This window comes from Rhinatrema bivittatum, chromosome 7 (genome assembly GCF_901001135.1).
Source record: "Rhinatrema bivittatum chromosome 7, aRhiBiv1.1, whole genome shotgun sequence".
Lineage (NCBI taxonomy): Eukaryota > Metazoa > Chordata > Amphibia > Gymnophiona > Rhinatrematidae > Rhinatrema > Rhinatrema bivittatum.
Window position 1 is genome coordinate 19,824,329 of NC_042621.1, and position 125,245 is coordinate 19,949,573.

A 125,245-nucleotide genomic window follows, 5' to 3' on the forward strand; every position below is an offset into this window, starting at 1 on the left:
CACATAGGCAGAGATGGAATACAGAAAGAAAAGTGTGTCTTACTTATGAGCCAACCGTCACCATACAGGCCAGTCTCAAAATTTTCAAAGAGGCCCAATTACCTAAGTATAAAGGAATCATGTGTGACTTCCAGGAACCTGGCCACAACGTTGAATGTTGCAGACCACTTGCACATTGATGGAGTGGAAGAGCTTTCTGTTGCGATACATCTCCTCCCTCTGATAGGATGGAATGATGACCATGTGAATGCAATCAATTGCTCCAACATAAAAGCCTCTCTTCAAGTCCATCAAGTTCTGCCTGTCGCAAGGAAATGTTATGTAATGAGGAATGCAGTCAGTGACTGCTTCGATGATGATCTAGTTGAGTGGTTTGGGACATTCACCCCACCACCCTACTGTAGTTTGAAATGAGCTTCTTTCTGTGAAATGCAGGTGGGCCAACAGTTTTGTGAGACCACGCACAGCATAGAACCTTTTGGTTACCGCATCTAGATCCCTTCAGATTTATTCATATAATTCCAGGATTGCCCAAGAGCCAAGCCGATACCTGCTAAGCACAAAGACCTCTAGCATGCCCAGCAAGGATGTTCGTGGAGGAAAGATACTTTCCCTTGTTCTCCAGTGCCTTGGCCACCTGCATGCCAGACGGTGGCCCGGACGCTGAGCCGCATGACCCGTGGCTCTGCCTGCACTGCTGGTACTTCCCTAGGAGGCCTTGGAACAGGCCTTGGCTTTTCTTGAGGTTGTTCTTGATCCACGTGTTGTCTGTGATGAGTCTGCCAAGGCATCCAGTATGGCGAGACAATTATGTTTGCAAAAAACAATATGGCTTTAGGAAGATACAGCAGGTAAAAACTGGTGTTTATCTTGAGCCAGGAAGGCCTGGTAGGTGTGTCTGTTATCAATGCTGTTTTTATCACATGCGATATTTGCCATAATAATAGCACAATCCGTGATATCGATAATTACTTTTTTTACCCTACCGCAAAAAAAAGTTGTAGTTATTTCCAGCGATAGATCCCGCAATAATGTATGATACTCTATTGCATGCAGCACTAGCAGACCCTAATTTCCATTAACCCTGCCCAAACTCCTCCCACTTGTCTACTAATTCCAAATTTGCATATGCATTTTACGATGCGCTATTTATCGCATGCGTTACGGGGTTATTGCACGAGTTTACGTCATAATGAGCGTCATAATGCCCTAATGCGATTTGATGAATGACCCTCTAAGTCTGGTCAGGCCAAAGACATGTCCTTAAGTTAGCCTGCTATAACTAGCTGGCTAACTTTAAGATAGCCACTGCCAGCTAAATTCAATAGTGGATGAACTATTGAATATATCTCCAAAGTTAGCCTTTTTAAGTTTATCCAGCTATTTTTGCTATCCGGTCAGTGACTGAATATGGATTGCTCATTGTCTAAAGTAATCTGTAGGGAGAGTCCTACAATGCCTACAAGTTTCATAAAAATTGGATGGAAAACAATGTTATAGGCAAAACAGCATGCTCATTTATTTTAATGTAAACAACACTGATAATAACAAAATTATACAATGGCATAAACACAGTAATATAATGACATAACAATAGGAAAAAAAATGTTTTTTTCATGCGTACCCCTACCAAACCTTTGATTAAGAAGTGATTTAGGAGGCCTGAGTCAGAAACAGTTCATAGTTTATTCATAAAAGATGGAAATACCACTCACTAAATTGGGCCTTGCATGGCAGAGGATGTTTTGGTTGTGACCTACAATTTGTTTATTCATGTTCACCTCCAGGTCCTGTACGGCTAGCTGAAAGAAGGGTATGCCTAGTGAAGCAGGTCTGAAGATCAGCTGGGCCCAGAATGGCAATTCAAGAAAAGGACAGTGAATGACAACTCCTTCACCTTGAAATACTTTTACCCATCTATTGTGGTCATCATAATATGAAAAGACAATTAGTTTTTTCAAATGATTTAATTGTTTTCCCTGAAGTTGTATCAGTCCACTGAATGCCTGTTATAGCTTGTTTACAAAATTACAATTACCACACTATTGATGTCCCATGATAAGTATTACTTGTGGTAGAATGTTAAATACTGTGTGCGATGTCAAAATTCGCCAGTGCTTATAGATAATAGACGCAATGGTTTTCGCCATGTAAGAATATTGCAACATGCATACTACAAATGTACTAGTTGGTTCTTCTTTGTCTATCAGCAGCCATGTCCTTTCCTTTGAGCACTCAGATCGAGTGCATGTGTTATGAAATCTTCTTTCTTGGAACATATACATTGTAATCGCAGGAATTGTCCAACTGGAAGGTTACTCCTTAAGGAAACAGGATGGAAACTAGAATAATATAAAATATTGTTTCTCTCGGTTTAATTTTTACAATGCCCATGTGAAAAAAATTAACATTGATGCACAAAATGCAGCATTAAAGTCTGCCCTACTGACCATAAGAGTTGCATCAACACTGGCAAAATTCAAGCCCTCACAGTATCTCACTGTTTGGAGATCAATAACCAATTTAAAAGATTCAGGTGGGGTATTTTAGAACAAAGTGATGAGATTCTAAGAAGAGGCAGCCGCTATACATGTCTAAATTTGAGGGAACAGTTTTGGATCTATCATTTGGACATAGTGACCCCCTCAAGGATTAAATCTTGAAATAGAATGGTAACACTGTAATTTGAGCAAGTATCACTCAGACACCCTCAATATAAATGTGATTACCGAATACCTTTGTTGCAGCTTCCGGTTTTCACTTTGGTGCCAAAAAATATTATGGTGAAAGAAGGCAACGCTGGAGAACTCTGGAGTCTCGCATTTGCTAGTAGCTATTGATAGTTGTAGAAATGGACATTGCCTGTGTTTCTGGTTTGAAGAAATAATAAGTACTTCTATGTGCTTTGAAAAATATTAATTGACTGCAATGCCTTTACATTTAAAATAATTTACAAGAAGAAGATGTGGCTATAGCAGAGTGTGATCCCCTTGGTGCAGACACTCGAAACATGCACCCATGTCAGGAAATACTACTTCATACATACTAGGGATGTGAATCATTTTAGGACGATTAAAATTATCGTCCGATAATTTTAATATCGTCTTAAACCGTTATGGAACACAATACAATAGAGATTCTAATGATTTATCGTTATAAATCGTTAGAATCGTGAGCCGGCACACTAAAACCCGCTAAAACCCATCCCCGACCCTTTAAATTAAATCCCCCACCCTCCCGAACCCCCCCCCCCCCAAATAACTTAAACATTTCCTTGCCAAATCCTACCTCCTTCAATCCCCCCCCCCCCCAAATGACTTAAATTACCTGGGGGTCCGGAACAGCAGCGGTCCGGAACGGGCTCCTGCTACTGAATCTTGTTGTCTTCGGCCGGCGCCATTTTCCAAAATGGCGCCGAAAAATGGCGGCGGCCATAGACCAACAGGATTCGACGGCAGGAGGTCCTTCCGGACCCCCGCTGGACTTTTGGCAAGTCTTGTGGGGGTCAGTAGGCCCCCCCCAAGCTGGCCAAAGTTCCTGGAGGTCCAGCGGGGGTCAGGGAGCGATTTCCCGCCGTGAATCGTTTTCCGTACGGAAAATGGCGCCGGCAGGAGATCGACTGCAGGAGGTCGTTCAGCGAGGGTTCCGGCGCCTCGCTGAACGACCTCCTGCAGTCGATCTCCTGCCGGCGCCATTTTCCGTACGGAAAACGATTCGCGGCGGGAAATCGCTCCCTGACCCCCGCTGGACCTCCAGGAACTTTTGGCCAGCTTGAGGGGGGCCTCCTGACCCCCACAAGACTTGCCAAAAGTCCAGCAGGGGTCCGGAAGGACCTCCTGCCGTCGAATCCTGTTGGTCTATGGCCGCCGCCACTTTTCGGCGCCATTTTGGAAAATGGCGCCGGCCGAAGACAACAAGATTCAGTAGCAGGAGCCCGTTCCGGACCGCTGCCGTTCCGGACCGCCGCTGGACCACCAGGTAATTTAAGTCATTTGGGGGGGGGGGTTCGGGAGGGTGGGGGATTTAATTTAAAGGGTCGGGGGTGGGTTTTAGCGGGTTTTAACGATTTTAACGATATATCACGATATTTTACCCCTCCAAACGGCAACAATACGATTCCCTCCCCCTCCCAGCCGAAATCGATCGTTAAGACGATCGAGGACACGATTCACATCTCTAATACATACAAATACAATGTTAAGTGTATTTTAAAGTGCATAAAGAAAAAAGAAAAAAAGATTTGACACTGGCTGATGATTAAATATAAGGAAAAGAAAGTAGTTTGTGTACCTGGAGTACCTATTATGATGGCCGCAATAGATGGGTAAAATTATTTCAAAGTGTTTTATTCAAGTGTCCTTCTGATCATGCATTACTGTGCTGTCAACTCAAGAAAGGGGCTACAACCAATGTGCCAGATCTGTGGCATTACTGTGGCTTTGCTTTTGTTAAACCCCATATAGACAACAAAGTAACCTGGAAGTAAACAAATACTCTAGCACATTATGGTAGAGCCTATATATGAATAGTTGAAACTGGGTTTAGTTTCAATTTTAACTGGACATCAATTTTCATGAAGGTCAAAAGAAAAATATCGGGGGCAATATGAAATATAAAAACATAAAAAGGTGACAGCAGAAAAGGCTTTTCAAGTCTGGCCTTCCATGCCAACTGTTCAGCTTAATTCCTTACAGTCCCTTGGTGATCCCTTGTGCTTGTCCCATGCATTCTTGAATTCAAATATGGTCCTTGTCTGTACCCCTCAATTGGAAGGCTCTTCTATTCATCTACTAGTAATAAATAAATGGGTGGCTTTCTATGATAATTTTGTAATATGTTTTAGTTTAATTATATATTGGCTATGTAAGAAACATCAGGGTATGTTATATGTTTGTGTATTTACTTGAGCTTTGCTACTGCAACTCAACTTTATTGTAAACCGCCTTGAAATGAACTTGAAAGTCGGTATATAAGGATATATAAATAAATAAATAAATGCTTTCTGTAAAGAAATCTACCCTCTTTCACCTTCATCATATGAATCCTTGTTTCAGAACTTCATTTCCATTGAAAGAGGCTTGCTGGAGGTAATTGAATGTCTTTATCATAGATACCCTATCCTGCCATTTCTTTAGGTTATCCACATTTATATATTATGTTTGTCACCATATGCTTTATAACTAAGACCATTGTCCATTTTGGAAGCCACCCTCTCACAGACTCCATCCAGTTTTTATATTTATGGTGGTACGGTCTCTAGAATTGTATACTGCATTCCAGATAATGTCTCTCTATGGACTTATATAGGGGCAATATCACCTCCTTATTCCTGCTGACCATTCCTCTCCCTATGCACCCAAGCATCACCTTACCCACTGGTAGCCATTGGATGCGAGGTCCATAGCTGCAAAGTTGGTGGACTTTGTACCTAGGTGATCTGTTTGAAAGTTACCCTCTGTACTTTTTGTTTTGTTTTGTTATTTCTGTGCAATGTGTATTTTAAGAGTCGAATGTTATATTATGACAATGTAATCTTTCAAATATTTTAATGCAGTAGTTGTGTGAGGCATAAAGGGGCAGTTATTGCTAGAATAAATGATGCCTGGGATTTTCGTAAAGTAAACTTCTAAGTAAGTTTATTCAAAATTCACCTCTTATTACCAGCAAAGTAAATGGATCTCACAGCGTTGTGCTGATCAAAATCAATTCCAAATGTAATCCATCAACTCAAATCTATTCTTCTTTGAAGGAACAATATACAAAAATTAGAAATGGAATCTATCTTCATTGGAAATTCACAGATTATCTCTATGTTCATCTGAGTTTCAACACTCTTGTCTGATATGTGAAAAACATCTAAATAATATATCTAAGCACCAGTCAGTGTGCCTTTCGTTACTGATACCAGCTGCTTAAGCCATTTAAAAACACATGCTCCATAGCTATCAAAGACTTAATAGTTAATTGCTTAAGTTTGCAAGCATGTTTTTATGCTGTTAGTAGGTATAATCACATTGGAGATGGAATTAAAAGGTCTTAGAGAAGAGGAGTGACAGTTTAAATGTGAAGTCATGGAGATGATAAGAGGGTGACGTGACTAGCAGTGTGAAAATATTGCACTTAGGACTTGATTTACTAATGCTTTTCTCGTTCTGTGTATATAGGAGAAAAAATAGCTTAGTGAATGAGGCCCTAAAATCTTTTGGGTAAAATATAGATTCTTCCATATTTGTAAGAAAGTTTCAGCTTGGTCCTTGTAGTCCCTGATGGTTTCACATTTGATTTATTTACCTCTGTCTGGAAATGCGTAGGAAGGTCATGCATGGTTACCTAGTAGAAATCAGTAAATGGCAGCTCACTGACTTGACTTCACTTGACTTGGGGATGAAGACTGAATTTAACTTTCCTTTGTTGAAGGTTTTTTAATCTCCAAAACAATTAATTGTAGTAACAATAAAAAAAAACTTGGGGAGGAAGTTGGACCAGGCCCCAGCTGCTGAAGGTAACAATGATTTCAAGGCCAGCCCTGGCCTCACAAGCCTCCAAATATGTTGAGAGAAAGAGTAGGAGGGAGTTTGCATCTTGCTTGGGAGTTTCAATGCCTTGTTTGGGCACAAACAGAAACCATGATTGTGTGCTGCTAGGTGCGTAAGATATGCGCGTACCCCCCGAAAACCTACCCCAAACCCCCACTGCGCGCGCCAAGCCTATTTTGCATAGGCTCGGCGGCGTGCGCAAGCCCCGGGACGCGCGTAAGTCCCGGGGCTTTGCAAAGGGGGCGTGTCGGGGGCGTGTCGGGTTGGAGGCGCAAATTTCGGGGCGTGATGCCGGCCCGGGGGCGTGGTCGAGGCCTCCAGACCAGGCCCCGGGTTGGGTGATGGCACGCCTCCGGCAGGCGTAAATCTGCCAACAAAGGTAGGGGGGGTTTAGATAGGGCCGGGGGGGGGGTGGGTTAGGTAGGGGAAGGAAGGAGTAGGTGAGGAGAGGCGGAAGGAAAGTTCCCTCCAAGGCCGCTCCGATTTCGGAGCGGCCTTGGAGGGAACAGGCAGCGCACGCCGGGCTCGGCGCGCGCAGCTTGCACAAATGTGCAAAAATCCAGCGTACTTTTGTTCGCGCCTGGTGCGCGAACAAAAGTACGCGTGCGCGTAAATTTATAAAATCTACCCCTCAACTTTTTCTGGGCCAGTCTTCTTTGAGTACGCTGCTGGGTTGCACGGTAATTCCACTTGACTCCTGTCACTCTGCACTTACTACCTGACTTTACAAAAATCAATAAGAAAAACTGACTCCCTGGCCCTGACAGTTCTTCCGGAAACTATTTGTGTTCCCTAAAATGTTACATCCATGGTGGCTTCTTTCTCTCTGTTTCTCTGAGGAAATATTTTCCACTTTTCTCTTTTGTTTGAGTGCAGAGAGTGCTTTGGTTTTACTCTACTCCCTTTTTAGAAGCTCACTGGTTAGTACTCACTGCTCCACTCAGTCTTTGCAGGTAGGAAGTTTAAACTCTTTCCTCTGTTCACTTTCTCTCCAAAGCCCTTTTGCTAGTGAAGTTCCTTTTTCGGGTTTTCTTCAAAACCAGTTAAAAGTTTTCCAGTTTAGGATTCACTGGAGAACTCAGAGTGAATGTTTCCACTTAAAGCTTTCTATTGGATGAGGATTTTTTCCCTGGAATGTTCACTCTCTCTCATAAGCAATCCATAAATATTTACCCTTTTTAGTCATCAAACATAGAAACATAGAAACATAGAAATGACGGCAGAAGAAGACCAAACGGCCCATCCAGTCTGCCCAGCAAGCTTCACATTTTTTTCTCATACTTATCTGTTTCTCTTAGCTCTTGGTTCCATTTCCCTTCCACCCCCACCATTAATGTAGAGAGCGGTGATGGAGCTGCATCCAAGTGAAATGTCTAGCTTGATTAGTTAGGGGTAGTAACCTATCAATGCTGACACTGATTCACCAAGGGTCAGCTAGCTTTGCAATTACATGTACCTATACTAAACCCTACCTTTGCTGCTTCTTAAATCATTAGGCAGTATTCAAATACACCCCCATTTATTCTATTATATATTCTATTGTTCCTGCCAGTATTTGAGCACATCGTTTTGTCTTTGGCAGAGATGCATTTGCACAGTGCTCTTCTCTGAGTCACTGGAGCTCAGCTCTATCAAAATTCTAAATTGTCTCTCTGTAGAAAAAACATTTTTTTCAATGTAACCTAGAGCCTTTCTTTTGTTACCAGTATGTCCGGGGAAATACTAAGTAGAAAGGGCTACTGAATTGGGGTGGGGGGATGTTCAAATTCAGTTCCTCCCTTTGAGGGGCCGGGGAATGGCTGTCCCCCTAGGAGGCTTTATAACAGCTATCTCCTGAGAGACTGGAGGCAGTCATGTATAATTTTTAGAGAGTTAGAGGGTGGTAGGCAGTGACCTTTTGTTGAATTTTCAGGCCCAGTTAGGGAACAGGCTAACCTAGCCTGGGATTACTGATCACGGTTGGTAGGGTGTTCCTAGCTGGTTTGGATACCCTGCCATGTTGTTTTTGGGATTTTGACCTTTTTGTAGTAGAAGCTTCACTGGACACCTGAGCCTTTCAGGGTATAGGGATCTCTGTGTTTGGGACGCCCAGGGATAGGGAGAACCTGCCCTCAGAGGTGGTGACCCATTGTGGGGTGTAATATTTGGTTAAGGAAAAAGGACATTAAGTTGAGACATCCAGGAGGAAAATTTTGGCTTCCCCTTCCTACCTGTAGTGGAGCAGGGTAAGAGAACCTGTTTCCAGGAAATCCTTCCATAAGGATTCTGGAGGAGTCTGTATAATTCTGAGGAAGTGGAAGAACTGCCAACTATGAGTACAAGAAGTGTAAAGATCCTGGAGGACACCTATTTGGAGTCTTCAGCCCTTGGGGAGAGAGAAGGTTTAGTCTCTGTGCAAGGACAGTATTTTTGGCCATCGTAAAGGGGTTTTCCTAACCAACTAAAGGTTATCCTGCCCACTGGGACTTCCTCCTCACCTAATTTAAGAGGGTGGATGGATCCCTTGCCATTGAAAGATTCCTACACAGATAGAGCTGAATATTTTAACCAAGGAGAGAAAAGACTGAGGTGCTGCAACTATTTTAAAGGTAAAGAATTTAATTTCAGACACTAACCAGGGGTGGATTGACCCATCGGGGGATCTGGCTTCACCCGGTGGGCTGGTCACTTCTGTCACGTGATTTTTTTTTTTTAAATTATAAAGTTTCCAGCCAAAGTATTAGGGGGTGCCGCGAGCAGTGGTATCCCGAGGGGAGCCAATGCCCCCGGGCGCAGGGAGGCTCATGTGGCCGCCAGTGACATGCATGTAGCAGGCAGATCGGCAGGGCTGTGGTGGAGCTCACGTCACCACGGCCCAAAGAAAAAGATCGCGTTTAAACGCGCTGATGCTCCTCCTCCTTCCTGCCCACGCGGTCCCGGAAGTAAACGTTGCCAGAGCCGCGTGGGCAGGAAGGAGGAGAAGCATCAGCGCGTGTAGAAGAGGAGCAGCACTTGTGTTTATGGGCCGCCGCGAATCATCTCAGTGGCCGGAGAAGAGGACGAGGCCCGGTAGCAGGGCCACTGCGGCCCAAGAAGAGGAAGAGGCCCAGTAGCAGGGCCACTGCAGCCAGAGAAGAAGAAGAGGCCCAGTAGCAGGGCCACTGCAGAGCCCATCCTGCGGCGACCCTCGAAGAGGAGGCCCATCAGTGAGAGAGAGGCTGAGGGTCTGTAGAGTGTGTATGTGTGCGTGCATGAGATGAGTTGAGAGACTGTGTGTGGGAGTGAGGACCTGAATGTTTGCGGAGGCACCATGTAAGAGCCTCTATGTATGTGAGAGAGACAGCATGTGTCAGGGAGAGCCTGTGCTTGAGCAAGACAGCATGTAGGAGTGAGAGAGAGCCTGTGTGTGTGTGTGTGTGTGAGAGAGAGAGACAGCATGTGAGAGCCTCTGTGTGTGTGAGAGAGACAGCATGTGAAAGTGAGAGCCTGTGTGTATGAATGATTGTATGAGAGAGAGCATGTGACAGTGAGAGCTTGTGCTTGAGCAAGACAGCATGTAGGAGTGAGAGAGAGCCTGTGTGTGAGTCAGATAGACAGCATGTGCCAGTGAGAGCTGTGTGTATGAATGATTGTAAGAGAGAGAGCATGTGACAGTGAGAGCCTGTGTGTGTGTGAGAGAGAGAAATGCATGTGAGAATGAGAACCTGACTGTGTGTTTGAGGGAAGAAGATGGAGAGAAAAAAAGATAATATAAAAGGAATTGGGAAAAAAAATAAGAAAGGGAAGGTGGAAAAAAAAAGCCTGTGACCAACCGATTAGAAAACCAAGATCAGCCAGCAAAGGTAAAATAAAAAAATTAATTACTTTTTAGTGATTGGCACATGTAATCTTTGGAAATGTGCAAGAATAGCACTTTCTCTATGCGGATCTCACAATGTACGAGACCAGCATGGAGGAAGTGGAAGCCCATGGGGCCTGCACAGAGGAGGCAGCAGGATGGGCTTCATGCTCTTATATCCACCATAACCTCTCGTTCTCACTGACAGGCTCTAAGACAGCAATCGGTGCCTCCCCAATAGCCATGTGGCAGCCTTGACAGTGGCAGAAGAGGAATGAGAGAGGTTCTGAGGTTGCTGGCAAAAGAAAGAGAGGGGGATCTGCCTTTAGTGTGTGCATGTATATGAATGGGACTCTGCCTGGGAGTGTATGTGTGTGAATGCATGGGTGCCTGCCTGGGGGGTCTGTGTGTGTGAGAATGAATGTGTGCATGCCTGGGAGATGGGGAGGGAGTGTGAGAAAATGAATGGGAGCCTGCCTGTGTGTGTGTGTGTGTGTGTGTGAGAGCCAGTGAGTGTGAGAGCATGAGTGTGCATGAGAAAATCCAAGGGAGTAAGAGTTTGTGTGTGTGTGTGGGGGGAGGTGTGTGTGGAGGGGGAGAGAGTGTCTTAGAGCCTGTCAGTGAGAGCAAGAGGTTATGGTGGATATAAGAGCATGAATGTGTATGTATGTGACAGTGTATGTGTGAGAGAGAATGTACATGTGAGTATGTGTGAGAGAGAGAGGATAACCTCCTAATCCTCGACAATATCAGGGTGACTGGAAATCAAGAGCTCCCACAGAAGGGGACAGCAGGGGCTTTTTAAAATCCTTATTAGTTTTAATTATTGAATGTTATTTGATTTATGTGCTGTTTTGAAATATTTTATTAGTGTTTGGGATATTGTAAAAATGTATATGATTTTAATTAATAGAAATTCTATTTATCAGTAATTTTAAAATATTCTTTTATTATGGTTTTACTATTATAACTGATGCTTTATGTTTCTTGATTTTATTTGTTTTATGAGGAATGGTGGTTCTATTTTTCTATTGTTAATACATGGAGTCTGGTTTCTTGGAGTTTCCATTTCAGTTTTTGTCATTTGTGCTCCTTCATTTTGTATTCTGTATTTGGTGAGAGTTTGTGTTCTGCATGCAAAGACTGAGATGAAGCATTCTTTTAGCATGTGGTTTCTCTGTAGGGATCTGTAGTAGCTTGGCCTGTTCTGTTTTCCTGATAGGAAGTGTATTGATATTTTAGATTCTGGTGTAATATTTGTGGTATTCTTTTTCATAGGTGGGGTTGTTATTCTTTGAGTGTTGGCAAATAGTACTGTGTTGATATGGGAGGAACATGCCGAAATATAGGGGGGGTGTACATATATATGTAAATTATATATGTAAATTATACTGTATATGTAATTGGATACCCATGGTTCTATTTTTCTATTGGGTTCTATTTTTCTATTGGGCCAGTATGGAGAAAAATCCCCCGGGCCACTATTTTCCCTCAATCCGCCCCTGACACTAACCCAGTGTGTCCAGCATCTTTATTTGGGCACACAGCACTCACAGAGAAGAGAGATTACCACTCTGTCAGGATACCCAGAAGAATGTCAGCCACCCCTGCCTATATTTTGCTTTTCTTTTACTTATCCAGCTATCTTACACAGCCAGATAAATCTTAAACTGCTCTACTTAGCCGGATATTTGTTGCCACTTAGCCAGATAAGTCAAAACTGATGTGAGTATATTTAAAATGAATGCCACATATTTATTTCATATACAAATATTACCCAACATTTGCATTGGTGCACATGATATAAAATACATGTGCATGGGTGCATGCGTCCATATAGCTGCACTCAGTCATTCCTTATTTTGGTTGGATTTGATGTGGAACTCCATGTTGGTTAATAATTTTAGGGCAGTGTTGAAGGAAAAAGTGAAAGCCAAAATCAGACCAAAATGGATTGCAGGCCCATTTTCAGAGGTATCATTTATGGCATGGAGGATGTCTTCATTGGCAGTGATGCCATGAAAAGAATTTGGCAAATACAGATTGATTTTGAAATTGTTCTTTCTGGAAAGTACATCCATAATGATCACATCCTAGTGGATCAATGTTCGGTGTGGTGTGCATCTTTTGATGTGGTGGTAAAATTGGTAAGGCAAACTGGTCGAGGAGCTCTGCTAGTGAAATACATTACTTACTAAATCTTTTCTCCCATTCTGTATTTATGGGAAAAATGCTTAGTAAATGAGGCCCAAAGTTAGATACTGAGTCAGGGTTTTATTTACCTCCAGTACACCCAGTAAGTTTCTGGTTTGGGGATTTTCATTTCAGGGTCAGTTTTATTTTGCTTCGTACTTGCCAATGGGGGGTTCCATCTCATGCATACATTTCAAATTGATCAGCACCTTTCAGGAGAATTTTCAAAGGAGTTACTAGCATAAACATAACATATAATCATAGCAATTTGCAAAAGCCATTTACCTGCACAAAGTGTACTTATATGGGTAAATCCTATTGACCATTCAAAGGCATATCTTGTAGCAATTTTCAAAATGCCAGTTATACAGGTAAAGGCCATTTACATATGTAAAACCCATTTTTAAGTGTGTAAACATCTTAGAAAATAAGGTCCTTTATGCATTGATTGATGCTGGATGGGTCAGACAGAACTAATATATATTATTTGGATAGCTTTCTCTTTTTGGGGCTGGGAATTCCGTGTTGAGGGAATTCTTTGATATAGCAGAGGATTTCAGAATTCCAGTGGCATACAGAATACTGAAGAATTGACTAGATAGCTGCTTTTTGTTGTGTTCCGCGACCGTGGCAGGCCATGACCGCGGCCCCCTACCTTGCCCACGGCGCTTCCCTGCCACGGGAGCCCCGAGGGAGGGCACTGCCTCAGGCCGTCACTCCAGCGCGGCCCTCGGTGCTGCTCGCTGCAGGGGGAGCTGTTCCTGCTCCCCCCTCGCGGCGTCCAGCAGCGTCTCTCCTCCGTGGGGAAATCAAAGATGGCTGCCGCCATCCTTAGGCGCGAGGCTGTGCCTCCTTCACAGATTTAAAGGGACCTGATCCCTTTAACCAGCTTCACCTGTTCCTGATCAGCCTGAGCAGGGGAAGTATAAAGGGAGGCTTCCTCTGCTCATTCACCAACTTGGCAACGTCCTCCAGCGCTGTCTAGTCTGCTTACTTCGGTGAGTTCCTTGAGCTTTGGATCCTTGTTCCTGTTACGTCTTGATGTCCCTGGTTCCTGACTTCAGATTGGCTTACGGTGATTCTCTGGTGTGTGACTTCGGATTGGCAAGCGGTGATTCTCTGTTGTGTGACTTTGGACTGGCAAGTGGTCATCCCTCGGTGTGTGACCTCGGACTGGTAAGCGACGACCCTCTGGCACTTGACCTTGGACTTCTTCTGGACTACCATCACCAAGGGCCCGCCTAAGTCTCAGCAGTCTGGGTCCCTAAGGGCTCCTCTCGGGGGAACCACGGACTTCCAGGGTGAAGCTCCAGTCAGCCCTTGCACCAATACCTTGGCCTCTCTATGGTCCACCTTAGTCCCAGCGGTCTGGGTCCCTACGGGCTCCTCCTGGGGGGACCGCAGACTTCCAGTGGTGAAGACACAGCTCCTCTTCTCGTCTCTTCATCTGCCTCCACAGTCGCCTCCGTCTCCAGTGCCGAGGGTCAGCTGGTCTCCTCTTCTGCTCTGCCTCGCCACCCAACAAGAGAACCTACGGATCTTCCGCAAGGTATACCATCCTCCCGTCGGCCCAAGGGTTCACAAGCCTGAGCATAACACTTTTTTTTAAACATTGAATTAGACAATGAAGAATGCAACAGGAGTGGACCACAAGGTTCATCTGCATACATCTCCTAGAGGACTTCAGATGACACTGTGAGTGAGTCAGGCTTCAGCTCCCACAGCCCCAGCTTCCTCATGTATCACACTCTTCTAGCAGGAGTCAACTGGAAGACTCATCTGCATACTTCTCCCAGCAGCCCCAGCAAATTCTCCCAGCAGCCCCAGCAAATTACTCAGAAGGGCTGTGAGAGCTTCAGCTCTCACAGCCCTGCTTCCAAAGGCCCCACACTCTTCCAGTAGGAGAGGACCAAAAAAGGTGCATGCATTATCACACCTTACTATAAATTTACAATACAAGTTTGATACACTAGTAGAGAATTATTTCAAAACAACAGTCAATAAGGTGTATAACCAGGTATTTGTAAGCAAATCAAATGTAGTGTTTTGAGGGTCACTTAAAAGACAAATATAAAATAGACCAGTAGGTACTTTAGAGTAGTTTTTAACATCCCTACTCCCTTTGAAATTTTAAATTGCTAACAACTCAACAAAATTAAGATGAAGACAATAGTCAACCAGTGGTCTTTTGCACTGAATCCCACATGTATGATTATGTACCAGCGGTAAGAGGGTGCATGTGTGCACTCGGTACATAGGGCCTTATCCCTTAGTGTTGCATCGGAGGTGGACCCTTGGGCTGAGGTGGGGTTGATGCAACCCGTGGGCGAGGACCACCATCAGCAGGTGGAGTGGGCTGAAGCTAGAGGCCACTAGAGCTTCACCTATACCAGCCCTCGTTCCCCTCGGGTTGAGCCTTTGGGTGCCGGGGCCGGCAGGACTTAGGTGGGCCTCGAGGTTAGCTAGAGTTGAGTAGCTGTTCAGCCCAGAGATAGCAGTCAGTAGATGGCATAGTTCTATCCTGGACTGGATTCGGTACGAGGGCTCAGGTGTCAAAGGAACAATAGAGAACTGGAGACAGCCGAGCAAAGGAAAGCCTAAGCCTTGAAAGTCCACATCCAGAAGATAGGCGAGGAGAGGCATCACTGACAGGCTAGATTCTGAGCCAGCAGTGAATGGAAGTTGTGGCAAGCAACGAAAAACTCTGGATGAAGGAGAGTCTGTAGCATGGTCGTGCAAAGCAAGGGTCAGGGCACGGAGAATGCAGGGATAGTCAATCCAGGCAATAGTCACGGTATGCAGACTTGGTCACGCAAGGCTGTGGTCAGGGCATGGAGAAAGCAGGCGTGGTCAGGCAAGGCAGTAGTCAGGGCACGGAGAAGGCAGATGTGGTCAGGTAAGGTAGTGGTCAGGTCCATAAGTTCTATGTTAGATATCTCACGCATGATTGTGTCCTGACTTTTACAGAAAGATACTTCCCTAGTCCCTGAGCTGTCTGGACTTCCTTTGTTGGACATTACAATATCTTTCTAAATGTCTCTTCTTAATGTCACTGCAGTATCTGCTTAATGGCTCTTCTAAATGTAAGGGAAATATTCCAGTATCTTCTTATTTGTTCTTATTGTAAGGGGAAATATATTGCAATGATAGGGAGGATCAACTTGGTGGGGGTATGGCACTTAATGTCCGGGAGGGTATAGAGTCCAACAAGATAAAGATCATACAAGAGACTAAATGCTCAGTAGAATCTATATGGGTAGAAATCCCATGTGTGTTGGGTAAGAGTATAGTGATAGGAGTATACTACCGTCCACCTGGACAAACTGGTCAGACAGATGATGAAATGCTAAGAGAAATCAGGGAAGCAAACCAATTTGGCAGTGCAATAATAATGGGAGATTTCAATTACCCCAATATTGTCTGGGTAAATGTAACATCAGGACTTGCTAGAGATATACTGGATGTAATAAATGATTGCTTCATGGAGCAATTGGTTCAGGAACCAAGAAGAGAGGGAGCTATTTTAGATTTAATTCTTAGTGGAATGCAGGATTTGGTGAGAGAGGTAATTGTGGTGGGGCCACTTGGCAACAGTGATCATAACATGATCAAATTTAAACTAATAACTTGAAAGGGGGACAATAAGTAAATCTGCAGCTCTAATACTAAACTTTCAAAAGAAAAATGTTGATAAAATGAGGAAAATAGTTAGAAAAAAACTGAAAGGTGCAGCTGTAAAGGTTAAAAGTGTTCAACAGGCTTGGACATTGTTTGAAAATACAATCCTAGAGGCCCAGTCCATATGTATTCCACACATTAAGAAAGGTGAAAGGAAATCAAAACAATTACCATCATGGTTAAAAGGTGAGGAGAAAGAGGCTATTTTAGTCAAAAAAATCCTTCAAAAATTGGAAGAAGGATCCATCTGAAGAAAATAGGATAAAACATAAGCATTGTCAAGTTAAGTGTAAAACATTGATAAGACAGGCGAAGAGAGAATTTGAAATGAAGTTGGCCATAGAAACAAAAACTCATAATAAAAACTTTTTAAAATATATCCAAAGCAAGAAACCTGTGAGGGAGTCGGTTGGACCATTAAATGACAGAGGGGTTAAAGGGGCTCTTAGTGAAGATAAGGCCATTGCAGAAATACTAAATACATTCTTTGCTTCCATGTTTACTAATAAGGATGTTGGGGAGATACCAGTTCCAGAGATGGTTTTCAGCGGTGATGAGTCAGATGAACTGAATGAAATCACTGTGAACCTGGAAGATGTAGTAGGCCAGCTTGACAAACTAAAGAGTAGCAAATCACCTGGACCGGATGGTATGCATCCTAGTGTACTGAAAGAACTAAAAAATGAAATTTCTGATCTATTAGTTAAAATTTGTAACCTATAATTGAAATCATCCATTGTACCTGAAGACTGGAGGGTGGCCAATGTAACCCCAATATTTAAAAAAGGTTCCAGGGGCAATCCGGGTAACTATAGACCAGTGAGCCTGACTTCAGTGCCGGGAAAAATAGTGGAAACTATTCTCAAGATCAAAATTGTAGAGCATATAGAAAGACATGATTTAATGAATCCCAGTCAACATGGATTTACCCAAGGGAAGTCTTGCCTAACAAATCTGCTTCATTTTTTGAAGGGATTAATAAACATGTGGATAAAGGTGAACCGGTAGATGTAGTGCATTTGGATTTTCAGAAGGCCTCATGAGAGGCTTCTACGAAAACTAAAAAGTCATGGGATAGGAGGCGATGTCCTTTCATGGATTACAAACTGGTTAAAAGACAGGAAACTGAGAGTAGGATTAAATGGTCAATTTTCTTAGTGGAAAAGGGTAAACAGTGGAGTGCCTCAGGGATCTGTACTTGGACCGGTGCTTTTTAATATATATCTAAATGATCTGGAAAGGAATACGATGAGTGAGGTTATCAAATTTGCGGATGATACAAAATTATTCAGAGTAGTTAAATCACAAGGAGACTGTGATACATTACAGGAGGACCTTGCAAGACTGGAAGATTGGGCATCCAAATGGCAGATGAAATTTAATGTGGACAAATGCAAGGTGTTGCATATAGGGAAAAATAACCCTTGCTGTAGTTACACTATGTTAGGTTCCATATTAGGAGCTACCACCCAGGAAAAAGATCTAGGCATCATAGTAGACTGGATAATACTTTAAAATCGTCAGCTCAGTGTGCTGCAGCAATCAAAAAAGCAAACAGAATGTTAGGAATTATTAGGAAGGGAATGGTTAATAAAACAGAAAATGTCATAATGCCTCTATATCGCTCCACGGTGAGACCGCACCTTGAATACTGTGTACAATTCTGGTCGCCACATCTCAAAAAAGATATAGTTGCGATGGAGAAGGTACAGAGAAGGGCAACCAAAATGATAAAGGGGATGGAACAGCTCCCCTATGAGGAAAGGCTGAAGAGGTTAGGGTTGTTCAGCTTGGAGAAGAGACGGCTGAGGGGGGATATGATAGAGATCTTTAAGATCATGAGAAGTCTTGAACGAATAGATGTGAATCGGTTATTTACACTTTTGAATAATAGAAGGACTAGAGGGCATTCCATGACGTTAGCAAATAGCACATTTAAGACTAATTGGAGAAAATTATTTCTCACTCAACATACAATAAAGCTTTGGAATTTGTTGCCAGAGGATGTGGTTAGTGCAGGTAGTGTAGCTGGGTTCGAAAAAGGTTTGGAGAAGTTCTTGGAGGAGAAGTCCATTAACGGCTATTAATCAAGTTTACTTAGGGAATAGCAACTGCTATTAATTGCATCAGTAGCATGGGATCTTCTTAGTGTTTGGGTAATTGCCAGGTTCTTGTGGCCTGCTTTGGCCTCTGTTGGAAACAGGATGCTGGGCTTGATGGACCCTTGGTCTGACCCAGCATGGCAATTTCTTATGTTCTTATGTTCTTAATTAGGTGTATAAAAGAAAGAGGTTCGGCATTCTTTCTTTGTACTGAGCAGCTGACTGAGCCAAGACTTTCCATGATGAGTAAAGTACCCAGTACACTGTCCCTCCCTCAGTGAGACACTTCTTTGTAGACATTACTGAGAATGAAATGAGGGCATCATCACTCAGGAATATGCCTACTGTAAATATTCTTTAGACCATTTTCTTATATGGTCTTGAATATTTGCTCTTTCATATGTTATTGCTTTTATATAGTTCTTTATTTGTTAGGATGGGATATTGCTGCTACATTGCTGTTTTCATTGCCTATAACTTTTGGGAAAGTGTTTATTGTGAGTTATATTACTGCTGGTTCTTGTGCAGGAATAAAAGCTCACATATATTCTTTGCCAATTTTTCTCAGTCTTTTTTTCTTATTTCCGCTGGGTAAAGCAGGGCAAACATCCCACCCCATGGCCACATTACAAAAACCAACATGGATTTAGCAAAGGGAAATCTTGTCTCACCAAACAACTACATTTTTTGAAGGTGTAAAGAAACATGTGGATAAAGGTAAGCCAGTTGATATAGTGTGCCTGGATTTTCAGAAAGTATTTTACAAAATTCCTCATTAGAGACTTCTGAGGAAATTAAAATGTCATGGGATAGGAGGCAATATCGTATTATAAATTGGAATCTGATTAAAAGATAGTTGGACTAAATGGTCAATTTTCTCAATGGAAAAAGGCGAATAGTAGAGTACCCTCAGGGATCTCTTCTGGGACCACTGCTTTATAAATGACCTGGAAAAGGGAACAAGTGAGGTGATCAAATTTGTAGATGACACAAAAATATTCAAAGTTGATAAATCAGAAGAGGATTATGCAAGAGGATCTTGCAAGTCTGGGAGACTGGGCATGCAAATTTAATGTGAGAAGAGCAAGCTAAATTACAGCTACACAATACAAGGTTCCCATTAGGAGTCACTACACAGGAAAAGTATCTAGGCATCATGGATACTATGTTGAAATCCTCTGCTCAGTATGCAGCAGTAGCCAAGAAAGCAACTAGAATGTTAAGGAATTATTAAGAAAAAAATATGGAATAAAACAAAGATGATCATAATGCTTCTGTATTACTCCATGGTATGACCTCATCTGAAGTATTGTGTGCAATTCTGGTTATAGTATTTCAAAAAAGTTGTAGCAGAATTAGAAACAGTACAGAGAAGCCAACTAAAATAAACGGGATGGAACATTTCCCCTATGAGGAAAGGTTTTTTAGCTAGGGGACACACAATGAATCTAGGTAATACATTTAAGATACATAGGAATATTTTTTTATCAAGGCATAATTAAACTCTGGAATTTGTTGCCAGAAGATGAGGTAAAAGCTGTTAATATAGCTAGGTTTATAAAAGATTTGGACAAGTTCTTGGAAAAAAAGTCCTATACACCATTATTAAGTTGGACTTGGAGATAAGCATTATGGAATATAACAACCTTTGGTGATCCCTGACAAATATTTGTGACCTGGAGTGGCCACTATTGGAAATAGGATACTGGGCTTGATGGACCGTTGGTCTGACTCAGTAAGGCAAATCTTATGTTCTTATGTTTTTTGCTGAAGGACAAACTGTGGTGATTGTGGGGGAAGGGTACAAAGAAGGTGACCTTGCAGCACCTTCAGTCATTGATGGGCAGTCTAAAATTCACTTGCAGAATGATCCATAAGGAAGGGCATTTTTCAGATGGTTGTTCACAGTGACTGCAGGAGTTGATAGAAGGATAAGGGAGGATTTAGAGATATGAGTGGAGTTTCTAATTCTATTGTTGCAGACTTGCCACATTTCCAGTTGAGATTTGAAATTATACTCTGTTGCTATGGGCAGTGTGAGTTTTGAAATTATTTTGCAAGGTGCCTGGTGTACATCTAAATGGCCTGAGTCTTGGAAAGAGTCAGAAATAGTGAGGAATATCACATTTTTTGAATTGTTACCTTTAATTGTTGCCTTGGTGATTTGAGGGGGTCAGGCTACATTACAAGAAAGCCATAATCTGATGTGACAATCAGGGGGTTGTGGAACTGTGTGCTAGATGTCATTGGTTGGCTGAGTTATTGTATGAATTTGAGATGCATTGTTTGCAACTTAATATTATACAATAATATAGTAATGACGGCAGAAAAGGACAAGAAGTTCCATCTAGTCTTCTGCTCTGTGCAGGATACCCCCAAACTTTATGATATGGGTAGTAATATTTACAATCAAAACCAAGCATCTGTCAAACCCATAACAAAATTACTTCTTGTAACATTTTTACTGGGTGAGGAGCTTTTGATATGGTCCTGCATAGGAGGTTTGTGGATAAAATGAGAATTTTGGGAGTGGGTGCCAAGGTCATGGTGTAGATTACAAATTGGTTGAGTGATAGGACTGTAATGATAAAGGTAGCATGTGCCGGGGTAGAGATGACATGTAATGGCATAGGTGCGGCATGTGTCAGGGTGGACAATACTATTGCTACATTTGTTTCTCATTCAAATTGGTGCATGTTCAGATAGTTGTCACCTGGAATGTATCTGATCAGTGAGGCTGTTCCCTCTTACCTTTAACAGTTCAGCATCCATAAGCATGGGAGTTGTTATGTGCCTCAAAAGCATCATCAACTTGGTCTGCTTACATGCAGGGCTAGGAAAAGTTGGCTTTCTTTTTATATGGACAGGGCTGGATAGGGTAGTTCATGTGCAAGGTCTTGTTGGTACAGTACATTGTTTATTGCAAATAATGGAGGGGAAGTGTTCAGGAGTGAAGAGGTTTTTCTTTTTTATTAAAGCACAAGACTGAAGTAACCTGGCACGTAGATTTTTGGTAAGGCAGATGTTAACAGGCTGGTTTCAGCAGGCAGGTGTGACCCCCTGATTAGCAAAAGCCTGTCACATACAGTATCAGTTGTTGGAAATTTTAAAGGTCTTATTCTTGGCTTGCATGAGTGAATATGAGGTTTCCTGGATTTTTGTTGCAGATTTTTTGTGTTATCAGAGCTCTTATTGTTGGGTAGATGGGGGCATTGTTTGCCATGGGTCATCAGAGCTGCTTTATCATAGTGTTGTATTGGTTTGTGACGTGGTTTGATCGTGATTGCTGATTCATCAATCCAAAGCAGATGAAAAAGAACCAGGTAGATGGTAACTTTGAGAACAGCAGGAGCAGGGGATTCATGTCCAGTGCAGAATGCCTAGGCATTGGACGATACTGCCAAAGGTTGGGGCACAGTTTTTGGTCCAGATGTGCAGAGCATTGCTTCCAAGATAGCAGTTTGCTTCTATTGCTAGATGGCATTATTGAGATTGGGGTAGCACCAGGGAGAATTCAGTACTCATTTATTTTGCATCAGAGCAGGAATGAGTGTGGCAGTTGAAAGGTTTTTCGATGCAGTGATTCAGAGGATTGGTGAGAGGATAGTCTGAGGCTTACGCAAATTATATTCAGTCAGATAGTTTGGGGTTATTATATGTACTGGTTACTTTGATTTTTTTCTACAGATAGTATATTCATAGTCCAACAAAAGAGGTGTGGCTGAGTTGTGGTTCATTCATTTATACAATGAGATTGTGAGGGTATGCCTTCACAGGTATACAGAGCCTATCTGTGGTTGGTATCCATGAGGATCTAGATTCATTAGTTAAGGCTGCATATAATGAAATGCGGTAAACTTCTATCACTCCATCTCTGGAAGTTGTCTAAATTTCAATGTCCAGATATATCGATTATTAATGAATGGGGGGAATGATCTGGGCATGTCATCAGCTTATTTCAGTTGTGCACAAGGACTTGCCCACAAAATCTTGGATGATTTTGCTATGGATAGGTGCACTGGATTGTATTAGATAATTTCACCTGTCCCAGGTGGGCCTAGATTTATTTAAAAATGATTTTCAAGACGCCTTGTAGTACATATGTTTCCCTTAGTGCCAGGGTCTGACTTTATTCTGAGGGACACTGTTGAACTATGCTAGTGTCTATGGTGGGTGACCCAAACCACGTTACATGGTTTTGCCTTGTTACATGACATTCTATAGAGGATTGATCTCCCATGCAATGGGGGCTGATGTACTGGGAAGTAGGAATGCCAGGAGCTGCTCACTAGGGATGTGAATCGTTTTTTGACGATTTAAAATATCGTCCGATATATTTTAAATCGTCAAAAATCGTTAGAGCCGCGATACAATAACAATTCCCCCGATTTATCGTCAAAAAATCGTAAATCGGGGGAAGGGGGAGGGGAATGGGGAGGGCGGGAAAACCGGCACACTAAAACAACCCTAAAACCCACCCCGACCCTTTAAAAAAAAATCCCCCACCCTCCCGAACCCCCCCAAAATGCCTTAAATTACCTGGGGTCCAGAGGAAGGGTCCCGGTGTGATCTTTTACTCTCGGACCTCCGGTGCTTGTAGAAATGGCGCCGGCGCTACCTTTGGTTTTCCCTACGGAAAAACGATTCGCATGCAGGAAGTCATTCCCGGACACCCGCTGGACTTTTGGCAAGTCTTGTGGGGGTCAGGAGAACCCCCCCAAGCTGGCCAAAAGTTCCTGGGGGTCCAGCGGGGGTCCGGGAGCGATCTCCTACGCTCCTGACCTCAGGGGACAAAAAACAAAATGGCACCGGCGCTACCTTTGACCTGTCATATGACAAGGCAAAGGTAGCGCCGGCGCCATTTCTACAAGCACCGGAGGTCCGAGAGTAAAAGATCACACCGGAACCCTTCCTCTGGACCCCAGGTAATTTAAGGCATTTTGGGGGGGTTCGGGAGGGTGGGGATTTATTTTAAAGGGTCGGGGTGGGTTTTAGGGTTGTTTTAGTGTGCCAGTTTTCCTGTCCTCCCCCCCACTGGACCCCAGGTAATTTAAGGCATTTGGGGGAGGGGTTCGGGAGGGTGGGGGATTTATTTTAAAGGGTCGGGGTGGGTTTTAGGGATGTTTTAGTGTGCCGGTTTTCGATTTACACGATTTTCACGATATTTAAAAAACCCAAACGGCGACGATCCGATTCCCTCCCCCTCCCAGCCGAAATCGATCGTTAAGACGATCGATCACACGATTCACATCTCTACTGCTCACCTGTAGTTGCCTGCTGAGATGTGGCAGAGAAAGACTGTATTTCATGGTGATGGTCTGCTGGAAAGTGTCTAAAGCCTGTGGTGGCTGAAGGTGTCCCACCACTGGGACATGATAGTAGGAATGCCCTGCCTGGGTACTCCAGGGAGGGGGAGAGAGGGGTTGAGTGCAAAAAGGGATGAGGTTAATTCTGTATTGTAAGTTTCATGTTGCTTCGGCCGGCCGAGGAACTCGCGACCGGCTTTCCTCACCTGCTGTGCCGCCGCGGTGGGGGTGGGCCCCAGCTCTCCAGTGGAGGGAAGGGGGTGTCTCCGGTGCGGCTCACCTCTTCATGGTCTGGTCTGCCTTGGGGCAAGACAGAGACGCTGCCGCTGTCTATTTCCCTCCTGCAGTACCCTAGACACGCGTGCCTTCCTTGTTTTTAAAGGGCCCACGGCAGACAAAGACTGCCAGCCCTTCCATTGTCATCAGTGGCCTGGGATTGGCAACAGGTCTCCATGCTTCCATTCATGTGCTTAGTTGCTGCTCGTTCCTGTTCCTGTTTCTGACCTAGTTCCAGTCTTGAGTTCCTATTCCAGTCCTTGCACTTCAGTTCCAGCTTTCTGTTTCCTGGTTACCCTTTGGACAGGTTCCTTGGCTTGACCTTTGCTTGTTCCTGACCACGCTTTGGACTGATTATCTGGCTTTGACCCTCGCTTGTTCTTGACCATGCTTTGGACGGATTCCCTGGTTCTGACCCTTGCTTGTACCTGTCCTTGTCTCCATCCGCCTGCCCTGACTTCAGTGTGAACTTGATCTTGAGTCCAGCCGCCTGCCCTAACTTCAGCATGAACTTGATCTCCGCTGCTTATTGGCACCTTGCCATAGATTCTCTCTCTCCGGGAACAACCACGCGGAGGCCCACCTAAGACCAGCCGGCCCTGGTACCCAAGGGCTCAACCTGTGGGGAGTGAGGGCTGGTATTGGCGAAGCTCCAGTCAGCCTCTGCTTCCCATTTGGCCTCACCTCCCAAAGGTGGGGACCCGTGGGGGCCTCCCCCATGGGTAGCTCCAACTCTACCTCAGGCTAAGGGTCCATCTCCACAACAGATTGCCAAGGCATGGACTCGGTGGAGCCATCTGCCCTCCAGGCCATTCCGAGCCTGGCCCTGAAGATCCAGGAACAGCAGCAGTTCCTTGAGGCATTGGCCGCGTCCATTGAGCGCCTAAACACCCGATTGGATTCACACTCAGCAGACTTAGCTAAGCTGAAGGCCATCCCTGGGCTTGTTCTGAAGCTTCAAAAACTCCAGTCGGCCTTAGAGGTGGTTCTGGCTGATGTGAATAGTCTCGCTGCTCACCAACCCAACGCCACACCACCACCCCCCAGTGGCTTCCACGCCGGCCTCTGATTCCAGTTGGGCAGTCATTTTGTTGCTGGCACCGCCCCGTTACGCGGGAGACCCCAAGCGGTGTCAGGGATTCTTAACTCAATTGCACATGCATTTTATTCTGCAATCAGTGCTTTTCCCTAATGATCTAGTCAAGATGACCTTTTTTCTATCCCTTCTGCTTGGCAAGGCCTTGGCTTGGGTGTTCCCCCTGTGGGAGCGCTCCGACCCCTTGCTTTTTGAATCTCCCACAGTTCGTTTCAGCTTTTAAGTTGGTGTTTGAGGAACCAGGAAGGCTTCCCGCTATGGACTCTGATCTCTTACATTTATGCCAAGGGACTCGCTCCTTAACCGACTATGTGATTGAATTCTGTACCCTGGCCTTGGAATTAAATAGGCAGGGGGACAGCTTACACACCATTTTCCTGGAGGGATTGGTCCCCAGGATCAAGGATGAACTTGCGGCATGAGAGGAAGATTGACACATGACTCCATGAGTGGACCCGGGAAAACCATTCTACTCAGAAGGGTCACCCTAGGGAACCACTCCTCTCCGACTATGACTGCCCCTTCCCTCGGGGAATTCCTCAGAGGAACCCATGCAACTAGGTCATGTTCTTCTCACAGATACTGAGAGGTCTTGTTGCCGCCAATTAGGCCTTTGCCTCTATTGTGAGAATTCAGGTTACCTCTACCTCAGTGTTCAGAAAGGAAAGAGATAACCTCATGCCAGGAGACATCATAATCAGTAACCCTTGGTCTCGCCACGGCATCACCCTTATTTCTATTGCCAGCCTCCTTGGAACAACCCCCCACCTGCTTTACCACCCAGGTCCTAGTGGACTTCGGCGCCGGGGGAAACTTCATTCAACAGGATCTCGTGGGCCAGTACTAAATCTCCACATGTCCCTTGACACCACCGTTGGCTTTTTCTTCAGTTCATGGAGATTTCCTCCCCGGTTTGCTGACTCGGATTACACGGCCCCTTACACTGAAATTGGGCCTGATCACTCAGAACTCATCTCTTTCTATGTCCTTCCTATGGCCATGAGCCCAGTTATGCTGGGCCTGCCATGGTTGTGGAAGCATCAGCTACAATTTGACTGGGCCACAGCCAATCTGATCCAGTGGGGCCGCACTGCTCGGAATCTTGTCTAGAACCGGTAGAGTCTTCCCGGTCATTGATCGCGGCTACCGACCTCCCTAACCTTTTCCTCCCAAGTAAAAGGTCTCAGGAGACCCAGACTAACCCTTGTTCCCTCCGGAAGAACATCCTGACGGCTGTCTCTACCCAGATGAAGGAACAACTAATGCAGAGAACAATTGAACACAAAGAACACAACCGAGCCATGAAAGAATTTGTATCCCTTTTGTCCTACAAGGAAGAGGAGATCCAGAGTCTACATGCCCTTATGCAACAAGAAAAAGAGAGAAAGCCTCCCTCTTCAGCTATCTCTGCCCGTCAGGCCCACGGGAGCACCAGAATTGGCCACGCCCCATCTGGGGACCCAGTTGTGGCTCAAAGCAACTTTGAAACACTTAGCACCCCCCAATCCCCGGTTTCAGCGGGACCTCAGTCTATGGATCTTGCTGTTTCTTACCTGGAGGATCATCGAAGAACTGGACAGTCGGTACCCTGGCCACTCAGACTCTCAGAAGGGAGGCTTTGAGGAGGGGGTGCCGTTGTATCGGCCGGCCATGGAACTCTCGACTGGCCTTCCTTACCTGCCTCGTCGCCGTAGCAGGGGCGGGCCTCAGCTCTCTGGTGGAGGGGAGGAGGTATCTCCGGTGCTGCTCAACTCTTCATGGTCTGGTGTGCCTCGGGGTGTGGCAGAGATGCCGCCGCTGTCTGTTTCCCCTCCTGCAGTTTCCTAAGCACATGCACATCTTCCTTGTTAATTTAAAGGGCCCATGGCAGGCAAAGGCTGCCAGGCCTTCCATTATAGTCAGCGGCCTGGATTATTTAAGGCAAGCTCTTACCTTGGCACAGGTGTCCACGCTTCCAGTCATGTGCTTAGTTTCTGCTCGTTCGTTTTCTTGTTCCTGTTCCTGACCTAGTTCCAGTCCTGTGTTCCTGTTCCAGTCCTTGTGCTTCAGTTACTGCTTCCTGTTTCCTGGTTACCCTTTGGACGGATTCCTTGGCTTGACCTTCACTTGTTCCTGACCACACTTTGGATGGATTCCCTGGTTCTAACCCTTGCTTATACCTGTCCTTGTCTCCAGCCACCTGCCCTAACTTCAGCCTGAACTTGATCTTGTCTCCAGCTACCTGCCCTGACTTCAGCCTGAACTTGATCTTGTCTTCAACCTCACTCCATTGGATCCTGTGTCTCCGCTGCTTCCTGGCACCTTGCCTTGGATACTCTCTCTCCGGGATCAACCACGCGGATGCCCGCCTAAGACCAGCCACCCCGGCACCCAAGGGCTCAACCTGCAGGGAACAAGGGCTGGTACTGGCGAAGCTCCAGTCGGCCTCCACTTCCCCTATGGGTCCCCACCATCGCCTCCTGATGGTGGGGACCCATAGGGGCCTCCCCCATGGGTAGCGCCAACTCCACCTCAAGCTTAGGGTACACCTCCGCAGCATTTTAGGCTTGAGTCATAAGATTTATTAGTCAATAAAGCTGTGGCCCTTGTACTCCAATTTCCTGTGTTTTCAGTTTTATATAATTTGTGAAGAGTGGATGCAGATGAGAAGAGCCCGGAGAACCCTGACTACCTATGTTAACAAGAAAAACTATGCATGTTTCACAGGAACTTCCTCAGGATTGTTATACATATGTACCTATTAACAAAAAATGTAGATGCTAGCTGCAAACATTTCTGCATGAATCCAGTAATATTTTCAAGGGAAAGTTTTATCTATGCACAAATTAAATGAATCGTATCTGAGCCCTCAAATTAACTCCCCATGGTGTCTCAAATCAATTTTGCCATGAAAGGAATTTCTCAAGCCCCTTCTGTTCCAAACCTGTTATCGGAGCTATAACAATTGCTTCTAAACAGCTCTTCTACACAGCAAATATTAGGAGCTAAATTATGAAATGCTGGTGTTGCTGGGTCCCATCTGTTGCTGGATAAATGGTGCAGAAGTGCATATTGCCAGCTCCAATATTACAGCTGCTAAATATACAAGTTTTTATTTTGTTGGTTTTGATTAAACAAAAGTTGTGCTTTTTTATAGGTTGGGGAAGGGTGGTTTCCAATTTTTAGCTGTGAACTAAGGCTACAGTTTTGTAAATCAGCAGCTTTGAGCTGGTAGTTAGCTTATATAGAGCAAAATGTAAAACATTGTGTTCAATGCAAAATTGACTACAAAAAAATGGTGGCTGTTGTGAGGATAAATGAAGGAATTTGCCTGCATTTGGCAAAGCTGGGTCAATTCACTTCAGAACAGATTTTTGCAATACAACAAATTATAAAACCAGTAGTAATATACTAATTGGGGCCACCTTGATTATCCCAGCAATAAATTTAGTTTATTGCCTGTTGATTTTAACTCAAAGCCTCTTATTTGTCTTGCTTGTGTTTTGACTAGATTGCAAGCTCAGCCAAGCAGGGACTGTATCTTATGTGCATTTGTGCAGTGCTTTGTACTTGTGCTAGTGCTATATACATAATAAGCAGGAGTAGTGGTAGTCGTAGAACATCAATCTCTCTGTGCTGTGCACTAAAACAGCTATGGTTAGAGAGTATAGGCTTGTAGGTCATGAAAACTGTGGTTTGGTTTCGATCTTTGCCTCTCATGATATGACTTTGAATAAATCAAGGAAAGGGTACCATCATGCTAGGGTGAGAGAACATAGTACAAAATTTCATCTTTGTTAGACTTTCCTCACTTCAAATGACGTAAAATCTTAACTAAGGTGTCCTGTGTTGTTCGTACATCTCACTCTTCATGCAAAACTGGCCTCTAAACCCCAAACTACCACTAACACCTCACCTCGACCCATTAGGTGGCCCTCTTATAGAGATTAAAATATGTGCACACAGTGAGGGCCTTCCCAAAGGTTCTCTCTCTCTCTCTCACACACTCTCTCTCTCTCTCAGAAATGGCCAACATGCAATTCCAAAAATTTATTGCAAATTGCATTATGGTAACGCCAGGAAAAAAGGTATAGTTATTTCTGGCATTAAGTCCATGCATTATGCTATCACACGGTACAATATGTCCCCTAACTTAACTAATTCCCACCCAAAACTCCTCCCCAATCCCACCATGTCAAAATGCATTTTGAAGAATGATGCGGTTAGGAAGGTGTCAAAACAATGAGGAGGGATCTAACAATGTTTAAGGAATGGTCTGGAGCCAGACAGCTAAGATTTTAATGTTAAACAATATAGATTCACACATTTCAGCTGCAAAAAACTGAAAGGACCAGTACATTGCAGAAAGTGAAATTCTTTTATGCACGAAACAAGAGCATCTAAAAAAAGATATAATTGCGATGGAGAAGGTACAGAGAAGGGCTACCAAAATGATAAGGGGAATGGAACAGCTCCCCTATGAGGAAAGACTAAAGAGGTTAGGACTTTTCAGCTTGGAGAAGAGACGACTGAGGAGGGATATGATAGAGGTGTTTAAAATCATGAGAGGTCTAGAACGGGTAGATGTGAATCGGTTATTTACTCTTTCAGATAATAGAAAGACTAGGGGGCACTCCATGAAGTTCGCATGTGGCACATTTAAAACTAATCGGAGAAAGTTCTTTTTTACTCAACGCACAATTAGACTCTGGGATTTGTTACCAGAGGATGTGGTTAGTGCAGTTAGTATAGCTGTGTTTAAAAAAGGATTGGATAAGTTCTTGGAGAAGTCCATTACCTGCTATTATTCTATTTATTTATTTAAGGATTTTTTTATATACCGGGGCACGTTAAAAACATCACCCCGGTTCACAATGTAACGTAACATAGCAACAAGCTTTACAATAATTTAAAGAAAGGCAAACAGTAAGAAAACTAATTCAACTTGAGACAGGTGGTTACATAATTAACTCTTAAGGAGAGTAGAGGAAAGAGGTTTTTTAACTATTAACAAGGTGACAGGATATAAGCGGTGAGTGAAAGGTAGATTAAGTTGACTTAGAAAATAACCACTGCTATTACTAGCAAAGGTAACATGGAATAGACTTAGTTTTTGGGTACTTGCCAGGTTCTTATGGCCTGGATTGGTCACTGTTGGAAACAGGATGCTGGGCTTGATGGACCCTTGGTCTGACCCAGTATGGCATGTTCTTATGTTCTTATGATCTGAAGGTGATAGCATCTCATGTTCTCATAATGGCCAAACATGTGGATAAGTTGACAGCAAAGGCCAGAAAGATGCTTGTGTGATAGAGAGAGGAATACTCAGAAGAGAAAAAAGAGGTTCTATTACTCCTATTAAAGTCCCTGGTGAGACCTAATTTGGAATATTGTCCACAATTCTGTAGACCACACCTTGAAAAGAATACAAACAGGATAGAGTAAGTTCAAAGGGAAGCTACAAAAATGGTAAGGGGGTCTTTGTTGTAAAGCATATGGGAACAGACTTAAAGATCTAAACATATGTATACCCTAGAGGAAAGACAGGATAGGAGAGTTATGATAGAGACATTTAAATATTCATTTATTATGTATTTGATTTTAAAAGATTTGTAGTCTATACTCTACAATAATGCAGAGGTATCAGGATTTGAGGTTTTTTTTCAATGGAAAGAAGAATCTGGAATGAGGGGTCATGTGATAGGGGGAGAAAATCAGTAGACTGAGTAATCCAAAATGTATTTATTGAAAAGGTGGAGGATGCATGGAAGAGCCCTCCAGTGTATGTGTTGTAGATAAGGTCAGTATCCGGAGGAAGTGGTGAAGACCAGAACTGTGAAGGACTTCAAAGGGGCGTGGGATAAACACTGTGGATCCATAAAGTCAAGAGGACGTCAATAAAGAGTGGGTGGCTCGCCAGAATGACGGCTACTGCCTGGAGATAATACCCTTATTCAATAAACATACACACGGTTACTATGACTCCAACATCGCTCTAAGCTTCAACGGCAAGAGGAAATGTGGAAAAAAGGATTTGCACTCACAAAGCGGGGAGTAGCTGGCTTGTTACGGCGGTTACTATCCCAAACCAAATAAGCCTGATACTTCACTTTCAATGCATATCCAGCATAGTTCTCTGCTTCAACGGCAGGGGAGAAGAAAAACTGATACTTCACGCATATCCAGCATAGCTCTCTGCTTCAACGGCAGGGGAGAAGAAAAACTGATACTTCACGCATATCCAGCATAGCTCCCTGCTTCAACGGCAGGGGAGAAGAAAAACTGATACTTCACACATATCCAGCATAGCTCTCTGCTTCAATGGCAGGGGAGAAGATAAACTGATACTTCACGCATATCCAGCATAGCTCTCTGCTTCAACGGCAGGAGAGAAGAAAAACAACCAATAAGGGCTGAATAACATAGTCTGGGTAAAACAAATAAGCATGGGTGTAGCTTGCTTATTGCGGCGGTTACTACCCCTAACTAATCAAGCTTGATATTTCACTTGGATGAGTCTCCATCACTGCTCTCTACATTAATGGTGGGGGTGGAAGGGAAATAGAACCAAAGGTTACTAAGAGCCAAGAGAAACAGATAAGTATGAGGAAAAAAGTGTGAAGCTTGCTGGGCAGACTGGATGGGCCGTTTGGTCTTCTTCTGCCGTCATTTCTATGTTTCTATGTTTCTAAAGTCAAGAAAACATGGCATAAGTACAGGGGATATCTGAGGGAGTGGTGGGAATTGTAGAGCTGAGCAAGTATATGGATGGGCAGATAAGATGAGTCATAAGGTCTTTATCTGCCATTATGTTTGTATGTAAATTACAAAGTTCTCTCTAGGGCATTTATTAGGCACATGATACCTACCTTGTACATTCAGTGTCATGTCTGAATACAGGCATAACTGGCCAAGGTGGAAGGAAGTAGCAGCATAAATTTTACCAGTGACATCTAGACCAATTAGAACATGATATATGCTTACCTCTTCCTGTCAGCACACTGATAGCAGCTCTAGCAGGGACACATCAGAAGGGTACACATGGGCTGTGCTGCATGACCAGGTGATAGACCAGAGACATATCAACTTATATCCTAATGACAATAAGGGGATGATGGAGGACTGGCAACTAAGAAGAAAATACTAGGGATGTGAATCGTTTTTTGACGATTTAAAATATCGTCCGATATATTTTAAATCGTCAAAAATCGTTAGAGGCGATATATAATAGGAATTCCCCCGATTTAACACACCCGACCCTTTAAAATAAATCCCCCACCCTCCCGAACCCCCCAAAAATGTCTTAAATTACCTGGGGTCCAGTGGGGGGGTTCCGGTGTGATCTTCCACTCTCGGGCCATGGGTGCATTAATAGAAATGGCGCCGGCGCTATTTTGGTTCCTGTCCCCCGATGTCACGAGCGTAGGAGATCGCTCCCGGACCCCTGCTGGACCCCCAGGGACTTTTGGCCAGCTTGTGGGGGCCTCCTGACCCCCACAAGACTTGCCAAAAGTCCAGCGGGGGTCCGGGAATGACCTCCTGCACTCGAATCGTGTTGCCGTATTGCAAAATGGCGCAGGCCATATGGCCGTATGGGGGTGTTAATGCCACTGCTTTTGTTGACCTGTGCTCCTTGTATGGTGCCTTGGCATGTTCTAACCACTGTTTATGATGTTTTGAACCTGCCCTATTTATTTATTTATTTATTTGTTTGTTTATTTAGGCTTTTTTTTTTTTATACACCGAACATATCGTATACACTTCACGTCGGTTTACATAAAAGTTGGACAAGCCATTAATACTTTGTCCCAAAAACTTATAATAAAATAAAATTAAAATAAAATAAAAAATGGAACTGGGCTGTTCATGCCACTGTTGTCACTTCTCCCCACTCTTGGTATTTGGAAATTATGTTCCCTTTGCTGCTGATGCTTACCTGCAAGTTCCGTTAGTCTTGAATAGAAAACCTCGGTGTCAGAGTCCAAAATAGGCTGCAGTACTTCCACCATTGATTTTAATGGAAAGGAATGGGACAACAAAACAAATTAACTTGGAAATCAAAACAATTAAAAAATGTCAACCAAATCAAAATAACTAACTGAGCCAAAATCATTTTCTGTTTACACCTCTGAAATGGTAATTCTGCATAAATAATGTGCCATTGTTGCATTATTGTCTTCCCTGTCTGTTAATATTCCTAAAGCATTACCTCCAAATTTTTCTCTTTGAAGCTTCCCCTTGAATTCAGTGCAAACTCCCTCAATAATTTGTCTGCTTAGATTTGTTATGAGTGGAACATGAACAGCCGGAAAGAGCTGGATAGCTTAGTAAGCATGTTCTTTAAATGGACCTCTGTGAGTGAAATGTGATTGCTTGCCTAATGGTATATTGTGCATATTATACAATATAATGTGTCCAAGCATGCTATCGATTTGGTGTTTTTACAAGTCTGATTCATGTGCAGCGTAGCCAGGGATTTGGTTACTATCTCAAATGTTAATGTCAGACCCTTTCTAAAATTCTAATGAAAAATACATGTGCATATATTAGACATGTTGTAATAGACACAAGAATTCCTTTTTCTGTCTAAAATTATTACTCTCCACATCTTTACCCCTTCTTTTTGTGCCTGCAATGTATTAAGAGGGTCATTTTGATAGGTGCTTCCATGGTTAAGACAATGCTTTACCCAAGGAAATGAGCTGTTATAAAAGTACTTGCCTGAATTGCAGGCAATTTTATGCACATGTTTTCCAGCAGTGAACGGAGGTGTTTCCAGGAGTGGAGTCGGGGAGGGAGTTTGAATTTCTGCATATATTTTTGCATTTTTTGAAAGTCTGAACAAAGAAGAGGATAACTAAAAACTGCTTGCATGTGCCCATTTGTGCATGTATATGGGTATGTGCAAATTTGCTAGGGTATTTTATAAGCTGCGTTAAAAGGATATGCACAGGTTGTAAAATATGAGATTATATGTATGCACAAATGCTTGTGTATGTAAAGCCATGAGCTGCACAAGTATGGACTTGTTCGGGTAAATGCCAATTTATCCAGCTAATTAGCAGCATATAGCTGGATAAATCCGAAAAGCACTGCTTAGATGGATGGGTAGCACTTTTCAGACTTATCCGGCTGTGTAGATCTGCTGCCACTTAGCCAGATAAATCAGAATTTAGCTAGGTATAAGTTTAAATTTGTACATCTAAGTAGAGGGGAAGATGGTATTTGGCTGAATAAGCTGGAAATTAGCTGGATAAGTGTGCACAAATCACATATCCGTATATTTGTTCTTCCGATTTTAAAAGAATACGTATTTACACGATTTCAATTGTGTTACTATGACATGCTTCTCCCCCCCGTAAATTGGCTTTTACTTGCATAAGTCAGGGGATTTTCTAATATGCGCACGGCAACCAGTTTTACCAATTAGTCTACCAGCTTGCCCAGTCCATCTGCAGCTCGTGAAGACCCTCCTGGCTCTGAAGTCCTGCCATTGGACCCAGGCCCCATACCCAGTCATTTCTTCACTTTAACGAAGTTTATGATAACTTACACCAGATATTGAGCAGAAATAATATGCACAACCAAAAGACTTGTGCATGTCACTTTGGCAGGTTTTAAAATAGTAACTTATTTGCTTAAAGTACTCTGGAACACCACTGGCAAGACCCCTTTTTTACATGCACAGAGTTCATCATGCAGCCCAATTTACGCACATGGGGGCAGATTTTAAACATTGCGCATGTGCGTCCACGTGCCTGCGCTACCCGGCGCACACACATGAAAACACAATTTTATAACATGCACGCGCTTATGTTACGAAATGCCGGGTCGGCGCACGCAAGGCGGGGAAGAGTTTTGCATGTATGCGTGGCGACTGGGAGAGAACTTCCCAGCCTGACCTCCCTTCCCCTTCCCCTTTCCTGCCTTCCCTCTATCCCTATCCTAACCCCCCCCAAAAAAAAAATCATTAACTCACCTTTTGTGCCTGCTTCTGAGCAGGAGCAAGTTGCACGTGCTGGCACCCTGCCGGCACGTGACCCCCAGCACAGTGGCAAATGGCCACTGTGCCGGGTGCCTCTAGCCCCACCGCACCCCACTCCCCAGACCACCCCTTTCACTAACCCCTGGACTTACAGGTGACCCCAGGGGTTTACGCGCATGACCAGGCCTTTGAAAATTGGTCCAGCATGTGTAAGGTCCACCTACACGCGTAAAACCCCGGGTTTTACGCGTGTAGGTGATTTAAAATCTGGCCCATAAGTTGCAGTTTTTAAAATAGCATGCATTCGCATATCTGCTATTTTATGTGTGCAACTGCTAATTTTTACTTGCGCTCTATTTGAAAATAAACTTGAAATCTTTTAGGGAAAAAAAAAACCCTGCACACAAATTAGCAGGTGTAAATGTGTGTGTGTGGATACTTTGGGTGGGATAATTTTCAAAGTGAACATATGTGGATACATTCACATTGAAAGTTGGTGTAACCGATTGTTTTTGCAAACGTTCATATGCAGGCTGCTGCAAAATTCCTCTCCCAAACATTAATGGGGTCAGATTTCTGATCTTCACCTGAAGGCGAAACAAGTTAGGTGAATAATAAAATGTGGAAAGGAGCTAGGTGCTGTTTGTGGCATAAATACCAAGCAGAGGTGCCAAAATCTGCCAGTAGACACATTCCAAATTCCATATGGGTTACTACAGATCAAAAGATTTCATTGGTTCTGCTCAGGGCACTTCTGCAGATGTTGCTAAACTCAGACCAGACTAAAATCTGCCTGGTTCCAGTTTGACTCAAATGAGGTTGCACATTCCAAGTTATTTGAGCCACATCCTCATGTAATGCAATGTAGCTATTCATTCTGGGACAAAGTACCATTAAGTTGGGGGGTAAATTTTAAGTAAATATAGGCAAACGATTTAAGCAGGAAAGTATGAAATCCATTATTGGTATTCCAAAAATTTAAAAATTAATCACTGATGGCTAAAGTAACTTTTTATTTAAAGACTCATCAGATAGAGAGATATACATTTCATTGCATTTGCAAATAAAGGGGGTCATTTTTCAAAATGCAGTAAGGTGTTTTTGCATGCAATCTGATGCTCATCATTGGGCTAGCCTGCCTGCAAAGAGCTACTGCACAGCCATAATGCAGATTTTAACTACACCTCTTTCAAATGTGTTAGGCTGTGTGATAGTGGCTGTGACCATGCGATGTGTCCCATAAGGCTTATTTCAGATGATTTGAAGGAAGGAGGGAGGGAGAGCCTGGCCATAATATCATGTCCCATAAGCAGGTATTTGTATCCCTAGGGTAGGCCCACCTAGTAACTCGAGGTGGGGATTAGGTAAGTGTGTAGGGGGTTAGGGGCCACCTTGACATGCTACGTGACACCTACGAACAGAACAGTGGTCTCTTGTGAAGATTTGCTGGCCTTCGGAGTGAGGAAACTCACTCCAAGATGAGATTTGGGTAGTCTGAAATGGTATCCCAATTTGCACTAACTTAGCTCTTCACACAGGTAATTAGCACAAATTGCAATAAATCCTATATTAGCATAAAACACACCCCCTTTGCTATCACATGCAGTAAGTACCACATTTTGATAAATCCAGGCCAAAGTTTCCCATTTTTGAGACTAAATATAAGTAGAACTTCTAATTTTAAGTGTTTACAAACTGTACATAGAAACATAAAAATGACAGCAGAAGAAGACCAAACGATCCATCCAGTGAAAGCCCAGAAAGCTTTCACTTTTTTTTTCAACCCCCCCCCCCCCATATTTATCTATTACTTTTGTCCCTTGTAAGCGACTTTTTTTGTTCTACTTCCCTTCCACCCCCACCATTTAGGGGTTTATTTCCCAGCTAATTGGGGGTGTCTTTAGGGTACAAAAATATCGATGCTTCTCTGTGTTTTTGTGGCTCAGATACTACTGTTGGTATCTTTTCTGGTTGAATGAGACACATACTGCACATTTCCATAACACAAACGTACTTCCACAAGAAAACACAACTGGAATTCCCATAATCACCAGCACAAACACTTCCATTTCCCCATTCATCAGGGCATATTGCCCCCAACCCATCAAGCAGCACTCTCTACCCCACAGCCCCCCTCACCACCACCACCACCCTCCCCATCCTTCTCCCCCTCCCTACCATTTTCCAGCTCCCCATCTTTGCTCATATTGTGCTCTGACCCCCAGCTCTGATGCTCAGCATTGGGAACAGCTGTAGAGCAGAATCAGTAAGAAGAAGGGGAGAGCAATGGAGCTCAGTCAGCTGCTAAAATCTTGTGTGGAAATTCATCCAAGGCAGGGAAGGGCTCAGATGAGAGAGTATTAGACAGTACTATTTTTCTGGTGTTTATCTAAAAAACATCCATTATATATATATATATATTTTGCATGGGAGTGCTTTATTGAGGTTTATCATTTAAAAGCTAAATATGGAAGTGCTAAATTCAAAATGAAAAAATGGATTCTTCCATTTCATCATCCTTAAAAAAAAGTAGTGTGGTTACCATGTTATAAAATGTCATCTGATGAAGGGACAGAAAGTTATTCAAGAGAATTATTAGGTTAGTCGAGTCCAATGAAAAGTGTGTCACCTTAAGTTTGTGGTTTATTTTATTGAACCATAATTTCTGCACATTTATTTTATTGAAACCTTTTTAACCCTTCCAGTTTTCATTCTGATATATGTTTAGAACCTATGCAAATGAGCTCATGATACCCCACAATCTGGTAATGGTTATCATCTCTTTCTTGACTGGCAATTATAAGATTTCAGTCCTGCTTTATATCACCTACCGAGCCAGTGATTTTTTTTTTATTATTCTTATTACCAATAGCACTATTGAAGTATCAGAATTTACAATCAAAAAGGCAATCAGAAGTTTATGCTTCTTTGAGCATCCCTATAAAGGAACCCTGCCTGGCTGGAATGAGAATAGTGTAAGTCATGATGACAACCTACTTGCCTTAAGACTGTTCATAATTGTAACCAATAGCTAATGCTGATCTTCTTCACTATGACTGTGAAATAAAATCTAATCCAACTATGAGGTAAAACTAGTATGCATCATTTAGGCTATTGCAAAAGGTACATTTTAAAAGATGGGGGTGCATCAAAATCTGGAGATGAACACACCTGTAGCGCATGCACGTGTCCACCTGATTTTATAAGCCACCCACATGCTTGCACGTCACAATGCAGCATGAATATCTTGCATCAGTTGAAAAGGAGCACAATGTGAGCACGGGGCAGGGCATGGGTGTTCGAGGCAGGGACAAGAAATATGTGTATTAGGAACGACACACCTGGGCATGGGCCCAGGAATAGTTGAGTGCAAATTTACTTCTGCTATGGAGGAGGTGTAAGTCTTTATAAAACTATTTCCAGGCATCTCTGAGAGGTCTGGGTTAACTGGGGGGGGGGGGGTACAAACTAAAGAACCAGAACTAGCTCTAGAATGGGCAAACTGGTGGATAAACTGTTGAAAATGATCATGGGCTGGATATGCATCCATTATAAAATCCCATCACTTCTGCATCTCAAAGCCGACTTAAGCTGCTGTGCCAAAGATATTTTATAACACGTGCACGTAAATGTGCACAGGATATAAAATTACCACGTGCCTTGCCATACACTCATGTATATGTGTGTGTCCACGTGCCTGTTTGAAAGTTGCCATCCCTCATTTCAGCTCAGAATGCAACGCATTCTTACAGATTAGACAGTTAACTAAATGGAGTTTTCACACTACATACTTGCATTTAAAGATTTTAAAAGACTGTCATTAAATATGGTGATTTCCCTTTTATGACAAGGTAAATATGATTTTTTCTTTAACTTATTATATGGTCTTTTGTTATACAGTAGAATTATACAAATGGTTAGCTCTATGTCATTGTAACATACTGTGTGGTTTAAAGCAATTGTATGCTTCACTAGTTTCCATTACACTGTTACAATAATATGTTGTTAATATCATAGTGGGATCTGATCTGTATGCCATCATCAATCGATTGAACTTCATCAAAACCTAATAAAAGGCAATATGAATTATTCCATTATGTACTGCTTACATGTTGCAAATCAAGCAGAATGTGGGGCAAAGTACAATTACAGTTTTCAATATTATTTTCTTTGGCTGTCCTAAAAAAGTTTTTATTTCAAAGTTTTATCGGATTTCTTTAATAGTTCAAGCATTAGCTATAACTAATATTATTTCTAATGTACCTGTTATTGTATTCTAATTTAATCATAATCTGCCTAGAGGCCATTCTTGGAAAAAAGTGTAATACCAAATATTTGTAAAATAAATAAATAAATATAATGTACCCACTTTTGGTTGCCTGCTTCCCAGTCTCTGATTAACATACAGACAGAAAATAATATATTATGACTGCCATTTGGTTGCAGGGCTTAATAAAATAATATCTCTTCTAATACCATTAAAAATGTAGAAACAAACAGAACAGAAGCTACACTGAACAAAAACGACTGATTTATTGGACTACCTGTAGTACAGAAGATGTTCCCCTGACATGTAAGAATTATATTCTCTTCTTCTGATCAATAATGTCAAGGTATGCAGTGACGAGAACTTGAGAATGCAAGTCAAAAATGCTTTAATCCTTATCCTGCAAAAAGCATTACATAATTATTTATTGATCTTTCTTTCTACAGTTTTTAGGTTAGTCAAGTACATGATTATGTTCTTTTAAGTCCTACTCTTAATTTGGATGAAGTTTTGTGGTTGCTCTGTTAGACTATTTCAAGGCACAGAAATCAAGATTTACAAATAGAAACATACATATTAATACATAAATATGATTGTCACCTTTTTCTGGACTGACTTTTGGGAGCTAATACTTCCTTTCTGATTGATTCCTCAAACAAAAAGGCTGCAACCCCAAAATCATCTCCAGAAAGACTGCTTATTCACATAAAGAGGAATTTTAAAATAGATGTGCACGCCAAAATTGGTAGATGGGCGCACATTTAGAACAGGCACGTGTGCACCCGATTTTATAAAGTGGTGGGAAGCATGCAAGTGCAGATGCTTGCACATCTCACATCAGAGAAAAAAGGGGCATGGTGTGGGTAGGGCATGGACATTTCAGGGCATGGCCAAGAGATATACGTGCAAGTATCTAGTCACCTGGTCCAGTACCTCGTAAGTTTACTTCTGCTATGGAGGAGATGTATGTTAAAAAAAAAATACAGACATTCCTGAGGGGTTTAAGGGGTCCAGGGTAACTGAGGGGAGTGCAGACTAAAGAACCGGGTAGGGGGCGAGTGATATCATCATCGAGCTCTGAACAACATTCAGCAACATCCTCGATCACTAGCAGCAGATGCCCTGTATTGAGCCATAGAGAGTGTGTTAACTTCTTCTTGATACCCAAAATGTCTGTAAGAAAGAAATCAGTGGACTTAAAAAAACAATTTTTATATATGAATAGCTTCATTCTGCTGCTGGATGCCTACAGAGATGGTGGTTAATCGGATGAGAATGGAATGAAGCAGGCCATGGGGAAAGTAATAACGCAGTTAGCATTTTAGGCACGGAGAACGTAGAGCATGCTGACTTTCAGAAATGGTTCCGAGAATTAAGGCAAGATATATCAGGCATGTTGTGAATGACATGCATGCAAGCTCCTCTTGCCATGGCACAATTGGCGCACCTCAAGGGCTGAATCCTAAGGTTTACACCAATGACGGGTGAGCGAGTCTTTTCCAGGCTATGACAGTCCCAGGAACTAAAGCAGGAACAGGATGGAAGCTAAAGACTTGACAGAGACAAGGCTACTGAAAACTTGGCTGAAGCAGAGCAAGGCTTGAAGACTGGAGCAGGGCAAGGCATGAAGACTGAAGCAGAGCAAGGCTTGATGGAGCTAAGTAAGGCTTAAAGACTGAAGCAAGGCAAAGCTTGAAGACTGGAGTAGAGTAAGGCTTGGAGAGGAGCAAGGCTTGAAGACTGGAGCAGGGAATGGAGACAGGACTGAAGATTTGAAGTAGGACCAAAGCAGAATCAAAGCAGGACTGAAACAGAACCAGCAAGAGACGTTTGCTGAGACAAAACTGTGATGCATGGCCGGAGTTTAAATTCCCAGCCATGTTTCATCATCAGGGAGTGCCAAGACTCAGTAATTCCACTGTGGGGTCTTCATAAGTTGGTGGGCCCTGTACACATGTGCCTAGAGGCAGAAGAGGAGTGGCGGCATTCCCCTGCCATGAGGAGCAACAGAGTCTGGCCGGCATCAGGGTGAGTGAAGCTGCTTGTGGGACCATCCTGTGAGCAGTGAGCATAACAGTATTTAGTTATTTATTTATTTAGGCATTTAGGTATTTTTATATACCGAACATATTGTATACACTTCATGTCGGTTTACAATAAAACAATGGACAGTCTTTAACGATATGGCCTAAAATCAAATAAAATATCATAAAATAAAATAAAATAAAATAACCCTATGAATAATATAACATAAAATTATACTATAATCAGTTAAAATAATAAAATACATACAATTCTTTCAACATCAAACTAGCAAATTAGGGTTAATAAAAATAAATATCTTCTTAATATATTCTAATTTTACAGGGGAGTTGTTCAAAATCATACTGTAGTGTTAAAAGCCTGTGTACACAACCATGTTTTTACTTGTTTCTTAAAAGATTGGATATTCTCCTCTAAATATAACTCAAGTGGAAGAGAATTCCACAATTTTGGGCCAGATATAGAAAGGGCCCTCTAACTGCATTAAGATGTGCTGATTTAATAGAAGGGACTGAGAGAAGTGCCTTGCCTAAAGACCATAAATTGTGTGTGGGTATGTGAATATGAAGAGATGCGTTCAACCATTCATTGTTATTGCCATAGATAGCTTTATGGATAAGCATAAGACATTTATATTTAATTCGATAGTTAATAGGAAGCCAGTGAAAGTTCATCAAAACTGGAATAATATGGTCAAATTTTTTGGAGTTAGTTAAAAGACGCGCGGCCACATTTTGCAAGAGTTGTAATGGACGAATAGTTGCCAATGGAAGGCCCAAGAAGAGGGCATTACAATAATCCAGTTTTGTTAGTAGTAATGCTTGAAGCACAATTCGAAAATCATTGTAATGCAACAAAGGCTTTAATTTCCTTAAAATCCCTCCTCTAGGCCCCCTTTTCAAGTCTCTTCTCCTCAGCTTCTTAGGAGATGAAGGTAATACTTTACCAACTGGTGCTCGGGGGTCCAAGACATAGGATTCAGAGATTCCTTGGTTTTGATACTGAACTGAAGAACCATTCGAGGCTGAAGGCTTGGATGAAGACAAAATTGACAACTAGGCTGAAGACTGAGGCTGGTCCTGATTGACAGAAAAAAATGATTTGGCTGGAGAACAGCATGGTTCAGAATTCACACAGGAATAGTATGTACATTGGAGCGGCAAGGCTGGCACCTCAGGCAAGGCAGTTCAGAGTGAAATACTGGGGGACAAGGATGCAACAATACAATGTTCCTGACAGGATAGACTCCATTGGTTAATCTGTAAAGTGCTCCAGTGAATGGACAGTTGATGGAGTCTAAGCCAGGGTAGCCCAAGTACAAGAGGGCTGCATGCTTTAGACAGCAAATTGCACTGAAGGTTCTTTTGGTAAGATCCAGTCTGCATCATAATAGGCAAAGAAACTGTGGTCACATGACCAGGTAGAGGTTCTCCATAGACTGACAAAATGACACAGGGGGTGATTAAACTGGTAGTAGGGCATCCACATTGGCATAACAGCGACTCTTGGTTAAAGCTGCCCCAGGTTCTGGAGTCTGTATGTATGTTGTAAATCGCCTAGATTTTTTTTGTGTTAGGTGTTTAATACATTGTAATAAATGAAAATTAAATGGAGTCTACTAAGGCTTCAGACTGAACTGTGTTTTTTCTGTAGATGAGACACACTGGTATCATTAGTTGTGGAGAGGAAGTAAGATGGTGAAATGCTAACCTCCCTAAGAGGCTATTTTTTTACTGAATTTTCTGGTCTCATAGGATACCAACTGATGAAGTGGGTTTGTGTAGCACAGTACAGACAGAGGTTGTGTGATCTTCACCTTTGTTTCTCATTGAGTGAGAGTCAGGTATTAGCCAATTGCATGGGTTTTTCCAAGGCAGCCACCCCTGGCAGTTCTGGCAAAGACTACAAAATATTTGGAGCTCTGGGAGCCACACAAGAGGTTCACTGGGAGGTCTTTTTTTCATGAGCTTGTTCCTGGAATCTCAGGTCTATACGAATAGGCAGGACAATAAGTGCTTCGAGGGATGGAGGATGGTCCCAAACTGCTCGTTCATCTTTTATTCTCCCGGATAATCCTTGCCAGAAAAAGGTGGTTTGGCTATCTTTTCCCCAACCAAGCTCAGAGACTAGACTACAAAATTTGACTGCATACTTGCCAACTGAGTGGGTGCCTCAGTGGATATGAAGGAGTTCCATGGTGGTGGATGAAACAATGAATAGCATTTCTGCTGGCCAATGATCCTGGGAGGATTTTAACTGTAGTGTTTCCCTCTCTGAGAGTTCCCAGATTAGTGCCTCTGATGACAGAGTCACCCAGCATAATGAGCTTTTTCTTTTGGTTATTGATTGTATTATGGAGTTTCTGTATGCATTGGGTTTCTTCTTTCTTTTCAGATAACACTTCAATCTCTTTCTCAAGAACTTCTTCAGTATTTAATACAGAGAAGGCATTTTGTAGGGATGTGAATCGTTTTTTGACAATTTAAAATATCGTCAGATATATTTTAAATCGTCAAAAATCGTTAGGGCCGCGATACAATAACAATTCCCCCGATTTATCGTCAAAAAATTGTAAATCAGGGGAAGGGGGAGGGGAAGGGGGAGGGCGGGAAAACCGGCACACTAAAACAACCCTAAAACCCACCCCGACCCTTTAAAATAAATCCCCCACCCTCCCGAACCCCCCAAAAATGCCTTAAATTACCTGGGGTCTAGAGGAAAGGTCCCGGTGTGATCTTTTACTCTCGGACCTCCGTGCGTTGTAGAAATGGTGCCGGCGCTACCTTTGCCCTGTCATATGACAGGGCAAAGGTAGCGCAGGTGCCATTTTGTTTTTTTGTCCCCCGACAGCAGGAGCATAGGAGATCGATCCTGGACCCCCGCTGGACTCCCAGGGACTTTTGGCCAGCTTGGGGGGGCCTCCTGACCCCCACAAGACTTGCCAAAAGTCCAGCGGGGGTCCGGAACAATCTCCTACCGCAAATCATTTTTCCGTACGGAAAACGATTTTATCCATTATTCAGAGTGGCTTCTGTTTTTCTTGAGAGTACTTTAATTCAGTGAATGATGTATTAACTGTATAGATTATATAAAAAATGCTCATTTTAATTTGACTAACAACATGATAGCTCCCTACTTTTATTTTAATTTGATTGACATCACAACAGTCCTTTACTTATCAACATCATTTACGCAATTTTAACAGTGATATATATTTTACTAGTTTAATTTAATTTGTTTTTCTAGTGTGTTGATTTTATTTTATTTTACTATTTTTAAATTTGTTCTTAAGTTTATAAGATGCTATTAGGTTTCTTTTTTATGAATTTAAATTATAATTTTTATTGTAACTTAAACTTGTAAACCATTGGGATGGCTCGTCTGAACGACGGTATATAAAAATGTATTAAATAAATAGTCAAATTTGCAGTTGATACAAAATTATTCAGAGTAATTAAATCATAAGCAGATTGTGATAAATTGCAGAAGGACCTTGTGAGACTGGAAAATTGGGCATCAAAAGGTCAGATAAAATGTAATGTGGATAAGTACAAGGTGATGCATATAGGGAAAAATAACCCATACTATAGTTACACAATGTTAGGTTCCATATTAGGAGCTACCACCCAGGATAGAGATCTAGACATCATAGTGGATATAACACTGAAATCATCAGCTCAGTGTGCTGCAGCAGTCAAAAGAGCAAACAGAATGTTAGGAATTACTAGGAAGGGAATGGTGAATAAAATGGAAAATGCCATAATGCCTCTGTATCGATCCATGGTGAGACTGCACCTTGTATTACTGTGTACAATTCTGATCACCACATCTCAAAAAATATATAATTGTGATTGAGAAGGTACAGAGAAGGGCTACCAAAATGATAAGGGGATGGAACAGCTCCCCTATGAGGAAAGACTAAAGAGTTTAGGACTGTTCAGCTTGGAGAAGAGATGGCTGAGGGGGGATATGATGAGGTGTTTAAAATCATAAGAGGTCTAGAACGGGTAAATGTGAATTGGTTATTTACTCTTTCGGATAATAGAAGGACTAGGGGGTACTCTATGAAGTAAGCATGTAGCACATTTAAAACTAATCGTAGAAAGTTCTTTTTCACTCAGCGCATAATTAAACTCTGGAATTTGTTGCTAGGGGATGTACTTAGTGCAGTTAGTGTACCTAGGTTTAAAAAAGGTTGACTTAGGAAATAGCCACTGCTATTACTAGCATCAGTAGCATGGAATAGACTTAGTTTTTGGGTACTTGCCAGATACTAATAGGCTGGATTGGCCACTGTTGGAAACATGATGCTGGGCTTGATGGACTTTTGGTTTGACCCATGTTCTTAAGTTCTTATGTTCTTAGAGAAAACTAATGTTTAGAGAAGTGCTTATCTAATGGCTGATATTGTACTTTGCCAAGAAACTCAACTACATAATGGAAATGAGACATTGTTAATTTCTAAGTCCTATCTGCAACAATTAGAATATAAGAACACAAGCCGTTAAGCCCGTCACAACGGGCTACATTACATTTTTGTTTTCGGTCCATTTTCGAAAACAGCACCCTCCTACACTTTTTCTCCCTCATTCCCCCTTCCCCTCAGTCACTCACCCCCTTCCCACCCCTCAGTCTTACTCACTTTCTGTCTCCCACTGCCTCCTTCCCCTCACTCTCACCTCCCTCCCCTTCCCTCAGTCACTCCCACCTCTCTCCCCTTCCCTCAGTCACTCCCCACCCTGTCTCAATCCCATCCCCTCTCCCTCAGCCCTCCTCCACTCCTTTTCTCTGCTCCACAACTTCTTACCCTTCCACTTACTCACATCCCTGTCTCTCACCTCTCCCTCATTCTCCCTCTCCCCTCACTCACTCACTCCCTCCCTCCCTCAGTCCCTCCCCCTCCCTCCCTCCCACTCAGTCCCTCCCCCCCACTCAGTCCCTCCCCCTCCCTCCCTCTCACTCAATCCCTCCCTCCCTCTCACTCAGTCCCTCCCTCCCACTCAGTCCCTCCCCCTCACTCAATCCCTCCCTCCCCCTCACTCAGTCCCTCCCTCCCTCAGTCCCTCCCCCTCCCTCCCTCCCACTCAGTCCCTCCCCCCACTCAGTCCCTCCCCCTCCCTCCCCCACTCAATCCCTCCCTCCCTCTCACTCAGTCCCTCCCTCCCTCTCCCTCAGTCCCTCCCTCCCACTCAGTCCCTCCCCCTCACTCAGTCCCTCCCTCCCTCTCTCTCTCTCTCTCTCTCTCCTCCCTCCCTCTCTCTCTTCCCTCTCTCGCTACTGGCTGCCGCTGCCACCCGACGCCGCCGCCGCCGCTGCCTCCCGATGCCGCCACCGCTGCCACCCGACGCCGCCGCTGCCACCCGACGCCGCCACCGTCGCCGCTGCCACCCGCCGCTGCCACCCGACGCCGCCATCGCCGCTGCCGCTGCCACCCGACGCCACCATGTTGGTTTTTTTTTTACGCTGGTTAAGACCGACGTCCTTGCCCACACATGTGCAGTAGAGCTGTGCTTTACTGCGCATTTGCGGGCCGTCGGTCATGGCCCATTTATAAGGTAGATAGGAATATAAGACATGCCATACTGGGTCAGATGAAGAGTCTATCAAGCCCAATATCCTGTTTCCAACAGTGGCCAATCCAAGTCACAAGTACCTGGCAAGTACCCAGACATTAAATAGATCCCATGCTACTAATGCTGGCAACAAGCATGGCTATTCCCTATTGATAAATAGTAGTTTATGGACTTCTCTTCCAGGAACTTATCCAAACCTTTTTTAAACCCAGCTGCACTAGCTGCCTTAACCCACATCCTCTGGCAATGAATTTCAGTGATTGTGCATTGAGTGAAAAAGCATTTTTTCTGATTTGTTTTTAAATGTGCTATTTTCTAACTTCGTGGTGTGCCCCCTAGTCATTGAATTATCCAAAAGAGTAAAAACGATTTCACATTTAGCATTCAAGTCTTTTCACGCACTGTTCCGGTGAAGCACGTGCCGACAGCCAGCTGGCTCGTTACTGATGCTCCAGAGAGCAGGTAAGTATGGGAAAAAAAATACTTAGAGGGGTTTAGGGATTGTGGGGAAATGGGGGGCAATTGGGGAGGTTAGGGGAAAAGGCAGGCAAGAGCGGACTGGGAGCAAACTTCTTTAAGCCCCTTCCTACTCTGCCTTCCTTTTCCCCTTTATTGGAGAGGACTGGAGGGAACTGGGGAAAGACCCTATCTCATTGCTGGGCACGTTACAAAATTGCCCCCCTTGTGCGTGAGTTGGCACTTGCGCGCATATGCACGTTGATATACAATTGGGCACACATGTGCGTACGGGTAGTGGATTTTATAACATGCACGCTTCAACGTGCATATGTTGTAAAATCGGCATGCATACAGACGTGGGTATTAAAATTCCCCTTTGTGCCTCTAACCGAAACTCTGAAAGAAGAAAATGTCACATATACCTGAAACACAACAAGCTGCAAGCTATCCCAGCACTTATCATAGTAATCGACAGTCACTCACAAGGGAAAAACATGCAAAATATAGGGATCCTACTCATGCTCCTCCTCTAATGTAGAATAGATTATTTAATGCAGAAAAAGTGAAGACACAAGCTACATTAGTGAGATAGGCCTGATGTTGAAAGCAAGAGTTAATTCACAATTAACAAGTTCAAACACCACAGACAAGGCCAAGTTGGCACTTCTATGGAGATGCACTTTTCAAACCATACCAGTGCATTAATGACATTATGATTAGGATAATTAAAGGAAATGTAAAACTTTTTGAAGATAAATAGGGAAATTTTATAACTGCATAGGTTAGCGGAAAGTCTGGACATTGAAAAGTTCAGTGTAAGTGGGATGGTGTGCATACAGACTCACCTGCACAAAGTTGCCCTTGCTGTATCAAGGGGACAACTTGTGCAGATGAACTTAAGTGCATATTTTTTAAAATACAAAAGTATTTGCTTTAGTCCAAACTCTGCCGCAATTCTGTCCCCAGAACACCTATCCCTAGTACATGTAAAAGTGCATGTGAAATAGGGTTACACCTGACCTTTTGTATGTACTGAACCCAAGACAATAATATTTATGCACATAAAACCATGGTTATGCACATAAAGCCATGGTTTAATCGCTTAAAAATCAGCCCAACATGATCAGATAGACAAAAAAAAGGACCCAACAATGATGATGTAAGCTCCTTAACAAATTATGAGGTGAATTTTAAAAGCTGGACATCTGCCAAAACCGGGACATGTGTGCACATGTAGGACATGCATGTCTGCTCCCAATTTTATAAAGCAGGAGCATGCACGTGCATGTGAAAGTGCATGCACATCTCACGTCAGAGGAAGAAGGGGCATGGTGCGGATGAGGCACGGCCATTCTGTGGCCGGCCAAGAAAAGTGCGGGCAAGTACTTATGCTCCTGAGTGCACACCCAGGTCCAGTGCCATGGAACTTACCTTTTGCCATGGAGGAGGTGTAAGTTAAAAAAAACCAAAACAAAACAGGCATCCCTGAGTAGTCTGCAGTCTAAAGAACCAGGGGGCCTCCAGCACGTGCCCTTTGCCACCAGCAATCCCAACTTATTTGATTTCCATTGCACCACTGGAGCTCATATCTGCTCGTACCCAATTTTACGCGGCTGTGCATGCCCACTTGCAAACCTGGGTGCACATATATGCGCTCATAGGGGTAGATTTTAAGATACGTGCGTGCGTCCGTGTGTGCGCGCTACCCGGCGCGCGCACATGCACACGCAATTTTATAACATGCACAGGCAGGTGCGCGCATGTTATAAAATCAGGGATCAGTGTGCGCCAAGCCGCACTGCCTTCCCCCATTCCCTACCCCCCACCCCACCTTCCCTTCCCTTCCACTACCTTCCCCTCCCTTTCCCCCCCTCCCTTTTTTCTTGTGTTTTACTCGTTTAAAACTTACTTCAGCCCTGGGGCTACAGTAAGTTGCACGCGCCGGCCGATTGCCAGTGCGCGATCCCAAGCACAGTGGCCATTCCCCACACCCCGCCCCCAGGCTGCCCTGCCCCCTCCCCTTCCCGGACCACCCCTTTTCGCAAGCCCCGGGAATTACATGTGTCCCGGGGATTTACGCGTGTCACCAGGCCTTTTGAAAATACGCCCGGCGTGCGCATGACCAGTTACGCGCGTAAATCCTCCAGATTTACGCGTGTAATCCCTTTGAAAATCCGGCCCGTAGGCTATTTTTTAACATACGTGTGTATGTTATTAAATTGACAGGTCCCTGGATGCGTGCCAATGCACACACTTATTGAAGTGTGTGCATTTTTTAAACCCAGCTGCACTAGCTGCCTTAACCCACATCCTCTGGCAATGAATTTCAGTGATTGTGCATTGAGTGAAAAAGCATTTTTTCTGATTTGTTTTTAAATGTGCTATTTTCTAACTTCGTGGTGTGCCCCCTAGTCATTGAATGTGCTTCAGTGTACCCCTTTGAAAGTTACCGTCTGCGAGTTATAAAATTATACTGATTGCCACATTCTAGGCATGTGTGAATTAGTTTGAAACAAAATTGAAAAACAAAACAAATAGGGACTAATTAGTTTCTTTTTGGGGCTCACGAAATGAATTAATAGAGTCCCCCAAATTAAACCAATCATCTTAATTTCATTCATTTGAGATAGAATAATTTCTATAAGTATTATAGTCAATGGACTCATAAAAATCACAGGAAAGCAACAGGCGCTCGTGTACAGAGAGAAATTGATACAGTGTAGAGCAGGCAGTCGGCAGAGAAGGGGAGGATGGTCACATTCTCAAGGAGATGAGAGGAATGACGTATCACAGTGAAGCAATTTGCCAGTCTAACATCGCTGCAGACCAGGTACAGTGATGTAGCTGTTTTTCTGTGTTCTTCGCACTGCAGTGTGGTACTGGCTCAGTCAGTGGGCACTGCAAAAACAATGCAAAATATTAAATCATTGTTGTAATCTTCACATCCCCAGTGACATAAAAACAATTATGTCAGTGATAGGGAAAGGCAGAGCAGATAAAATAATTGTAAATGTGTCCAAAATTGGTCAGATTGGCACTGGCAGTGCCAGCAAGAACCCAGAAAGTAGTGCCCGTAGAACAAACCATGAGGAGATCAAGTATGTGAGGAACATCCCAAGACTCAAAAGCAGGTTAACCACTTATCAGCAACAGTGCCAAGTAGCCCTGATGACATCTCAAGTGGCAAACTGGCACCAAAAGTGGCATTAGCGACTTAAGTCAACATGAAGGGGGAACATAAGAACATAAGAACATAAGAAAATGCCATACTGGGTCAGACCAAGGGTCCATCAAGCCCAGCATCCTGTTTCCAACAGTGGCCAATCCAGGCCACAAGAACCTGGCAAGTACCCGAAAACCAAGTCCATTCCATGTAACCATTGCTAATGGCAGTGGCTATTCTCTAAGTGAACCTAATAGCAGGTAATGGACTTCTCCTCCAAGAACTTATCCAATCCCTTTTTAAACACAGCTTCACTAACTGCACTAACCACATCCTCTGGCAACAAATTCCAGAGTTTAATTGTGCGTTGAGTAAAAAAGAACTTTCTCCGATTAGTTTTAAATGTGCCCCATGCTAACTTCATGGAGTGCCCCCTAGTCTTTCTACTATCCGAAAGAGTAAATAACCGATTCATATTTACCCGTTCTAGACCTCTCATGATTTTAAACACCTCTATCATATCCCCCCTCAGTCGTCTCTTCTCCAAGCTGAAAAGTCCTAACCTCTTTAGTCTTTCCTCATAGGGGAGTTGTTCCATTCCCCTTATCATTTTGGTAGCCCTTCTCTGTACAAATCAGAAAAGGTGGCAGTAAAACCAACAAGGCACTGATAAAGGGGCCAAGCAGCCAAAAGAGTAACTTGCAAGATGTAAGGTTTGGTTATTATCACACTTGGAACATCACAAAAGATGTTCAAGAGAAACCATTTTGATGTACACGTGATAAAACTTAGAATACTGCCAGAGATTTCATGCAAAACCAGAAAATCAGAAAAAGGAACAGGCTGAGTGGAGCTTGAAGATGTGGGAAATGGTCTCTAAAATAAAGCAGCCCTCGCTATTTCCTTGGAAAACTTCCCCACAATCATCTTAGAATCCTTTGTGATGTGCTAAGTGCGATAATAAACTTTTCATTTGTCAAACTCATACTACAAGAACATCTAAATTCCACCCTGCACCTTGGGTGCCTTTGTGCCACTCAGCCTTGCTTCCACGCCCAGACCTTACAGCTTGGAGTTCCCTTTGCCACTGAGCCTTGCTGTCGTACCCCAGAGCTAACACCTTGCTAGTTTGGGGGGCTGCTCTGCACCTCATGGTGCTTTGGAGCCTTCCAGCAACTCCTTGTGCTGCTTGGCCCCTTTATCAGTGCCTGCCTTGGAGGTTTTACTGCCTTTTCTGCTTTGTCCCCCTTCATGCTGCCTTAGGATGAGCTAATGTCACTTTCCTTGCCAGTTTGCCACGTGAGTTGCCATCAAGACTTTATGGCACTGTTGCTGGTGCCCTCTTTTGGAGTATTGGGATGTTCTTTCCACTTTTTCAGCTTCTTTGCTCCTCTTACAGTAACTTGGTGGCATCCTGCCCGTGCTGTACCCCTTTGCCCCTTTTATGGAGTTGTAGGCTATTCATGCCACTTTCCAGTCTCCTCGGTCTTTCTAGATAACTTGGAGTTCTTTCCCCTTCTGTTGATTTCTTCCCACAGGTTTTAAGACAATTGATTAGAAAACCCCTATTCTGAAGTCTAATATAGGCTGAAAATTACCTGTAATGTTTCATCCTTTGACTTTAATGGCATACAGAAACAAATGAAACCAATTTTTTTTTTTCATTTTGAAACTAAAGAAATGAATTAGGGTTCCCTTTGAAATGAATTTTAAAAAGAAACATTTTTTTTTCCTGCTGCACATGTGTACCACATACTAGGGATGTGAAGAGGGACGCCATACGTTGCATTCGGGATACGTATTCATCGGGTGTCAGATACGTTGTATACGTCCGTATGGCCTCCCGATACGGTTATATGTCTAATCCTATTTGTTACCCGGCTAAAATTAAATTTACTACAACCCCCCACCCTCCTGACCACCCCAAGACTTACCAAAACTCCCTGGTGGTCCAGCGGGGATCCGGGAGCACTCTCACACCCTCTGTACCAGTTCAAAATGGTGCCGATAGCCCTACCATGTCACAGGGGCTACCAGTGCCATTGGTCAGCCCCTGTCACATGGCCATCGGCACCATCTTGTGCTCCTGCCATGTGACAGGGGCTGACCAATGGCACCGGTAGCCCCTGTGACATAGCAGGTCAAAGGTTATCGGCGCCATTTTGAACTGGTACCGAGGGTGTGAGAGTGCAGGGGATAGTTCCCGGACCCCCCACTGGACCACCAGGGAGTTTTGGTAAGTCTTGGGGGGGGGGGGATCAGGAGGTTGGGAGGGGTTGTTTAAATTGGGGGCCGAATAATTCGGCGAAAATTCCTTGTATCCGTGGGGAATCATGATACATTTTGCTTCCCCACGAATACAACAGATATTGGCACATCCGTTGCGGATTGCCAATACGTAGGGACCGAATGCACACCCCTACCACATACTAATCACTCATCAGCCCCAACACCACCCTCATCGCCCTTTTCCCTTCACATACTCCTTGGAATGCTTTTTATGGTTTATTTATATTTTCTGGTAATGACATCTTTAAATCATTCTATATTGGCCCGAGGGAGGGAGTATATTAGCTCTAAAATGATAGTCAAGATAGTCTAATAAAAAGAAATCACCTTTGTTTTTCTTTGTGTTATTTGGATGAGCATCAGGAAAACTCTAGTTGACCAAATAAATTATTGAAGTTAGGCTTTCTGAAATGTAAACCAAACTACAGTTCTGTGTTCATGGTAAAATGCATCATTATACAGTGTGCTACATTAAAACACAATGAGCTCTGTTCTGTAAAACTTCAGAATTGTGTAAGTTCATGGCATATTTTTTCTCCAGCTGCCAAAAGGCCATTCAGGCCAAACTTCAGGATATTTGGCAATGTTCCTCAGAAGTGTACCTGTTCTGCACACCTCCAAACTTTGCACAATATTGACTGATAATGTTATTAGCAAACAAAGAACAAACAACAAAGGTATTTATAAAAATATATTTCACAAAGTAGGAAACGATACAGGAGTTTCTCTGAATACAATACATGGAGTAAATAAATGATAATAGAGCTTTAAAGCAAAGTAGAAAGTTAAAATGATCTGCATGTAATAGTTTTATTTTACAATCTCTACTTCTAAATGGCAAGTTTTCATTACAAATTGAATGACTGCAGCTTATATTGCTGTTGTTTCTGTGTGCAAGAGTTCCTGTGCATAACCATGAACATCGTAGAAAGGAAATGCTATTAACATAAGCATTAAAATTATGTACACACTGGATTCTGCTCTAATATGGAGAACTATAAGCATGTTTATTTTATTTTTATTATACTGTGTAATGTGTGGATTTCTAAAAGTCTAAAGTTTTAAATATTCACATGAACCTGTTTACTTCCAGTTGTTTGTGCTTTTAGTAAAAAAAAACAAACCAACACTATATATTGTACTACAGTTATGGATAAAATATAAAACTGTCAAAATTCTCCCTGGAAAAGGTTTCATTGCTGCCAGCCTCTGCTAAAAACTCAACTTTTGTAAATATGCAGGTTGCTCACTAAGAAATCACCTGCCACAATAATATTTTATAGCTCAGAAATGGTCTATGTATTTCATATTTATTTTATATTTAGAAAAAATAAATCTAGAGAGTTATTAGTGGATACAATTTAGTTTTTATATAATCTCTCAATTTATGATTATTAAATTTAATAAATAAAACATCAATAAAATATGTATCCTAAATATTGAGCAAATAAGTTAAATTTTAGCAATAAAATTGAATTTGTGTTGTTGCCCATTCCTTGCAGAAGGAGAAGTGAAGGGTATAAATAATATTTTCTGCTGAAAAATAGGTCGTGTTTTCTATTTGGATTCCCCCTCTCCCCCCCACTGTTAAACATTTTATACATTAGTAGAATCTGCAATTCCATTACTGGAATGGAGCTAGAACATGTGAATATTTTAAGGCTTGCTATAACATTTTTAAAAAATGATATTTTGTGGTAATGTGGCCACCAGTTATGTACAATTTTATGGTCACTGCACAGTTGAGGCCAGTTGGGAGTTACAACATCATTTACATCCATCATTGTAAAGAACAGATATTGCTTCAAAATCATGTGGTGTGATCTGTGTTGTCAATATGGAAACAAACCATACTGACCGGAAGTATTGTTCCAGAGCATATCTTTTCAGGTCTATTGTCTAGAGAACAATTTGTATCTTCTATTTTCTTCATTTATAGCAACCTTAGGTCTAACTTCTTATCTTTTTGGTGGTCATAGCGAATACTGAAGGTCCAAAGACTTCTAGATACTCCACAAAAGTTACTTCACATTCCACAAGACTCATAAACCTCCTAACACATACTTTTTTTGGTTCCACATTACAATGTAGTTGATTTTATAGATGACTGGCGCTAAACTTGCCTCTAAAACAAATGGCCACATCAGCCATATCTAACAATAGTGACCCTAAAATATATAATTGTCAAGTCAACAGTGTAAAAGTTTGTAATCCAATGTCAAGTTTCTTTGTCGCTTTCTCCAACTGAGTAAAGTTCTCCAAGTCTTTTGAAACGAGGACCCCATTCACTGAGGTAGTCAAAATTTTGATCTGAGTCTGATGTAGAAGACTCTAGGGAGCTAAGAGAACCAGCCATTGATCCTCTTCCTTCATAACCATAAATCTGAATAGAGTCATATGGAGGTGCAGTTGGGTCATTGTCAGCCTCATGAAGCCTTACATTAATAAATTCATCAACATCAACACCATTAGGAGCTGAAGCATGCCCTTGTCTGGGCATAAATTGAAGATCTGGTTTTATATCCTTTCGTGGCAAAAATCCATTAATTCCATCAGGGTTTTGTAATGTTGCAATATCAAAAGCTTCTGTGTCCTCTTCTCCACCTCCTTCATCATCATAACGAATTATATTTTCTCTCACGTCTTCATCATCTTTAATGATGAGAGGTTCATTTTTATGTCTTCGAAGGGTTACAAACAGCACTACAATAACTAAAAATAAACAACATTGATTTATTTTAAAAAAATATAGTGATGACTTTGACAAAGTAAACAAGTTCAAAAAAAGGTTTTTCATGAAATTACCAAATATATCAATACCTAAGGAGAGCTGCACGCTACATTAAAAGCTGCAGTACTAGCAAAAATAAATGTTATACAAATAAGTTGGAAATCAAAGCAAGCAAAATCATTTTGAATTGTATTTCATGAAATGACATTAGATTTAATTTGTGAGAAATATCTCCACTTAGTCACTCCCATTATTTTCAGTCTAAGGGGGTTCATTCACTAACTTGCATTAGGCCATTTACAGCACGAAAAATGCTGTTAAGACACCCACCAAAACTCCTGATGGCCCCGAGTAAACCCTGCCACAAAAGTAATGAAAAAGCCTGGGGGTCTTCATAGATCCTCCCCCCCCCCCCACACCCACACACACACACACTTCCACTGCCCTTAGAGGCTACCATTGCTACAAAATAAAAATAATTAAATTATCTGAGCAGCACAATTACTGCCCTCACCCCAACCCTTCCCCTTTATTATAAAAAGTAGGGTGATGGAGGCTGAGACCCCCAATCTCAACCTATCCTAAACTCTGGAGTCTTTCCTGTACACATAAAAGATCCCTGCTTGTCTAGTGGAACTCCCCAAGACTCCTCCATTCCCAAATTGATACTTGGTGTTCTAGTGGACCTCCACCTCTTGGAATCATCCCTTACCTACTAAGGTCACCCTAGTAGTACAGCGGGATCACAGAGTGCCCCCTAGGATCTATTTCTGGAAGCAGCCATTTTCCAAATGCCACCACCTGTCTTTGCCCCATCACATAATGGGGCAAAGGCTGGGAAGTTCCATTTTGAAAAAAATGGCTACCTCCAGGCTTAAAACCTAAGAGAGTACTCTAGGCTGCCACTGGACTATCAGGGTGACTTTTGTAGATAAGGAAGGTTCCAGTGTGGTCCAGGGTGGGGGTCCATTAGACAACCAGGGATCATTTTGTGTGTAAAGGGGGGAGATCTGGGAGAGTAAGCTAGAGTGGGGTTAGGGGATCCAGTCTCTAGGATCACAATTTTTGTGATATAGGGGAGGGGGTTGTGTGGTGAGGGGGTGGGGCTTATGCCAATTTATAAAAAGTACATTTTTTTAAATTTTGCAACATCAACTGACTTTAAGGGTGGCAGCAGTGGGTTGATTAGACAGGATGTTTATGCAGACCCCCAGGGTTTTTCACTACTTTCATGCAGCTTACTTAAGGCCATCATCCCATTTACGCAATGGTGGCCCCATAGTCCCAAAGCTACCGTCACTTGTTCATACCAGGCCCTTTACCACCATGGTATTTTTTCTTGTGGTACAATACAGCATGGAAAATATCGAGTCACTGTGGTATTTTTTCCCATGATATTTTACAGCGAGAAAAATTACTGCATGTTGTCACAAAGTGGCAGGGTCATTTACCACAACTTTGTGACTCCATACTGAAGCTTAGTGAATGAGGCCTGCAGTTAGAGGTAGGAAACTCAGAGTTCCACCAACAGATCTGCTTTTCAGGATATCTACTATGAATATACTTACCATAGAGGCAGTCCATGTAAATATATCTTATGCATATTCATTGTGAATATCATGAAAACCAGTGGCACTTGAGGACTGGAGTTACCTAACTCTGATTTAAGTAACTGGCTTACTTTATGCCAGGGTTCATAATTCTGGTCCTTGAGGTTTACAAATCGATTGGGTTTCCAGGATATCCCTATCAAATATGCATGAGAGATATTTGCATGTACACTGTCTGAGTTGTATGCAAATATATTTCATGTATATTCATTAGAGGCAACCTGAAAGCCTGACTGATTTGTAGTCCTCGAGGATCAGAATTGCTCACCCCTGTCTTATGTTAAATTTCATTAAAACCTTAAGTAAGCATGATTTTTACATGAGGATCTAATGAAAATACTCAGGAGAAGAGGGGAATTAGGGTTGAATGACCATAATGAAAGTTAAGACTTTTTATCACATTTGCGGCCAAATTTTAAAATGGCCATGCGTATAAAAAAACAGGGGTTATGCACGTGGCTGGGCCTTGTGCACCATGCGCATTTTCAAAGAGGCCCAGCCACACGTGTAACCTGCATTACGCGCAGAAGTGCTGAGCCCAGAGAAAGGGGCAGTCCAGGAGGCGGGGAGGGGCGGAGCTGGAGGCGGCTGATACAGCGGCCATTTGCCACTGTGCCAGGAAAGCGCATTCCAGCAGCCTGCCGGCATGCACAAGTTGATACTGCTCCTGAAGAGGAGCAAGAGGTAAAATAAAAAATTTGGGATTAGATAGGATAGGGATAGGGTGCGGGGAGGAGAGGAGAGGAGAAGAGGGGGGAAGGTCAGTTAAGTGGGTTGAAAAGTTCCCTCCCAGTCCACTCCATAGTTGGAGTAGACTGGGAAGGAACTAGGAGAGGCCTGATCTCATCGCCATGCGTACTTTTACAAAATTAGGTCTCCCTGCACACGCCACCAGCACATGCGCGCCTAGATTATAACATGTGAGCACCGGTGAGCTCATGTGCTCGCCGGCTCACACATATTATTAAATTGGCACGTGCATGTGTGTGCGCCGGGATGCGTGCATGCACCTTTTAAAATCTACCCCTTAATGTACAACATTTAAGGCATCAAACAAAGTGGGATAACTAAGGCAGAATAAAAGCACATGAACTCAAGATAATGACTAGCTGATGCTTTGCAGAATATATTACTTTGAAGTTGGAATATGAGTAACAATGTTGTATGATTGGATTCTATACCTTTTGTAGGCAACAAGCACAGGCCTGTTTTACAATACCAGCAGATTGAATATGTAAGACCAAGGGTTATATATAAGCTAAGCTTTTTTTCTTCCATAGTCACAGAATGTGAGAAGCCATTTAGAAAATATGGTACTATGGATCCCCCAAAAACGTTTTAGAGCCAGAGGGAAGTTTTCAGGAAGTTTTCAATTCTTTTTTCTGTTAAAGAGATCATAAAGTTGCTGTCATAGTATAAAGCAAAGCTTTTAAGTAGACTGTAATATTTTAAGATATTTTCAAGAAAGACTTGTTCAATGCTAGAATATTTCAGATCATTCACTGACACCAACTCACTTGGAGGATGATGTTCTAAATGGAGAAAAACTTCATAAAGTTCACTTTGCACAATAAAATGTGAAATAAATTATTTGTACACTGTTTCCTGTTCCACAGCATGAAGTAGACTGCAAGATTTAATCCTTCACAAAAAAATATTTTGTGAGTAGATTTACCATGCACAGTTTCAATTTTATAGTTAATGACCTGCTGTGGTATAAATTTTTCTAAAGCCGCTCATTAAATCTTAGCATAAATAATTATATGACAGTTTGCAATAACTACAACTCAATGAGGTGTAAGGAGTACTTTTACAAAATTTCCTGCACAAAAACTTTGTATACTATTTTTCTACTGGGCTTACTTGCATATAAGTTCTAGTAGAAAACTTGTGTGCACTATTTTACATACAGCACACCAAATTTTTCTTAGTTTAGTACATCAGCCTCCTACTATGCGGCTGCTAAAATTGTTCAGTCATTTTTTATTGATTGCTTTTATCCAAACTCAATTGGTTTCTAAATCCTGTTGCTACTTTAGAAAGTCAAAGGTCCAGTGCTTCCTTCAGCTCATTGTTAATTTAATCCCCCAGAAATTAATTCACAGCACTTCCGATGGACTAAAGCAGGCTATTAAATGTCTCCAACAGAGAAGGTCAAACAAAAAAAGAGTTTACAAATGAATATGGCAGCCCTGCAAGATGTTTGCAGGATCATCAAATAAGTTCACTTTCTAATAAAAATCTGATGCAGATGCCTTGAATCAGTGAAATCATGCTTGGAGTTCAAAAAGATCTGCCCAATTTTGCAAAATGTGCAGCAGGCAGAAGGGCAATTTTGTAACAGAAGAGTAAATCAGAATACTTTCCACACATTTTCTGGGAAAATCCAAAACGCTACCAAACTTAAGGCAGATAGAAATTCATTTGGTTCAAGTTTGACTTGAATTTTCTGCAGGTTTGTAATCTCTTAGATCAACTGAAATATTTGCATCAGTGTCTTTAGTAATGATATTCCATGAATACAGAACTTATATCCACTTGAGATCTAAAAGATTGGTTCACATTTGATTTCTTTAGCACTGAAGGCAAATACATTGTGCTTAATATATATATATATATATATATATATATATATATATATATATATATAAGCACAATGAATTATTCTAAACCTCTGCAATGTAGGAAACAAATCAAATATACACAAAACATTTTGAATGCAAATACCATATTCCTTTGTTCAGTCAGCTCTGAACTTTGTATGCTTTATTCAAAAAAATGCTGTGCTTATCATTTCAAATTTTGTCATCCCCTGAGTCAGCATAATCTGGCATCAGATCATTCAAATTTTAGAAAAAGAAAATAATTTGCTAAATAATCCATTTTCCCTACATCCACAGTGCATTATTAGTTCACCTTACATCTCACCAGTCATAAAGCTTGATGTGATTTGATGGATTTTATTTTCATAATCCATCTTCTATTCTTATATTATTTCCATATATTAGAAAATAGCTTGTCCATAGGATAGTATTCTTAGATTTGATTGTGTTTACTTAGTCATTTATGAACCAGAAAAATTTTGAACAGCAGGCTGTAAGTAAAATACATACCTAACAGCAAAATGATGCATGCTAATATTGCAATTAAGGCTCCCATACTGAGGCCAATTGGAAGAACATAAGCTTCAACATTACAGGACTGGACAACACCATCACTGCTACAACCACAGACCCGAATGGTGAGGGTGCTGGTGCTGCTCTGGGGAGGATTTCCACTATCACTTATTATGATTGGTAAAAGATATACTTCTTGCTTCAGACGGTTGAATCCACTATGCTTTGCCAAAATGCTGAGGGAATTATCTGGAAAAGTGAAAATTTAAATAATTTCACCATTTTAAAATAGCTGCTGACAGTAAGGCATTTTTTTTTCTAGTTCATAAATCTTCTGCATAAATACACATTGTCCATGCTTCCTCTCATTCATGCATATAAAACTCTCTGAACAAACTGAGGAGGCCTTGCATGTCAGCACATTCACACAGACTATATAATACGCTGTCTACACGCAGTGCTTTTAAGGTTAAAAACAGTCTCAAGATCTGACATTAGCAAGTTCCATGGAAACTAGTGAATAAAAACTAAATGTTTGCAGCAAAAATGCATGAATATTTCTTTCTAGTCATATGGAATAGATTGTGAACCCATAATTAATGAGATACTGCATTTCCAAGATAGCAGTGGTATCTTACTCACTTTCAGGTTCTTGAAGACTACAGACTGGTCAAGTTTTCAAAATAACCCTGATGAATAGTCAGCAGGTACATCGGCATGCTTTTGGTGTAACGATCAAGTTAATTTAGCATTTTTTTTGTCATCTCTGAAAATAAGATCTAGATGCTGCTCTGTTTGATCATAAATAATACCCTTAAAGTCCTGTATACAGGCTAGAATCTAGTTATTCTTGTCTCTCACATTTTATTGGTGATGGGAGGAGGGGGATCAAAAGGTTTCCTTCAGATTGTTCTGCTAAAAAAAACAAAAAGGTAGCAATATTTCAAAATAAATGAATAAAACCAAGGAAAAGCTGATTATTAGCCAGGGATGTTGATTAATGCTATATTTGTCTAGCTGTATTTTCCACATAGTAGAAAAAATATAAAACCTTCAAAACACTCTGGTAGCATATTACCAGTATAGACCTTGTCTGCACAATTTGGAGAGCATATAAAAAAAAAGTCAAGGAATATTTCTTAATTATTCACAAATTGTTGTATAAAATATTATACAACCAAGTACTGTATTAAAACATCAGTTTTTCATTGTGGCCTCTCTTCTGCAAAACTCAGACGTATGCAAAACATTATGCACAGGAGTAAATCTCTGTTGGATCAAGTCATATCAGTCCCATGTGACCTGTACACATTTTTTCTTTTTTTTTTTTTTTTTTTTGCAGAATAAGGAAAAATTCCACAGGCTGGATAATTCCAGCAAGGCAGCCACTCAGGACTTTTACAGAATAAAATCCTTTGGGATTCACTCTACAAAACTTGAGCAAGTTTGTCAGCAGTGTCATGAACATTTGTCCAATTCTACCTAGAAATAATGTTCTTTTGCACAAAGGGTAACAGACTGTTATGTGCAGAAAAGTCCTCCTTTTGGCAAACTGAACATGCAGCAACACAGAAAAAGAATTCTCCAGGGACTGAGGAAAAAAGAAAAAATATCTGTTCCTTTTTATAATATTAATAGGCCATGTCACTGTAAGGGGAGGGGGAAGGAAGGCAAAATTAGAGCCTATAGTTTTATTAATGTCTTGGAGAACTTCAGCTTTGCCTAAGTCTTTCACTATTACCTCTTCTTCTACATTAAATTGCCATATTTAATCCTGAAAGTCAAAATAGTAAAGGAAGTTTCAGATGGGTTTATCTATGTTCCAGTTCTGCTGTAAATTGTAGTTATGCTATTTTACAAAATTAGATTATATTGGTGAAGGTGTTATGCACAAGATGGCGCTGGCCATCCATTGCTCCTACCATGTGACAGGGGCTGACCAATGACACCGGTAGCCCCTGTGACATAGTAAGGTAAAGGCTATCAGTGCCATTTTGAATACCGGCAGCCGAGGGTGTGAGTGCAGGAGATGGCTCCCGGACCCCCCACTGGACCACCAGGGAGTTTTGGTAAGTCTTGGGGGATCAGGAGGGTGGGGGGTTATAGTTAATTCAATTTTGGCCGGGAAACTAATAAGAATTAATGCATGAACATATCGGTGGCCCCCCTTGCTGAATGCAATGTATCTGCCCCCCGACGAATACAAATACCGACTGCAACCTATGGCGTCCCTCTGCACATCCCTAGCAGGTAACAGCCCGACGCATGCTGCAGGTTATAAAATCAGGATTAATGCACGTAAATGTTGGCTCTATCCCAGAATGCACCTGACCCACCCTATTCTGCCTCTTTTTTACATGATTAAAGATATCTGCGCATCGGTACTTGTACACATATGTGTGAGGTTTGTAAAATAGCCCTTGTGTGCATGAGCGTAAGCATCTGTGACTTTTTGCATGCACTTTGCTTTTAAAATTCACCTTTAAGTATTATAGACAGGCATTTTGAACTGGTTTCAATAGCACTGATATGCCAAGGAAAACATACTAAAAAATGAATATTATTATTTGAAAAATTATAAGCCAATACATTTACAAACAATATTACATGCATTTAATTGGTATATTAATAATACTTATTTATAGGCTCCAAGTTTGTTTTTTGCAGAATTAGAAAGGATTTGCAATTGCTAATAAAGGCTATAGCATCACAAAAGGACTGGAAGGAAAGGAGTTTCAAAATGATAAATCAGACTGAAACCCTTGGAGGCCAGGCATGCTGGTAAAAAAAAAGCCTGATTATATGTGTGAATTAAATATTGACGACCCACAGTCAGCTGTATCCATTCAAAAAAATTGTGGAGGAGTATCCTAGTGGTTAGATCAGCAGACTGAGCAACAGGGAAGCTTGAGTCTAAATCCCTTAGATGTTCCTTGTGACATTGGGCAAGTCACTTCACCCTCATTGCCTCAGGTAGAATCTTAGGACTGTTTTCCCATAGACATAGGAAAAAAAAAGCCTTAGTAAATCAGGACCTTAGATTATAAACCCTCTGAGGACATGGAAAATACCTGCTGTTCTTGAATGCAACTCACCTTGAGCTATCAATGAAAAAGGCATGAGCTAAAAAGATATATATAGATATATATACACATAAGCAAATCCAGAGAAAGACAGAAATATCAGATAGAATCTCCCCATTCTCCCAAAAATGATCATAAAAAGATAATGGGGTTCCTAACTTCAGAAGCATGTGCATACTTTTCAGTGTCCATAAACCCTGTCCGTTTTCAAACTAAAGGTTTCTATGTGCTTTGCTTTTTAACATTAGCTTATGCAGCTAAAAGTATGTACGTTCATTTTATCAATGTTGAATGAAGACATAAAGTACTGGCATGTCTCCTACCTGCGTATATTTCTGAAACGTAAATGTATGCATGTAGTTTTCAACATGCCCTCCCTCAGAACACCATTTTTTAATACTGCTAAAAGTATGTATGTCATGAAAGTATGCGTGTACTTTAAGGAAACTGAGAATCTACTCACATAACTTGTATTACACAGATAGATCCTGACTAAGGCCTGGATTTTCCATTTTCGCAGAGAATGGAGAATCCCGGCGGTAATGGGGGGCAGGGGGGCGGGCCTGCGAAAGCCGGCAGCGATCGCACCACCGTGGTGTTATCGCTGCTTTCTTTCGCACCCAATAGCACCACCATGAAAGGTGGTGCTATTGGGCTCGCTACTGGTGGCGATAACGGGTCTTACCTTATCGCCGCCAGCGAAGTTACCGCCGCATTCGCCTCCTCGTTGCCCAACTCCTCCCGTCCCCGCCTTGACTCTGACCCCAGAAACCTATCGCACGTGAAAAGGGACTTTTCGCGTGTGATAGGCTTACAAAATAACCCCCTAAGTCTTTGAAAATGTAACCTTTTTATAAACCCAAAATTTAGAATTATAATAGTGCAGATTCAGTGGTCGGGCATTAATTAGTTCATGGACTTTTTGTAAATTATATTTACAGCACATATTCATGTCAATGCAACAAATGATGACAAAGCTCCATACTATTTCATTTGTCCAATAATTCACCATCCATTAGTATTTGAGACATAATGGAACCCCCAACAGAAACACTGGTGCATGACTTAGGCAAGGGTTCTGGACTTACTACACTGCTATATTATATGAAGGGCTGGATTTAAGAGTTTTGTGCCCATAGGAGATTTGGAGAATGAGGGGTAGGATTGACATGTAGGAAGTCCCTTGCCCCTACCACCCCCTCAAAGTTCCAGAGTGCCATAACAGTACCCCTATAAAGTGAATTGCCAGAGCAGGCCCCCTTGGCACAGTTGCATTCCCTTTTGGCCTTGTATTTGCTATCGTAGGTGGTTCCATATATTACCTATGCCTAAATCCAGGCCTGATTATGTATGCGTTCAATAAAACATAGAACTCAGATTTAGTATGCACATTGTAGAAATGAGCCTTGGATAAAACTCAAGAGAGAACTTTGGAAGAGTGGAATATATTAGAACATAAGAACATAAGAAATTGCCATGCTGGGTCAGACCAAGGCCACAAGAACTGGCAATTACCCAAACACTAAGAAGATCCCATGCTACTGATGCAATTAATAGCAGTGGCTATTCCCTAAGTAAATTTGATTAATAGCCTTTAATGGACTACTCCAAGAACTTATCCAAATCTATTTTAAGCACAGCTATACTAACTGCACTAACCACATCCTCTGGCAACAAATTCCAGAGCAAGTGAAAAAGAATTTTCTCCGATTAGTCTTAAACGTGCTACTTGCTAACTTCATGGAATGCCCCCTACTCCTTCTACTTTTCGAAAGTATAAATAACCGATTCACATCTACTCGTTCAAGACCTCTCATGATCTTAAAGACCTCTATCATATCCCCCCTCAGCCGTCTCTTTTCCAAGCTGAACAGCCCTAACCTCTTCAGCCTTTCCTCATAGGGGAGCTGTTCCATACCCTTTATCATTTTGGTTGCCCTTCTCTGTACCTTCTCCAATTCAACTATATCTTTTTTGAGATGCGGCAACCGGAATTGTACACAGTATTCAAGGTGCGGTCTAACCATGGAGCAATATAGAGGCAGGATGACATTTTCTGTTTTATTAACCATTCCCTTCCTAATCCTAACATTCTGTTTGCTTTTTTGACTGCTGCAGCACACTGAGCTGACGATTTTAAAGTATTATCCACTATGATGCCTAGATCTTTTTCCTGGGTGGTAGCTCCTAATATGGAACTTAACATCGTGTAACTACAGCAAGGGTTATTTTTCCCTATATGCAACACCTTGCACTTGTCCACATTAAATTTCATCTGCCATTTGGAAGCCCAATCTTCCAGTCTTGCAAGGTCCTCCTGTAATATACTACAATCCGCTTTTAATTTAACTACTCTGAATAATTTTGTATCATCTGCAAATTTAACAACCTCACTCATCATATTCCTTTCCAGATCATTTATATATATATATATATATATATATATATATATATATATATTGAAAAGCACCGGTCCAAGTACAGATCCTTGAGCATTCCACTGTTTACCCTTTTCCACTGAGAAAATTGACCATTTAATCCTACTCTCTGTTTCCTGTCTTTTAACCAGTTTATAATCCATGAAAGGACATCGCCTCCTATCCCATGACTTTTTAGTTTTCTTAGAAGCCTCTCATGAGGGAATTTGTCAAACACCTTCTGAAAATCCAAATACACTACATCTACCGGGTCACCTTTATCCACATGTTTATTAACCTCTTCAAAAAATGAAGCAGATTTGTTAGGCAAGACTTCCCTTGGGTAAATCCATGTTGACTGTGTTCCATTAAACCATGTCTTTCTATATGCTCTACAATTTTGATCTGAGAATAGTTTCCACTATTTTTCCCAGCACTGAAGTCAGGCTCACTGGTCTATAGTTACCCAGATCACCCCTGGAGCCTTTTTTAAATATTGGGGTTACATTGGCCACCCTCCAGTCTTTAGGTACAAAGGTTGATTTTAATGATAGGTTACAAATTTTAACTAATAGATCAGAAATTTCATTTTTTAGTTCCTTCAGTACCCTAGGATGCATACCATCCAGTCCAGGTGATTTGCTACTCTTTAGTTTGTCAATCTGGCCTACTACATCTTCAAGGTTCACAGTGATTTTGTTCAGTTTGTCTGACTCATCACCCCTGAAAACCATCTCTGGAACTGGTATCTCCCCAACATCCTCATTAGTAAACACAGAAGCAAAGAATTAATTTAGTCTTTCTGCAATAGCCTTATCTTCCCTAAGAGCCCCTTTCACCCCTCTGTCATCCAATGGTCCAACCGACTCCCTCACAGGTTTCTTGCTTGAGATATTTAAAAAGTTTTTATTATGAGTTTTTGCCTCTATGGCCATCTTCAATTCAAATTCTCTCTTCTCCTGTCTGATCAATGTTTTACATTGACAATGCTTATGTTTTATCCTATTTTCTTCAGATGGATCCTTCTTCCAATTTTTGAAGGATTTTTTTTGGCTAAAATAGCCTCTTTCACCTCACCTTTTAACCATGATTGTAATTGTTTTGCCTTCCTTCCACCTTTCTTAATGTGTGGAATACATATGAACTGCGCCTCTAGGATTGTATTTTTAAACAATGTCCTTGCCTGTTGAATACTTTTAACCTTTGCAGCTGCACCTTTCAGTTTTTTCCTATTTTCCTCATTTTATTAAAGTTTCCCTTTTGAAAGTTTAGTGTTAGAGCTGCAGATTTACTTATTGTCCCCCTTCCAGTTATTAGTTTAAATTTGATCATGTTTAGAGATGTGAATCGTGTCGTCGATCGTCTTTACGATCGATTTCGGCAGCCCCGCTCCGTGTTCCGGTCCCGGGGGCTGGTCCGGAGGCCTCGACTACGCCCTCGGGCCGGCGCCACACCCCCGGGCCTGCCCCCAAAACGCCGCGGCACGCCCCCGAAACGCCACATCGTTTCGGGAACGCCCCCGACACGCCCCTTTTCCAAAGCCCCGGGAGTTACGCGCGGCCCGGGGCTTTACGCGCTCCAGTGGCCAATGCAAAATAGGCGCGCCAGCATGCGAGGGCCCTGCGCGCGTAAATCCGGAAGGATTTACGCGCGCAGGGCCTTTTAAAATCCGCCCCAATGTGGTCTAGTTACTAACCATTTCAAAATAGGTACAAGAGACAAAACATCCCATGAGCATACATCTAATCAAATAATCTCCGCCAACAACTGAAAAACCAAGCAAAGGAAACTACAATCTGGGTATGTAGGAATCAAATGAAAATCTGATTCAATATCTGCTGTAGTCTGTTACGCTTGGGCTGAGTTCAGGGGTAGTGAACACCACCCAAAGGGGTGGCTCCAGGTGGAGAGAGACAGGGATGGCTGGAAACCGTGGCTGGGTCAGGGCAGACAGCAAGAAGCAGTGTCTGGGTCTAGGCTGGGTCAGGGCAGGCGGCAGAGCAAGGCAGGTCAGAAGGCCCGTAGGCCACACACACACAGACGGCCCGTAGGCCAGACACCGTAAGCGGGGCAAGGCAGGTCAGAAGGCCCGTAGGCCACACACCGTGAGCGGGCAAGGCAGGCCAGAAGGCCCGTAGGCCACACCCACACAGAAGGCCCGTAGGCCACACACCTGTAAGCTGGGCAAGGCAGGTCAGAAGGCCCGTAGGCCACAACACACACACAGAAGGCCCGTAGGCCACACACCGTAAGCGGGGCAAGGCAGGTCAGTAGGCCCGTAGGCCACACACACACACAGAAGGCCCGTAGGCCACACACCGTAAGCGGGGCAAGGCAGGTCAGTAGGCCCGTAGGCCACACACACACACAGAAGGCCCGTAGGCCACACACAGTAAGCAGGGAAGAGAGCCCGTAGGCCAAACACACACAGACAATAGAGCAGAGGGCCCGTAGGACCGCATGCACAGTAAGCAAGGCAGGGCAGGGCAGAAGGTCCGAAGACCATACACAGCACAAGGTAGAAGACCCGAAGGCCGCGCAGGGCAAGGCAAGACAAGACAAGGTAGAAGGCCCGAAGGCCGCGCAAGGCAAGGCAAGGCAAGACCGAAGGCCCGAAGGCCACCAAGACTAGGCTAGACAAGACAAGGTAGAAGGCCCGAAGGCCGCGCAAGGCAAGGCAAGGTAGAAGGCCTGGAGGCCGCGCAAGGCAAGGCAAGACAGAAGGCCCAAAGGCCGCGCAAGGCAAGGCAAGACAGAAGGCCCAAAGGCCGCGCAAGGCAAGGCAAGACAGAAGGCCCAAAGGCCGCGCAAGGCAAGGCAAGACAGAAGGCCCAAAGGCCACACAAGGCAAGGCAAGACAGAAGGCCCGAAGGCCACGCAAGGCAAGGCAAGACAGAAGGCCCGAAGGCAGGGCAAGGCAAGGCAAGACAGAAGGCCCAAAGGCCGCGCAAGGCAAGGCAAGACAGAAGGCCCGAAGGCCACGCAAGGCAAGGCAAGACAGATGGCCCAAAGGCCACACAAGGCAAGGCAAGACAGAAGGCCCGAAGGCCACGCAAGGCAAGGCAAGACAGAAGGCCCGAAGGCAGGGCAAGGCAAGGCAAGACAGAAGGCCCAAAGGCCGCGCAAGGCAAGGCAAGACAGAAGGCCCGAAGGCCACGCAAGGCAAGGCAAGACAGAAGGCCCGAAGGCCACGCAAGGCAGGCTAGAGCAGGGAGCCCAGGTGAGCTCGATGCCGAAGCACCGAGGCAACTGTCAGGCAGGGTTATAAGGGCACACCCAGAGCATAGAGTGGACAGAGGAGATGGACTGGGCCTGTCAGGAAAGCCAGCTCTAGAGGGGCCCCTGGTGGTGAGGCGGTTGCACAGCAGCCACAGCCGTAACAGTAGTCATCAAAGCATTATACCTGCACTGGTGGACTACTTCCAAGTTGTGTCAAATGCTCTATAAAACACTGAAGTCTCTGAATCATCCTCTGGGTTTAGACTGCCATGCCTGTTTCCTTCCATGGGAATATGTCTCCTGCCCCAGAGTACCACATTTACTGTATCTGTTTGTGCCCTACTTCCTTCTTCCTGTAAGTGGTGTTCACTGTTAGAGTATCACCCAATTGTCCACAAGCATTTTCCATATCTAAATGCATATCTTGCCTCTCACACCCAGTTGCTGTAGCACTTTCATGTGCATAGTCTATTGACCTTCCAGGTTCTGAGATCTGATTGATGTGTGGTGAATCCATTTGAAGGTGAGTGGACTTGTGTTCATCTTGCCCTGGGAGTATCATAGGGTTCTAGCATTCACCTTATGGAACTGTGCCAGGGGTGGCCAATTCTGGTCCTCCAGTGCCACAATCAGACGTGATTTTCAAGGTATCCACAATGAATATGCATGAGGTAGATTTACATGCATTGCTTCCATTATGTACACATCCATATTCATTGTGGCTATCTTGAAAACCTGCCCTGTTTTTGGCTCTTGAGGACTGGAGTTGGCCACCCCTGTAGTGTACCTTCCCCCTTGTATCAAGCACCAGTTCATCAAAGCCCCATGCATACAAGTGACAACTGCAACCATGAAAACTCCCCAAGTCCAATCCCTGATAAATGAGAACCCTACCCCTCTGGGCAAAAACAGCTCCAGTCCTTGTAAAACTATGACCTTGACCTGTGGTCCAATACAGCATTTCCATAGACACATCCTCTGTACTGTCTCAAATCTGAGACAGTACAGAGGATGGCACTGGCAGTTACAAATCTGTAACTGCCAGTGCCAAACACTTGGATCACCAGGCCTCTGTTTGGGCATGACCATACAGAAGGCAGGTCAGAACAGATCCCTAGCTGTGCTACTGTGAAGCCCGACAAGGCCACACCTGGCATATCCCCCCACCATGGACATTGTTTGCTCCAGCTTCAGGATATGAATATTAGCCAGAAAGTTCTTCAGGCCACATCTCCATTCACCCTCCATTGTTTCCCTTGACCTCTGCTTAGTGCCACTGATGCACACCAACCTGAGGCATAGCTTAGCTGTGCCTGTACCCCCCAAGATTTGCCAGGTTGTACTGATCTCCCTCACTTCCAAATACAAAGGTCTCTGCTTGCATTGCCTCACCCTCCAATTCCATAGCAAACCTTTTCCATCTGCACTACAATGGGATATGTGGGGAGAAAGCCTGTCTGCCCACTGACACACATTAAAATTTTTTGGCCCAAACACCTTCTGTCTCTTTATTGTACCCTAGAGGCAACATCTCAATCATTCAGAGCAGGCACCATGATCAGCCATAGCCCCTGGATCCCTCTGTGCTTGGCCCCTTGAACAGGTGTGAAAAAACAGTTACTGGAAATATCCTACAAAACACAGTACAAAACCACCACTGAAACACTGATCCAGGCAAGCAGCTCTTTTCTCTTTTCTTTGCTAAATCATAAATTCCACCAGAAAACTGGACTGCTGTGAACAAAAGAAAGAAGACAGGAATACTCAAGTGCAAGAGTACTCTGCTTCCAATCATATGGGGGTCTGTTGTGGCTCTGGATTGCACCACTCATTCCCTCTCTTCCCACATGTAGCCAAGCTGGGGATGCAGCAGGTGTGGGCTGGGCCAGGCGCTAGGTTTCTCCAATAGATATAAACAAGCGACCCTGTTTTGTAAGAGTAAAAATAATTTCAGCTGGTTAGCTCTAGACCTTATGCTAGCACGAGTCATGGAAGGAAAATAAGCTACCAGGCTCAATATTTTGTACAGTGATTTGGGGCCTGATTCACCAGGACGGTAACTTTCAAACTGGTATGTGGGGCGCACATGTATGCATGTTCGTCGGTCCATGCTCAGGGATACGGTCATTTTATAACATATGCGTATATATGCGTGAATGTTATAAAATTGCCTGGATGTGCGTAAATGTGCAATCAATTTTAAATGGACGCATGCATGTGCACACAAATCCAGCTTCTACCGCGTAAGTGGGGACATTTTATAAGCGGCACCATTGCCAGTTTTCCCAGTTCATTCCCAGTTCTCCCAGTAAAGGGATAGGACTTCCAAACCCCCCCTAATTTAATAGCCTCCCTTCCCTTTGTTAGCCATGATCCTTAATACCCTGCTGATTTGTCTAATTTTTGGGTTGTATTACTTACATGTCATCCGTAGCAGAAGTAAAGTTATGCGGCAGGGGACCCTGGCGTGCACCATTGCAATGTAAGTATGTACGTGCAAATTTCAAGTTAAAACCCTGGAATGTCCATGGCCCCGCCCAGACTCCGCTCAGGCCCCGCCCCTTTTTGGAAACATTTTCTTTGTGTGCAGCGGCATGTACACGCATATCCTAGCGGCTTATAAAATCTGCTCGGCGCACACAAGCCCGACCTGTGTGCGTATCTCTCGATTTTGGCACGTGCCCAAGTTTTTAAAATTCACGTTTGAGACTTCTCTTCTAGTCTATGTCTCTGGGAAAAAAAAAATCTTAGTAAATCAGGCTCTTGGTTTTGACTGGGTAGGTGCTTCAAAGAATAAGAAATGGTGAAAAAAATCAAGTAGAGTTACTTAAACAAATTACATCAATTAACAATCATTATACATGCATGAATGATAATCTACTGTACTACTTTGAATTAGGTAAATAAAAAATTATGCAGAGCAGATTCTAGCATCATTTCATTTTACTGCTTATCTAGAATAAACAATGCCTTAAAATTTCCTCAGAAGTCATTTTGAATTACAGAAACCATTTCTAGCAGGGCAGAGTTTCAGGTGCAAGGTCTGAGAAATTCACCTTGACCAAACAGGATCAAATGCCCTTAATTAGACCTTACCAGCTGTATGACAGTCTGATATGGTAGAGATGATGTATTTGTTATCATTAGGAAGCACCTCCTCTGATGGAAATAAAATACTGCACTGCTTGAAAGTTCAGGAGAGAAGCTTAGATGACTCTGGCCCAGGCAACACACAGTGCGCTGAGGCAGTTTACAATACATGTTCAGTTTATCCATCGGATGTTATTATCTTTTTAATTCATTATGACTAGTATAACAGGGGTTGCAGCCATGTGAGTCATGATTCTGGCAATAAAACGGCATTATTAGGTGTGCTCGTCACTGCAGAGTGCCTAATTTGGTCACTGTGTCTGTCCATCTCTGTGTATGTATCGGGGTTCACTGCATGAACAGATTTGACTGACATTTTGCAGGTTCCAACACTCCTGCCAAATCCAGCCATGGTCTCTGATAGATGTGCAAAGTGAGGCCATTTCTGAAGCCGCAGAAAGGAACCAGCATTTAAACCGCAAGAAGACTACAAAGCATCCCTTCTCTGTGTTATACTAGAAGCATCTACTTCTCTGACCTGTGCACCCAGGGGTAGATTTTGAAAGGTGCACACATCCCGGCGCGCGCATGCTATAAAATCGGTGGGCCGCGAGCACACGCACACTGGATTTTGTAATCCATGCACGTATATGTGGGCAGTGCGCAAGGCGGGGTAGACCTGCAATTTTCGCACAGTGACGCATCCCAGCCTTCCCCAGTTCCCTCCCAGTCCGCTCCTTAATTGGAACTTCCCTATCCCCCTAACTAACCTCCTTTCCCTTTCCCCTCCCCTCCCCTCTCCTCTCCACCCCACCCCTAAACCCTACCTTTTTTCTGTTTTCTTCTTGTTTTGCAACTTACTTCAGCTCCCGAGCTGAAGTAAGTTGCGCTATCCGCAGCCGGCCGGCGCGCGAAGCTCTGGGACAGCGAACAAGGACGCTGTCCTGGCCGACCCCCTGCCCACCCTTTACAGAGAGCCCAGCACTTGTGCATATACCAGCCTTAACGTATGTGGCCGGGCCTTGTGGAAAATTGGCTCGGCACGTGCAAGGCCTGGCCACGCTCATAAAGGCTGGAATTTACCTGATACCGTTTAGTTGTTACCTTTGTTGCATTTGATTTGTGTGCATAACATTTTTATGTTCATACAATTGTACAAAGATGCAGGAAATATGACTTTACATGCAAAGTATGATTTTTGCATGTAAAACTGAGGTTACGCACAAAAAGCAATGAACCACATGGAAACAAAATTTAAAAATACAACAGAAAAAGGGATAAAACGAACGAAACAACCTAAATACAATTGTGCACGTCTACACCATGACAATTTAGGAGACCAATCTCTCTGATTTTGATCTGTCTGTGCTGGGACTTTTGCATCACTATTCAGAATGAACCTTTTTGGTAGCGATTACGATTCATTAAAAATAAAAATACATTTCATTTCATCCAAACTCTATTACTTGTACAATTAGGCAGGACTCTGAACACAATTGGCAACAATTAAAGGAGCGCTCTTGCTAATCAGTTGACTCCCAAAAAGGAAGGGAAGATTACTGTATCACTTCACCAAACATTGTGGAAAACAATTCCTCAAAAGTCAGATTTCAATATGCACATGGGAAAGAGAACTGGAATACTTTCCAAACAGAACTCTGCCTAATGGTAGTAAGTACAATATACTTCAAAATGAAAAGAAAACAAAAGAGCAATTTCTGTCTTAAGAAGTACCAGCAGAAAGAAAACAAGCACTGCAGTAGCAAAGTCACTCATAAACTAACTCCTAAAACATGCATACAGTATATGTTAATGAACATTCAGTGGATTCTAGATCAGAGTATTGCTCCTAGAGAAACATGGATTCTTTGTAAGTTGTGATGATTTTCATTAGACATAGACAAACATAAGCATAATCAAAAGATATCATACTGCAAGAGCTTTCAAGATTACTCAAGGAAGCTATAAAGAATCCATCTTATTAAGAGCATAAATACTTCTTTCAAGAACAGGGGTGGGCAATTCTAGTCCTCGAGGGCCACAAACCCGTTGAAGTTTTAGGATATCCTAATGAATATGCATGACATAGATTTGTATACAACTGAGGCAGAGTGCATGCAAATCTCTCTCATGCATATTCATTAGGGATATCCTGAAAACCAGACTGGTTTGTGGCCCTCGAGGACCGGAAGTGCCCACCCCTGCTCAAGAATATGCTCATTCTAGCCATGCATTGTTATCTCTATACTAAAGAGTCTATCTGCCTTGTAATCAGAAAAAAGAGGGCAATTTTTAAAGGTATTCTCCACTTTACCCAAGAAAAAGGCTCCTTTGAAAATTGCCCTGTCTTTCTCCCTCCCAACTGCTGCAGGGAAAGGGTATGGTTCTCGGGATGGACCAGGGGTAAGATTAGGGCCAACTTGAAAGGTTCACATGAGGGGTGTATTTTGAACTTCCTATATGTACTAGGGATGTGAATCGTTTTTTGACAATTTAAAAAATCGTCCGATATTTTTAAAATCGTCAAAAATCGTTAGAGTGTGCGATACAATACAAATTCCCCCGATTTATCGTGAAAAATCGTTAATCGGGTATGGGAGTTATTTGGGGGGAGGGCGGGAAAACCGGCACACCAAAACAACCCCAAAACCCATCCGACCCTTTAAAACGAATCCCTTACCCTACCGAACCCCCCCAAAATGTTTTAAATTAGCTGGTGGTCCAGCGGGGGGGGGGGGGGGGTGTCATGGCACAATCTCCCGCTCTCGGGCCATCGGCGCCATTTTGTCAGCCACTAATAAAAATGGCGCCGATGGCCCGATAAAAAAAAACCCCACCCAACCCTTTAAAACTTAACCCTTAGCTTCCCCCACCCTCCCCACCCTCCCGACCCCCCCAAAACCTTTTAAAATTACCTGGTGGTCCAGTGGGGGCACGGGGAGCGATCTCCCACTCTCGGGCCATTGGCTGCCACTAATAAAAATGGCGCTGATGGCCCTTTGCCCTTACCATGTGACAGGGAAACCGTGCCATTGGCTGGCCCCTGTCACATGGTAGGAACACTGGATGGCCGGCACCATCGGACATGGCCCGCGCCATCTTTAAAGATGGTGCTGGCCATCCAGTGCTCCTACCATGTGACAGGGGCCGGCCAATGGCACAGATTCCCTGTCACGTGGTAAGGGCAAAAGGCCATCGGCGCCATTTTTATTAACGCAGCTGATGGCCCGAGAGCGGGAGATCGCTCCCCGCGCCCCCACTGGACCACCAGGTCATTTTAAAACTTTTTGGGGGGTTCGGGAGGGTGGGGGAGGGTTTTTTTGTTATCGGATTGGGCGCAGCCGATAACAAAAAAAAAATTGAGCCAGACGATAAAAATTTTAAGATTTGAATTGGAACCTGAACCGATCAGATTCCGGTTCCGATTCACATCTCTAATATGTACTGCCTGGCAGGGAGTTTGCATCTGCAAACTCTGCAGATACATGTGTATTTTTCGGTCCTGCCAGGCCACTGATTTTCAAAGAAAAACTCCCTGGGGAGTTTCTGTTTGGAAATCAGTTACCAAACCAATGGTACTTTGTATGTGTAAGTGCTAGCTCAGCAGGGAGGTTGAAAATTCTCCTCAAAGTTTGCAGTATTCCTAATGAAAAGCGATCTAACTACTAAAGGCAACACATGAGTATCATCTAACATTTAACACTGGCAGTTAAAATGAGAAGACTTTAACAGCAGTCTATACAATTTATTCTGTAATTAATATGTACTGAGAATTTTCTCTGTTGATCAAAATGAAAAAAGTCCAATCTGTTGCACTTCCCGCTTGACCGCTTCTCTAAGATGGGTCATTTTATCCATCTGTGGAGCCTTCCATCAGCTCCAGAACTTGCCAAGTTATTCCTGAAACACGTCTTCCGCTTGCATGGCCTACCCAAGGAAATAATTTCAGACCGAGGGCCACAATTTGCTGCTAAGTATTGGCGATCACTATGCAAGAAGTTCAACATCACCCTGAACTTCACATTGGCGTACCACCCTCAGGCAAATGGCCAAGCAGAAACAACCAACCGTACGCTGAATGACCAGCATGATAACTGGGCTGACCTGTTACCCTGGGCCAAGTTGTCACACAACACGCATATTACCACTGCCACCGATGTCTCTCCGTTCTCCGTGGTGTTTGGCCGCCAACCACGCTTGCCTCTGCCAGTGCCTTTCTCCGTGCCTTCACCAGTGGCTCAGTTCATGGCACCAACCATTCAACTCGTATGGAACCAAGTTAAAGAGCATCTTAAAGAGCATCTAGCTCAGGCTGCCGAACAGTCCAAGAGAGTTGCTGGTATTCATTGACAGTCGACCCCACTCTTCCGACCAGGACAGAAGGTATGGTAGAGCATCAAACATATCAGGTTGCGATTACCCTCTCAGCACCTGGCACCTACATTCATTGGGCCATTCCCAGTTCTCCGCCATGTCAGAGTAGTAATGTACCAACTCCAGCTACCAAGATCCATGGGCATCCACAATACCTTTCATGTTTCTTTATTGAAACCTCTCCTACTTTCATGGCCATTTTTAAGGCTCCTCCTCCTCCACAAGTCACTGCAGAACCAGAAGAAACTTTACAGATACGTGAGGTCCTAGATGTCCGGAAGAGACATGGCCATTGGGAATATCTCCTGTCATGGGAGGGCTTCGGGCCTGAGGAGAACTCATGGGAGCCCTCCCACCACATCTATGACAAACAACTCCTCCAGGACTTCTACTGAGAACACCCTGATAAACCAAGGCCGGTAACGGGGAGGCCTAGATGGGGGGGAATGTTGTGCTTCCCGGCCGCGTATGCTCCGCGACCGGGCCTGCTTACCTCTCTTGGCCATCCACGAGCGCAGGCCTCCCTTCCACTGTCGGTCCCAGCCATCCCCGTCACTCTCCGCTACCTGTGGTGGCTCCGGCAGCATTACAGGCCTCACAGCGGAGCTCCTGCCAAGGCTCTGCATCCAGCATCTCCTTGGCCCCAATCCTAGGTGTGCGCACGGCCAGCGTCACGACATTTAAAGGGTCAAGCTCGGGAAACCATGACCTGATGCTCCCCAATGACGTTTCCATTCCTCAGTATATAAGGCAGGGCTCGGATCCATGATCCCTGCCGTGGCAATTGGGTTGATCACGATGTGATAGCAAGTTTGCCTTCCTGTTCCTGTATCTTATTCCAGTCTTCTGTTCCAGTCTTCTGTTCCAGTGTCTTGTTCCAGTCTTCTGTTCCAGTCTTCTGTTTCAGTGTCCTGTTCCAGTCTCCTGTTCCAGCGTCCTCTTGTTCCAGCATCTTCCTGTTCCAGGTCTTCCTGTCTTCTTGGTACTGACCTCTGCCTGTTACTTTGACTACGTTTGATCGCCGCCTGGATTTGACCTTTCCCCGTTTCCTCAACCACGTCTGAACGCTGCCTGGAACTGACTTCTGCTTTTCCATTGACCACGTCTGCACGCTGCCTGGAACTGACCTCTGCCTGTCCACTGACCACGTCTGCACGCTGCCTGGAACTGATCTCTGCCTGATCACTGACCACGTCTGGAACCTGACCTTTGCCTTCTGACCATCCTCGGACTGACCACTGATATTGACCCCTGCTTTGGCTGACCACACTATCCTTGACTCTGGCTTTGATCCTTGCTCTTCATTCAGAGACTCTGTTCTGGCCTTCTCTGGCTCCTGGACTCCCTGACCTGAACATAGAACATGCACCCTTGTTCGTGGTGGGCACACCCCTAAACTTTATTTCTCGGAGATTCTGTGAGGCCCACCTAAGACCAGGCAGTCCATGTAGCCAAGGGCTCAACCTGAGGGAACTCTGGGTTGCTATTGGTAAAGCTCCAGATAGCCTCTGTCTCCTCCTGTGCTCTGCCTCCTGGTGGCAGGTGCTGTCTGGGTCCAACCAGGGAGCCTACCAATCCTGCACTAGGCCAAGGGTTCACCTCCCGGCACAACACAATCTTTTTGGAAGAAGATATAGTCCTATGGTTAATAATGAGCACAGCCCCCAGTTTCCAGCAGAACTATGGGGTAGAATCTGTGGCAAATGTTCTGAAATTATGAGGAATTTTAGAATACACTTGCACATTGGAATATATTTGCATCATTTTGCATATTAAATAATGTAAGTTTGTTTGCATTATAATAGTTTCCCAACCTTGCTTGTATATATATTTATAATTTTTTTTGTGGAGGAGTTATGGGGGGATTTCAAGAATATTGAGAATGGAAGGAAATCTTAAGGATAGAAACAGGAGAGGGATGGTAAATAGGAAGTACTGAATATTTTTGTTTATAAGTCGATCTCATATATAAGTCAATGGATGATTTTGAGACCAAAATCCATTGTAATCCATTGTCCCATTTATAAGTCAAGGTTTAAAATAAGCGATCTATTAGGAAGATAAGAATTGAAGAAAAGCCATGAAGAAAAGCCGGACCACGAGCCCTCGCATCCAGTAGGCCCCGAGCCGAGCCGCGAGCCTTCGCCCCGAACCGCCCACGAAAAACGTCGCGGCGGTGACGTCAGAGGCGCGACCGGCGGGCTATTTAAACCACCACTCTCCTTGGCGTCGCGCGCCGGGCGTCGCGCGCACGAAGGAGCGCGACAAAGGGGCCCCTTCGTGTTGACCCTCGCCTCCCTGAGCTACACCACACCTATACCGCACTAGAACTCATTCAGCATCCATCCAGATAACGACCTTCCAGCCCGCATCCATCAATCCACCATCCAGTGCCCATCCAACACCCTCTCAGCAAACATTCAGCAAGCAACCATCCTGCATCCAACTCAGTGGGAGGTATTGATGAACTGGAAGGGAACTCAGGTTGAACAAACAAGAGGGTCTTCATGACCTAGAGAAGAACTGGGCAAACTGATGAAGTAATTGCTTATGTCCCATTGAAATGTGCAGCTGTGAGGCTGGCAACTATAGCCACCAACCATTTCCTGAATGAAGGAGCTGCCAAGCTGGTCCTGAGCAAACACTCACCTAATCTTCGTCCAGCAGCCACTCATCCATCCTTCATCCATCAGCCACTCATCCACCCTTCATCCAGCAGCCACTCATCCATCCGTCATCCAGCAGCCACTCATCCACCCTTCATCCAGCAGCTTCTCATCCACCCTTCATCCAGCAGCCACTCATCCACCCTTCATCCAGCAGCCACTCATCCATCCTTCATCCAGCAGCTACTCATCCACCCTTCATCCAGCAGCCACTCATCCACCCTTCATCCAGCAGCCACTCATCCACCCTTCATCCAGCAGCCACTCATCCATCCTTCATCCAGCAGCCACTCATCCATCCGTCATCCAGCAGCTACTCATCCACCCTTCATCCAGCAGCCACTCATCCACCCTTCATCCAGCAGCTACTCATCCACCCTTCATCCAGCAGCCACTCATCCACCCTTCATCCAGCAGCTACTCATCCACCCTTCATCCAGCAGCCACTCATCCATCCTTCATCCAGCAGCCACTCATCCATCCGTCATCCAGCAGACACACTTCCGGATTTCAAACAAGGATCACAACCCCAACTCCCAATAAGGACACAACCCATCACACAAGCACCTCATCATGCACCCTATCCCTATACCTACAATACCTTACACTCCCAAACTCACATCTAACAAACCCAGGATTCTAGGTCTCCGACAACAGAGATTGATTCCAATTATGATCTCCCCCATATCTCAAATGCTAGGATTAACACTATTCACGCTCACTCTATTTAACGCCCAATCTATCACCAAAAAACTCCACCTCCTCAACGACCACCTGACAGACAACAGCCCGGATATCTGCGCCATTACGGAAACATGGCTCAAACCCACAGACACAGTTCTTTTAAACCAACTCCCCAATCACCTCTACGACTTTCATTCAATCCCCAGAATCAAAAAAAGGGGTGGAGGGATCCTGCTAGCCACAAAAAAGGGCCTCGGACTCGCACTTCAACTATCTACTACTATAAACAACACTGAAATTGCCTTTTTCAAATCGGACCATCTACAAATAGCCCTAGTCTACTCACCACCAGGAACCTTAGCCACAGACCCCTCACCTTTAATAGAATTCACAACAAAACATTTCAAGCAGGACAAACCAGCTATATTGATGGGAGATTTTAACATACAAGTAAACAGCGCTCGTCCAACCAATAACTGCGACATACTTATCACAGCACTCAATCACCTTGGCTTCAATCAAATTGTCAAAGACCCCACGCACAAAGCGGGACACACCCTAGACTTAATATTTCTCAACAACGGCATAACTTTCAATAATAACCCTAAATGCGTCCCTGTCCCATGGTCTGACCACCACCTCATCTCTGCTGAACTTCATATCAAAGATCAGCCTCGTCCCATCTACCCAACTACCACTATACGATACAGGAAACCCTGCTCCATAGACAGTCTCAATAATCTGCTCTCTAAAAAACTTGACAGACTGGAACTCACAGACGCATCCTCAGCAATCAATTCCTGGCTCAAGATTACAAACGAGGTCGCAGACCTATCCTGCCCCTCCATCTCCAAATCCTTGAAATCACCCCAAACCAACAGACATCCATGGTACACTCCAACACTCAAAATCCTTAAACAAGAACTTCGGAAAAAAGAAAACAGTTGGCGCAAGTCCCCTTCCATCATCACAACCCTAAACTACAAATCCCACCTCAACTCATACAGACTAGCCATCCTCAAGGCCAAAAAAGACTTCTTTGCAAAAAAAATCCACAATTTCGCATTTGACTCCAAAGCCTTATTCTCATTTGTATCATCTTTAACTAAACCCTCTCCACCTATCATCCCAGACGAACAAGCAGCCAACAAAGCTTTGGAACTAGCAATCTACTTTGATAAAAAGATCACCAATCTCCTTAAGCCAATCTCTACCCAACAGCCAACACCAACACCCCTCAGCACCACACAACATAATAAAGGATACAGCCTATCATCGTTCGAGACCCCATCATCACTGGAAATTGAAACCATCCTCAACAAGCTTAAACCCTCATCGCATCCACTGGATACCATACCCTCCAACCTTCTACTATCAACTCCTAACACTATATCCAAAGCACTAGCAGATATCATCAACTGCTCTTTAACTCAAGGAAAGGTCCCAGATCAACTCAAAATAGCCATTCTGAAACCCTTATTAAAAAAACCTAACCTTTCCACGGCTGACCCCGCAAACTTCCGCCCCATCGCCAACCTTCCCCTTATCTCAAGAGTGATGGAAAGATTCGTCAACAAGCAACTGTCTGAATACCTAGAGGAGAACAATATACTCTCCCCTTTCCAGTTCGGCTTTAGGAAATCGCAAAACACAGAAGCCCTACTGGCATCGTTATCTGACACCGTACTCCTCAATCTTGAAAAAAACCAACCATACCTTCTCGCTCTTCTCGACCTATCTGCCGCATTCGACACAATCAATCATGCCATCCTTCTCGAGCGGCTATCCGATATAGGAATTCAAGGAGAGGCTCATAGCTGGTTTCAATCGTTTCTGGAGAATAGATTCTATAAAGTCAAGATCAACAATGAAGAATCACCTCCCATTAAATCAATCCGAGGAGTACCACAAGGATCATCTCTCTCCCCTACCCTTTTTAATATCTACCTGCTCCCACTCTGCCACCTACTCTCCAACCTTAAGCTAAAGCATTATATTTTCGCTGATGACATTCAGATACTCCTCCCCATCACAGAATCACTACAAAAAACATGGGCACATTGGAACAATTGCTTACAATCCATCAACACTCTGTTATCCAGCCTGAACCTCATACTCAACTCAAATAAAACAGAAATCCTCATCATCTCACCTGACGAAAAAAACCATACTCTCATCAACTCCCAAAGCGCATCTCAATTCGCAAAATCATCCATTAACCACTCCCCTTCCGTCAGAGACTTAGGGGTGCGTCTCGACAATCAATTCAACCTTAAATCCTTCGTCTCCAATACAACAAAAGAATGTTATTTTAAACTTCAAGTACTCAAAAATCTGAAACCTCTCCTCCACTTCAGTGACTTCCGTCTAGTAGTGCAGTCTATAATTCTATCCAAATTAGACTACTGCAACTCGCTCCTGTTAGGTCTACAGATCACAGCTACAAAACCCTTACAGATGGTGCAGAACGCTGCCGCGAGGTTACTCACCAACACAAATAAAAGAGCCCACATAACACCTATTCTCTACAGTCTGCACTGGCTACCCATAAAAGCCAGAATCACATTCAAGACATTATCAATGATCCACAAGGATATTACGGGCACCGCACACCTAAACCTAAACTCGCAACTCCGACCTCACACATCACAAAGACCTATCAGATTCAACTACAAAGGTTCCTTATACGCTCCCCCGATCAAAACTTCACGATCTAAACGAGCACTTTCCTCAGCTGGGCCCACCCTCTGGAACTCATTACCACCGGATCTACGCCAAGAAACCTGTCATATAACTTTTAAGAAAAATTTAAAAACGTGGCTCTTCCGGCAAGCATTTCCAGAATCGCAGGAACACTCTGACACGGGCCAAAGAGCAAAAGAGTAAAATTAGTTCACTACATGTTCCATGACCACACCTCAAGTTCCACGACCGCCCACACCTCTTCAAGGCCCGATTACACCTCATCTGGACAACCCACTTACAACCCACTTGTAGTGAAAGCCACCTCATCTGGACAACCCACTTACAACACACCTGTAGGGAAAGCCTCCCGCATGGATGCACTAATTCTTTAGTTCATGCATTACTGATATCTAAACTCATAAACATTGGTCACTGTTCAGCTCATCATTTATTTTTAGTTATCTCCACATGAATCCATGTTATTTGACAGCCCACCTGTTTGATTGTTCCACTTGTGGATGCATTAATTCTTTAGCCCATGCATTACTCATAACCAGGCACATAAACATTGGTCCCTGATACCTGTATATCCCAAATTAACACATCATTTATTCTTAGTTATTCTCTACATGTTTCACGTATCATAACGAGTTACTGTTGTCTTTACATATATATTTTATACTATTCTATTTATTATTTATTTTATTTCAAGTTAGTTATTTACACCATTATCTATTTTATTACATGTTATTTACTATATAGATTCTCGTCATTTGATGAGTCACTGTTGTTTATTTAATATTTATTCTCATGTTCTGAAACTCCGTTTATTGTAACGCCTCACCGCGATTGTTTTGTTTTATGTAAACCGACCTGATTTGATATTTGTATCGAGAACGTCGGTATATAAAAATGCTAAATAAATAAATAAATAAATAAATATGAAAAAACGTCACACATGTTAATTTTAGGTCAGCAGCATGAGCAGAGTTAGCCACACAGTAGTTAAGCGGCTAACTGCTAATATCAGAGTTAGCCACTTAACTTATGTGGCTAACTCCACTCCATTTTGGTAATTGGCACATAAGTACATGCATACTTTGGAAACAATATAGTATAAACGGTAAAACTGATAGTATGTGTGTAAAAGTCGACAGTTTTTTTGGACTTATTTTCTGGCATAATTTTCTCACCTTATACAAGAGTATATATGGTATCTAGGATGGTAATAGGAGAAGAATGGAAGATTGGGGATGGGGAGCAGAGAGAAATAGGAAATAGAGAGAACTGGAGATCAAAGAACCGGGAAAGGAGAATGAGACAATAGGGAATGGGGAAGATGAAGAAGGGAGGCAATGAGGAGTAAGGATGGGGATTGTTTAAGAAGTGGGATCAGAAATTGGAGATGGTGTGGGGAAGAGGGGAAAGTAATGAGGGCTCTGGAGTCTGAGGGTGGGGAAAGAATGAAGATTTCTGGGATTCTGGGGGTATTTGTGTAGAAGAAAGAGGTAGTATCTCTTACTTAGCTCTGACACTACTCACTTCATATCTCTAACCCTGGCTTCTTTCTCTCCCTTCCTCCATTTCTAAATACCAGGTGCCATTTCTCTCACCCCTCCATCCCGGATGCCAATATATATACCCATTTTCCTCCTCGTCCCTTCTTCACATGAACAGCACCGGCTAGCAGAATCCTGACTTCTCTTTCACACTTGGGGATCCTTCAGACCCTTTATCACATTCCATCCCTCACTTCCAATCCTTCTGATCCCTTTTCAACTAGTCTACCCCACCCCCACCTCATCCCCCAAATACCGATTAGGCCTACACTAGCAGAAGAAGAGCAGTGGTCCCTTTGACTTCATCCTCTCGTTGCTGGGACTGATCTGAAACTTTGAAACTATTGCTCAGACTGTCAGTCCAGCCCCAGCAGCAGAGGAAAAGAATGTGGCCAGAGACACCATCACTTTGCTCTTCTTAATGAAGGCCCAGTCAGCACAGGATAGGTATAAGCCCATGAAGGGAGGAGGAGTTGCAACCATATGCATTGCCTCTGTGACCCGGCTTGGCCCCTAGTTTCCTGCAATTCCACATAATTTTGTGACAAGACCCAAAACTGTGAGGGACCAGATGCCCCGACAATAAGAAATTCTCGGAAAAATCCTTCTCTTCCATTAATCCTAACAGCATTGTGTATCTTTAGTAGTGCTATAAAAATGAGAAGAATTAGTGGCAGTAATAGCCACCTGTAACTGGACAATAATAATCTTCTTTTTCTCTTTAGAAACCGTAATACAGTGGCCAAACTTTCTACTTGAGAGAAATCAGTGTTTCTGATGTACTGCAATGATAATCAGCCCGGAATGTGGGTGGAATACATTTCACCATACAGATGCAAATTGTTATCGTTCTTAATTAGAACTCGATCACTAGCTGTTGGGTCTCATCTCCCTGTTAAGGGTCCTCTAATATTTTTAGTATTGTAATTGATTCCTTTTCTGTTCCCCTGTCTCCAATATGCATATTACATGTATATGTCATGAAAATATATGACATCAAATGAAAACTGCAAGTAAGACTATACAGGTGTTGACATACACAAAGCTGAATCCATGACAATGGTTTTCTTGGTTTTAGTAAAGACTTTCTCGAGTCTCTGTTCCTTAACAACATCCATGCTTTAAGGAGAACTAGTATGGTTAAGAACTTGCTATCTAAAGAATGTTTATGATAGCTCAGTAAGGGCTCCATTCAGCTACACATTATGACCAGCTCGGTGGCTATTTTTTCCCACAGGAAATATTAAGCAAACTTCTGGAAACTGATGGATAAGCTCTTCTGAATAGAGCACTGAGTGATCGCAATCAGAGGCAATTTGAAGTTTTTTTGTTTAAGCCTGAAAGGAAAATTAAAAAAATATATAAATTTCATGTTTCCCCTTTTGCCTAGCATTCTTTGCATACTTTCTTTTGGGCAGACATAAAAACTAAAATACAGATGTGCAAGATCTTCATTTCTGTATGAGAATTTACCTCAATTACATCAGTGTCTCTTTGTAGACAAAGTCTTTATAACAAATGTTGTTTCAGGAAATGTAAGGGGTATTTATACATAATTATTATGTTTTTACAGCAATCAAATTCTGCTCTGACAAATCCATGTTTTAAATGCAAAGCTGTTGACTTCAGGACCATTTGTAATAAACAAGACCCCTAGTTTCCTGTGGTATTTCAGGGTAAATTTGAAGCATAGGGTTTAAAAATTCTGCTATGAATCTGTATATATAACCATATATTTCCATATTATTTTTCACTATGCTTTAAATATTTTCCTAGAGCATAAGAAGTACAATCCTAGGTCAGACCAAGGTCCATCAAGCCCAAGTAGACTGTGCTTTATCTGCTCCTTGCGTTATTTTATTGCTTTTCTCCTTCCCCCTTCTCTTGAGAGAGCAAAAGGAGTATAGCTTTTCAATATGGCAACCTTCCAACTTTCTTTCTACTACTGTTCTTTACATTCCAAATATGTCTAAATTCTGTCACAGTGCTGGTTTTCATAACATAAGACTATAAGAAATGCCATGCTGGGTCAGACCAAGGTACATCAAGCCCAGCATCCTGTGGCCAGTCCGGGTCACAAATACCCAATTAGATCTATTTCTAGTTACTTACTCCCAGGGATCGCATTAGCTTTCTTTAGTGTACCTGACTATTAATATTTTAGGGACTTTTCCCCCAGGAACTTCTCCAACCTCATTTAAATCCCGCTAATGTCCTCTGGTAACAGATTCCATAGCTTGATTCTATGCTGATTGAAAAATACTTTCAAATCTGTTGCTTGTTATGTTCATGGAGCATCCCCTTGTTTTAGTATTATTTGAAAGGATAAATATCCTTTATCCATTGAACACTACTCATAATTGTATAACCTCCTATCATGTCCCATCTCAGCTGTCTCTTTTCCAAGCTGAAGAGACCTAACCTGTGTAGCCTCTCATCACAGGGGAGCCATTCCATCCCCTTTATCATTTTCCACTGTCTTTTTTGAAATAGGGTGATCAGAACCATATACAATACTCAAGGTTCAGTTGCGCCATGGATCAATACAGAGGCAATATGATATTTTCCATTTTATTCTCCATTCCTTTCTGAATCATGTCTGACATGCTATTACCATTTTTGATCTCCACTGCACATGAAGCTGAAGATTTCAAGGTATTGTCAATAAGGACAAACTCCTTTTCTGGGTGGTGGTGTCTCCCAATATAGAACCCAGCATTATTTACCATATTTAGAATTATTTTTTCCTATGTGCATCACTTTGCATTTCTCCCCATTAAATTTCATCTGCCTTCAGATGCCATGCTTCCTAGTCTCACAAAGTCCTTCTGCAGTTTCTCACAATCCACTGCTTTTTCTTTTTTAACTGTGAATAATTTTGTGTTATCTGAAAATCCGATCATTTTATTTGTCGTTCCTTTTTCCAGATTATTTGTGAATATATTAAATGACACAGATTCCAGTACCGATCTCATAGTACCCCACTATTAACTTTCTCCATTAGCAAATTCACCATGTAGTTCTAACCTCTATTTCCTGCTTTTAACCAGTTATCAATCTACAATAGGTCACTGCTTCTTATCCTTGACTTTTGAATTTCCCGAAGAGTCTCTGATGGGAGACTTGGTCAAATGCCTCCTCAAAAGCTAAATAGATTGTATCAATTGGTTCACCTTTATCTATATATTTATTTATGTCTTAAAAAAATATAAAAGATTGGCAAAACAAGACTTCCCTTTGCCAAAATCATGTTGCCTCTTCTCCCATTAAGCCATGTCTGTAAAATGAAATCTAATAAAATAATTTTTCAATCTTTATTGAATGTCTGAATAATATCATTTATTCTTTGACTAGTTTTTCCTTCCTGTTTCAGTTTTCTCATCTTATTTTTGCTTTTCTTTTTTTTATACTTCCTTTCTTCTGTCTCATTTCTTCTCTTACATAATTCCTTTTTTCTAGCCTATCTCTTCCCTTTCCATGGATTCCTATTTTTCTTTGTGTTTTCAATCTCTTCCACCCATCAAATCTCTCCTCTTTCTATACTCCACATCCAGTTTCTTGTTGCCTCCCTTTTAGTGTCATCACCATTCTTTAAAAAATAAGAACATATGAATTGCCATTTTGAGTCAGACCAAGTCCATAGAGCCCAGTGATCAATCCAAGTTGCAAGTACCTGGAAGATCCTATAAAGTAGACCTAATTCCTGTTACTCACTCCCAGGGATAGCTGTAGCTTCCTTTAGTCTACTTGGCTAATAATATGTGTTATGGACTTTTTCTCCAGGGACTTGTCCAAACCTCTTTTAAATCCTCTCCTAATCCAAACCCTCTCTGCCTTCCATTCAGAATCTCCTTCTCTTTTTCCCATCCTTGCCTTCAAATCTGCTTCTCACCTCTCCAGTCTATTAAGCAACCCATACAGGCAATCAATATTTCCCCAGCCTTCAATTTCTATCCCCTACCCTCCATACAAACTGTCTCTGCTTATGGTATCTTTTCTTACTATGAACCACACAATTGTAGAAAAAAGGAGGAGGAATATACAGATCAATGCAAATCTTGTGTTCAAGGCAGGAGTAGAGAACTGGCAATGAATGAAACATAAGAAATGACAGCAGAATAAAAAATAAGAAATGACAGCAGATAAAGATTGCAAGTCTATCTACTTTCTTCTCCTTTAGTTTTAATACACTCAAACTGTGTCTTCACTTATACTTCCTGGAAACTGTGGAGGCAGTTGAAGAGAGTTGAGTTAGCAGTGATTATAGGAGAGGAAAGTCATGCCAGGAATGGAGCTTGGAGATGAGAGAAAAAAACTCAGAAGAGTATGAAGGAAAAGCATTGAAAAGGCCAACCCAAAGGACAGGGAAGAGAGTATTGGTGGATTAGCAGGTAAAAGAAAGTCACTATATTTCCCTTTTTCTCTTTTTCCCACTTCTCTCCATATGTCTTACATAGGTCTCTCTTTCCCTCAATCACATGTTCAGTTTTCTTCCACTTCTCAATTCTGCCTCAACATTTCACCTTCATTTCTCTCCATCTTTCATTTCTCTGCCATTTCCTCAAGGTCCTCTTCTCTCCCATTCCCCCAACTCATGTTATTTGAACACTCATATTGTCCATAATTTTTTTCTATGCCTCACATCCCTTCACCTATGTCTTCTTCCCCCATATTTCCATATTCTCCTATGGCATTCTCTCTTTCTTATCTTTTGTTCTGTACCTAGCCTAAAATCATTCTTTGTTATGAATCGGAAGGTGGACCCCTGTTCCGAGGTAGAGTCAGCACTAGCTAAAAGGAAATATCCCCTTAGGTCTCTACCGTCGAAGGGCGAAGCCAAATGCTGTAGCTGAAGAATGAAGACTTCGCCCTGGAAGCTCGAGATCCCCCCAGGAGAAGCCCATAGGGACCTGGCTGCTGGGACTTAGGAGACTCCCTTGACGATTGAAGAAAGGTCTGGATGCAGGTGCCTCCTGCGGGTCGTGGGTTCCAGATGGCTGGTGCCTCCAGCAGGTCATAGTAGTCTTGAGGACGGAGTCACAGAGTAGTCCAAAGCCAGTCCAAGGGTTTGGTACATAAGAAGGGTCGAAATCCAGGCCAAGGTCAAAACAGGAGAAGGGTCCGAAGCCAGTCCAGGAGAAGCCAGGAGAAGGGTCCGAAGCCGTACCAAGATCAAGCCACGGAAAACACGAATGCCAGTCCAGAGGTCAGAAGCCAAGAGTCAATCCATGGAGCAGGGAAGCAGAGCGGGATGAAGAACCAGGAACCAGAAACTCTGAGCCAAACTCAGCCAGGAATCTTGATAAAAGCAGGAAGTCGAGGGAGGAGTCTCAGGAGGAGCCATGACAATTTCCTGTCATGGTTCCTTTAAATTTCCTCTTCAGATGCGCGCGCGGCTCTTAGTATAGGCAGAGGGGGAGGAGTCAGCCCGGCCGGGTTCGCAGCGATCGTGGCTGTGAAGAAAACACAGGAGATGCTGCCTGCCACAGCAGGCATCTCGGGACCACCCGACCCCTCAGGTAAGGTTAGCATTGCCACGACCACCGGCCCGACCCTGGTCGCGGCCCACCGCGGCCGGCAGCCATGACACCCGGCCCCAGACGTGGATCGTCGCGGCCAGCGGTCCTAACATTCTTCGGGTAAAGACTTGCATATGTCTCTCCCTACCAAGGTTAATAATTCCTCCTTCTCCCACAACACCCATATCTCTCCATTTAATTATGTCTCCACCTTGTATCCATCCATCTCCCATTTATTTCTACCCTGACCTGCATCCCTCTATTTCCCAGGATCCCTCCTTCTCTATTCTACATATCCCCTGCAGTCTCTCCCTCTCTCTGAACCCCCAATTATCCACATTATCACTTTTTTACTCTTTCTTTCCATTTCTTGCCTGCAGTCATCCAACCAATTTTCCTACCAAGGGTCCAGGTAAGCATTCTTTTCATTTTGTTCAGGGCCGTCCTTACATGGAGCCGCTGGTCCAAAGCATCTTTTATTGAAAAGAATGCCAGGCTAGAGTCTCTTCTTTTCCTGCTTGGAACATGGGCCACCAGCATGACTCCTTCCTCCCCCATGAACCCTCTGGGTTTGTATCTTCCTCCTTCTCATGTAAGGCTGTATGGCCAAGATCTTTCACTTCACCTCCACAAGATCTCAGCTTTCTCAAAGACCCAGGTATACTAAGCCCTTTTATATCTATACTATAGCTTTGATTAGCTATTATTTTACCTTTGGCATAAAGACAAAGAGCCTTTAATACATCAGGCCTGTTAATGAAAAATAACAAGAAAAATATGTTTTTCTATCTTGTATCTTGTGTATATAGCAGTCAAGGCAGCACCAATATATGCTAATATCATTGTGTCATTGTATATCTACAGTATAAAAACCCTAAAAAAAACCCTCATATTAATATTGTATATAAAGTTGATATAATGAATAGCTTTTTTTTAATATCTTCATTTTTGAGCCTAAAATTGAAATCACTATACTGCTCAGGCTACTTTTTTGACCTTCAACTTGTCTTCTGCAATCAGTTGACTACTTTTAATGCGGAATTCTTATAGCCATATTGATCCTGGAGAAAACTGAAATCTTAGTAGGTTGTGATACCTTTTATAGGAACAACAGAAAAGGAAGTTAGTTTTTAATGCACTTTAATGCACTAGAGATGAGAAGAAAATGATTGCTGTACTGCATATGCCTTATATCTCACAAGAATGAATGAATGCTGTAACCATGGAATGAATAAAATCCATAAAACAATTGCATGACTCTAGTAGTGTATATCCCTTCTATGAGTCAGCTCCAGAGGAGAAGAGAATGCTGTGTGCACAATATTTTGTGTGAAAGTACATTAATTTTCTTTTGACTCTTATAAAACACCATAGAACTTGTGATCAAATTCATGGAGCAATTTTAATTCCACACGGGGAAGGGTAAATTTTGCAGGTACATTTTATTCTTTTGCATTTTCTTTTTATTTATTTTTTTTGCAGTCTGCATTGTTTTACCCTTGTGTCTTTTTATGCTATTACAATTGTAAGTGTGTCACTATTGTTTTTTTCAATTTCAGAATCTCTACCTTCTCTCTAAGTTATAATTGTGACAAAGTGTTCTTAGTTTCACCTTCACCTAAAAAAATAATGAAGTCATAACATGCAGCTGCCAGCTGGGATAGGCCAGTTGACAAAGTGCTGAAACATGATTGATCCTGCTTTTTCTTTGTCCCACTTCCAACTGACTCTGCTCTGTCCTGTATCAAGCCCAGAAAATGCTTTGTTTTGCTTTTCTTTGCTTCTTCTGTAAACTTTAATGGGACCAAACAGAATGAATCAAAAAGGATTCTCATTTTTCAGTGAATATAGCCATTCAGTTTGGTTGCTTTGAACCAAACCAAAAATGTACTCATTGTTTGTGTTTTCCCATTTGGACCAAAACAAAACCCACATTCCTACTGCTTTACTATCAGAAATGTCATTGAAAATTGCTCTCATAAAGTAGTACAATCAATCAATAATCACTAATGAACAGGGTCTTTAGTGACAGCTAATGGCTTACTAGGATGAGCTCAGGGATTTCACTGACAGTAAATATACCATCAAGGAGGTTAATCCTATTCTAATTAAAAACATGGAGGCTGATATTCAGTGCCATTTAGCTGGATAGTGGCTGAATATGGACCCCCCATACATTTTATAAAACATTTAGAAGATATTTTTAGAGAAAATTAAGTTTTTAAGGGTTTTTGCTAAAAGTTATATTTTCCTATTTATTTATTTATATCTTGGTGCTTTTTGTACACGTTAGGTGACATGAATCTTATTAAGAGAGATTTGTCAAGAGATTCAATAAACCTATACAACTTTACGTAGGCCAAATTGTTTTCCAAACTGTCTTTTAAAGATTACACACATTTGTTACAAAATCTGCTTTGATTCTGTAAGAAATATTTAACAACTTCAAGGAAAACCAGAGCAGATATTTGTTTTTCAGATAGGTAGACCTGTTTGGTTTTCCACAAAATGAATGCATGTCAGATTTTACACAGACACTCTCAAAAATGCCCAATGGATTTACTGTAGCAGGAGAAAATGCACACTTTTTGTCAACTTCAAATTTGGTTGAAGTCTTCTAGTACTTATCAATAGGATTTCTACCTGGGTGACTGTTGAGTCTTAAGGTGGCCAAACAGGTGAATAAAGTGATGGCAAAAGTCAGAAAGATGCTTGGCTGTATATGGAGGGAAATGGTCAGCAGAAAAAGGGAGGTTATATTGCCCCTGTATAGGTCCCTGGTAAGATCTCACTTGGAATACTGTGTACAATTCTGGAGACCACACCTACAAAAGGGTATAAACAGGATGGAGTTGGTCCATAGGGAGGCTACTACAATGGTCAGTGGTCTTCTTTCTAAAGCATATGGGGATAGACTTAAAGATCTAAATATGTATACCCTAGAGAAAAAGGGAGATAGGAAAGATATGATAGAGACTTTCACATATCTCAAAGGTTTCCAAGCACAGGAGGTGAGCTTTTTTCAGTGGAAATAAGGGTCTAGAATGAGGGGTCATGAGATGAGGTTGAAAGGGGTAGACTCAGGAGTAATCTTGTTTCTTTATGAAGAGGGTGATGGATGTGTAGAATGGCCTCCCAATGGAGGTGGTGGAACAAAAAAATAATATCTGAATTCAAGAAAGCATGGGATAAAAACAGAAATTTAAGAAGGTGATAAAAATTATAATGCTAAATTAATTGGAGGTATGGGTAGACTGGATGGGGGCATATGGTTTTTTTTCTGCCATTATGTTTCTATGTTTCCATATTTTTAAATGTCTTTTCAAAAGAAATGGTAAAAATGCGATGCATGGAATTCCTTGGGGAAAAATTCCCCTATGCTCCCAGCTAATTGAAATGAAAATATTTTGCTTAGTCTATATTTTAACAGAAGCTTACAAACACGTGATTTAGAGAATGTTTTCTATTCAAATGAGTTTCATTCTCTTTGGTACCTTTAACATATTGTAAATACAAAAGCAACAATATGATCATTTGTTTAGTAGGTTATTTCATTGCTCTAAAACACAAAATCTGCATATTCCTTTGTCCTATTTTTTGTTACAACATTATTAAGAAGATATGAATTCATGAATAAAAAAGCTCGACATGAACCAAATTAAAACGTTCATCAAATATATTGATAGTGCAATAAAATAAATCTTTTCTTATTATTTTGACTTTTCATTAATTCACTGATAGTGATAAATAATGTTATTATTGTTATTTGTGGATTTTAATAAGGGTTATATATTAATGAGCATATTATCACAATAAAAACTATGTATTCAATTATTCTTCCTGCTTTAAGTAATATTAGACAATATATATGAATAACTAAACCTTGTTTACTAAGAAGTTTTGCACAAAACTATAGCAAGCTTTTTAAGTAAAAGGCTCACATAAGGAAACCTGCTGTTTTGCTTTGGCGACTGATTATCTGTTTTGTATCGACTAGAATGTTGTTTCTTTTTCAGTGAAGTTGCTTACTGTGCGATCGACTGGCCACCCTGCATTACTGTCAGCTTGATTGATCCCCCTATGCCTTGGCAAATGAACCTGTGGAATTGTGAAGGGCACAGGACAGTAAAATAATTTCTCAAGCATCTTCTCCCCACTGTCAACAAGATGCCATGGGTATAGCATGAGAGTGCATAAGCACCAACTATAGCACCCTCTTATCTCTTTGAAATCATCTAATCAGCAGGAAGCCTGCCACTGTCTGCAACAGGGAAGTAAAAATGGCATGCCCTTAACATATCTTAAGCACATCACATCAGATGGGTCACTGATCTGATTGTGTTTTTTTCTTGGGAGGAGGTTGACTTCTATGGAGCCCTTTTGTATTCAACTCCTATTATTCATGGGAAAAAAAATCCTTTAGTATATTAAGAAATTCGCCATGGTGCATCAGGTAAGAACAGTTGTTTGCTAACTAATCCTCAATCAAGATCAAGAGCAGGTCTTTTTCTGTTTCATTCAATCTCACTTTGTTATGTGTGATTTAATTGTGAATTGTTTTAGTAACTCAATAAACTAAAGCTGTTGAAAAGGCTCGATGTGATGTGTCCATCAAAATAACTCATGCAATGTTGATGTTTTATTTTCTAAGCAGTTTAATTTACTTCAGTGGGAAATTTGTGCCATGAAAGCACATGGAAGAAAGAAGTGATTTTAAAAATAGTTCATTTCAGGGAGATCTAACTTAAAATGCACAATAATAGAGTTCAGTTGTTGTCTGATTTGCATGATTGGCTTGCTCAAGCAAAAGGCCCACAGTGAATTTCATAACAGTTTTACTTGCACAATTTGTGTTTCAATTATTTTGCTTTTGATTGTGGTGTTGCAAAAAACCTTAGGCAAAAGGTACACCATTTCAAAATTTTGTGAATTTTAAAAGAATTGCACAAGTGAAAATAAGCCCATGCATGCACAGGGACGGTTACTTTCAAACAGGCGCATGGGTACAAATGTATATAAGTGCTAAGGAAATATGCATTACATTTTCTCATGTAAATTATTACAATCAGGAGCCCAAATACGTGCACATAGCAGATGTTTGCCACTTATCCAGATAATTTTTTACTTATCCAGATAAGTGGCTGCAAAGCCTCCACTTATCCAGATAAATCTTTAAAAAATTTCTACATAGCCCGGCAAGTAAGATAGCCAGGTAAGTCTTTAAATGCTAGTTATCCGGTTATCTTATTTGTCCAAAGAGTAGTGCTTTGTGTTTACTTATCCAGCTGTCTTACATAGCAGCTTTACTTAGAGCTGATAAATAAGCTAGATAAATCAAAACTTATTTGGCTATGTTTAAAATACATGCTGCGTATTTTTTGATAAGTGAACATGTTATTAGGTAGATTTACACACATTTTTTATAGTGGGTGCGCATTTGCTCACATGATACAAAATACATGAGCATGTACGATTGCATCCATATAGTTTGCATTTATGGGTTCGCTTGCACATATTTTAAGGTTATCCTCCATGTGAGCAGAGCAAGTTGAAGGCAATTTGCACTTTTTTCACCTTGCTTTTGAACAAAATTTGTATCTGGCCTTTATTGATGAAAGCATCAAATACTTTCAGCAGGCAGAGGTCACTGGAGCAGAAGCCCAACTGGAACTTCACCAATATCAGCCTTTTTTCCCCTTAGGTTGAGCCCTCGGGTGCTGGAGCCAGTTGGACTAAGGTGCAGGCCTCTGGGCAGGAGGAAATCCATCGAGAAGAGGGTGCGTTCAATTAAGAAAGCAAAGACTCTAAACTCTAAAATGCTCCCTGTTCCACGCGCAGGTCACCAGAGGCAGGCAGAGCTCCGGAGTCTCAATGCGTGGATGAGACCCCTGCTGGACTTTTGCTAAGTCTTGTGGGGGTCAGGAGGCCCCCCCAAGCTGGTCAAAAGTCCCTGGGGGTCCAACGGGGGGTCCCGGACTGATCTCCTGCCCTCGGGCCATCGGCTGCCAGTAATCAAAATGGCGCCAATAGCTTTTGCCCATACTATGTCACAGGGGCTACCAGTGCCATTGGTCAGCCCCTGTCAAATGGTAGGAGCACAAGATGGCGCCAATGGCCATGTGACAGGGGCTGACCAATGGCACTGGTAGCCCCTGTGACATAGTAGGTCAAAGGCTATCGGCGCCATGATGAAACCGGCACCGAGGGTGTGAGAGTGCAGGGGATGACTCCCGGACCCCCTGCTGGACCACCAGGGAGTTTTGGAAAGTCTTGGGGGGGTCAGGAGGGTGGGGGGGTTGTAGTTAATTTTAATTTTAGCTGGGACACAAATAGAAATCGCCGTATTAATGCATCGGGGCGCCATACGGCCGAATGCAACGTATCTGCTCCCCGACAAATCAGAATCCTGAATACAACGTATGGCGTCCCTCTGTACATCCCTAGCAGATGCTACTTGCTGGGCAGACTGGATGAACCATTTGGTCCTTTTCTGCCATCATTTTCTATGTTCTATGTTCTATGTACGACAGGCCAGCACAGGAAGAGCAAGCAGAGTCAGGTTCAGGCTGAGGTTTAGGCAGGTGGTGTACATGCGATGCTGTGGTTCCGGCAAAAGTCCGGGCAGGTGGATTTCAGTCAGAAGCGAGAACAGGCCGAGGTCATGGGCAGGTGGAGATCAAGCAACATCGAAGTCCAAGCCAAGGTAAAGCCAGGAAGAAGCCAGGAGCTGGACCAAGGTCAAAGCTAGAAGTCCAATCCAAGAGACAAGGAATGAAGAAGCAAGTCCAGTGCTAATTTCTTTTCTGCCCTATGTGAAAAATTAGTTACCCTGGGTATACCTTACAGCCTTGCTCACACGTCACTCCCCCTCCCCCACACACCCTTTACAGGCACACATAATTAAATTATGCATTTATAACAAAGTTTACATAAAAAATAATTTTCAAGAGTACAGTATTCTGAGGCAAAAATATCACTTACAACATGCATATTTACATGCAATGCTGTAGTGCCAGCCAGAAAAATGCCAATTCTATAATTAGAAATAACGCACATGGTAAACATATCTCCATAGATATAGATACCTAAAGCTGTAGCATGTGCGTTATTTCTAATTATAGAATTGGCATTTTTCGGCCCCTGATGAAGCTGACAGAAACACGAGCCGTGTCGGGCCAGCGCCAGCCTGATATCCCTGCTGCACCTACTGCTACGATAAGTGTAATCTTACTGCCCTAAATTTGGTAATATACACCATACTAAATGATGGAAAATATTCTAAAAAAAATGTAAAAATTCTAAAAATCACTACTAGAGAAACCAATGATTAAATCATAGTGACGGTCCGTTCTTTGACCGGTGACTGCACAATTATATTGGTGGCTGATAGGGCTATTGAAGTTAAAGCCCGCCATCTTGTATGAGGTTTCTCTGGTCCTCCACACGAGACTACATGGTATCAGCGTTTGATATTTCTATAATTATGATGTTCTTTTGAATTTAATTGGCCAGCCTCTGTCACATGGTAGGAGCAATGTACGGCTGGCACCATCTTAAAAAATGGCACGGGCCATCCATTGCTCCTACCATGTGACAGGGGCTGACCAATGGCACCGATAGCCCCTGTCACACGGTAAGGGCAAAGGGCCATCGGTGCCATTTTGATTAGTGGCAGCCGACAGCCCCTAGAGGGGGAGATCGCTCTCGGGACCCTGCTGGACCACCAGGGACTTTTGGTAAGTCTTGGGGGGGTGTCGGGCAAGTCTTGGGGGGGGGGATGTACAATTAATTAAATTTGAAGGGTTGGGGTGGGTTTGGGGTTTTTTTTTAAGGTCCCCTTTCTCCCCTCCCCAAAAACAATAAGAAAACTGCACGAAATTTCTTGAGTTTTCTTATCGTTTTGTCACCCCCCCCCGAACCCTGACAAAATAGGAAATATCGTCTCTATTCCCTATTTCGTCGCAAATGAATGCACATCCCTGATTAGTACAGATTAGGGATGTGAATCGTGTCCTCGATCGTCTTAACGATCGATTTCGGCTGGGAGGGGGAGGGAATCGTATTGTTGCCGTTTGGGGGGGTAAAATATCGTGAAAAATCGTGAAAAATCGTTAAAAAAATCGAAAAAATCGAAAAAACCGGCACATTAAAACCCCCTAAAACCCACCCCCGACCCTTTAAATTAAATCCCCCACCCCCAAATAACTTAAATAACCTGCGGGTCCAGCGGCGGTCCGGAACGGCAGCGGTCCGGAACGGGCTCCTGCTCCTGCATCTTGTCGTCTTCGGCCGGCGCCATTTTCCAAAATGGCGCCGAAAAATGGCGGCGGCCATAGACGAAAAAGATTGGACGGCAGGAGGTCCTTCCGGACCCCCGCTGGACTTTTGGCAAGTCTCGTGGGGGTCAGGAGGCCCCCCACAAGCTGGCCAAAAGTTCCTGGAGGTCCAGCGGGGGTCAGGGAGCGATTTCCCGCCGCGAATCGTTTTCGTACGGAAAATGGCGCCGGCAGGAGATCGACTGCAGGAGGTCGTTCAGCGAGGCGCCGGAACCCTCGCTGAACGACCTCCTGCAGTCGATCTCCTGCCGGCGCCATTTTCCGTACGAAAACGATTCGCGGCGGGAAATCGCTCCCTGACCCCCGCTGGACCTCCAGGAACTTTTGGCCAGCTTGTGGGGGGCCTCCTGACCCCCACGAGACTTGCCAAAAGTCCAGCGGGGGTCCGGAAGGACCTCCTGCCGTCCAATCTTTTTCGTCTATGGCCGCCGCCATTTTTCGGCGCCATTTTGGAAAATGGCGCCGGCCGAAGACGACAAGATGCAGGAGCAGGAGCCCGTTCCGGACCGCTGCCGTTCCGGACCGCCGCTGGACCTGCAGGTTATTTAAGTTATTTGGGGGGGGTTCGGGAGGGTGGGGGATTTAATTTAAAGGGTCGGGGGTGGGTTTTAGGGGGTTTTAGTGTGCCGGCTCACGATTCTAACGATTTATAACGATAAATCGTTAGAATCTGTATTGTATTGTGTTCCATAACGGTTTAAGACGATATTAAAATTATCGGACGATAATTTTAATCGTCCTAAAACGATTCACATCCCTAGTACAGATATATGGGAAAGCCTGAAATCTTTCTCCTATACCTTGAATTGCAAGGGAAAGTAATCCAGGATGTTTTCCCAGGACTAATTCTCACATCTAAACATTTGTTCTACAACCTGAAATAGAGGAATATATCTGATCATGTAGAAGTAATGGAACCAAGTGAAAGAGGAAAACACAAGATTTAATAGTTTATCTTTTTCAAGAGTATTCAGCAGCTTTTCCTTGCACTCACAGTCAAATTTTGATCTGATGATTAACAATTGATAAGAAATTAACTGGCATTTAGAGGTGCAACAAATCATATTAAGCAGAATACAGGATTTATCATTTTTATGTAATTATTGGGACTTTTCATTGGTAAGTAGGTTTTTTCTAATGTCTGCATTTAATACTGACAACCTTTCAAACTCCTTGCTGTATAACCTTCCATCTAACAACTCCCTCTTTCATTCTATTTTACAGTGAACCCTGAGAGAATGAACCATAATGGCATTAAAGTCATTGTGGGAGAAATTATTATTCAGGTTGGAAATGTTAGCATGTGAGGGAGAAAAGCGAGACAAAGAGTTTTAATTGGAAACACTACTGCTGGAGTTTGTAACACACTGGGATTGATGGTTTTAATGTATGTAAAAATTATTGTGTTTTGAAATATCAAATGCAAGTTCTGGTTGGTGTGAATGAGTAATAGAGAGCAGATATGTCAAATGGGGTTACAAGAAAACAATTGTACTAAACTTTCAAGGACATTACAGGGGAAAGCAACAGACTTGTACTTTGCAGTTTATCTAGGAACTGCAACTACGTCCTGTCACTAAATCTGGCTACTAAGGCAACTAATGGCATGAACCATTTCATGAACCACAGCAAGCAAATTCCATATGTGCATGCAACCTTTAAATAGTAAGACAAGCTGTGTCTAAATACCAAAATGTTTGGCCTATGGTGGTTTCAACAGACAGCTCTCATTATACGTAAGAGCTGTCTCTGTGGTATGTGGGTGCACATTGATGCATGTGCATTGGCGCATGGCCAGGGAGGTGGCCATTTTATAATGTGCACACACATCTGCGCACACGTTATTAAAATATAACCGGCTGTGCACACCTATATGCCTAATTTTAAGTAGGTGCGTGCCTAGGCACGTAAATCCTTTTTCTACCTTATAAATCATGTTAATCACCTGTTTATCCACAAGTTAAGCACTCCAACACCCCCCCCCCCGGTTTAATAACTTGCACCTCCACCAGTTAGCCCAGATCCTTAAACCTGTCAAAAATGACTTTTTTTTTAAGTTACACCTCTGCCATAGCAGAAGTAATCGTACGCAGCATTGGACCTGGGCATGTGCTCAGGCATGTTAGTATTTATGTGCACATCTCTTGGGCCTTCCCTGGATCATGCCCAGGCCCCACCCCCTTTTTTAATCTCCGTAAGATGTGCACGTAGCCCAAAAATGCGTGTGCATATTGTAGCTTTTAAAATTCACTGGTTGGTGCGTAAGCCCAACTTATGCATGCATCCCCCAATTTGTACATTATTATTTCAGACAATCTTCTTTCCTATCCAGAGCCATATGTTATAATGCCATTTCTTTCAGGAAACTCACACAAAGATGAGATTTGTACAATGTCCCTCAACCTAGCTTGATGGACTCTCTACCTGGGTAACATCAAGCTAGGCTGAGAGAACACTGTACAAATCTCATCTTTGTGTGAGTTTTCTCACTCTGAAGGACATCAAATCTTCACAAGAGAGCACTGTTCTGTTTGTACGTCTCACTCTACATGTCAAAGTGGCCCCTAATCCCTACACTAGTACCTAAACCTCACCTCGAGTAACTAGGTGGGCCTCCTATAGAGGTATAAATACCTAACTACTATGAAGGTCTTATATATAGTCTCTCTCTCAGTCTCTCTCTCTCACTCTTAGAATGCTAATTGCAAAAACATCACAAAGTGTGATAAAGCTGCTTAACACAAATAAAAAAGGTGTAGTTATTTCCAGCATTAAAACCATGGCAGTGCAAAGTCAGCCCACTCCACCCCTTTTCTAAATTAGCATTGCATTAAGCCCATAACGCAGCTTGGAAAATAACTCCCTTAGGTATGTAAATCAGGGTTTTATGTGGGTACAATTTTTTCATGCAGAAAATAGACACATATATGTTTATAAAATAGGTAGAAAAAATATGCATAGTCAAAACATTGAAATATATCCTTTCAATGCATTGCAGGTATTCACACATTACTATATATATGCACACATTGAGAGGTAGACATTAGGGATGTGAATCATATTTCGGACGATTGAAAATATCATACGATATTTTCAAAATCGTCAGAAATCGGGGGCTCCCCAAAACCGATAGGAAAACCCCATGATATTGTTCGTGGGGTTCTCTTATCGTTTTGGGGGAGGGCGGGAAAAACGGCACACAAAAATAATCCCTAAACCTACCCCGACCCTTTGAAACTAATCCCTTAGCTTCCCCCACCCTCCTGACCCCCCAAAAAACTTTTCACAGGTACCTGTGGCGCCGGCCATCCAGTGCTCCCTCCATGTGACAGGGGCCGGCCAATGGCATGGATACCCTGTCACAAGTTAAGGCAAAGGGCCATCGGCGCCATTTTTATTAGTGGCAGCCGACAGCCCGAGAGCGGGAGATCGCTCCCTGGACCCCCAGTGGACCACCAGGTACCTGTAAAAGGTTTTGGGGGGGTGGGGGAAGCTAAGGGATTAGTTTTGAAAGGTCGGGGTAGGTTTTTTGTTTATCAGCTCGGGCGCAGTCGATAAAAAAACCCGATCGGGCCAGATGAAAAAAAAATCACGATGTGAATCGGAACCGGAATCAGAACCGAATCCAGTTCCGATACACATCTCTAGTAGACGTACATATATTTTATAATCTGCGCATACCTGGTGCACGCAGGTTACTATAGTAGATCTCTGCATGGCCATATATGCATGATTATGGGGGCCTTATGGTGTTGTTTGAACGATACACTCTCTTTGAAATAGTTCACACTAAAAGCAATATGTACATTTAAAAATGACAAATTATAAAAAACAAAATGAAAAAAATGAAAAAAAAAGCTAAAAATGAAATTTTTAAAAAATGAAGCATCTCTAATATTTACCCCTACCCCCTCTGTATATATTGTTCAAGCACCAAAGGCTTACATAACTTGGGAAGAGATAGAAGGGGGAAATTTAGGGGAAGAAAGTTACAGGAAATCAAAGGGTCTATCCATTTTTGACATTGAAGTATAAGTAAATTTGGAGAGAAGGTTACCATGGCATGGCAAGAAGTTTATATACAGTTTATTCAAGTTTCAGTAATAACAGTTAGTAAACTTGTAGAGTAAACTCATTATGATGCATTTATCTAACATTTGCTCAAAAGGAAAAATTATCAATGAAAACATCCCTCTGTTTTCAATGGAAAAAATGTTGAGACACAATGGAGACAGATTTCTGCATAGAAGCAAAAGCAGAGCAAACATTTTCTAAATCTAATCTACCTTATTATATTCTCCCTTGTTCTTCTCACTTTTTTGGCATGAAATGTTCTGTCCAATTTCTTGTTCTGATTTAACTATTTCTCGTGTTTAATACTTTAAACGCAAAGCTATCACCCTTCAGTCTTCTGCTCCTAAGCAGTTCATAGTACATACATTGTTTTCAATATCAGTGTGATAACTGATTAGGGCTGCGATAATGGTCAGCATTTCCTTAGATTCATACTAGAAGGACGGACTAATTAGGGAGAGCTTTCAAGTATTTTAAACACTAGCATTTCCCTAGCAAAGAAATACAGGACAGGAAATTGTCTTTTCATATTTTAACTGCCAACTAAACTAATTTATAGCTAGTATTACTGCTACAAGGGAAATAACAGCTATAGGTATAATTTATGATACAGGAGCTGACTCCCAAACCCAGATAAAGAGGAGAGGCAACAACCATGGACGCGATCTGTCTCCAGACTAAGGAGAAGGCTGGAGGTCTGTGGGAGGGCTGACGTGCTCAGTTTAAGCGTGGGCAAGCTAGTTCCCTCCAGCCTCTTCTTTTGGTGTTTTTCCTGCCCAGCTCACCCATCTTGGGTCAGATTGAATGGGCTCGATTCTGTGCAGTAGGTATGGCCAAACATTCACGGCATAGGGGGCAGGGTTGGACATGCCCTAAGAAGGCAAGTATGTACCTGACATGGCTGAGTAAACACATCTTATGGACTTACTTTAACTAGAATTTTAGCAGATATTATTATTATTATGATTAATAATTTATTTTAAGCTCAGTTGCATTTTATAAACAATCATTTATTTTGTTCACCAACATCAATATCTTTATAAACAGACAGAATAAATGCTACAAAAATAAAGATATATTTAGCTGAAAAGGAGTGTGGCAGTTTACTGAATCTGCATGTAACTTTCCTTGAGCTACCAATGAAAAGATGAGCTAAACACACAATAAACACTAAAACCAAGATGCTTTCTTATAATTGTCTATCAACTTTTCTTAGTCTCAAACTAAAGTCTTTCTCCATAATTTTTAAGAGAAAACCTTGAATGCTATAAAAATTAGAGAATGCAATAACTATTGTGGTCACATGCCTATAATTATGAGCACTCTGTGTATAGTGTGAGATTAGACTACTTGTGCTTTATATTCAAATCTGTCTTTGTTGAAATGTTGTGTCAACAACCATCAATTAGTCTATCAGCTGAAGGTTTTTCAAGGACAGTGGGTTTCCGTTAGCTCACATGCTCTACCCTGCCACTTGTACACTGCAAAAGGACTAATGACTTATCAATACATAGTCTAGAGAGCAATTGTTTGAGGCCTTATGATCACATATTTTGAGAAAGCAAAACTGGGCATGATAAGGTAGAAGGAAATAAAGGCATCATGGGCTTGGTTCACTAAGAGGGTCATTTTCAAAGAAATTTATGGAGATAAAAAGTGTTTTACCCATGTTAATCAGCTGTCTGAAAATTGCAACCCTTCCCCCCAGCCCAATGCAGCTGAAAATCTATGTATAATTCTACAATGCTGATACCTTCAGCCACATTTAGAGGAGGTGTTCTCGGGGACGGGTTTATGGCAGGGGATAAACATGCAGATTGAGTTTTCAGATCTATGTGCATTGTTTTCCTTGAGAAAAGTACCCACTGTAAAGAAATAAAAACTGGTACAAGTGTCCCAGGTTGATTTGTTCCAATGGTTTGTTTCAAAGTATAAGTACATAAGCACTGTCTGTTTGAAAACTGGTGCAAAGTCCACGGTAGAAAGAGCCCTTGGACTTTGTTCCATTGCAGTCAGTTGGAAAATTGCCTCCTAAGCTGTTTTTTGTTGTTGCTTTATTTTTATTTATTTATTTATTTATTTATTTATTTATTTATTTATTTAAAAGCTCTTCTATACCATCATTAAGTTAGTTCACCATCACAACAGTTTACATAAAGGCACAAAAATAAAAAATACGATTGGTATAGATTACAAATTAAACATGTGCCAACATAGAACGGTAACATATTTTTAATAAGAGAAACTAGGTGTAAATTAGAGTTCATATGTCGGTTAGGTAACTGTTACGTGGTTCAAGTCTACATTTCTGGTCGCCGCAACTCAAAAAAGATATAATTGTGATGGAGAAGGTACAGAGAAGGGCTACCAAAATGATAAGGGGAATGGAACAACTCCCCTATGAGGAAAGACTAAAGAGGTTAGGACTTTTCAGCTTGGAGAAGAGACGACTGAGGGGGGATATGATAGAGGTGTTTAAAATCATGAGAGGTCTAGAACGGGTAGATGTGAATCGGTTATTTACTCTTTTGGATAGTAGAAAGACTAGGGGGCACTCCATGAAGTTAGCATGGGGCACATTTAAAAGTAATCGGAGAAAGTTCTTTTTTACTCAATGCACAATTAAACTCTGGAATTTGTTGCCAGAGAATGTGGTTCGTGCAGTTAGTATAGCTGTGTTTAAAAAAGGATTGGATAAGTTCTTGGAGGAGAAGTCCATTACCTGCTATTAAGTTCACTTAGAGAATAGCCACTGCCATTAGCAATGGTTACATGGAATAGACTTAGTTTTTGGTTACTTGCCAGGTTCTTATGGCCTGGATTGGAAACAGAATGCTGGGCTTGATGGACCCTTGGTCTGACCCAGTATGGCATTTTCTTATGTTCTTATGTTCTCATGATTTTAAACACCTCTATCATATCCCCCAGAGAATGTGGTTCGTGCAGTTAGTATAGCTGTGTTTAAAAAAGGATTGGATAAGTTCTTGGAGGAGAAGTCTATTACCTGCTATTAAGTTCACTTAGGGGTAGATTTTCAAAAAAACGCGAATAGGCGTACTTTTGCTGGCGCATCAGGCGCCAGCAAAAGTACGCTGGATTGTAGTAGATACGCGCGGAGCCGCGCGAATCCACTAAAATCCTGGATCGGCGCGCGCAAGGCTATGAATTCTGTATAGCCGGCGCGTGCCGAGCCGCGCAGCCTACCCCCGTTCCCTCCAAGGCCGCTCCGAAATCGGAGCGGCCTTGGAGGGAATCCTCTAACGCCCTCCCCTCACCGTCCCCTCCCTTCCTCTACCTAACCCACCCGCCCGGCCCTGTCTACACCCCCCCTTACCTTTCTCCGGGGATTTACGCCTCCCTCTGGGAGGCGTAAATCCCCGCGCGCCAGCAGGCCTGTTGTGCGCCGGGACGCGACCTGGGGGCAGGTTCGGAGGGCGCGGCCACGCCCCCGGACCGCCCCGGGCCGTAGCCATGCCCCCGTACCCGCCCCCAAAACGCTGCTGACACGCCCCCTAAACGCCACGACGACCGGGCCCGCCCCCCGACACACCCCCGACACGCCCCCCTCGGAGAACCCCGGGACTTACGTGAGTCCCGGGGCTCTGCACGCGCCGGTAGGCCTATGTAAAATAGGCTCACCGGCGCGCAGGGCCCTGCTCGCCTAAATCCACCCGGTTTTGGGTGGATTTAGGCAAGCAGGGCTCTGAAAATCCGCCCCTTAGAGAATAGCCACTGCCATTAGCAATGGTTACATGGAATAGACTTAGTTTTTTTGGTACTTGCCAGGTTCTTATGGCCTGGATTGGCCACTGTTGGAAACAGGATGCTGGGCTTGATGGACCCTTGGTCTGACCCAGTATGGCATTTTCTTATGTTCTTATGTTCTTTAATATGTATTTGGAGACATAAATGTAAAAAAAAAACCTGATTGCTTAGTGCTACCTTATCTATCGATTGTTTTCCTCCTTCTCTTTGTCTTTGTAAAAGGCTTGTTTAAAAAGCCAGGTTTTCAGATTAATTTTAAATAGTTTCAGATTCCTCTGTAGCCTTATTTCGAGTGGCATGGAGTTCCATAGAACAGGTCCAGCCAGCGACAGTGCTCTCTCCCTTACCTGAGTGAGGTGTGCTAATTTAACAGAAGGAATAGTCAGTAGAGCTTTATTAGCAGATCTAAGGTTTCTGTGTGGTACATGTATGCGCAGTGCTGTGTTAAGCCAGTCGGCCTTCTCGTCATGGATTAGTTTATGAATTATACACAATGCCTTGTATTGTATTCTTTGTTCGATTGGGAGACAGTGTAGTTCAGCAAGTGTTCCTGTAATGTGGTCTCTTTTCTTTTTGCCTTTCAAAATTCTAGCAGCAGAATTTTGCAATATTTGTAGTGGTCTAATAGTAACTTGAGGTAGCCCTAATAACAGAGAGTTACAGTAGTCTGTGCTTGCGAAAATCATTGCCTGTAGAACTGTACAAAAATTGTTCAGCGTTAGCAGGGGTTTCAGTCTTCTAAGCACCATTAGTTTGGCGTAATCTTCTTTTAATTTCTGTGAAATGTGTTGTTTCATATTTAGCTCAGGGTCGATTATTACTCCTAGATTCCGTACTTTTATTGCTAACTCCACGGTTTGATTATTTTTTATTGCAATTGTAGGTTGTATAGGGTGTATATTTTTTTTTGTTCTAGATGTAAGAATTCCATTTTGTCAATGTTTATTACTAGTTCCATTTGGTTTAGGAGCTGTTTGATTATTTCAAGATACATATTGGCTAGTTTCATTGTTTCTTCAATGGTGTTTACGATGGGTAACAGTAGTTGTATGTCGTCTGCATGTATGTAGTGTATTATTCCAAGTCCTGCAAGTAAGTGACATATTGGGAGGAGGTAAATGTTAAAGAGGGTTCCGGACAGGGCTGATCCCTGTGGGACTCCTGTTTGTAGTTTGATTTTGTCAGATAGTGTGTTTTTGATTTGTACTTGGAAACATCTGTTGCTTAGGTATGATTCAAACCAGTTTATTGTCATAGTCACAGAGTAGGGAAAAAAAAGCCTTAGTAAATTAGGCCCCATATTAGAAAGAGGCCCCCACCCCATCCCCGTAGAATTCTGCTAGCAAAGGAACAGAAAATGTTTCCTTGAGTATTCTACATAAGATAGCGTTTCAGTGAATCCATTCTTAGGGACAGTTTACAAAGGACAGCAGAACTCATATAAGCTTTCTCCATATATGTCTCCTCCAAGCTGTCATACAATGTCTGACTTCTTCCCTTTCCCAAGCTAAAACCAAGCTTTATTTATCGGCTCTACTACCTTTGCATTTTCTTTAAGTACACACTACAATACTTGCCTTAACTCTTCCAATAGACTTACAGTTTACAGTGATTTTTTTCATAATCAATTACCACAGGCATGATAACTGGGGGAAAAGGTGCTAGAGAGAGAGAGGGAGAGAGAGAGACTCATCCTGTGCATAAACCTCTAGGTGGATTCTTTATTGCATGGTAAAAATTACCCTTAAGAATTATGGAAGAAATACAGAATTCCATTATATGGAGATCCCTAATACCTAAAGATTACATCTTGATTTAAAAATTGGCCAAATACTAGAGTTTTATATGCAGAGTGACAAAGAATGAAAGTTTCTTTCTCAGATCTTCTCTCTACAACAGGATTGTAATGTTTTTAACTATGAAACATCCATTGCTCTTTTTTCAATTGGGAATCTGACAGGTATTCTGACTTTATGCAAAACTATACTGTACTTTAAATACTTTTATTATTATAGTGAAAAATCTCAGTATAACCTTTAGAACTGCTAGTCTTAAGGAACAGATGTAAATATTCTGTTCATCTAGATTATTTATTGAAAACATTTTCAGGAACTAAGACATCATATAGAATTTTTATGATATTATATGAAAACTAGGATCTGCAAGCACTGCATTAGTCCTTTATATTACAAAATAACTTTCGGTGGACATCTAAGTTATGAGTTTCTTAAGGTCATGTGCAGTAAAGGAGTCAACGAGAAGCATCTGGATGCTCCCATGACAAGTGAAGAAGTTCTGATCACCTGGGAAATCCTTTTACATGCTAGAGAACTGGGCATAGTATCAAGAAGAAAAACACATGCTTTACTGATATAAGTGTCAGGTCTAAGTCACTATTCTCTATATGAATAGAGACAAAAGGTTATCAAGTTTCAGAGATGCAATCACCAGAGACCAAGAAAATGTGACAGAAAGATACAGAAATAGCCCTAATTATATTGGGCACCATTGACATGATTAAAAAGAACTTCTAAGAGCACCTTGATGTGGTGCCTATACATATTACTCCCTATGAACTCCAAAAAGAAGATGTCTTTGGTGTAAGACTAGAGGTAAGCAGTGCAATAGCAGTAAATTGAAAGAATGAGAACATACCCCCACACACCTCGGCTTATTAATAAGGTTAATTCCTGTCATGATATGTACAAAACTACCCATTTGGAAACACTATGAGGCCGATGCAATAAATATGCGCAGAAAGCGGGCACTGAACAGTCAGCGCCCGCTTTCTTAATGTGCTCCAAGCGTCCGCAAGGGAGGCGCCAATCAATATTTAAATTACGGGGTTGCATTAGTAAGGAGGCGCCTTACTAATGCAACCCCGCCTCCTTGCTAACGAGAACCCGATCGGCATCGGTGGTCCGCCAGTTAGGAAAACCGACGCCGAGTTTTTCGGCGTCGGTTTTCCTAAACGCTGCACAGCTGCACAGCCAGGGGGTTCAGGAAACAGACGCTTGTCATTTGAGTGTCTGTTTCCTGTACCTGACTGCTAGTGGGTTTTTTTTTTTTTCTATTTTTTAACTTTATTTAATTTTGTTTTTCCTCCTACTTGATATCTCAACGATATTAAGGAGGAGGCAGTACAGAAAATCAGTTTTGTTCTGCTTCTCTGTACTGGCTTAAGGAGCGCTCAGCAATTAACACCTGCTCCAGGCAGGTGTTAATTGCTGAGTGCTAAATGCGCGTCCTAGACGCACATTTTTTGTTTTGCATCTGTAGTGAATGCTAATAGCCTCAATCACATGCCTTTTCATGTGATTAGCGCTATTAGATTCACTCTGTGTTGGACGTGTGTTGAATAGGCGCTAATCCCCTTATTGCATTAGGGGATTCATTAGCGCCTATTCAACCCGTGTCTGACTGCGAGTTATACAGTGCACTCGGCTAAGGAGGTTTGCTCTGGAATTCATTGCCAAAGGATGTGGTTAAGTCAGTTAGTGTAGCTGGGTTAAAAAAAAAAAGGCTTGGGCAAATTCCCCATTCCTTCCCTGGCGTTTGCAGCATGCACAGCGCTGGGTTAGTGACAGCATCCATGCACAGCGCAATGCTGTGTCTTAACCCAGGCAGCCACGACTGTACGTCGCCCGGGAGTTAAGAGGCAGGAGGACGCAGTAACACACATTCACATATACAAAATAGTCAGCAAACAAGATGTGGGATGAAATTGGCTGCAACTTTATTGCAATAAACAGTGTTACAAGCTTTGGACCCAAGCCATAACAGAAGTAAGCTTTCCGTGAGTCCTCCACTTTTGGAGGCAGCACGTTTTCTCCGGCCCCGGACCCATCACAACCAAGCAAGTCTCTTCGCCACCTGGGAGGAAATCACATGGCGCTCCTTCACCCCTGCGTCTAAGCAAGGTGACTGCCACAACAGAGGGTGTGGACATCCGGTCTATCGCCACACTGGGCCAGCAGATCATGCCGACAGACAGCCCCCTGTTGCGTCCGTCGCTGCTCGACGCCCTCACTCCGCCCTCTTTACCTCTGTGGCTACTCCCTCTGGGTCTGATGGACGGTTGGCGTCTTCTTGCCATCTCCCTCCAGCGTTCCCGGACCAGCATGACGCTGCAGATCTGCCATGTTGTCTGATGACGTAGGGTGCGCGTGCACTCCGATTGATGTACCAGCAAGGGCGTGAACCTCGGGGGTGTCCCCCTGATATGACGTCATCCGCTTCCAATATAAAAGGTCTCGGTATTCGCTAAGGAATTGAGTTAGCAAGGGGATTGCTGGGGATTGCTTCGGCTTTTCTCCCAAGCTACTCTGCCTCCTCGGACTTACCAGGGGTACACGCTCCTAGGGGGCCTCACTCTCTTTTCTTTATTTCAGATTGCAGATAGGAACCGGTACTCACTCCTTAAGGGCCCATGTCCCTGAATACTCTGAAGATTCTCTACTGCCTGGAAGCTATCGCAGATACAGACATTTGTGAGTTACCATCGCTCTCTCAGAGCTTTCCCTGGAACCAGGTACTCGCTCCTCGAGGGCCTAATCCTTTCCAGCTACTGAGCTTCCTTAAGACCTTATGTGAGTTTTGTCATCCAGTTCTGGCTATGTACACAACATACCCTGTCTACTCACTATCTATAGTTTCTCTACAGCTCAGCTTTTCTGGGATCGCTGTTCCAGTACCTGAGGGACTTCAGCCCTGCCGGGCATATGAGCTCACTACTGCCACCTCTGGTGGTTCCACTAACCTGTCTAATAAAAGAATTATCTGTGTCTGTCTCCATACTCAAGCCTAGCCGGTGGTCCCTCTCAGGATATCCTCCCAGGGGCGCAGTCATCTGCCATCGGCCCAAGGATCCACCTATCTACATTCTTCTACAGCTGAGTGCCCTCTCCAAGCACTCCGCTGGTAACAGATTGCTACTCCTACTCCATCAGGAGTATTCAGCAACAGATTCATAACAGATTGCTAACTCCGCAGTCTAACCTCCAACAGATTGTTAACTGCTCCCTCTGCAGGAGCTGAGCATATCAGATTGCTGGCTCCTCCTTCCACAGGAGCATATCCATAACAGATTGCTAACTCCTATCTCCACGGAAGCCAATTCGTAACAGATTGCTAACTCCTCCTCCAACAGGAGTATCCAGCAACTGATTCCTAACACCCCCTTGCATTCATGTTATTTATCATGTGCTGTGCACTGTCTCTAGCTGACCCCCCCTTCCAGCTCGGGTACACCCGCCATAGGGCCTGAATAGCAGACACCTTATTCACGTCCCTCCCCCAAGCTGTGGCCGATGGCTAGGGACCTTTCAGGTGAGGGCTAGGAACCTGTCAGGACTCTGTGTGGCCGATGCAATATTATTCGCGGGAAGCAGGTGCTGACTTTTTAGAGCCCACTTTCTTAATGCATGCATGGTGCCCGCAAGGGGGGCACCATGCAATATGCAAATTAGGGGGTCAGGCTAGCAAGGAGGTGCTAAGGTCGCTAGCGTGACCTTAGCGCCTCCTTGCTAAAGCGACCCCACAGTAACTGGCGGTCTGCCGGTTATGAACACCGATGCCGATAAACTCGGCGTTGGTTTTCATAACGGTAGTCAGCCGGTTATGAAAAGCACCGCCGACTTTATTGGCATTGGTTTTCATTACTGCAGCAGGCTGGTTATGAAAAACGACGCGGAGCATATCAGTGTCGGTCTTCAAAGCGGCCAGCAGAGATTTTTTTTTTTTACTTTTAAAAAAGTACAGAAAAGCAGTTTTTTCTGCTTTTCTGTACTTTTTTTCAGTGTGCTCAGCTATTAACGCCTGCCTGGAGCAGGCGTTAATAGCTGAGCGATAAATGTGCGTCTCAGACACACATTTATATTTTTGCATTTGGAGTGAATGAGTAATAGCCTCATTCACATGCATTTGCATGTGATGAGCACTAACTCATTCACTACACATTGGACGTGCGTTAAATAGGCGGTAATCCCCCTATTGCAATAGGGGATGTATTAGCGCCTATTTAACACGCATCCGACAGTGTATTACATCGGCCCCTGGGTATGGCATGTTTCAAGTTGGCTAAGAGCAAGTCTTGTCCAATATCTGAAAGGTGCACCCTGTCAATATAAAACAGTACCGAGCAATCCACTCACATCCAGATGTGGTGTCCTTTATGCACGCCACCCTGGTGCTCAACAAAAGTCCCAATTTGCTTGTTTAGTTTCTTCATCCAATGTGTCCAGAGAGGCAAATCGAGAAACTGGTGGCAAGGGATGATCTCCGACCAGATGATCATGGTGCTGGGCATCAAGGACAGGATGACTGTTGTGATCCTGGTCATTGGGTCAGTGACCGGGCCCTTACCTCCTCCTGTCGCGCTGCTGACTGCCGGGTTCCGGGCTCCCCGAGCCGCGTGGCAGCGGCTGCAAACCGCCGGGTCCCAGGCCTCTCGAGCCGCGTGGCAGCGGCGTCTCCACGAGGGAGACGCTGCCGAAGACTCCGCCCCTCTGGAGGGGAACGCGCGCGAGCAAGGGCCGACCTTTTCTGCTCACAGCCCCGGATGTCCTGGCCCGCCTCCTGATGATGTCAGACGCCGGTAAGGGGATTTAAACAGGCCCCGGGAATCCTTACTTTGCCTTGCAACGAGGTTAATCCTGGAAGTGCTAGTTGCTGTTTCGTTCTCCCGGTTCCTGATTGCAGCCTGCCTGTCTTCGGATCCTGCCTGCCTGACTTTGTTTCCTGATTTGCCTGCCGCCTGTCTTGATTTTAGCCGTGACTCCGACTTCGCTTGCCTGCCGCCTGTCCCGATCCCAGCCTGTGACTCCAACTTCGCTTGCCTGCCGCCTGCCTTGATTCCAGCCTGTGACTCCGACTCCGCTTGCCTGCCGCCTGCCTTAATTCCAGCCTGTGACTCCGACTCCGCTTGCCTGCCGCCTGCCTTGATTCCAGCCTGTGACTCCGACTCCGCTTGCCTGCCGCCTGCCTTGATTCCAGCCTGTGACTCCGACTCCGCTTGCCTGCCGCCTGCCTTGATTCCAGCCTGTGACTCCGACCCCGCTTGCTTGCCGCCTGCCTTGACTCCGGTTCGTATTCCTTCCTGGGTTTCGTCTGTCCTTCGCCTAAGTCCCAGCGGTCCGGGTCCCTACGGGCTCCTCCTGGGGGGACTTCGGACTTCCAGGGTGAAGATACCAAAGTCCTAGCGACCCGGGCTCCTACAGCTCCTCTGGAGGGGTCACGGGTTTCCAGGTGGTCTCGTCAGCCCAGTGTGTGTTCTGCCTCCCGGCCGCCCATCCTGGTCGGTCGGCCTAAGGATCCACTTCCGGAATTGGACAGTCCTAACAATGACAGCAATGTCACAACTCATATTATTTAATAGCAGGCATCTAGGCGTGATTCCCAAGTCATTGCCTCCAAGATGTGTATGGCATGTTTCAAGTTGGTGAACTTTGTCAATTGCTGCCTTATCAGGGGAACCAATTGATCCCAACACATGACCTTGTGACCCAGCCATCACATTATGCCATCTCTTGGTGTAACGCCCAGCTGTCCACTGAGGGTATTTCTCTTCGCCTGCTGTTCCGCACAAAATGCAAAAGAATGTCCCATGATCCATATCACTTGATAGCACCATTGAGGGCTTGAAAGACATAAGACATTAGTGGCAATGTCACAGGGGTATAGGAGAGTACGCTGGTGTGATCCTCTGGGTCGCTGCCAGCATCTATTGTGCAATAGGATGAGGGATTTCGTTAGGTACACCGGAGAATGCCATCTGCTAATACACTGAATGGCTGTGCCTGGCAAACTCAATGCTGCTGTGCTCGAGACCACCCCATTCGGAAGGACTGAGTCCTGAACTGCTCCGGCTTCAACCCGGCCACTTCCAGGGTGTGCTTGAGGATGGCATTAAAATTGTATTTGCTTACTGGGAGTGAGTTAGCTAGCATGCAATAGGAAAGCGGACTTTATGTCAACCTTTGTCATGAGAGCCCCTTCCCCACAATCCATGAGGAGGTCAAGTGCACTATCGAAGGAAGTGTATTAAGCTGCACACATCTCCCGTGGGATGAAGTCAACACAGCCTGGCCTGCAGGGTGTTTATCAGTCTGGATTTACCCTGCTCCTTCTTAGGCACTACCGCTAGAGGTGACAGGATCATCTTCTCAAAGGGCGAGAGGTGGAAGGGGCCTGCTACCCTGCCTAGATTAATTTCAACCCCCCGCTTCTCTCTCACTAGGTCAGTGAACCTGGCTGTGGGAAGTGCATTTGAGTGTCGGGTACGGTTCAGAGGACCCTCATACGGGATTATGAAGCCTTCCTTGAAACCTTGGTGTAATGTAAAGGCTATATGTCTATTGGAATAGAGGCTAAGACCCGATGCCAATCACTCCCAGCTGACTGGGGTCGAGGCTCACAAATAAGGGCTACTTTCCCCTGCCACTTGGGGCTTTTTTAGTACACTTGGTGGTGGGGTGACTAGCAGCACAGATGTGCTTGTATTTGCAATCCTGTGTTGTGCAACCCCCTTTGTTGTACCGCCAACAGGCTTCAGCTGTGGGGTTGGCTGCCCATGCCAGTACATGGAAGCATCCATGGGCACGAAAGGGGCGATTGTTCACATATTTTTCTGAATTCCATGCCATCATGTGTGTCAGCCGCAGCTCAACGTCTTGTGCACCCCATGATATGGATGGTATATCAGCTATCCTTCTTCTGAATCGCTCATCATAATTCAACCAAGAGAATCCCTTATAGGTGCAGTGGGTACTGACAATGGTATCTAAATAAGACCACAAAGTTAAGTGCTGCAAGGGATCGGTTCAGCCGACTATTGATGCTAGGCGCACAAAGGATCGTACCCAGTTGTTAATGTTTCTAGAGACCCGCTTGGGACCTGAAGGAGATTCATGATGTCTGCAATCCTTGAGTGATCCTTCCACCTTCCTACGCCCCCCTCCAGCAAGCTAAAAATATCAACATTCTGGAGAAGGCATATGTGGCGCCGGAATGAACGCGGAACATGCTGCCACAACCACTTTGTCATGTTTAGCGTTGGCAGGCTAGCGTTAGTGGCAATGGCACTTCATGAGCCCTCTGCTACTGACAACCCCCAGGAACTAGAGGAAGATGCTAGGGAGGAACTCCTGCTGCCTGAGGAATTGGAGCAACAGGCACCTCCTACTCTTCCTCTTATGCCTCCTTTCGCATTTATCGTGATCCTCAAGGGGCTGGGCCTTAATGGCCTCTGCTGGGGGGGTGGGATACCTTATCCAACCCTGGTGGTTGTTCAGAGGATTCCCCAGGCCTGTGCACTGATGTGACCCCACTGGACTCACCTGCAGCAGTCTGTGGCGCTGCAGGTTGGGTGCGTGGTCCAGAATCTCTGGGCCATGCACCCAACCTGTGGCATTCTGTAGGCATCTGTGGCATTCTTTAGGTCCAGATGGTTCGGGGTACTGAAGCTCTCAAGTGCAGCATAGATTGGGGCAGGGAGCTGGGAGACCAACTTCACAGGCTCCTGCGGTTCCGGCATGCTGATGCCCAAAGACTGCAGGCACATGGTACAGCCGGGATTCCATTGGCTAGTACTAGGAGGAATAACTGATTGCCAGTGTGGTTTGGCCCCATGGTAAAAACTCAGAGGCCCTGGATATGGCCAAGTGGGCCATGGTGGAGTGACCGCCTCCGCAGCCCTCCATCCTGGCGCCTGTTGACTGTAGGGGAACAAAGTTAAGCCATGTGGTCGGGCTCCCTGCTGCAAACCATGCTGTTCCTGAGGGGTGAAATCACCCCTGGGCCACTTGTCCCACTCCCCAACCCGCTGGCTGGAGCTGGTGCAGGGGGCAGCGGAATGCAACTGTCCCCAGCAGGAAAACTACCCCTAGGCTGCCCAGTTCCCATCCCTTGGCCACACTGCCATTCGTTGGGGTGCTAGGGTTTGGCACTGGGTCCCCGACGGGGACTGAGGTCACCATCAGGCTCTTCCCCAGGATGCCCTGCATTTTCAGGACCCCGCACCCCCCTGGGGATTATCGGCTGGCGGTGCACCTGGAGATTACTACCCAGGTGGTACTGGGTTCTCCAGGTCCCCCCCGTGGGGACGGTTGGCGAATCGAAGCTCTAGCCCTGCAACCACGATTGCATGCAATGGCTGAGCTAAGATGCTGCCCCTTAAATCACTTCAGGAAGAGCCAATATGGATGCACCTACCCACTGTCCCCCAAGGGAACTACCTCTTTGAAGTTTGGGTGCAGGATGGCTGGATCTCCTCCTCTGTTCCAGTTGAGGCAGATCTGACCCTAGATTTGTTCTCTCACTGTTGCCTCAACCACAGGTCACCACCCTTGCATTGCCTGAGGAAAATAGAAGTGAAGGGGCTGGCCCAAGGACACAAAGACCAGGTAGTGAGATTTAAACCCTGGCTTCCCCGGATCATAGCCTGCTGCTCTAACCACTGGGCTATAGGGGTGTGCATTCGGATTGACCGCATTAGTAAAACGCAACTCATATTTTTTTTTTACTTAAAAAATTGATTCGACATAAACGATCGGATTTCCCACATATCGAACATAGATATGTGGGAAATCGCGATTGTTGAGCCAAAATAAAAATATAAACCCCCTCACCCTCCTTAATCCCCCCCCCCCCCGACTTACCACAACTCCCTGGTGATGGAGCGAGGAGTGAGGACGCCATTTCTGCAATCCTTGGCGAGAAGCATGTGACGTCGGCGGCACGTCGAGTGACGCCGGCGTCACGTGATTCCCGGCTCGTTCGCGCCGGATGGCTCGTTCGGCCCAAAAAGAACTTTTGGCCAGCTTGGGGGGCGTCACGTGATTCCCGGCAAGTTCGCGCCGGACGGCTCGTTCGGCCCAAAAAGAACTTTTGGCCAGCTTGGGGGGACCCCCTCAAGCTGGCCAAAAGTTCTTTTTGGGCCGAACGAGCCGTCCGGCGCGAACTTGCCGGGAATCACGTGACGTCGCGTCTGAGTGACACGGCGCCACGTGATTCCCGGCGAGTTCGCGCCGGACGGCTCGTTCGGCCCAAAAAGAACTTTGGCCAGCTTGGGGGGGTCAGGAGGCCCCCCCAAGCTGGCCAAAAGTTCTTTTTGGGCCGAACGAGCCGTCCGGCGCGAACGAGCCGGGAATCACGTGACGCCGCGTCACTCGACGTGCCACCGACGTCACATGCTTCTCGCCAAGGATTGCAGAAATGACGTCCTCACTCCTCGCTCGATCACCAGGGAGTTGTGGTAAGTCTGGGGGGGGGATTAAGGAGGGTGAGGGGGTTTACATTTTTTTTTTGCACATATGTACATATACCCAACTCATTGGATTTTTTTTATGTCCATATTGGCCGCAAGTGGGACCCCCTTTCGGACATAAAAAATATGAACATAAAATTTTGCTCTGCACATCCCTACTGGGCTACTCCATGCTTCCTCCTTATGTTATTATTATTTTTTTTAATCCAATGACCAAATTGTTACGGCAGCCGTGGTATTTTTCCCTAGTGTGGCAGCTATGCAGAGGACAGGAAGCAAAAGGGACAGGGGCACTGCACCCCGGTCAGATTCCGCCTCTCTGCATGGCTGCCCCCACCCCATTGGATGACCCTGTGCCAGAATTGGCCAATGAGCCTTCTCATAATAGCTCACGCCCCCCTGATGGAGCCCTCCTGTGAGACTCCCTCCACCCCTCCTGCCTGTAGCCTGAGGTTCCCACAGCTGAGATCAGGCATGCTTGCATCAGCAGGGGGGGGGGGGGGGAGGGGCTGACATTGGCATGCAGGCTACATCATTGGGCCACCCCAACACCACACAGCTGCAGAGACAGTGTCTCCATGGCCCCTTCATGGCGTTTATGGCGCGTGCGGCGCCAGGTTATCAGCGGCATCTGTACACACACCACGGGACCGTGTCTAATCTCTTTTAAAGAGATCCACACATCTCTATGAAAACACATATACTTTAAAGTACAGAATTAAAGGCAGAAAGAGAGAACAACAGATGAGAAAAACAATTTGAAATTTTGATCTGTTCTGTATCACATGAATTTATTTTTCATTAAAATTGATTTATTGACCTTTGGAGGTGGCATTCATTATCTATTAAGGCCTTCTATGGAGAAAACTGAATAGTTCAAATAAAATCTAACTGAGGCAGTGCCCTGTCTGGAGAGAAATAATTTTATCTTTTTTCTTCAGTGAGAACAAAAGTGTCAATAATTTTCAGGAATTCATTTTGCATAGCACAGCATTTCCAAGGGATTAGCACCCTGTATTCCACACAATAAATTTTCTTGTTAACACATAAACATTCTGCTTCACTTATAACAGAGATTTTTCACAGGCAATCAGATAATGTTATAATCCCAAGGAGAATTAGTGTTCTGGCATTCTGTGAAAAGAAAATGACTTTTTTTTTAATTGATGCTATGAGCTGATCTGTACTTAATGAAAAAAAAAATCTATCTATCTATCTATCTATATATATATATATATATATATCTATATATCTATATATATCCACCCATTACTTTGCAATGTGGAGATAATAGTATTTCTTTGTTTATCTCTATTACACTGAAGGAGCTAACAAGGAAAATTCATGTGAAAGTATAATATAATGATATTTCATTTTCTATAAGGTCCATATTCAGTAAGCCAATAAGCAAACATGTTATTTGGTTAAAGTTAGCCGAATAACTTGTCACAGATATTCAGCAGAACGATCCTCAACTAAAATTATCTGGATAACTTTGCCTGAATAAGTTAGGGCATCATGCTGAATATATCTGGTTACAGTTATCAGTTAAGGTTACCCAGGCAACACTGAAGTTAATTGGCTATATTATTAAGTACATAACCAGTTAAATCAGATACCCCACAAAAACACTCAGCCAGCATGCTTGATTATTCACCACCATTTCACACACAAAAATAATAAAAATTATGTGAGGGAATGGGGTAGATTTTAAAACATTACGCAGGCACATCCATGTGCACGTGCTACCCGGCGTGCACACATGGATGCATGATTTTATAACATGCGCGCTGGCGCGCATGTTATAAAATGCTGAGTCGGGGTGCACAAGGGGGGATAGAGATGTTCAAATATGCACGGCGACGCATCGGGGCCTTCTCCAGTTCCTTCCCAGTCCACTCCAATTAAGGAGCGGACTGGGAGGGAACTTCCCAAATCCCTAGCCTGACCTCCCTTCCCCTTCCCCTATCCTTCCCTTCCCCTATCCCTATCCTAAATCCCCCCCCAATTCATTGTCCTACCTTTTGCTCCTGCTTCTGAGCAGGAGCAAGTTGTACACACCGGCACCCTGCCGGCGCGAGATCCTCTGGCACAGCGGCAAATTGCTGCTGTGCCGGGTGCCTCTAGCCTCGCCCCCCTCCCTGCCCCCCAGACCCTTTTGCTTACACATGTCCTGGGGGTTTATGCGTGTGGCCGGGCCCTTTGAAAATTGGCCCAGAACGCATAAGGCCTGACCACGCGCATAAACCCCCAGGTTTCACGTGCGTAAGTGTTTTAAAGTCCGGCCCATATTGCATAATTTAAAACATTGCTGGCAATAGCGGCCCGATGCCCCTCCAAGATACTTAAATGAAAAGAAGGCTCCAGGCCCTACTTCATCCCACCATTCCACTATATTGCCATCCCTTCCCCTGCCCTCCCACCTTACACAGAACCCCCAAAACCCCCAGGACATGCCGGGAGCGAGTAGTGCCTTTGTTGCTCTCCTGGCAGTATCCTCTCTTGCGCTTACAACAAACCTGTTAGCGTTCACTGCTAACATTGCCCAGTTTCCTGTCTACAACGGTAGCCAATCTAGATCACAAGTACCTGACAGAACCCCGATGTTTGATCGATTTTTTGAATTTCACTTGCAGGGATAAGCACTGGCTTTCTCATGTCTACCTGTCTAATAACTGTTTATGGACTCCCCTTGAAACAAGTTCAAAAACATGCAGTGGTTTCCAGGTGTTGGATATTATCAGGGGTAGGCAGCAAGTTTCCTAGTATATAGATTTAACTACACTTCCAAGGTAAGGTAACAAAATGTGAGATTGGTCTCCTGGAGACAGTTAAATTTCAATAGACTTGTAAATTGAAAATATCCTTAAATAGAACAAGGTAGACAAAGGCAACCAGGCACACTCTTTGTCCTTTTTTGATAACATCTATCTTGGGCCAGATGTACTATAGAGTAGGGATGTGCAATCGTTTTTCCCGAATTAGGCAATGTCAACAAAATTGCCTAATTTGGAATGGTTCGGGAGAACTGAAAAACAATTGAATTTTTTCTGAAATTTGGAAAAAAATTCATTTTTCACTTACCGAGCTAACAGGAGTTAGCGGGCGCTAACTCCCGATAGTGCGCACTAACCCGAAAATCAGGTCCCCCGAAAACAAAAACCCGAACCACAGGAAAAACAAAATTCCCGTGGGGAGGCCCTGAAACGTAGCCCGACAGAAATTTTTTACCCGAAGCACATCTCTTCTATAGAGTTTTTCTCAATTTGTGTCTATTGGAAAGATGTTTAGTACATCTAGTTAGTGTAGCTGGGTTCAAAAAATGTTTGGATAAGTTCTTGGAGGAGAAGTCCATTAATGGCTATTAATCAATTTTACTTAGGGAATAACCACTGCTATTAATTGCATCAGTAGCATGGGATCTTCTTAGTGTTTGGGTAATTGCCAGGTTCTTGTGGCCTGGTTTTTGGCCTCTGTTGGAAACAGGATGCTGGGCTTGATGGACCCTTGGTCTGTCCCAGCATGGCAATTTCTTATGTTCTTATCTTTTCTCATAAGTAAAGTACCTTATTTACATTATTTTAAAACATGAATGTGTTCTTTCCAAGCTGTTCCAGAAACAGCATTAGTCCATTAGGGCAAAATGCCCTTCAAGAAGACTTTGCTGACCTAATATTTTTTGTCCCAGTTTGTACCGTGGATAATACTATATTATATCACATGTAATCTAAATTCTGTAAATAAATATTTTGAACATTACGATATGCTTTGGATTGCTGCTCATGCAATTAACTATTCATAGTGTAATATACATGCTACTCATAGATGATCTCATCTCTGTCTGCAGCAGTGTTTTCAGTCTGCATATCTGATGAACATATTATAAAGGCTGAATCACTTTTCAAGTCTATTGCATTGAATCATTGTTCTAGTTTCAACTTTCAAAAGTAACAAAATACAATATTACAGGAGACTGAAGAAACATATTTTAATTGTTTATATCTCTAATTAGCAAAGTCAATACTATGATGAAACTAATACTATAGCAAATATATAGTGCACATATTTGATATTTACCTTCATTATTTTTTATGGTGAAATTAGGATTGTTGGCCATTTCAGGTAGAAGACTGTAGAAAAAATAATGTCCATTCTTTGGGTCATCACTGTCAATGGCACTAACTGTTTGAATTATCTAAAACAGAGAAAAGTGATATTTAATCATGACATTAGACAATATAAAATACTAATTAGCAAGCGATAATGTGCAGAATTGCAATTCACAATCACATAATAAACTGAACCATGCAAAATAAATTCCATAAATCAATGAAGCCTACCTCATGGCTATATCTGAGCTTAAAAGGAATTAGAAATGTAATGAAAGAATTAAAATATCTTGAGGGCCTTAGAATAATCTGTTTTTACCATGGGATTCTAAATCAAAGTCCTGAAATTCCAGAATTTTAAATTGCATCATTGTATGTTGTTTAGTGTAAGTTTGATTGATATTTACTGACTGTGATTTACAAAGACTCTGATTTTGAAAAGCAGGATTAAAACTGGGTTTTACATGTGTAAGTGCACTTATAGGCAAATTTTAAAAGCCCTGCGCACGCCAAAATTGGTAGATATGAGCAGAGGTTGGGCTGCCGCTTGCCAAGCAGATTTTAAAAGCTGCCTAAGGCCGTGTGTATCTTCCGCTGCATGCAGAAATGGAGTTTCTAAAACGGGGCAGTGTGTGAGCGTGGTTTGGGCATGGTATGGGCGTGCCATGGCCTGGCCAAGAAATATGCACATAAATACTTACGTGTCCTTTCGCGGGCCGGGGTCCCCTGCCTCGTAACTTTACTTCTGCTATGGCTGATGTGTAAATAATAAAATAAAAATAAATAGGCCAGGCAGCAGGGTTTTAAGGGGTCGAGGTTAACAGGGCAAAGGGTAGCTATAAAATTAGGGACGGTTGTAAGTCCTATCTCTAAACTGGACAAACTGGGAATGAACTGGGACAAATACCTATGATGTCAGCGCACATCCCTTGTAAAATGTACAGGATTTACGTGGTAGACGCGGGAGTTTTGCGCACATGCTTGCATCCATTTAAAATTGTGTGCACATGTACACACATCCAGGCTATTTTATAACATACATGCATATATGCTCATATGTTATAAAATGGACGAGCCTCTGGACGCGAGCCAGCAAACATGTGCATATATGCACCTGCGCGCCACAATTAAATTTATCATCCCAATGTGCATAAATGGCTTTTGAATATTGCTACCATAACATGTTACATTTACATGCAGGACTCCTTTGAAAATTCACCTGTAAGGCTTTACTCCCATTCTATGGGAAAAATACTTGGGCCTGGATTTTCTAAAATTGCCGGCCTTAGTGAATCGCGCGGTACCGGGGGGTGTGGGAGTGAAGCAGGGGGTGGGCCTGCGAAAGCCGGCAGCGATTGCACCTCTGCGGTGCAATCGCTGCCGGCTTTCGCAAACCAATAGCGCCACCATGAAAGGTGGCGCTATTGGGCGCATTACTGGCGGCAATAAGGGTCCTTACCTTTTCGCCGTCAGCAATGTCTTTACTGCGTCTGCCCCGGTGCTGCACCGACTCCTCCCCTTCCGGTGCCGACTCTGCCCCAATCTAGCTATGGTACGCGAAAAGTCCCTTTTCACGTGCAAAAGCTATAGAAAATGACCCCCTTAGTCAATGAGGCCCTGTATTTGTATTGGTTTGTACTGTTTATTATTACTGTAAGTCACTGTGAGTGCTCACTGATATGATGGCAAATGAAATAAGAACAATCAATAAATTAATAAACTAGAGTGGTCACATGTGAAATATGATAGACATACACAGAGAGAAGTGCAGAGTTTTGATAAACATATGACAGTTTTTAAAATCTATCCCTACAGCATATTTTTGTGATCTAGGAACATTCACACATAAGGACATGCACAGGATTACAACATTTCTTCTCTTTACAAGAGACCAATGTACTAAGCTGTTCTGAGTTTTGCTGAAAAGGTATGATTGTATGAGCGTATATTTTCAACAAGTACTCATAAGGAAATGATTCAGGTAGAAAAGTAACATATGTATTTTTCTAATGGTTGACTTCACAAACTAGTTTTCACAGAATTCAGAAATAATGAGCTTCTTTGCATAAGATTGCATTGCAGCAGTTCATCTCACAATTATTGTAAACTTACACATTAGTAGATTATGCTCGTAAGTTTACTGTGTGTTTGGGGGCCATTTTGTGAATGTTTTTGAACAGGTCCAACACACACAAAAATCTATAAGAGCTCCAAACTGATTTTACATATATGTTTTAATATTTTGCATGTTTTCACACATGTATGGCTCCATTTGCAAAATCATTTGCCTCTAAGGGCCTGATTCAATAAGATTTCTTTTCCTATGTACTCAGAATGGGAGAAAAATCCTGGTGAATCAGACCCTAGATGTTTTATTTTAAATTAACATAAGTAGGGAAAATGAATCCAGTAGGGTTATAAATGGGCACCATTTTAGTATACTCTATCACATTCATACTGTTACACTTGTCAGTCTTAATTACATCACACTTAAAAAAAAAAACAGAACACAAAGGAAAATGAATTGCAAGCAGTGATACCGTCAGCATATTTAGGGAGTGAAATATTTTCTATATAAATATGTTGCAAAAAAAAAAAGATTAATTCTCAGCTTTAACATATGTTAGCTTTCAGATTCAAACTGTGCTATACTAGCTTCTAGGCATCCTTTTAACAACATGAGGTTTTAAAAGTAAAAGCATCTAGTCTACTTGAGAAGCCAAAACCGAATGTTAGCTTGCATTACAAATGGCAGAATGATTTCCATTCAATAAACATTCTAGCAAGATATAAGCTGATGGTAGAACATGCATTTCAGGAAAGAATATCATCCATATCTACTGCAGAAAAAAATGAACTAGCAGGTGCTTTTCATGTCATGGCAATTCATGGCAGACCACTTTCTCAGTCACTGGATGTCACTACTGTACTTGACCTCTATATAGAAGTGAATATGGGTAAAAATATTGGTGCCAGTGCAGAAGTGATCCTTAATAAAAATGTAATGGGAAGAACTAAGTCTTTATAGGTGAAGGTAAACTAAATAAATATTTTCCTGAGAGCAGGATAAAGTATGTGGATACTATGTACCATGTGCTTGAGTTGCTTATTTACAATATTCTTGCTATTCTACTTTTGTTATATCTCAACTATTGTTTTCAGAAATCAAATATATACCAGTTTATACAGTACTTTGCCTTCTATTTGAAAGTAGACATGCCAGTTAAAATGTTCAAGAAATCTCTTTAATTTTCTTGAATTGCTCAAGTAGAATGTAGGGTATTCTTCAGTTTTATACCTTTTTTGTGAAGTTTGCTATTTTGGGATTTAAATGCTCAATGTCGTCTCTTTCATTTGGTATTGAGTTTTCTTTATCAACACAATAGTGGAGGACGTAAACACACCAAAACATTAGTAATGAAGCAGGGAATGTGTGAAATCACTTTGCATACACTGTGCTTAAAGACTGCCAACACAAGGACAGTTAATACACTAAAAACACGCCAGAAAGGGAGCCAATCAAACAAGAAATGCAGACGTCACCATAATTACTAGGGATGTGAATCGTTTTCCATATCGTCTTAATGATAGAAATCGTGTGGCAGGGCAAGAAAATCGTCTTAGGCACGATTTTTTAGTTAAAAAATCGTTAAAAATCGTTTTTTTCCGATTAGTGCGCACTAACGGGAGTTAGTGCGCACTAACTGAAAATGATACAATTTGACACTTTTCAGGTCAGTTAAGGTCAGTTTAGGAATGAATATGTATTCCTATTGGCTGCCCTCTTATTTATTCATGTTACCAAGTTTCCTACTGACAGTATATGGGGGATGGGAAATGGAAACAGTTGGTAGCCTGACAAAACAAGTAATGTGATCAGTCAATGTGACTAGAACTTGTGCCCTAACCCTGATACCAGGGGTATTGTGATCTTCCTGCACACAGTGCCCTATCCCTATTAATACCAGGAGTGTTGTGATCTTCCTGCACACAGTGCCCTATCCCTAATACCAGGGGTGTTGTGATCTTCCTGCACACAGTGCCCTATTCCTGATACTGGGGGTGTTGTGATCTTCCTGCACACAGTGCCCTATTCCTGATACCGGGGGTGTTGTGATCTTCTTGCACACATCCCGATATCAGGGATAGGGCACTGCATGCAGGAAGATCACAACACTCCTGG

At 43.1% G+C, this 125,245-nt stretch overlaps 1 protein-coding gene across 1 annotated transcript; it reads right to left on the minus strand.

The window, feature by feature from the left end:
* Positions 1-54,191: 54,191 nt before the first annotated feature.
* On the minus strand, positions 54,192-121,142 carry LOC115095018 (cadherin-8-like). The gene is made up of 3 exons (XM_029608172.1): positions 121,031-121,142; positions 60,217-60,468; positions 54,192-55,474 (listed from the first exon to the last, which is right to left on the minus strand). The coding sequence occupies exons 1-3, from the start codon at positions 121,068-121,070 to the stop codon at positions 54,981-54,983; spliced, it is 786 nt and encodes a 261-aa protein (XP_029464032.1). The 5' UTR covers positions 121,071-121,142; the 3' UTR covers positions 54,192-54,980.
* Positions 121,143-125,245: the final 4,103 nt, after the last annotated feature.

Excerpts from the sequence above, each read along its gene's own strand:
- LOC115095018 (XM_029608172.1), bottom strand. The coding sequence starts at position 121,070 with ATGGCCAACAATCCTAATTTCACCATAAAAAATAATGAAG. Across the intron at positions 60,469-121,030 it reads CACCATAAAAAATAATGAAG|ATAATTCCCTCAGCATTTTG; the intron begins GTAAATATCAAA and ends TCACTTTTCCAG. Across the intron at positions 55,475-60,216 it reads ATGCATCATTTTGCTGTTAG|TTATTGTAGTGCTGTTTGTA; the intron begins GTATGTATTTTA and ends GTTTATTTTTAG.